The sequence below is a fragment of the Ictalurus furcatus genome, chromosome 3 (assembly GCF_023375685.1).
Source record: "Ictalurus furcatus strain D&B chromosome 3, Billie_1.0, whole genome shotgun sequence".
Taxonomy (NCBI): domain Eukaryota; kingdom Metazoa; phylum Chordata; class Actinopteri; order Siluriformes; family Ictaluridae; genus Ictalurus; species Ictalurus furcatus.
Genome location: NC_071257.1, coordinates 27,824,094 through 27,944,173, shown reverse-complemented (window position 1 = coordinate 27,944,173; position 120,080 = coordinate 27,824,094). Strand labels below are relative to the sequence as shown.

General features: G+C 38.6%; 8 protein-coding genes across 13 annotated transcripts; 5 read left to right on the top strand and 3 right to left on the bottom strand.

Annotated features, from left to right (window-relative positions):
• The first annotated feature begins 3,798 nt into the window (after window positions 1-3,798).
• slc43a3a (solute carrier family 43 member 3a) lies at window positions 3,799-14,121 on the top strand. Its single transcript, XM_053621891.1, has 14 exons — window positions 3,799-3,880; window positions 5,141-5,275; window positions 5,439-5,763; window positions 6,218-6,359; window positions 7,725-7,771; window positions 7,861-7,937; window positions 9,668-9,760; window positions 9,909-10,048; window positions 10,153-10,301; window positions 10,478-10,621; window positions 12,868-12,975; window positions 13,071-13,257; window positions 13,352-13,472; window positions 13,649-14,121. The coding sequence occupies exons 3-14, from the start codon at window positions 5,571-5,573 to the stop codon at window positions 13,793-13,795; spliced, it is 1,548 nt and encodes a 515-aa protein (XP_053477866.1). The 5' UTR covers window positions 3,799-3,880; window positions 5,141-5,275; window positions 5,439-5,570; the 3' UTR covers window positions 13,796-14,121.
• Window positions 14,122-14,265: 144 nt separating this feature from the next.
• On the bottom strand, window positions 14,266-33,347 carry cabp2a (calcium binding protein 2a). Its single transcript, XM_053621910.1, has 7 exons — window positions 31,147-33,347; window positions 30,324-30,509; window positions 17,348-17,378; window positions 16,943-17,077; window positions 15,980-16,089; window positions 15,726-15,873; window positions 14,266-15,066 (listed from the first exon to the last, which is right to left on the bottom strand). The coding sequence occupies exons 1-7, from the start codon at window positions 31,201-31,203 to the stop codon at window positions 15,041-15,043; spliced, it is 693 nt and encodes a 230-aa protein (XP_053477885.1). The 5' UTR covers window positions 31,204-33,347; the 3' UTR covers window positions 14,266-15,040.
• LOC128605990 (kelch-like protein 10) lies at window positions 19,209-20,389 on the bottom strand. Its single transcript, XM_053621920.1, has 2 exons — window positions 20,161-20,389; window positions 19,209-19,644 (listed from the first exon to the last, which is right to left on the bottom strand). Exons 1-2 carry the CDS (start codon window positions 20,316-20,318, stop codon window positions 19,371-19,373), a joined length of 432 nt encoding a protein of 143 aa, XP_053477895.1. The 5' UTR covers window positions 20,319-20,389; the 3' UTR covers window positions 19,209-19,370.
• Window positions 33,348-38,786: 5,439 nt separating the features above from the next.
• vwa11 (von Willebrand factor A domain containing 11) lies at window positions 38,787-53,188 on the top strand. The gene is made up of 17 exons (XM_053621873.1): window positions 38,787-38,845; window positions 40,223-40,413; window positions 40,525-40,803; window positions 40,940-41,033; window positions 42,364-42,492; window positions 42,828-43,014; window positions 43,118-43,287; window positions 45,811-45,923; window positions 46,034-46,150; window positions 46,327-46,506; window positions 48,676-48,808; window positions 49,112-49,264; window positions 50,045-50,137; window positions 50,752-51,020; window positions 51,146-51,279; window positions 51,521-51,680; window positions 52,412-53,188. Exons 2-17 carry the CDS (start codon window positions 40,234-40,236, stop codon window positions 52,799-52,801), a joined length of 2,781 nt encoding a protein of 926 aa, XP_053477848.1. The 5' UTR covers window positions 38,787-38,845; window positions 40,223-40,233; the 3' UTR covers window positions 52,802-53,188.
• Window positions 53,189-60,123: 6,935 nt separating this feature from the next.
• LOC128605955 (zinc finger protein ZFAT) lies at window positions 60,124-67,617 on the bottom strand. Its single transcript, XM_053621866.1, has 4 exons — window positions 67,251-67,617; window positions 65,436-65,590; window positions 63,743-63,854; window positions 60,124-63,611 (listed from the first exon to the last, which is right to left on the bottom strand). Exons 1-4 carry the CDS (start codon window positions 67,501-67,503, stop codon window positions 61,204-61,206), a joined length of 2,928 nt encoding a protein of 975 aa, XP_053477841.1. The 5' UTR covers window positions 67,504-67,617; the 3' UTR covers window positions 60,124-61,203.
• Window positions 67,618-69,413: 1,796 nt separating this feature from the next.
• si:ch73-109d9.2 (uncharacterized protein LOC565042 homolog) lies at window positions 69,414-77,068 on the top strand. Its single transcript, XM_053621885.1, has 4 exons — window positions 69,414-70,876; window positions 72,003-72,139; window positions 72,343-72,448; window positions 73,074-77,068. Exons 1-4 carry the CDS (start codon window positions 70,618-70,620, stop codon window positions 74,207-74,209), a joined length of 1,638 nt encoding a protein of 545 aa, XP_053477860.1. The 5' UTR covers window positions 69,414-70,617; the 3' UTR covers window positions 74,210-77,068.
• A 2,047-nt stretch (window positions 77,069-79,115) lies between these two features.
• si:ch73-109d9.3 (zinc finger protein 764) lies at window positions 79,116-88,319 on the top strand. Its single transcript, XM_053621892.1, has 3 exons — window positions 79,116-79,867; window positions 81,694-81,818; window positions 85,418-88,319. The coding sequence occupies exons 1-3, from the start codon at window positions 79,567-79,569 to the stop codon at window positions 86,519-86,521; spliced, it is 1,530 nt and encodes a 509-aa protein (XP_053477867.1). The 5' UTR covers window positions 79,116-79,566; the 3' UTR covers window positions 86,522-88,319.
• Window positions 88,320-90,179: 1,860 nt separating this feature from the next.
• On the top strand, window positions 90,180-103,367 carry si:ch73-109d9.1 (zinc finger and SCAN domain-containing protein 12). 6 transcript variants are annotated; one of them, XR_008385621.1, is made up of 7 exons: window positions 90,180-91,069; window positions 94,705-95,052; window positions 95,586-96,121; window positions 100,184-100,261; window positions 100,348-100,437; window positions 101,341-102,766; window positions 103,001-103,030. XR_008385621.1 is itself a non-coding variant. In XM_053621890.1 (7 exons), the coding sequence occupies exons 2-7, from the start codon at window positions 94,719-94,721 to the stop codon at window positions 103,085-103,087; spliced, it is 1,230 nt and encodes a 409-aa protein (XP_053477865.1). In that variant the 5' UTR covers window positions 90,180-91,069; window positions 94,705-94,718; the 3' UTR covers window positions 103,088-103,367. The 6 variants fall into 6 exon arrangements, 4 of the variants coding, with proteins under 4 accessions (XP_053477865.1, XP_053477864.1, XP_053477861.1 ...); XM_053621890.1 differs by having other exon boundaries at window positions 101,341-101,445; window positions 103,001-103,367; XM_053621889.1 differs by lacking the exon at window positions 103,001-103,030 and having other exon boundaries at window positions 101,341-102,992.
• The last annotated feature ends 16,713 nt before the right edge of the window (window positions 103,368-120,080 follow it).

The following is a 120,080-nucleotide window of genomic DNA, read 5'->3' as shown; positions in this document are numbered from 1 at the left end:
TAAATAGAAACATAACAACAACCAACATACAGTGATGCCTGAAAGTTTGTGAACCCATACTTTTGCCACTCACAGATATGTAATATTGGATAATTTTCCTCAATAAATAAATGACCAAGTACAATATATTTGTCTCATTTTAAAAAAGAAAAAGAAAATGTGTTCTCTTTATCTACTTTTAGGACCTGTGTGAAAATCAGATAATATTTTAGGTCATATTAATGCAGAAATATTGAAAATGCACAAACTTTCAAGCACCACTGTATAATATAAACAACCTGAATGAAGTGTTGAATAAATACAGTTTCAGATTATTTTAAGTGTCTATGGATTACAGGATGTTCAGGTAGAAAATCCTAGTGTTTAGGTCCATATAGTAACAAAAAGCTATTAAAAGGCCTGCAGCCATGTTTTTGGTTATATTGAGGGTCTTTCAGGGAAATATCTGATAATCATTTCTTGGAAGACAATGCAGAAATAAAGTTTAAAAAAAATTGAGATTAAAATAAATCCTAAAAGATACACATTACCACTGGAAGGATTTATGAACAAGTGTTATGATCTATTTTCCTGATGTGCTCTCTATTCTGGCAGCAGTATTCTTAACTCTTTGTAACTTTTTTTTTTACAGCTCTTATATGCAAGATAGGAGGCTGTTACAGCAATCTGTTTTCTAATCTGTTCATGTACTTTTCTCTTTGACCTTAAAAGTTATAGTGGTGGTAGCATGGTGTTTTGTAGACAAGTGATTTTTTGTCAAAGTGTAGGTCACTATGAATAATGTTTTCTAGGTTATTGACATAGTTTTTTGGCCTTCACAGGCAGGGAGCCAAGATAGCTCAGTATATCTTTCCTCCCAATAATAAGAGCCTCTGCCTTATCTTTGTCTAACTAGGACTACATAAAATTATCGCACATCCACAAATCTAAGCAAGGAGCTGACAGACCACTCAGCATCCGGCATTAAGTACATTTAAAATGTACGAGTGTGACATGTATAGAGATATAAAGAAATATTTAATTAGTTAATGATACCAGCTGGTGGACGCACATATTGGTTGAAAACTAAAGGAGCAAGAAAATAAGCTTGTGGTGGTGCTTGAAAACAAAAGTACCCACAACATAGTATTTGAGATTTAAATTAATCTTAAGATTTAAATGAAACCAATCTAAAACTTTGCCAGAGGATCCAACCCTGATGGTTGGGTAGAATAAGAAAGGACAGGCAGAGGTATCCGAAGCTTTGAGATTGGATAATTCTTCCCTATGAGGTGGTTTATGATGTGACAAGGTGAGGTCTAAGCATCAATTTTTGAGGTATTCCAATTACCTGAAATTTCCTGGACTCCTCAGTCCTTCTTGGCAACCAACAAAACCATTAGTTATGACAGGCAATGAGAAAGCAATGATAGTTCACACTATTACAAACTTCAGACAGTTTTAGCCCAAATATTCAGGATACTTGCATTATGTGTAAACAGGACTGAAGTACATTATTCCATAGCATGTGGTAATGCCCAGTGATCCTGGGTTTCTGGAAATGGGTGATTCATGTAGTCTCACAGATTATTAAAAGAATATCCCTCTTAGTCATAAATGATGTATTCTCCATATTCGTATTATATAGCCCATATCTTATCAGATTGAGACTAATAAAAAAGAATCCTTCCTGATTTTCATTTCTTTCTTCGAAGCCAAGTGGGAAATAGCTCACTCCTGGAAAAAGGAGGAAACTCTTGGTGTATCATAGTGGTTAATGTAAATGACATCATTCCTTACATTCGAAAATAACAAGGCATTAAATGGATTTAAAGAAATATGGACTACCGTCTTAATCCTTTCAGGGGGAAAAATGGACAATGTTGACTTGGATAATAAATTAATGATTTCATCCTGCTATTGTGCACATATTTAGCCTGCTGTACTGAGAAGCCTATGTGGAACACTGTCAAAATATAGATCCGACTACACTGTATCTGAATTGTATAAGATGAACATCATGTACCCTTCCCTTTTTTATGAGTTATTTTTTGTCTTTCACTCAGACTTCCCTCTATGGATAAGGGAAAATATGGGAAAATTCATCTTCTTTTTGTTAAAGGATAATCTGTGTTTATATTCGTGGTTTTGAATTGTCATTATAAGCTCCGAATAGCCCATAAAGAGAGAGAGAGAGAGAGAGAGAGAGAGAGAGAGAGAGAGAGAGAGAAGCTTTAGATAGAGGAAAACTCTTTTTGATTGCAGCATATCTATTGCAGTCATTGTGGTGTGATTGCCCTTGAGTACAGAATGTTTGGTGTCTGGCAGCTAACAAATGAACTTGATTTAAAACATTGTGCTGTAAAGAGTATTCCCCCCTAATATATAATTAGTAAAGTACCAGACATCCCAACTCTCCCGGAAGTTCCGGGAATCTCCCTCATTTTAATAGCGGCTCCCTGACGCCCGTAAATTATATGCAATATCCCGGAAATCGATTTTTTTTTATAGTGAGCGAGAGACAGCTCAATGGTCATTTCTAGTGGTAGACGGGCTCTGGAGAGAGAGAGAGAGAGAGAGAGAGAGAGAGAGAGAGAGAGAGAGAGAGAGAGACAGCGCGCGTCCTGATTGGTCTCTCTTTGTGCTAACTAACCTATCAGTTTATTCGGTAGGCGGGCTTTACAATCTACCTCTCTCTCTTTCTCTCTCTATCGCCCTCTCCCTCTCTTCAGTGCGTCCATCAATTCGGTTCAATTTCTGCTGCTTCATGGCAGAGTGTCCAAATAAAAATAAAAAACAAGTAGGCCCACAAAACGCACGTCACCCCAGACTACATTAAAGTGTACCCATGCATAATAAGGGTAAAAGACAACGACAGTGTAGCTTTCTGTTCTGTATGCAACAGTGATTTCTCAGTTGCCCATGGTGGGGTAAATGAGTGTAAAAGACATGTTGAGGTATTTAATAGCTGTCATTCGTCCATCAGTAGCCTATAGCTCACGTTATTTTAACTAGCTGCTATAAGGAGCTACTGTATTGATGTCTAGGTGATGAGACCAGACTCCCTGTAGACATGTGTAGTTATTGAATATAAAAATGACTCCATGAGTGGAATAATACAGTAATATAATATAGTATAATATAATACAAAACAGTGTAAGTACATATTTTAATGTCACATTTTCTGCATACACCAGAAAAGCTATTTGCATTAGACTGTGTAAAAAGTTGCAGAATGTTGTAAAATAAATAGTTGTGTACTGTCATAATAAAATGTCACGTCCTTGTTTACACATTTTGGGATGTCTGTGTAGAAGAGAAACCAGTTTGTAATTCTGCTTGTGGCAGGGCTAGTATTGATTTCTTTAGCATTACAGTTACCAAAGCTTGACTGAATTTGCCTGTAACAAGTCATATAATGATTGACATGTGTTTGTGCAGAGATGACAGGGTTTCCAGATATAAAGTTTAGCCAATGACCTGGAAACATTATTGGGGTTGCGATTTAACAAGCCCCAAATGGTTATGTCGGTGCTTGTTCATACAGATGAATCAGCTCTAAAGCATGCAATGTAACGCTGACTAACGCCATAATGAAACATGACATTTTACTGAGTCGATTCTTTTGACCTACACACCTTTGTGCGATTATCGGTTTGTTTGATTTCTTAATACTCAACCAGAGTAGCAAGCAGAAATATTGCAACATGGAAATTAGACATACAATCTTATTGTACTCGTGTGTGCTGAAATCTGAACTCGACTGCTTGAGAATCGATTCCCATGAATCACGAGAATGAATCTTCCAAATTTAACGACTCATTTGGCAGTCGCTAAGCCTTTGACTACAGTGGAGCACAGGCATGCATGAATAAAGCTGTCACTGCAGCGGATAACGACGGTAAGCTTTTCTGTTACATTTAATATATACAGTGGTTCGTGTGGTAAATGCATTTTAAACATGTTGATGTCAAACAGCAACAAACGCTGCAGCAGTTTAATACCTCTTCTTTTTTTTCTTTTTCTTTTAAATTTTGTGTTTATTGTGTCATTCTGATAAAATTTGACTCAAAGAGTTATGCACAAGAATTCCACAGTACCTGTACTGCTTTGTACCTGTGCAAATGGCAATAAATCTAAATCTAAATCTAATCTAATCTAATGTAATCTAATCTTACTTTGCCACATTTAGGCTGTTAGTCTGCTATGGAGAATTTGATGGTTAGTTAATCTCACTGTGAATTGTCTAATTAATAGCTCAAATATTGCAAGTCATGTGTGAGTGACTGGGCAGTATCATAGGTATTGGGTGCATTTTATTATTAATCACCTTGCTCGAAGAAAATCAGTCGATCAGGAAGATTACAGTTGACAGACGCAGTGATCTAGATTGGACATGCGTGTACCAGCCATGGAGGCAGACAGACAGTTCTTAGAGACTTCTTTTTGCATCAAACAGTCAGCACTTGGGCCAAATTTGCTGGGACGGCCAGTCCTGGAGAACTTGTTTGAAAGCTGCGCCATTTGTAGATGATTTTCCTTACAGTGGAATGATGTATTTCAAATAATTTGAAGAGCTTTTTAAATCGTTTGCAAGATTCAGAGGCATCCACAACCTTTTTTCAAAAGGCCTTACAGATCTCTTTAGATCTTGGCATCATGACACCACACACACCTCAATAACAAAGGAAACAGGTTCCACCTGCACTCCCTAAACAGGATCTAATCCCTGGCAGCCTATCTTGAACACTCGATTCGAATTTTATGGATTTGAAGGTGTGATAAATGTAGGGGCGTGGCTGATCTGTTTTTTGTTCATTTAAATTGTGGAAAATTACTACAAAATGTCAATTTTATGTCATTTGATAGAGTGTATCAACTTATTAATAGGCTCTGTTTCAAAAAGGATCACATGTATGCTTGTCCAAATATGTAAAAAATAAATAAAAAAATAAATAAAAAGAAAAGAAAAGAAAATGTTTCCATGGGGTGTACTTATTTTTTCACATGACTGTGTGTATATATATATATATATATATATATATATATATATATATATATATATATATATGTATGTATGTATGTATGTGGTCTATTATAGTCCACATAGACTATCGTGTCATTGTTCATTGTGGTCTCATTTTGGGGAACTATGTTACAGATGGAAAGAGGAACATGACTTTAGTGAAAATTTGCAACTGGTGCTGTAGAAGGAAGGTCGTTTGACTGACCTAAAATTGCATCAAAGATCAGGCAAGCTGCTCAGAAGTGTTGTCAGACTCTCACATGACCACTGGTACTGTTCAATTTGCTCTTATTTCCTCACTTTTTCTTGTGCAGCTTTTCAAATATACCTCTTTCAGTAGCGATGAAGAGGCCAAACCTGTACAGACGTCTGGTTCAAAACATGATCTGTTTTATCTAGTTTCTGCATGCTGTGTCTCTCCCTGTTCACTCAGCTCTCTCTGTATCTATCACACTGGAGCATCTGGTAGAACACCAGCAACTGCGACTGTGGTATGAAAACAGCTGAGTCAAGCTCATAGCAGGCTGTATTTTAGAAGACAGCAGCAGTGTTGCAGCAGAGCACAATGCTGGGATGCGATGGAGAATCAGGAGCAAGGGTTCGACATAAACTGACCCTGGTTACAGGTCTGCTGGAGTGCCTATGTTTTGCTGGGGTTGTGTTTGGATGGGCTTCTCTTGTCTTCGTTCTGAAGACAGATGGATACTTTAGTGATCTGTGTGTCAATGTGACTGAAGCAAATGGCACATCAGCTAAAGGTAAGAATGAAAAATATGTGTCTGATATTATCAATCTTAGCTTACAATGCTGCACAGCAAATTCACCAGTGTTGATTTAACACCCACAGTGTTGAATTTACACGCTACAGTGTTTATATAAGTCCATTTGACTCAAATGAACACTCTGGGTGTTAATTCAACACTAGGGATTTTACTGTGTGGGTATCAGGTCTTATTCTTGTTGTTTGTTATCTGTTAAAGCTGTCTGATGCTAAAAACTGACCTTAAGAGTACAAATATGTTTACAGAGAAATTTGGTGATGCACTGTAGCATTATTTATCACTATATAATTATTAAATCATGTGGCCCAGCCCTATGTTTCCAATATAATACATCTGACAATGCATTTTTAATATTTAATTGTTTCTCTCTCTCTCTCTCGTTCTCTCACTCACTAACACTCCACGCACACACACACACACACACACACAGTTACTCTCCTAGACTGCAGTGCTCAGGATGAGCAGTTCTCTCTTATCTTCACTGTTGCTTCCTTCATGAACAACTTTCTCACTTTCCCCAACGGCTTCCTTTTTGACCTGTATGGAACGATGGCTACAAGATTTCTGGCAATGTGAGTGCATTAAAATGACACATTCAGAAGTGACACCCATCAGTATCAGGAAAACGTATTGAGAAATAGTGGTGTAGATGATTCAATATGTAAAATAACACATTAAATGTGGAGTGCAACCTTAAGGTTCATAGCTCAAATCATAATGATGCCACAATCATCCATGGCCCAGGAGTCCAAGAGAGCTTAACTCATACTTTGCTGAAGAAGATTGTCCTGTTTGCATTTTAAATTAGTCCAGTGCTCGCCAATCACACACTATATAGAATAGGCCAGTTAGTGCACTCCTCTAAGCACTTTCAGTTACGGTGTCGGGTGATAAACAAAGAGCTGGCGACTGCCTTAAGGTATCTAGGAGGAAGCAGGGTAGCTTTGGGTCTACTGAAAGTGGTAGATGTTTTTTGACGGTGAGAGACGTTGATAATGTAGAAAATGGTAACTGGCAAAAGCTAAATTGGGGGTAAAATTGGGCAAAAAACAGCACTGTACTGTACAAATATATAAAATGTTATTTGGGCTGAAGTGTTTTTATACAAAGTTATGAGGTACATTACTTAAACCTACAAAGATCACATGTGCCACTCACACTGTGCTTCAGACAGTAAAAGTAATTAAGTAATTAATTATAAAGTCAATAACTAATCAACAAATGAGACACATAACATAATGTTAAACCACGATTTAATTAAAGCTTCTATAAGTCATTTTAAATAACACTTCAGCAAAATTGGCGTCATATTTTATTACATTCATCTTAAGTAATTGCTTCATCCTGGTATGGATCTGGAGCCTATCCCAGTAACACTCACAAGGTGAAAATACATCATGGACCATTGGAAATGGTCCTCCCTGGCTCTAAAGGATAGGATAAGCTAAATAAACTGGAAGGAAATTATTAGCTTGATAGAGTTTTAGATAAGCCTGGAATTAAGGCAGATTTATTGAACTTTGGTCAAAGTTTCTGGTTACACTGTTGTCAAATATGCCTCATTCATTCATTCATTCATCTTCAGTAAGTGCTTATCCTGGTCAGGGTTACAGTGGATTTGAAGCCTATCCTAGGAACACTGGGGGTGAGACGGGAATACACCTCGATTGGGACTCCAGTTAATCACAGCATGTACAATATACCTTATAGTAAGAAATTAAAAATTGATACAAAGATCTCTGATGAAAGGGCTATGAAAACTGAGGCAATTTAATTCTCCTCTGATAATAATTGAGAGATTATTTAGCTCGGTTGATTTTGGTTTAATTTGTTATACACTCAAAGTGTAACACATCATAATTAACTAGCTAAAACTCAACACTTGGATGTCTGCCAGTATTTAACTGCGAGTAATACTTGCTTGAATTCCCTCACAGATTCCTCTATACTACAGGGACGTTGCTTGTGGCGTTTTCAAGTAAAGGTAAAAAGCAAAAATGGGACACTAAAATCATTATTCTCAATTAATTGGCTAGGCTGAAAAAAATAATTACACTTTTTTTCTCCCTCCAGCTCTTTCCCTCTTGCTCTTCCCTGCCCTTTCTTTCATTGCTGTGGGGGGCGTTTTGTTACTTCTCACAAACATGCAGGTATTAAATGTAATAGATACTGTACATGTAGTACATTTGTATTAAAGGAGTAGTTTGGTCAAAAATGAAATCCATGATCATCAAGTATCTGATCATTATTTGAAGTTTATTTCTTTATTTTTGCACTACGGCTAGCTGCCTAATATAGCTAACAAGTAAGGGAAGTATATTGCTTCCAGATTTGCTTTGTGCATTATATATATATATATATATATATATATATATATATATATATATATATATATATATGATTTTATTTACTGGCTAATACTACTCTAGTCCACATAGAATATTGTGTCATTTTGTCTCATTTTGGGGAACAGATGGAAAGAGGAACATGACTTTAGTGAAAATTTACAACTGATGCTGTAGAAGAAAGGCCGCTTGACTGACCTAAAATTGCATCAAACATCAGATTAAACCTGCAGAAAAAAAATGCATTGTCCACTGAGATAGTTTGTACAAAATGGCAGAATACATCAATGAACATTTATTGTTGGACAGCTTGTATTTGTATATATACAAATACATCTGGATCTGTTATATCATCCAAATTATTGCTAGCTTGCAACTTTAGGCCAGACTCCCTTGTTCAGCTTGATACCAAACTGTGCTGAGGAAGAAAACGTTATTCCTACTTCAAGATAGCCGCTACTACTGTCTTTAGCTATGTGATGTTCTTTGATTCTTTTTTTCATGGATATGTCAAACAGTGTCAGAAACCACATACAGTATGTCTGTTTGAGATTACCATGACAACACGGTGTAGTTTGAGGCAAACGTGCCATGTGATTTAGCCATGGAGGTCGCACAATGCTAAACTGTTAGTTAAAAGATTATCTTACTTATTAGCAGCATTAGATTAACAGCTTGAGAGCAAAACTAAAGAAGCAAAATTTGTATACCAAACCTGACTTGGTTGATAGACTACATTTTAGGATGGGGGACATTGTGGACAAGTTTTAGCTAAACTCTTTCTTTAAATGTCACTAATACAAATACGTATGAAAACATGGGGTGTGCTGTCGTAGGAAAATAATCCACATAGCGGCGGGCCATTACAACCCTGAAGTAGATTATTTTCCAGTAACAGCACATCCTGTAGTATTTTATTCCTCTTATGCTACAGCAATTCAGTTACATTTATTCATTATTTATTAAAGAACAGCACATCATAACTTTTTTGAGTTTGCTAGTTATTTTAATTTTGTGGAACATCCATAAAGCAGCTATAAACAGTTGTTCCCTCACCAGCCTCTATTTATTTTCTTTCACTTGAATTTAAGACAAAAAACAAACATACAAAAAAAACACACAGCTTTCTATGTTACAGAGAAACTGGAAAGCACAAAAATTCCTCTATTCTGAAGACATTCATTCCTGTGGTGGAAACCGTTAACCTCTCCTTACAGAACGCTTCACCATATCAATGATTAGATGTTTCTCTTTTTTAAATAGCAGCACATTTGAAAATCTGTTTTATTATTAGGGTTAGATCATGCACAGTGTCTGACATACAAATCCGTTAGTAAATTAGCTGCTGCTATAGTAAATATAGCTTATCGGTATGAGTGCATTATTATAAACCTGCGATTTTTATTGTAGTTGGCACTACTGTCAGAATAATGACTGAGTGACAAGGCTTTTGTTCATCCTCATACTTTATACTGTGTGTCCTTATTTTTTTTTTAAAAAAGGAGTGCTTTATTTCTTTACATTTACCTCTCCAGGTGGGAAACCTTTGTGACACTCATCGCTCGACTATCATTACTCTTTATAACGGCGCTTTTGACTCCTCATCTGCAATTTTCCTCATCATCAAAGTAAGTAACAGACCTAATCACAAAAACACAATCATCAGCTTCTCTTGCTTGTCATTTGTCTGTTTGCATTGATTTTTTTATTTGATCATTTAATGATGTTTTACATCCAAGTGAATTTCATAAACATCCACAATTTCCTTTCACTAAGGTCCTGTATGAGAAAGGGATTTCTCTTCAGACCTCTTTCCTCTTCCTGTCTGCCTGTGATATCATTCATCTACTGCGAACTCTCTTCCTTTTACCCAAATCACACATACCTTCTCCAATCCCAGAGAGCTACACTTATGGGTACACATCTATAACTCAGTTTTAAATAACATCTAAATGACATTTAGATCCTTTATGCCTAGCACCTGTTTTTATTTTGAATTTTTTTTCTGCTCATGGTACAGCGTAAGCTGTCGTAAGTCAAGGAGCTACAATGTTGAAGAGTATGAGAGCAAGCAGGAGTTGCAGGACTTACCGGACAGAGCAGGACAAAACAACAGCAGAGACACTGAACAATTAAAGACAGATGACTCACCTCAAAACTTAAGCAAAGGTACTGCTCATTATTCCACTCGTTGAGGGCTCACATTCTTGTTATTGCTTGAAAATGGAAGGCCCTTATCACAAGACATCTTTTCTGAGACCACCTACTTACCTGCTCTTTTCTTATGCTCTCTCTCCTGCTCCTTATCACCATAAATCTTGCTCGCCTACTCGCTCTTTCTCCAGACAGAAGCTTTAAGAGCTGTGTTCTATCCTGGTTCTTTCTGTGGCATCTGATGTGGCTTTCACTCATGCAGCTGCGTCATTATCTTTTCATTGGAACGCTGAACCCAATGCTGAACCGACTGGCAAACCAAGACCCAGCCACTGGTAAATAGCCCTAAAGCTATAAAACACTGTATTTAAACTGTTATACCACAGCGCTGTTGAATTCTCCACACTGACTGGTCAGAAGGTGTTCATTTTCTATAATACAGGCGCCTCCTAAACTATTGGAACGGCAAGGCCAATTAATTTTTTTTTGTTGTAGACTGAAGACATTTGGGTTTGAGATTAAAAGATGAATTTGAGAAGAGAGTTTAGAATTTCAGCTGATATTTCCTGGTATTTATATGTAGAGTACATGTTAAATGACATAGAACATAGCCAATTTTGTATCAGACCACCTAATCTGTAGGCAAGAAAAATACTGGAAAATGTGACCTACAGGTGTTTCATGTGACCCAGGTGTCTCCAGTTAGATGAATTGTTTAAACAATAAATAGCTCTGAACATCTACTCTTGGTTTTAGCCTTTAGTTTCATTTGTGACGACTACATTTGTTGTTAGAAAGCATAAGCCAAGAAGATCAGAGAGCTGTCTATGGGAGAAAAGCAAGCCATTTTGAAGGTGAGAAAAGGGAAAATCAATCATAGTCATTGTGGAAACATTGTGCGTAAGCACTACAACAGTTTGGAATGTCCTGAAAAAGAAAGAAACCACTGGAGTACTGAGCAACAGATACCAAATGGCTTATCTGTTCCTATTGTTTTGCTCACCTAAAAATTGGGTGGTCTGATACAGAAGGTTCTATGTTTTATGTTGTTTAACATATCTAGATGTAAATACCAGGAAATAAAAGCTGAAATCCTAAACTCTCGTCTCATATCCATCTTTTGATCTCAAATCCAAATGTCTTTGGTGTAGACCACAAAGAAATGAATTGGCCTCGCCGTTGCAGTAGTTTCCGGGGGGACTGTAGAAAGTATAAAAAGTAACAAAGAAAAAAGTATAACCGTTGTTGATATGGTGAAATATTCTGTAAGGATATGTTGATGTTTTCCTTTCTGGGAAAGTCTAAGGATGGAGGGCTTTTCAGGATCTCAGTAACAAACAGCATTCTTTTTGTCTTCTTAGTTTCAAGAGAAAGTGATAGAATGGCTGTTTATAGCTGCTGTAACATTAGGTGACTTATATTGTGGACTTTCCACAAAATTAAATGTAGCTCTAAATGAAAAATACAGTGTGGTGCTCTGTAATACATTAAAAAAAAATGTCAGTCACAAAAATAGTTTCCATACTGTAAATGGTAAATGGCGCACTTATATAGAGCTTTTATCCAAAGCGCTTTACACTGTGTCTCATTCACCCATTCACACACCAATGGTAGCAGAGCTGCCATGCAAGGTGCTAACTTGCCATCGGGAGCAACTTGGGGTTCAGTATCTTGCCCAAGGACACTTCGGCATATGGAGTCATGCAGGGAATCGAACCACCAACCCTACGATTAGTGGACAACCCGCTCTACCTACTGAGCCACAGCCACCCCATACCGTATATGCTCAGATTGGGCTTTGTGTACTAAACTAGGTATATTGTAATGTGAATATTTTTTTTATAGATCTTGCTCATTCTTATCTTATACCAGACCTGACACATATGCAGCATGCCTACGTTGCTTAACTGACCATTTATGTTCCATAAGCACTACCATTGCAACCCAGTGCTTTGCTTTAATAAGTAAAACTAATGTTCATACGGACAACAGTGTCTTTGGAACATGAGGGACAGTCAATGATGAGACAGCTGTAAATACAACACAGTGCACTTAAAATGTATTATTCTGTTTATTCTAATTTCCCTTGTTGCTGTAATAAATACTATAAAATCATACCACACAGAACGTTGTACTAGATTATGAACATAAATTAGTTATGATCTAGTCTCATGGGAAAGAAATCAATAAAAAAAAAAGAGCTCAATGCCAAACTAATGCCAGACTGGTACACCTGCTGCATTTTATACTTCTGGTCGTCTGCCATAGCTAGCAATTTATTTTGCAGCTAAATTGTTATCAAAGTTTATAAATTTAGAGCAATTCATTTAAACAAATTTACAGTGGTATGATGATATCCAATGGTAGCCATGCTATTTTCTTTTTGCTACACCTATAAGTGTAGTATTTATTTCAACATACTATTTTGTATGATATTTTGGGACATTTCAAGATTGTTGTTGTTTATTTTTTTTGTAATACTGGGTCTAGCAGGTTTATTTTTGATTATGAATACAGGTGACTGCTACTTTCTGGTATTCCCAGTACATTTTCCCTTAAACATCTGTTTGTCCTCTCGAAGTTAGCCAGTACATCAATGCATTTGCCTTCACTCAGCTGACTGGCATCCTCTGTGCTCCTTGGAATGGCTTGTTAATGGACAGACACAAAGGGAAGGCATTGAAGCCAGGTCAGAAGCAGAATTTGTTCAAATGCATTATTATACCCAGATACAGGAGAAGTCCCTATAATATCTCTCTTCTTCTTTTCACCCATGCTTTGAAGGAGAGACAGAGAAAGAAGCCGACTTGCGCTCGACCGTCTTGTCCCTCTTCCTTACTTCTCTGCAGTGCCTTATCTTCTCTGTGTGTACAACCATTCCTGTTCTTCCTCTGCAGTACGTCACATTCGTCCTGCAGGTCCTCAATCGATCCTTCCTGTACGGCGGGAATGCTGCTTTCATCAGCATCGCGTGAGTATGAAAATTAGTATTGGAAGTGATTAATGATGAAAATGTAGGTGAATTTTTTAAAAATTGTGAATAAGTTTTGAATTGGTTTGAACAGGTTTCCTGCCCAACACTTTGGAAAGATGTACGGTCTCATGATGTCCCTCTCAGCTGTGGTGTCATTGCTGCAGTATCCTTGTTTTGCCTTGGTCAAAGCTTTCGGAGGGGATCCCTTCTATGTAAGTCTTATTGGCTCATATTGTGACTTCACCAGCCACCAAAATGTGATAAACATGCCAGAATATGGTTATAGATATTGTCATAGTCATGATCATTTACTTGAACAACCACATTCAGTCTATACTTTACACTGTACTGTTGTTCTGACTATACTTACTCTACTCTGTTATTCTAGGTGAACCTTATTCTGACCATTCTGACGTTATTGGCTTTCATCCATCCTCTGAACGTCTTCCTCCATTGTAGAAGCATGGCCACGCAGAGAGAAAAGATACAGAGCACGCTACCTGCTGATTCTTCAAGAACAGGATCTACACTATAGTGCCTATAATTAGTTAGTTACAGTTATAGTAGTATGTTACATTTCATGGCTACTTGTACAAAATTATGGTTTGAAGGATTACATTTCTATATCTTTGTTAAATTATGCAGTTTACTTTAAGCTGAATTGTGGAAAAAATATAATGCCAAATCAAAAATAAATCAAATAAATAAATCAAAATAATGCCATTTTTAAAATTATTTTGAAATGGATACTATCTGCATTAAAATTTGGGGAATATGTTTTATTTTGGTTGTCGATATAGAACAAAGATGACATGCCATTGACATGAGATGTCATGAAGAAATGATGAATGAACATAGACACACAAAAAAGGAAATATTTATAAATAAATAAATAAAAAAAAACACTGTAGTTCTTTCCTGTATTATTAAGCATCTCTAATAGCGATGCTCATGTAAAGCATCAGAAATTTATGCAATTTTGTGCTGCACCCAGTCAGATATATTCACAGTCATATGCACATAGAAAATAATGATATTTTCATCTTATTATGTATATCTACAGTTACAAATCTGATAACTTATATTATGAATGACAATCAAATAAAATAAACAACAACAACAACAAATAGAATAGAAGAGAACAGAGTTAGAGAGGACACCGATCTGATACCAATGTTGGTACCAGACAAAAAAACTAAACAAAAAACAAAAACCAGCAAAAAACTGTGGATCGGATATTAGAGAATATATATCGGATATCAGATCCTGTAACAAATGATGATTGGATTTGAAAAAATGAACACTTTTGTAACTGGAAATGTTTACATATGAAAGTTAAATGATCCACATATGCGGTATATTTTGTGTCATTTAAAGCCCAAATATACTGTATAATGTATATAAATATGTAGGGCTAGTTAAATTAAACAAAAAAACAACAACTCCATAATAATATTTACAGTCACTATATTAATAAATATATTATAATATAATATAAAGGTGAAATGTGTGATGTGAGCCAGTTTCCTACGTTCTTTTTCACTGCCAGAGAATTGTGTGTTTATAACCATTTAATATTATACATGATCACGGCTGATTCTTAACTTTGAGATTTTATATGGAATCTTTCAGTTTCATTATATTAAACATCAAACAAAAACAGAAGATCAGAGCATTATGAGATATACTACATTAGGTTATTTTCTTTTAGACGGGCAATATTTCTCTCTTCATAGCAGGATTTAACAGATTTATTGGTCTTTGTTGTTTACTTGTGGGTTTAGCGAGACATCATCCGCACAAACTCTGCAGAGAAAAATAACAATAAAGTATTCACCACATAAAAAGGTTTAAAGAACGTTTTTAAGAAATCGAAATCTTAACTTTGTAAAGTTCTAGCTGACTCTCATAATTTGTTGTAACTTCATTATTTACACACTACTGAATGTATGTGGTACGTTTTACAGTAAATTATTCATTTAAAATACAAGCAGATAAAAGAACCTGCGGTGACCTTATTGAGGGTCAGAAGTATGGCTGGACATCTTGAGATGACAGAATTTTCAAAGATGGCCTTATAATTCCAAGGTCTCAAGATTTTCACTGGTTATAAATGACCTCTAAGGGTTCATTCAATGCTGGGGATTTTGCAGTGCAGCTTTACCATCTATCATTCTACTCCAGCCTCTGCTATCATTTTCCTAGCCATGTAACCTCTCAAAAACATGGCATTGTAATTGAATTCTGTTAAATGAATCATTTAAAGATTAAAATAATTTAATTATTATTATTTTTATTATTTTTTTGCAGATGTAAACTATACATTTTTGGCAAGGTCATGAATCAGAACCAGGAAATAAATGCTCCCTAATATCTCATTAGCAGGAGAATAATATAGTGAGTAAGGTTATATTTCTGTCATACATGCTTTTCACAAGCTATTCGATATCTGCTCTGTCTCTCACCCTCAAAATCGACCAAGCCATCTCCATTCAGGTCCACGTCTCTGAGGATCTCATCAATCTCTCTTTGGTTCAGCTGTTGACCCATCAGCTTCTTCATGGCCTCCCTCAACTCTGCCAGACTAATCTGACCATCACCATTAGAGTCAAACTGAGGCAGAGAGAATGAACAAATTCATTAAAAGGTACGGATTTGACTGTGCATTTTATATGCATCAGCCTCGTTTAATTGATTTGTAGAACACCAATTCACAAACCTCTCTAAAAGCATCTCTCAGTTCCTTCACTCCAATCATATCTGCTGTCTCAGCCAACATTTTAGGCCCCATTAGTTCCACAAAGTCATCAAAGTCCACTCGGCCTCCACCTAAACAACAACAGCACAGCAGCACAGGTTTTTTCTGAATTTGAATATTCATGAATCAGTTCATGTGCATGCTGTGTGTGTTGACTTTCTGTGTGCTTTAGTACATAAAAGCATGAAAGAAGTCTCCTGTTTATGTTCACTGACATTTATTATGCACGACACTCTTCCTGCCACTTTTGCTTTTTATTTCAGGATGGCCAGCATTTAAGTCACTGGTTTATATTAGTGTTGGTTTTTATGTTTGTGTGTTTTGGGTTTTTGTTGTTGTTGTAGTAACATCTCATTCACATGGACTAGTACAGCAGATGACCTAAATAATCTAAGGCTTATAATAAACATACAAAAAATGTTTTGTTTTTTCTTTTTTAAGAAAGAAAAGTATAATTGTTTACATGGTGAATCTTTCTATGACGAGATGATTATGTAACATTTATGGAAAGAGTCTCCAGTACACAATCAGTACATTTTGCACAAGGTGTTCAGGACAGAGAACATTGTGCTGCATTTTATTGTTACTTATTAACTTTAAGAGAAAAAAAAAGAGACTCTGGTGAGGCAGTGACTGCATATAGATGCTATAATGCAAGTGATAAAAGCAACTAACTTGTTTCATGGACATTCCACAACATTAAATGTAACTCATGGCATTCATTAATAAAATAAAAATTGCAATTGCTGGTAAATTGCTGTGGTAAAAGAGGGAGCACTTATGTGCTGTTTTAACAAAAATAATCTAAACTTGAGTGCCATCACACCACCACGAGGCTGATTATTTTCCTATGACCATGTTTTGTTCCGTATGTAAACTTGAGTATCTGTCTCTGTGTTACATCATGCATCCAGTTGTACATACATATTTGCTGACTGAGCTCAATCAGCTCCATCTCTGTAGGCATGTATCCCATTGTCCTCATGCACTCGCCCAAATCTTTACAGGTGATGAAGCCGTCCTTATCCCTGTCAAACTCCTTGAAGGCTTCCTTCAGCTCTAAGAGAGAAAGAGTTGTTAGCTTTGTTTAATAGGTTTGAGAATGTTTAGAAGAATTGGTTAAGCGGTGTGCAGCTGGAGGATACTGAAGGTTACAGTTTAGCACAGAGTGAGTGAAAGCAGAGAGAGGATGGAGAAATGGCTAGAAAAAAGGGCAGAAAAGGGAGCTTTGGTCAGATTGGTTAATGGATGGATGACGCTGATTATTAAGCCTTTATTTGTTATAATCATTGTTACAGGAGAAAGGTGAAATGTAACAGATTATTGTACCTTCAATTTCTTCTGGCCTTAGATCTCTGTCCTGTAGTGATTACCAATTACAACAAACACACAGAGACAAACAGTAATTTAGGACAGACAGAACCACACCCCAAACTTACAGAAGTATACCCATTCATGTTTACGGTGTGAAAATTTAAACTTAAGTCTACTTATGTTGGGACACACAGTGGAATATTACACATTACCTGAGTGACAGAGATGGAAGGGTGCTAGGTTTGGGAATAGAATAGCTGTTTTATCTCTTCTTACATACATTGAAACAAGATCTTAAAAAATGGATTTAAATTTTTACAAACATCATTTAATTTGATATGTGTTTGTAAGTATTAATGTAGTGATATGTGTGTGTGTACTATGTGTACACAGAGAGTGCATACAGTGTGTTCACAAATGTGTGACTTAACAAATAACAAGTAACTGTCCTGTCACAGCAAACCAGTACTACCTTTCCCATCCTCCACTGTGGCCTATAAACATGGCCACCATGGACTGCAATTCCCAGAACACTCATTCATTCTAATCACACACACCTGCATCAAATTCACAGCACTCACAAAAACAGTGTAAAGAGACTGTTTGAACACAATGACTTTGCAAAGTATTAGTGTTATCACCATAACAAGTGTTTGTTCCCTGTTCCTCGTTTTGATTCATGTTCTTTGATCTTATTTCTGGTGTCTCGTTCTCGATTCTTGCCTTGCCTCGTTTATGCCTGTTTGTTGATTGCCTGACCCATTACCTGTTTTTGACCATGCTATTGTCTTATGATTTGGATTTGTCTGCCTCTCTCTCTTTATTAAAAGCTCTTATCTGCACTTGCATCCGTCCTAACCAGAGAGAGATACTTTGTATATTTCGTATATATCACTAATTGGATAATTGGATGTGACAGGTCTAGGTCAAAGGTCATCATCAAATATAATTATGTTGACAGGTCAAAGGTCATCACCAACCGTCATTTTCTTAACAGTTGTCGTTAATGGTCCTCATCACCAAACCTAATTATGTTGAGAGTTGTATATCAAAGATAATGTTACATACATTCTGCACTTATGGTCTGCACTTAGATCAAGCAATCATATTATGTTGAAAGAATCACTCCAAAGATAATATTACATATGGTCTACACTTATGTCATTAAAGGTTATTAGCAACCGTCATTATCTTAACAGATATAGGTCATCACCAACCCTCATTTTCTTAACAGTTGTTAAAAATGGATAATGGTTTATATAATAAAGGTTTGTTTTAATCTGTTGTGTTCCCACACACAGACATACATACACACACACCCACAGAGAAGATACCCCATGACCAATCAGAACAAAAGAAATTAAAATGCTACATCCAGTAGGTGGCGGTATATACACCATAATTTTATAGAAGGAGAAGACCACACCCACCCTCTTGATTTAAAATACTTTGTACTTACAACACAACATGTATGAGCTTTCAACATGGCTTGCCCTAATGAACTGAAAAAAGTTCACTCTTTTTTGGGGGAAGATTAGAAAAAATTTTAGAACATGTAAAGATTTTTTTGGATGCAGAAAAAGGAGACGTTGTGCTTTTCAAGTTCTCGGTCCCGGGTCACAACCACTGGAGGAAAAAAAACATGCCATTGTTCACTTTGCTATGGGTACGGGGCTAAAATCAAGATGTGGACTGCAATAAAAAGATAAACTTTGTAATAAAGTGTTGTGGGTTTTTTTTTTTTTCTGAGTCATGGTTCAAACGATCATTGATTTTGAAATGATTTTTAACAGCCTCAGATGTTTAATCACTCCCTCACCTCTCCAGAACGGTTCCACGAATAAACTCGTTTGAAATAAACAGCCAGAGACAGAGGTTCTGCCAATGGGATGTAGTTTAATAGCGTTTTTAAGAGCTCCACGTCTAGACAAGGTCATCGTACAGGACGGTGTACGTCGGGAAGCCCGGATATCACACAGCAGCTCAACGATATTCATGTCCAGGACGTGATGTGCAACGTGTAGGTGTAGGCCTGATCCTACAGCTCCCTGTACAAGTGAACGTCGGCGTCCTGCCAAATCCTGAAGCGATTTTCCGGGCTGAGATGTGCGTTCAGGAAGTTGTAGCAGTCACGGACAAGGTCTCGCATGAGCAGGTAATTGGCCATGACCAACACAGCCCGCACGTTATCAGTGGTGACTCGGATCTCCTGGGTGTAGATGTAATGGATTATAATCGCCATGATGTCTGGAGATACATTCGTCATGGTGTACACCTTCTGATCCGAGCTGCTCCCTGTCGTGAACAGGGTTCTGGAATATCAGGAAGAGGAAACATATTAGGAACAACAGTTTGCTCTATAGTCTGGAAATCACGAATTGGAATCATGATGATGTGAAAGCTGTAGTTTTAGAGAGTTTAAATAGAGGGCGTGTCTCTGGCCTGTCAATCAGAATAGGCGATCAAGTGTGTTCGCTCAGGTACAGTACAAACACGAGATGATGTACGATGGTGTCGATGAGGGTATTAGCGACCAACTAAAGAGGATCTGTGTATTTACAAACACTGTACGTCAGTGAATTATTGTAATCTCAGTGCATCACGAGTTGCTATGGTGATGATGTGACAGTTTTACTGAGTTTCCTGTCTAGTTATGAACTGGTTTTATTTTACTCTACTTATTAGCTGCTGTATTATATCGTTTTCTTTATTACTCAGTTTTCTCTTTTTAGTCACATCATTTCATCCTTCACTCATCTCTTGTATATTTTTTTCCCATTAGCTGACACTTTTACGAATAAATGTGATTGGGTTTTTCTTGCTTTTACTTGAAATACTGGCTGTTCGCACAGAGGATGGTCTTGTGGACGTTGAATTCCACCTCGTCCACTCTGAGGACCACGTCGCATAGCTCCTCTTCCAACCGTATGTCGTTCAGCACACTGCACATTGTCATGGCTGCACTCCTCTCTCTCTCAAAACTCATATCAGATCTGTAATTTTCTTCGTAAAAGGCCGTGATGATGATGAGCGTTCACACAGGGCTGTTTTATAAAGACCCGAACTTCTAGAATTCCAGCATCACGGAATTCCAGCATTCTTAGAATCAGCTCATAGTGAAGGATCTCAGAATCAACAGCAGCTTCTCTTATTTATTTATTAGTTTACTTATTTATTTACTTATTTTTGAGGGTCATTGTTTTATTATTATTATTATTATTATTATTATTATTATTATTATTGCTGTCCTTTTTATTTATAGGAGAGAAGCCTGTGAAATAAACCCTGCTTTACGTCACTAAGCTGTGGCCTCAAACTACATGACTACATGATTTCATGATTAGTGTTTAATTTAAGTTGCCCAACATCAAACACAGTATATTATAATGACATTGATATTATAATAAACCTGGAAGCACCACGTTCACCTGGCTGAATATATTACAGAACTTTACAGATTTTTTAAAAATATTTTTACTTGTAAAAAAAAAAAAAAAGATAGAAAGAAAGAAAGAAAGAAAAATAATTCTCATTGATTTACCGCCACCTACTGGATGTAGCGTTTTAATTTCTTTTGTTCTGATTGGTCAGTGGTTATCTTCTCTGTGTGTGTGTGTGTGTGTGTGTGTGTGTGTGTGTGTGTGTGTGTGGGAACGCAACAGATTACAACAAACCTTTATTATATAAAACATTATCCATTTTTAACTTTCATCTGTTACGATAATGACGGTTGCTAATAACCTTTAATGACATAAGTGTAGACCATATGTAATATTATCTTTGGAGTGATTCTCTCAACATAATCAGGATTGATTGATCTAAGTGCAGACCATAAGTGCAGAATGTATGTAACATTATCTTTTATATACAACTCTCAACATAATTATGTTTGATGATGATGACTGTTAACGACAACTGTTAAGAAAATGATGGTTGGTGATGACCTTTGACCCGTCAACATAATTATATTTGATGATGACTTTTGACCTAGACCTGTCACATCCAATTAGTGATTTTTGGTAGCATACAAAACCTGCAAACTATTTCTCTCTCTAACCTTCATTATGTGGAAAACCTGACAGTAACATTCAAATAAAACACTTAAATTGCATTGAATTGAAATGAATTATAGTTTACTAGTTCAACTTAGCCTTCCATATATAAAAAATACTTCCTGCTATTCAGAATACAGAATACATTGTTGTTAAATGGCTCTTTCAAAAGATTTTTTCCAAGCTCACAAGATTGGAAAAGGTAAAAAAAAAAATTAAAAAAAAGATTTCTTGGATATTATGCTCATGCAAACCTGGATATCAAGAACAAACCCCCTGCATTCCATCAGTGAAGCATGGTGTAGGGTGTACAATGCTGTGGGCCTATTTTGGGAATAGTATAGGCACAGTATGAAAAGGTCCACAATATAATAAGTGTATTAACCAGTTTGAAATGGTGTTAGCTCCCACTGGGGGGGAAAAAATCTATGCAATTATTAGTTAATTTGTTTAATCACTGTTTAATATTTTTGTCTGTTTTCAACATTTGTGTCTAATTAATTATGTTAATCAACAGATGCAATAAGGGTTTGGTGCTGTTTTTCAAAAGTCATAACTAGTGCTAAATTGAGAAATACTTTAAAATATACCAAACTAATCAAAATGACTGGAGCAAAATTACTGGCTAGTTTTGCATGCAAGCTTTGGTATTTCATGAAATCACAAACTGAGCTCATATGTTGCATTTCCCAAACAGTAACTACCATCCATAAAGAATTTAAATTGAAAGGTTTAAATAATAGTTACCAGGAGTTTAAAATTTTAAAAATCATGTTTCTGAGATGACAAATGGTCTAATATATGTGGCACTATATAATGTGTTTTGTTTGTTAAATAAGACTCTGTCTAATATTTAATAGATACATTATTTATTTAGGTTATTCATCTTTTGTTAATATTCTACTCTTATCTTTTTAATTGTTCCAAATCCAATTCACTGTCTTACTTGTCCATGAAAACCAACCGCAATTCTTTATTTATTATTTTGTCTTATCTGATAAAAATAGATTTAAGCTGTAATAGGATGGACTGAGCCTCTGTTTTGGCAGTGACTGAGTGTGACCTCCTGGCTGAATCTCTGCATATTTAGGATTATTACTGTTGTGAATTGGCAAGGCTGCAGCTGGCAGATTACAACCAGGCAACTAATGGAGCTTGAACATGTTCAAATACCCGCCAGCATGCTTACATAATGCACAGATACATGAGTATTTGAAAGTACGCACACATTTGAATGCAATTATAATGCAATTTAACACAGAGAGAGAGAGAGAGAGAGAGAGAGAGGTAGATTGTAAAGCCCACCTACTGAGTAAACTGATAGGTTAGTTAGCACAATCAGGATGCGCACTGTCTCTCTCTCTCTCTCTCTCTCTGAGAGAGAGAGTTGAGAGAGCAGTATAATATCTGCTATAAATTTAAAGGAATGAGTGGGTGTAGTTCACTAGCCATACTAAAAAGGATAGTGGAATTCTCATGCAGTCGTGTATATTGATCAAGTATTACATATTAAAGCTCAGATCCTTTGTTTCTGCTAAATGTTTAATTTAGTAAGTGCACAGGCGGTCAGGGAACAGTTGGCATTACGTAAGTTACTGTCATTAGTAATCACATTCAAATGTTTAATAACACACAATACACTTAAAGGACTATCAGATAGCATAGGCTGGGACCTGTTATTTATTTTATTATGTATGCAGTGCAAATGTCACTGTGTGTGAATTCTGTCAAGCTGCCAAAACCAAATTCTGGCCAAAATTGTGTTCTCTCTTTATGACATACTCATCACATACTTTAACACATAGGTAGAATGATATGATCATGTACAACTGAAGTAAGCAAAGATGGAAATAGACATCTATATTGCAAATATATCAAGAGTATAATTGTCATGATCAGGAGGTGGAAAGGATCCTAATAATAATCCTGATAATCAAGTTAACCACATGTTTATTGCATTTAAATTTTCCAGTTTAACAATATGTGCTAAAACCACATGACTGGCTGCCAGTCCAAGAAACTTGATGCAGCACAACAAATTTAATTGTATGATGAACTAAAGGTAGCATAATATATATGTGTGTGTGTGTGTGTGTGTGTATGTGTATATATATATATGTATGTATGTATATATATATATATATATATATATATATATATATATATATATATATATATATATATATATATATATATATATATATATAGTCAGCTTTGAGTGTGGAGATTAGAATGATAAGAAGCTAAGAAACATTAAGCTTTGTTTTGTGTGCAGATTTTGTCCATATTGTTTTTGTCACCTTTATCAGGCAACTGATATTTATGAAAGAAACATGGAGAACAATCCAACACAATCCAACAACATTTTTTAAATGAAACTATTTTTATATCAGAAATTCTAACATAATAAAATTGAGCTGTCTGAAGCAAAACTCAAACGTTTTACATGCATTTTCATTTTAGCACTTGATTATGTGTATAAAGCCTATGGAAACTAGTCACATTTTAGGCAGTGTGAGGTCAGTGCTGAAGCTCGGACATGAAGGAAAACTTGTGCTTTGAATTAACATGATCGTAATTGCAGGATTAAAACAATTGTCTTTAGAGTCCTTCAGCGCTGTGGAAAATTAACACACATTTAAAAACAAACTCAGATGAAAAGGTGCTTGTCAGTAGACAATATCCAATCTCAGGGTTCATCAGGAGAGAGGTGATGATGTTGGGCTGAAGGGGGAGGGAAACTCTGGATTGTGGTGGTTATGAAGGAATGACTGGAGATTGAGAAGGTGAAACAAATGGACGAACCGATATATGGTCAGGGATGTCAACATATATTAGCGTTTGGGGGATAAATAACTGTGTGAATGTGTTGTTCAAATGTGTTGATATGCAAACACATCATGCCAGTCATGCCAGATACTTCATAGCAGTGGCTCTCAGCCCCATGACTTCCTGAGTCCTTTTCCATTTTGGCTGTCACACTGTTGGAAGGTGGAGGCCATGAAGCATATATGCAATTATGTACAGTGTGGATACACAATGTACTTACTGTTGTAAAAAAAAGTAGTTTGATACTCCAGATGTTAGAAACACTAACACATTGGATTTTATGTAAAGGCATAGCAATTAGCTGAAAGAGGGACTGCTATAGTGTATAGTGCATGTATGAAAGTATGTGAGTATGCCTGTGTGTGTGTGTGTGTGTGTGTGTGTGTCTGTGTGTGTGTGTGTGTACGTACAAGCTGGGCCTGAGCAAAGCCCTGTCGGAGAAAGATGCAGGCAGGACCTAAGATGTTGTGCAGCATGGTACAGTTCTGGACCAGAGCACATAGGGGCTCGTCAAACTCTCTCTCACTCCCTGACTCCTCATCCTCATCGTTTTCACCCCTTGTACCCTGCAGCACTCCAAGCATCGCCACTGTGCCAGAGTCTAGGGGCACAACACCCTTTAGCAGGAACCAAACAGTCAGAACAGAGCCAAGTGCCATTTATCCAGCAATCAAACACCAAGCTCACAGCTTTATTATCCCCGCAGTAGTAATTATGGGTTTAATGAGATTAGCCAGCTGTGCTGCTTAAAGGTATAGCACACAGTTTGAAATACAGCTTTCGATTTCAAACAACTGACTATACAATGCATTCTAAAAGGCATTCAAATAGGTTGATGGTGTTACGATTTGCATTAAGATTCTACCACTAGATCACATGTTTTTCTTTTTCTCTTTTCCAATATGGTCATATGTATATATATATAATAAATAATTTATATATATAATATATATAAATATAAATATAATAATAATAATTTATATATATATATATATATAAAAGAAAACTGGACATGTCTTACCTTTATCATATTATCTCTTTTGGATGGCTTGGCTCCCATTCCCAGTTTTTGCTCTACATCCCCCTGCCTTCAATTGTTTTCTCACTCTCTCCCTTTGCTCCCTCCTTCGTTCCCCTTAACTCACTCTTACTTCCTGTGATCGGATATTAGACAAACTTTAGATCTCCTTTGCAGTTCTATACATCAGATGATGAAAGCAGCTATCCGGTTATCTAACCTGTTCTAATCTCTTTACCTTCGTCTTGTATTTGTTGCCCATTTTCTCTCTGTCACGTTTCATCCTTTCAGCATAGAGTTTTCTGCCTCACTTTGTCAATGGAGGTTATTTTTCTTTCCAAAAATATACCTTCTACTATATTGAACTACAAGCTACTGATTCCGCATCAGCATGATGGTGATGAATGGAGAGAGAAAGAGAGAGATAGAGAGGGAAATGGGAGGGGCGACATGGAGGAAGGTGGGGATTAGGATATATGGGGACACTGGAGGGTTTGTTAAATCTGGAAAATTTGAGATTACACAGCGAGTGAAATCACATTGGTGCTGATGACAGGAGCTGAGTGCTGACAAATTAAACAAATACACACACACACAGAGGGAGAGAGAGAGAGAGAGAGAGAGAGAGAAGTTGGACTGGCACCAGCAGGACTGCTGAGGACCAAACAACAGAGATAGAGACAAATTCCACAGACAGAAAATGAAGATAAGGTGCAGAGATGAAAGAAAGAGCAACAGATGAAGTGAAAGATGAGGCTAGCTAGGTGCTGGTTTTGGGACACAAGAAGAAGGGTAAAAAGAATGAGAACTGACTACAAAAAGATTTGAATAGACAAGAAAGAGTCTTGCTAGTACTTTGTCTAATAAATTGAATGCTTTGTGTTTAATCCAAAAGTGTTCTGGCACCAATTTACGCCACAAGACTTAAACATTGCTCCAAAAGCTAACATTTGTCCTTACATTTAGCCTGATCACTGTTTAAAAAGGGCTGAAAGCAGTATATATCTAAACGATGCCGGCATTCCCTTACCTCTGCCCATATGAAGCAGGAAGATGAGTTCCCTTGTCCAGATAAAATATTAGTACATTAAAGAGCCACAGCCTGCAAAAATACAATTTGAACCCCTCGGGTTTTGCAGACAGCATTCAGCATTGTTGCATTTTACCCTTACAAGAACTACATAGAAGGATTACTTGCAAAAAATATTTCTTTATTTTTTTTTAAACTAGACTATACGTTTCAAAATGATAAATCGCTGTTCATCCACATAGCAATGAAAAACATTTCTGTACTATAGGAAATCACACTATTACCAAATGTGTTGTACTTAAATTGTACTTAATTGTACTAATATTGTTGCTTTTAAAACGTTTGTTTACACATCTGCAAGCGTTTACCGGCAACAGGTCACCAGAAATTGTAAGGTAATTTATAGACCCTACATACACACAATATTAAATGCTAACTGAACACAGATGCTCACACACTTAATCCTGTAATCTGGATGGGGAGTGAAGTTTCCAACTGATTTGTTTCAGTGTAGTGCATATTTTTACTTTGGCATGTATATAATTCGAACCACTAGAGGGCTCCTGTCGTTGTATACACTGAAATAAATGATACACATACTGTAGTGCACTTATTTCACCACCATCTGGCAGATTAAGACCAGGCCACCAACAACCCATCCACATTTACACCTAATAGGGTGGTGCTAAAAACTAAAGCACAGCTGTAGATGTAACAATTTTCAAATCAGACAGAAACACTACAACATAAATAAATGTTTTTCATGTATGCAGTTTATATGAAAAACCACACAATCATTTATTTAATGAAATATTTCTTGACAGCACCTGCCAGACAATGCTTAGCTAAAGAGCTTCTAAGTGGGACTACTGAACATTTCAGATTGGACTACTAAACATTCTGGACATTCCAAACAGGACAACTGAAAATTCTGGACATTCCAAAGAAGACTACTGAACAATCCAAACAAGACTACTGAACACTCCAAACAGGACTACTGAACACTCCAAACAGGACCACTGAACACTCCAAACAGGACCACTGAACACTCCAAACAGGACCACTGAACATTCCAAACAGGACTACTGAACACTCCAAACAGGACTACCCAACATTTCAAAGAGGAATACTAAACATTTCAAACAGGATTACTGGACATTCCAAACAGGACTACTGAACACTCCAAACAGGACTACTGAACACTCCAAACAGGACTACTGAACACTCCAAAGATGAATACTAAACATTTCAAACAGGATTACTGGACATTCCAAACAGGACTACTGAACATTCCAAACAGGACCACTGAACACTCCAAACAGGACTACTCAACATTCCAAACAGGACTACTGAACACTCCAAACAGGACTACTGAACACTCCAAACAGGACTACCCAACACTTCAAAGAGGAATACTAAACATTTCAAACAGGATTACTGGACATTCCAAACAGGACTACTGAACATTCCAAACAGGACTACTGAACACTCCAAACAGGACTACTGAACACTCCAAACAGGACCAGTGGACATTCCAAACAGGACCACTGAATACTCCAAACAGGACTACTGAACATTCCAAACAGGACTACTGAACACTCCAAACAGGACCAGTGGATATTCCAAACAGGACTACTAATCATTCCAAACAGGATGACTGGACATTCTGAACATTTGAAAGAGGACTACTGAACACTCCAAAGAGGACTACTAATCATTTTAAATAGGACTACTGAACATTCCAAACATAATACTGGATATGATCAATGGACTATTTGTAAATCACCTACAATACACACACACACACACACACACACACACACACTGTATCAGATTGTGTGTAAATTAGTAATTTTCATTTTTAATGATCAATAATTAATTAAGTGATCATGTTTTTGAAGGTAGTGTCTGCTTAAAACATCAAGTAGTCTTGTTTTGTTAACAATTTTGGAAGATCTGAAAAAGGTTTTAAAAAGATTTTTTTTTTAATAGTTTTTTTTAGTAATGTTAGTACATTTGACAGTTGAAATGTGTGAAAGCAAATGAGAGAATCTGTAAATGGTATAAATAATGATTTATCTGCCAAACTGATTAGGATTACAAGCAGAACTCTGCTCCGTGAATCAGGGCTATGCCAGACAATTCTGGCTCCCATTCTACAAACAACAAGATTTAGTGCATCTCATTTTGTTACTAATGCCTTGTGTAAATCTCTCTCTCTCTCTCTCTCTCTCTATCTCTCTGTCTCGCTCTCTCGCTCTGTGTGTGTGTGTGTGTGTGTGTTATGTTTTATTATCTGGGATTTGGGTCATAGTCCACACACAGGTGGTTTGCCAGTGGATTACGGCAAAGCCCAAATGGCTGAAGGGTGAGTGGGTGAGAAAAAGAGTGAAAAACAGAGGAGCAATACTCAGTGGGTGAAATGGATGAGTTGATTGGTAGGGTGTCAATTAAAAATTAACCAGTGCTGTAAAGTCACAACCTCTTTTGAGTCATAGTAAAATGGTTACACCATTGGTTTATCACTGTTGACTGGAATGCATTGCTTTTTTTTTTATTTACATTGCTTATACTACATTATGCCATTATGTAACATTACAGCCAGGGAGTGACATTACAGATCCAACATAACAGCCAGCCTTCTAATCTTTCTTATCAGTTTTTTTTTGTGTGTAAAATCCAACAAGGTTGGTGACTAATGCTGTAATCCTGCCCCATCGGTAAAGTTGACTTGCCTTTAAGGGCAACAGATCATTCGTGCATTTAAATCTGTCACACACATCTTCTTTCATCATCTCAGTGGAAATGTAGAGGATGCCTGAACACACATAAGAATGCTTGCCAGAAATTTAGGCTTAGAAGTAAGCAGCCTGTAAATTATTTTAGAATACATATTGATGTAAATTACTCAGATCAAAGTTTTGCCTTTAACTTTAACTAATTAGTTTTTTTAATGAATTCATTTATGCATTCAGTTTACATGATGCAATTCAGCAATTCAGAGCTAAAGATAGAAACACTGGGTACAAAGCTGGAGTATACCCTGGTATGCAGTCTGCAGGACATACCTCTTTATATTGTGCAGGGTTATAATACGAGGTGGGAATACACCCTGGATGGGACGTCAGCCCATAGCAGAGCACTATGTACACACTCATATTTAGTGGCAATTTAGAGTCATCAATCCACCTACCAGCATGTTTTGGGAGGTAACAGCAAACTGGAGAAAACCATACATTTTAGGAGACTATGGGAAACTCTTCAGTGACAGTAACCAAACTCAGGATTGGCAGCAAAAGTGTCTTTTATGCTAATATGAATTGACTCAAGAAAATTACACAAATGAGTTGTTTTATTCTTAGAAGCTCTAGCTCAGCTATTTCAGTGGGAGTCATTACTCTCTACCTACTCTCGACAGGTACTGTGAAGCCATTCACAGCTAAAAGGTGATGAGTATATCAAGTATTCCAGGCTGGCAGCACATATGGAGCAAACATAAGAAAGCTGCACACTGGGTATGAAGCCAGAAACAACAAATGCTCTGTCCATATGCTCACCCCGGCATTAGGACTTCTCTCCCTTATTTTCCATGACACAGATTCACACAAGAATGGAAGCTGCAAACTCATTGTTCATGTTTACAAGCACACAGACCTTACCAGTGGACCAGCAAATGCACAATCCCTCTTTATTTCAGCCTTTTTCTCTGCACTGAGTCGATAAATAACCTTCATGTCACCACTGTGACCTGAGAGCAAATGCCCTTTAAGATCTTTGAGATCTGAGAGATCTGAGACACACAGATGACAACCAAAGCAAAAGTTGACATGTATTGTATGCTTTATGCGCTCAGTTTTTGCAGCCTTTGCACTCTCAGATGACAATAAGAAACAATCTATGATTAAACTTAGTGAAAATGACCAAAAACATCTAGATGTCTACCACTCACTGCACATAATCACCAAGAATCACAATGACATGTCAGAGGATGGCTACCAAAGTATCTCCTGTACAAAAATTGTCTTAGAGCCAATGCCATGACCCTGCTGCTTTTTTTTATACCTGACCAAAAACAGACGCCACCATAGGTCTGAGTTTCCTCCGCTCAGTCTCGTCATTACGTAGGTCTTCTTCTGCCTCTGTAGGTGACCTCAAGCTGAGGGTCTTCATTTTGGATGGGTGTTGGAAGCTCCCACCTGGGGCGGTGCTCCATCTCCTCAGTTTCTCAACCTTGTTTTTAATTGATCCCTGCATGGAGACAAACCAGGGAATTAAAATCATCTGGCAAAAATGGTCCTAATACTCAAAATCATTAAGTAAAGTAAGAAATTAATGGATCCAGAATGAAAAAGCTTAATCTCACTCGGCTATACTCAAATAAGTGGGGGAGTCCATGTCAAATTATATGATTTAAAAATGGAATGAAATATTAGTTGGAATGCAACTGTCAACAACATGAATTTCCCGATTTGTAATGAAGTTTAAATAAAGTAAAAATGCCCAGGAACTTGCAAAGTGTGCGATATTTTTTATTTAAGAACATTGACTAATAAATGAACCACCTGTGATTACTACTCACATAATACACGGCAATTTAAAGCCACAAACATAAACAATTTTAGAGTTTCAGAAATCTCAAAAAAAAAAAAAATCTTTCTTAAAAAGCTTCAAATAATATCTGGTCATTACAATTATTCATGTGAGACTATTTTTAATCAAATAGTGTGAGGGCAACAAACTTCCAAACTGTGTTGCACATTATAATCAAGTGCTGAAGTAACTTTACTAATAATTTATAATCACAGTGTGAAAATGTAACCGTATGTTCTAAAGAAAATGTACAAGTACAAGTAATATAAATATAAAGAAAAGACAAAATGCTCACCTTTTTTACAATCTTATCCTGTGGGACGTTGAGAGTATCCATGCTTCCTGCTTCCATTGTGATTATTACTTACATTACCATCAATATCCAACCCTCAGTCCAGCTGTCTTTCTGGCCCTGTTTCTCGTTGTCCCTTTCCCCTCCACATTCTGCTTCAGAAAGCAGCTTTGGAAAGCATCTCTGTCTCATAATCACTTGCCCCTCCTCTTTCTCATTCACATTTCCAGCATACACAGTTTGTGCTTGGTGGAGGAATTGCTAAATTAACAAATGAGTTCCCTGGAGTAATAATCTAACCTTTCCACAGTTATCAAAATACCAAAATATAAACATGGCACCTTCCCATCAAACACCAATTTTGTTGGTTCTAGCGCTCTAACTTACATGCCATGCCATGGATATCCACAGCATCCATAGTGATCAAATGGGCATCTAGATCTAATTCCACAGCATTTCCTGTCCTATATGGAATGCATACAAATTATTTAATTCATCTTGTCTATTGTCCTCCTCACCTCCACCTCCATTAATTCTTAAAGTTCAATATTAAGGCCAACCTACATTTTCACTAAATAGGGCTACACTTGCCTTTGTCTTCTGTATGAAATTTTCAGTTAAAAACATTAATAAAAAATCATAGCATCTCAGTCATATAATGTTTGTACGACCCTGAGACCAAGTTGTTAGATTATAAACCTTTCTCCCATTTATATATTTAGAATAGAAGTTTAAAAAAATGTAGGCAGGCACTACACTTAGGAAAACATAGATGGTTTTAGTGATGTTTCATGCATACAGATAACCACCTGTATGTAACCTCCCACTGTAAAAACACTCCTGTGAACCACCCATGCCTGTGTGCCTAAGGTCTACAGTCTACAAGAGATAACTTTCCTTGTAAGCTTTTGCAACAGCTTTCTTCTGTTGATGCAGCACTGACCTTCAAGTGAAGTCTCGAAGTTGGGTAGTGTAGCTAAAGTGTTGGCAGTTCAGAACATTTCTCTTAAGGTCCAGCTTGTAATAATGTCTCATAAGATAAATCTGACTGTCATTTGAATTCAAGCAACACCTATAATTCTCTGTAGGGAACGTGCACCTGTGTAAAGCTATATGTCGGAAGGACAAGTGTGAAAATGTCCCTCGTTTTGAGACAGTTAGCATATTGATCATGTTCTAGTTCTTTTCTGCAGGTAAGATCTCACAAATGTTATATCTAGAGGTCAAATCTTTATCAGTGGATAGTTAACCACTTTCAGTTTATTCAAAATCTCAGTAAATTAACTGTCATTTGAATACATCCCTCCTTCCTTGTAGTTTTAATAGCTTCACTGTTTAAAAAAAAATCTGAATATGTATGAGTGTGCTTTGTGTCAATTGACCCAGTTAAGTGCGCTCCGTTTTGAGTGCACCTGGTTTGAGTGTTTTCTGTTATAGTAGGTGCTTTACTGCTGTCCTATTTCTTCTTTAAAAAAAAAAAAAAAGTGTTCATCTTTAAAAAAAAAAAAAAAATTCTGTTTGAGAGTAGTCCAAAAGCAAAGTTCACAAACACATACAACTCTCCTTATCTTTTTCAATCTAATTCCATGCTAATTATCACTACTGCTCAACCACTGCAGCATAAAAATATCAAACCCCTTTTTGCTGAAAAAAAAAAAAAAGGATCATAGAAATATGTGTTTGAGGATTGTGAGCAAATGTAAGGCTTAATGTGTTCATCTCTGGATGTCTGTATTTTGTTCCAGTGATGCATGTATGCAGCTTTAATACCACTAAGAGAATCTGTCATATATGAAGAGTGGAGTGATGTCCCTTTCCCCATCACTCAAGTTAATATCAGTATGTTTTTGATGGTTGTTTTTATTTATTTATAAAGCATTGAAAAGTAGCACTGTTGAACTAGGTCTGATTTTAGTACTGTTATCAGAATGGGTAGATATCTATTACATATCTATTATTTTAAAATGCTTTAAAATTAGCATGACATTAATGGTATTTGTGAGCAATAGCCTCTCCATGTTACTCAGAATACTACTACTACTACTACACTGTAAGCACGAGCTACACATTACAGATCAACAGATTTTTCTGGTTACAAAATAAAGCTTCATAGAATACACTTGTGAAGGAAATTATTATCAGATTATCAGATAGCTATTTCCCCTCCAGTTATTTATAATATTATTATAATTTTGGTGTTGGGGAAAATCAAAAAGGATATTCCTACCAACATCTAACCTGCTAATACTCTCATGCTTCCCCTCTTCGTAAACAATGTGGTGAGGTCCTTCTTCCATTGCTCATTTATCACATTCTGTTATGTGCTGACATACTTGGACAAGGCAATTTCTGAATTTCTGAATCTGTTTATGCAAATATAACATGTGTCAGAAGAAATACATATATTAGGAGTACAGATGTTTAACTATATATTCTTATTCTGATCTTATTTTTAGTTTTAGCTCAAATAAATCCTAAGTTTGATTTATAAGAGTTCATATGACTGACTGTCGCATCTGTTTTGAAAGAAGAAAATTGTCAAAAGGGTTAAATTATATAATAATGCAATGCTTACACTGTAACTTCTTTGACCTAAGTTGTTTTTGATTAAAGGACAATGCTACTATTCTTCCAGAGTAATCTAGTGAAAGCTCCTGAGCTAAACACTGGAATCTCTCATCAAGTTTGACTTGATTCTCTTAAAGAAGCTCTTAAAGCTGAAAAGGCTCACATAGCTTTTTGATATTTGGTAGCTGTGAGGTTGAGTGAACTGTTTGGGATTGAGAGAAATGGAGAACTCTTCCTTCTTCTGTTGCTCAAGACTAGAGTTGTGACTTTCCCCACCAGCCCATTAAAAAAGCACAGACTGCCTAATCCTAAGACAGATGTGCTGGCAGATGTGCAGGCAGAAGAAAGCATAAATACGGTTAAGAAAGGCAAAGACAGTTGATGCAGGCAAACCCACCACTACCACTGCTGTTTTCTCTGAGGAATACTGAGCCACCACCCAAAACAAATAGAAAATGTGGCTTGGTGAGCAACAGAGGGCAAACACTGTAGTGACTAAAGCAAAAAGTTTAGCAAGGTATGATATAAGCTCAGTGGTTATGATATTGGACTTTGAAGACTGTGACTTCAAATCCCAGCACTTCCCAGTTCATGAGCAAAATCTTAACCCACAACTGCTCAGTTGTATAAATGAGATAAGTGGATAGAGCGTCTGCCAAATTCCTGTAATATAGATTGCCTAAAAAACTCAGGTCAGCTGATAATGAAGCAGTGGAAAAAATAGCGCATGTCCTCAGCCCACCTGTTTTAGTTATCCTTTATGATTGCTTAATGCTCTCCTAATTTCCAGAAAGCATGTCGCAGTAGAAGATGTGGGATTAACTTATAGGAATGATGACTATGAATGCAACCACATTCTGTGCCACAACCTGCAATCACACTGCAGTGTCCATGTACATAAGTCACAGGCAGGATGTACAGTTGCAATCAAAATTATTCAACCCCTATTGCAAATCAGGTTTACTGTCAAAATGTACAGACTTTCAGCTGTTTGCAATGAACAAATCAAGCAAAAGCAATTTAAATTGTTCAACACAACGAATGCTTCAAGTGGTTTCCCCAAATTCAACTGAATATGCAACTTGTAATGCCCCTTCATGGCAAGCATCTTTAGTACTTAAAGCATCTTTAGTACTTAGTAGAGCACCCATTTGCTATTATGACCTGCTGCAAATGAGATGCATAGCCAGACACCAGTTTCTGGCAGCGTTCCTGAGTAATCTTAGCCCATTCCTCATGAGAAATGGCCTCCAGTTCGGTAATATTCTTGGGTTTACGTGCTGCAACCGCCGCCTTCAAATCCCACCAGAGATTTTCTATGGGGTTCAAGTCAGGTGACTGTGATGGCCTTGTAGAATCTTCCAGGACTTCTTCTGCAACCAAGCCTTGGTGGATTTTGAGGTATGCTTGGGATTATTGTCCTGTTGGAAGGTCCAATGATGCCCAAGCTTCAGCTTCCTCAGAGATGGCATGACATTTTCTCCTAGGATTTCCTGATACTTCATTTTGCCTTTCACACGCTGCAGGTTTCCAGTGCCAGAGGATGCAAAGCAGCCCCAGAGCATCACAGAGTCACCACCATGCTTGACTGTGGACAGAGTGTTCTTTCTTCATTCTTCTTCCTCCAGACATACCGCTGATCCATCGTGCCGAAAAGTTCCAGTTTATTTCAACGCTCCACAGAACAGAATCCCAGTGGTTTATTTTTGATTTTGAGTCGACTTTTCTTGTGCTTTTGGGTCAGTAGTGGTGTATGTCTTGGAGTTCTGGCACTGAAAATTTCTGCTTTTAGTACATGCCTTACTGTGCTCAGTGTAACCTCAGTGCCTGTTGCCACCAAGTCTTGTTGCTGGTCTTTTGCAATCACTCGAGGGTTTTCACAAACTGCCTTCTCAGAAATCTAGTTGCAGCCATTGATAGCTTCCATTTTCTGCCCCTTCCAGTTATTTTCCGGTGTGCCTGAGACAACATCTGTTTTGCATATTTGTGCTGTTGTGAGGGATTCAATTCAGGGGGTTGAATAATTTTGAAACTGTAGAAGTTATTATAAGTTAAATTTTCAGTTGAATTTGGGGAAACCACCTGAAGCATTCATTGGTTTGAACTATTTCAATTGCTTTTGTTTGATTTGCTCATTGCAAACAGCTGAAAGTCTGAACATTTTGACAATAAACCTGATTTTCAATGTGGGTTGAATAATTTTGATTGCAACTGTAAGTGCATAAACTCAGCATGTTGTTTAATAGGAAAAATCCAAAAACACTAATCAATATTCCAGATAATAGGCAGAAAGTATCAAACAAGGATAATCCATGGTCAAAACCAAAACACGAGAAATAGTCAAAATCTAGAATGAATATGAAAAACTAATAGGTAAAATTAATCAAGGGCTGAAGTCAGAACAGGTGTACACATTAAGTAACAGACCAATGACAAGGCAGGGGCAGAGACAGGACCAAAACAAAGGCACAATGCAATATAAACCAAATGCACATGGTATAAACTCACAACAAAACATGAGAACAGGGCCCGTCACACTCGGAACACATGACTGGTTTACAATACTGTAGATGAGATACTGTTTCTCACTTGTAGGAAGACAATGTAGCACAACAATCTAGTTATACTATAATCTACTAAGTGGCTAACTTCAATGAATTTATTGTGTTTTAACCCCAAAACTTAGGGAAAACAACTGTGACGTTTTTATTTTACTGTGCAGATATTTTATTGAACAAAATTCTCATACATGATCTCATTACTAATTGTCTGCTATGCAGTCATATCTGTACACACTTAAAATCCTGATATGTTTCTCTACACATTAGGCACGGATGCTAAGTTATCTGAATAACTGGTTAAGTCTACAGTATGCCTTTGTGTCTTTTTGCATGTAATACCCAGGTATGCAACCTTATCTCCAGCTGCACAGCAGGAAAGAAATTATGAAACTTGTGTGTGATTAGTAGATATGGCCACACTTGTGCCTTTTTCAGGATATTACATAAAGCTTTTTTTGTGGTAAATTTTTCAGTTATCTATCTACAGAGGCAATAAATGTGAACAGTGTCACTATTCTACAGTTTGTCCCAAAAGTCTCTAGACCAACACAATGTCAGTGAACATCCACTGATGAAGGTACAACCAATGTGATTTTGGCAAACATAGTCCCCTATGTATGGAGACTTTTTGAGCACACTTTGAACACAACTTTATATTGGAAGATATTATGAAGGATTGCACATAATGCAAAATATATTATTTTAGGATCTAACTGAGCCATTATGAGTTGCCATAAATGGAAAAGTCACTAACATTAGATATGTACTATGAAATGTTGAAAATAGATTATATACTGACTGAGCTACAACCCCAATTCAGAAAAAGTTGGGACAGTATGGAAAATGCTAATAAAAACAAAGAGGAGTGATTTGTAAATGTACTTTATTTGTATTTAAACAGAAACTGTATAAAGACAAGGTATTTGATGTTTTACCTAATTAAATGCTAGCTTTTTGAAGATAAATATTTATTTTGAAATTGATGCATACAACACGTTCCAAATAAGTTGGGACAGGGGCAATTTAGGACTAATAGCCATGTGACAAGGTGAAATAAGAAGGTGATGTGAAACACATGAGGCAATCGTCTAATCATAGTATATAAGGAGCCTCCAAAAAAGGCCTAGTCCTTCAAGAGGGCCATCCAAGCTGTTATGAGCGTCAGGTCCAAAAGCCAGCGTCTGTCATGGTATGGGGGTGTGTCAGATCCCATGGCATGGATAATTTGCACATCTGTGAAAGCATCATTAATGCAGAAAGATATGTACACATTGTGGAGCAACATATGCTGCCATCCAGAGCAGGACAACGCCAAACCACATTCTGCCCGGATTACAAGTGCATGGTTGCATAAGCAGAGAATGTGGGTGCTAGCATAAGATAAGATAAGATAAGATAATCCCCAGACGGAGAAATTTGGGTGGCCTGCCTCCAGTCGTGACTTGTCTCTGATTGAGAATGTGTATAATGCATAATGGATGAATAGGGGAAAATTCTGCTTGCTAAACTTAACCAACTGGTGTCTTCAGCACCCAAACACTTAATAAGTGTTATTAAAAGAAAAGGTGATGTTACACAGTGGTAAACAGTCGACTGTCCCAACTTTTTTGGAGTGTGTTGTAGTCATCAGATTTGAAATGTGTGTATATTTTTAAAAATAAATTAAATTCACAAAGTAAGGCATAAATAATGTGTTAATAAAGTGTTTTCAATAGGGTACAGGATGAATTGAATTTTCAAATGAAGCTTTTTTTTTTGGCATTTTCCATACTGTCATAACTTTTTCAGAATTGGGGTTGTATATCCACATATACAGTACATCATAGACCTGGTAAAGACTAACATATGATCCTAAATGTAATCAAATAAGAGCTCTTCAAAATAAGATGATCTTTGAACGGAGCTTCACCTTTGAATAGCAGTCATAAAGCCATTTCTGCAAGTGCATAAATCTGTGAGCTATATTGGAAGACATCATTATATATTACCATGGATATAGGGATTACAGACACATTAAATAGAGAACTTTTATTCTTATCATGGTACCAAATCTCTTTCAAAACAAGGATATTATGTGGTTTATGTGGTGAGGATTGGAAAAAAAAAAAAAAAGATCTACTCCCTGTGACATTCTGTAAATTCACTATGCAATAAACATTATTGAATACTGACTCTATCATAATTCTATAACTGCCAAAACTCTATAATCGCCAGTTTACAAGTCTACTTTTTGTCAAGTCCAACAATCCTAATGTTAATTAATTCACTGTGTCATTGTGATAGTTGACATTGTGGTGTAATTCTGTAAGCAGAATGATGAAAAACAGATGACAGAAATGTCGCAATGTCCCTGTGTTTCCCATTATTTTGTATGTCTTGTATCTGATTACTGTGATTGCAACATCAAATAGACACTGATGTAACCCTCCTAACAGTTTATTACCTTGCAGAACAGTGCCACACCCTGCACTACAACATCTATATATGGTCAGTAGACTGTATTATAGCATATGATATCTCAGAAAGTCATACATTCCTGGATAAAGTTCAGAGCCAATGTGGGATCTGTGAAGGTATGAAAAATTACATACTAGGATTTAGTAGTATTGCTTTAAAAAACAAACAAACAACAACAAAAAAAAATGTTGATAGTGTATCATCTCCATCATGATTTCTGGATTACTTTAAAATCTCTAGGATATCTTTGACTGCAGATGGACAGACTGTGTAAAAATGTATGCTATTAATTGTAAATATAACTACAAATATCTTTAGCGAATTGAAGAGGTTGCATTTAAAAATCAGGCACCAATGAAAGGAAAGAAATATATACACTATATTTACATTATTAGTAAATTAGTAAATTAGTAGTGATGTAATAGTAAAAATTCTTATTTCCATGTTTTAGTAATCAATGAATGAGAGGTGGAAAGTTTTTTCTCTGATATACAAATGCATGCAAAATATGGCATAGAGTATTAAGAACAGTTTTCAAATTAAAACTGTGTTGGTAAATATGTTGGTAAAATCAGAAAAATCTGAAGTGATTGGTGCTGGATTGGTGGAATAAATAGTGAAAATCCCATGTTACTAAGTGTATGGCATGATGAATTGTATAATTTGTCTTTGTTTTCCAATTAGAATATTGGAAAATTATACCAGAGCTAAGCATTTACAGTGTCCTCCAGTAATATTGGCACCCTTGGTAAATATGAGCAAAGAAGGCTGTGAAAAATTGTGTTTATTGTTTAACCTTTTGATATTTTGTAAAAAAAAATAAAATAAAAAAAATTTAATTTTTTTTAAAAAATTCACAAACATACTCTGCTCTCATGGATATCAAACAATTGCAAACAAATCACAGGTTTATTAAAAAAAAAATCTTTGTTAAATATGTGTGCAACAATTATTGGCACCCTTTTAGTCAATACTTTGTGCTACCTCCCTTTGCCAAGATAACAGCTCTGAGTCTTCTATAATGCCTGATGAGGTCGGAGAATACATGGCAATGGATCTCAGACCATTCCTCCATACAGAATCTCTCCAGATCCTTCTAATTTCAAAGTCCACGCTGGTGGACTGTCCTCTTCAGTTCAACCCACAGGTTTTCTATGGGGTTCAAGTTAGGGGACTGGGATGGCCATGGCAGAACCTTGATTTTGTGGTCAGTAAACCATTTTTGTGTTGATTTTGATGTATGTTTTGGATCATTGTTGTGCTGGAAAATCCAACCACAGCCCATTTTAAGCTTTCTGGCAGAGGCAGTCAGATTTTCATTTAATATCTGTTGAGTAGTAGCAGAGTATTTTTTGTGAATTTTTTGAGAGGCAATTTTTCACAGCATTCTTTGCTCACTTTTACCAAGGGTGCCAATATTAGTAGAGGGCACTGTATTTGCTAATGAAATTCAAAAGCACCAACATACAGTAAAGTGATATGCTTTCTTATAGGTCAGCTGAAGATGAGGTCATCAGTGTGCATTATTGCTCTGGTGGTTCTGGTTCTGCCTGGCGTGCACACATTTATGCCAATAGGTAGTGGCAACACGCATGTGACCATCACCGGCAATGCTGTGATGAAAAAGATCTCTGAAGTATGTGAGGCGGTGGCTGAGTCAGAAGGAAGACCATTCAAACCAGCAGTGAGTATGCTTTTGATTAAACTTTATTCTCTCGTTATTAATTTATGGGTTAAGTTATGAGTTAAGCTCTGAACTTTTTTGTCTCCTTTCCTCTTGTGCTCTGTGATGTAGGGTTCCTCTGCAGAGGAACTGTTACGTGCGTGTTTGGGTACAGACACTGGTCAGGTGTCAGGTGCCAAGTTCCATGAAGCCCTGAATCAGATTTACATGCAGAATGGACTAGTGGATCGTGACTTTGTGTCCAGTAACCCGCATCACTTCAATAGTGAGGCTTTTAAGGAGGGACATTCTCTGATCATCCAGGGTATCGCCTCAGTCAAAGCCAGCATTCGTAAAGATAACTTACAGGCTGCTCGGGAAACACTAGGAAGAGTCTTACACACTCTACAGGTGAGAGAATCCCACTGTTAAAGAATTGATAAACTAAATCAAGTGGAAATATATAACTTCAATTTGCTTTCCTTGGGAAAAAAATGCTGTAATATTACAACCTAATTGTAGACTAATGTACAGATATGTCTTTCAGGATTTTTACAGCCACACTAATTGGGTGGATCTGGGTAACAAGAAAATATATGTCAACCTCATTAGAGCAGATCTCACCATCGACAATGTTGCAGGTAAATGTTGTGTGATAACACTGTCAAATTCCCCTTTGCAATGGCTTGTAGCAAATAAGTTATATTAAATGAGTTAAGTGAGAAATAATTGGTAGTAATATTATTTGAATTAGGGGTTAGCACATTTGCCTCACACCTCCAGGGTTGGGGGTTCGAATCCTACAGGCTACAGGCTCCCCAACAACATCCACAAAGTGGAATATGGATGGATGGAGGAACAAAATAAATACATAAGTGGATATTATACTATACTACAAGTTTCAAGAATCAAATGAAAAAAACAACAACCCTTTTTTAAATTTTGCATTGTTTTATTTTAAATTTTACTAGTACATAATCTATATTTTGTTCAGTGCAAGTGTTCCAGTCCTTAACACGTCTCTGGATTCCTCTAGAATTATTTTTATTAATGTCACAATTTTTAGGTTTTCCTTTCTCTCATCCTTATAATTCTGTGTTACTCAGCTGTCATATTGCTTCTATGCATAGACAACTCCACTTCTAATCAAATACAGAATTTATTTTTAAGTACTTTTATTGCCTAAAAGGTTTTTAATGGCTTTGCTCACAAATTTCAGACCTGCTCCCTGCTCCCAGGTCAAAGGCTGGTCTTTTAGTCATTTCCAGAATTAAAACTAAAATAGGTGAAAGTGTTTTAAGTCATCCTTCTTTGTGGAACACACTGTCTGTCAACCTAAGACCTGCTGCTACTGTGTCCTTTAAAAAGAATGCTTAAGACATTCCTTTTTACTCAGCTCTCTGTAGCTCAGCTAACTCAGCCTTGTAATATGTTGTTTTATCTAATCTGTTCTTTCATATATTTTTCTTCTATTTTATTTGATCTTATTTGTATTTGTGTGTTTTCATGTTTTGTCTTTAATTTATTTATTCATTTTCATATGATTAATTTACGTGATTCATTTACATGTGATTCATTTACATGTGATTCATTTACGTATGATTCATGTACATGTTATTCATTTTCATGTGATTCATATTCAAGTAATTCATTTTCATGTGATTCATTTACATGTGATTCATTTACATGTGATTCATTTACATGTGATTCATTTACTAATTTGCTTCACTGTAAATCCAGTTTTAGACTGTCATATTACAAAGGTCTTTCCAGATTATTACTTGCTACACTGTATGAGATAACCCCAGTAAAATTGCCTGAATTCTATATTCTATTTGTTTGTTTTAACATTGCTTTTAAATTTTGACCTTGCTTTTTTTTAAATATCTATTTTGTTTTGCTTATTGACTTCTTTTTTATGATCACTGACCCACATTACACTCACCCTGAATATATGTGTGTGTACTGTAGATGTGGACACCCCAACCTGCAGTGACTGTGCCAGCGGTACTTGTTCAAACCCTGTGCTGCCCTCTATTATAAAACAGAGGAAACTCACATCAGGATACATGGGCCTGTTTTCTTCCAACAAACCTAAAGGTGTATATTAACATATGCAGTATTCTACACTTAACAGAGCAGACTGTAATATTAGAGACCTCCGCTGCCTGTAAAGTGAATTGCAATAGCGATTGCAATTACAACACCCACTTGTCTCCCTTTGCTCCCAAATGAATCTCTTGAATCCACCTCTTTTCAAACATTATACAATATTATGGTTTAATTTTTAAAGAGAAATAAATCTGAGCTAATTTCTGGGAGAGAAGAAAGCCACACATGATACACATGATTAGTAGAATAACAAACCAACCCCTCTCTGTTTACACCTGTGAGAGTATTGTTTCTCGTAAAACCCTTTTTTGTATTTATTTTAGGTAAATGCAGTCATGGTGGAAATGATGATCTGAGCAGTACCCAGAATCCTCGTGGTGGGATCAGTAAAGATGAGCGCCGTGCCCATAACGCAGCCCTACACGACACCGCAGTTGCACTGGCAACAGATGCTACTCTTGAGCTCCTGGAGGATATTCGTGGAGCCATTGGCAATAAAGATTATTTGCGGTAGGAGACAGGATTGAGTGCTGGAGGATGTCAATAACATGTAGAACTTGTTGTTTTTAACATATTCTCCCTCTCTTTTTATCTCCCCACATTTCTGTCTCAGGATGATGGGCATTGCTCGTACTGCTGTCTTATGCTTTGTAATTGACACAACAGGCAGCATGGCTGATGATATTGCCGAGGCCAAGAGAGTTGCATACCAAATCATTGACAGTAAGAAAGGGACACAGGATGAACCTTCAGAATATATATTGGTCCCATTTAATGATCCCAGTAAGTGAATGTCCAATTCCACTTTTCCACATTTGCATATTCTTTCTGTCTCAAACGCATCACTACGACTATCATTTTCATAGCACAGGGCTTCTCAACTCCAGTACTAGAGTTCCAACTTATTCATTCATTCATTCATTCCTCTTTAGTAACATGGACATAGTGGATCCAGAGCCTATCCTGGGAGGACTGGGTGGGAGGCAGGAATACACCAGTCCATTGCGCCATACATTTACAGTGCATCCGGAAAGTATTCACAGCGCTTCACTTTTCCCACATTTTGTTATGTTACAGCTTTATTCCAAAATGGATTAAATTCATTATTTTCCTCAAAATTCTACAAACAATACCCCATAATCACAACATGAAAGAAGTTTGTTTGAAATCTTGGCAAATTTATTAAAAATAAAAAACAAAAAAGCACATTTACATAAGTATTCAGCCTTTGCCATGACACTCAAAATTGAGCTCAGGTGCATCCTGTTTCCACTGATCATCCTTGAGATGTTTCTACAACTTGATTGGAATCCACCTGTGGTAAATTCAGTTGATTGAACATGATTTGGAAAGGCATACACCCGTCTATATAAGGTCCCACAATTAACAATGCATGTCAGAGCACAAACCAAGCCATGAAGTCCAAGGAATTGTCTGTAGACCTCCGAGACAAGATTGTATCGAGGCACAAATCTGGGGAAGGGTACAGAAACATTTCTGCAGCATTGAAGGTCCCAATGAGCACAGTGGCCTCCATCAGCCGTAAATGGAAGAAGTCTGGAACCACCAGGACTCTTCCTAGAGCTGACCGCCCGGCCAAACTGAGCGATCGGGGGAGAAGGGCCTTAGTCAGGGAGGTGACCAAAAACCCGATGGTCACTCTGACAGAGCTCCAGTGTGTCTCTGTGGAGAGAGGAGAACCTTCCAGAAGAGCAACCATCTCTGCAGCACTCCACCAATCAGGCCTGCATGGTAGAGTGGCCAGACTGAAGCCACTCCTCAGTAAAAGGCACATGACAGCCCACCTGGAGTTTGCCAAAAGGCACCTGAAGGACTCGCAGACCATGATGAACCAAAGATTGAACTCTTTGGTCTGAATGGCAAGCGTCATGTCTGAAGGAAACCAAGCACCACTCATCACCTGGCCAATACCATCCCTACAGTGAAGCATGGTGGTGGCAGCATCATACTGTGGGGATGTTTTTCAGCAACAGGAACTGGAAGACTAGTCGGGATCGAGGAAAATATGAATGCAGCAATGTACAGAGACATCCTTGATGAAAACCTGCTCCAGAGCGCTCTGGACCTCAGACTGGGGCGAAGGTTCATCTTCCAACAGGACAACGACCCTAAGCACACAGCCAAGATAACAAAGGAGTGGCTACAGGACAACTCTGTGAATGTCCTCGAGTGGCCCAGCCAGAACCCAGACTTGAACCCGATTGAACATCTCTGGAGAGATCTGAAAATGGCTGTGCAACGACGCACCCCATCCAACCTGATAGAGCTTAAGAGGTCCTGCAAAGAAGAATGGGAGAAACTGCCCAAAAATAGGTGTGCCAAGCTTGTAGCATCATACTCAAAAATACTTGAGGCTGTAATTGGTGCCAAAGGTGCTTCAACAAAGTATTGAGCAAAGGCTGTGAATACTTATGTACATGTGCTTTTTTGTTTTTTATTTTTAATAAATTTGCAAAGATTTCAAACAAACTTCTTTCACGTTGTGATTATGGGGTATTCTTTGTAGAATTTTGAGGAAAATATTGAATTTAATCCATTTTGGAATAAGGCTGTAACATAACAAAATGTGGGAAAAGTGAAGCACTGTGAATACTTTCCAGATGCACTGTATACTGTATTTACACAAGGGGAGATTTAGTCTGTTTACTTACCGTCATGTTTTTGGGAAATGGAAGGAAACCCATGCAGACACAGGAAGAACATCTAAAACTGTACACAGTACCAGATAGCCTATCAAGCTCAGGAATGGACTGGGGACTGCACCAACCCTGAACTGACTAATGAGCTTCAGAATTATATTAGCTCATTTTTTAAAATCCAAAACACCTTACAACTAAGAAACTAAGAACATCACACAAGTATGACACCTTATTTACATTTACAGCATTTGGCAGACACCCTTATCCAGAGCAACTTACATTTATCTCATTTATACAACTGAGCAGTTGAAGCTCAAGGGCCTAGCGGTGGAAGCCTGGCAATGCTGGGATTTGAACTCCTGACCCTCTGATCAGTAAGCCAACAGCTACCACTGCCCAGCAATAACAGCCCTAAGTAGTGGAGGAAGCTGAACTCACAACCTTCCAAACAGTAGCCCAGAGCCTTAACTGTTAAGGTACCTCTTTAGTTAGCTCACAAGCTTGGTCAGGTGTTTTAAGAGTAGTTACCACTCAAACCTGTGCATAGCAGTGATTACAAAAATTGATTCACAGACCTACAGTTGTTGTTTGGGGTTTTTTTTTATTTTAACTGTGCATGCTTTGTTTCTTTTTGTGTTCTTTATAGGCTTTGGACCACTTATAAGGACAACAAACTCAGACAAGATGAAGACTGAGATTTCAAAACTCGATGCAAAGGATGGTGGCGATGAACCAGAAATGTGTTTGTCAGGACTGCAGGTATAACAACCTGATGCAGTTACTGAGATACTTAGAATCCAACATAGACTAAACCACAATTGAATTTATATAGCTTTGAAATGATGCATTTGTGGTTTTGTCTCTCTCAGCTGGCTCTGACTGGAGCTCCTTCATCCTCTCAAATTTATGTTTTTACTGACGCCTCTGCAAAAGACGTGCACTTAGAAAGAACCGTCATCGCCCTCATCCGCAGCACCAAGTCCACAGTAAACACTTCAGTCTTTAGAGTTCACATGATGATTACAGAAAATATTATTATTATTATTATTATTATTTGTAGAAAACATATACAATGTTTAAATATTACAAAATGTGAACTAGTTTTGTTTTTTTTTGTTTTTTTATAACTTGTGCCATTCTACTCATTCCCTCTTACACTCAGGTCTCTTTCTTCATAACAAATACTAAGAGATCAACAAGATCTTTGAGCACGCAGGAACGCTCAGGTTTCCTGGTGTATTATAACATGGCTTTGGCCTCTGGAGGTCAAGCTATAGAAGTCTCTAAAGCCAGCCTGCCCAGTGCTACTGACATCATCTTAGACACCTCCACATCTGCTTTGGTAAGAATCTAATTTATGTTGAACCAGGAATGCATAAACATATTTGGCCCCATTATTGCTTTACAGTGTTGTACCTTCACACAATATGGACATTGGTTGAAGATTTTCATAATGTTCTAGCTTATCATCTCTGAGAGGTCACTGTTTCCTGAGGTTCTTTCCTTAGTTACTTTCTTTGTAACCCCACCTTCATTCTGTGCATTACATGCAGGGGTAGGTGTGCAACAAATCTAGTGCCATGTTTTTACAATTTGTTTGGTAATATCTGAGGCAGTCATGATACCTCACATCAAAGCAAAATTCAGTAGTTCAACCATTGGTAAAAGACTCTTTTGAGCTCTGGTAGAAAACTTCTCCTCTTATATCCAATTATTACCACTTGATGATTGGCCATCCTCACATGGTCTTCACCATATAGCATCATTTTATATATCTTGTATTGTTATCAGAAAACCATACAGTGGATATAAAAAGTCTACACACCCCTGTTAAAATGGCAGGATTTTGTGATGTAAAAAAATTCAACCAAGATAAATCATGTCAGAACTTTTTCTACCTACGTTGTGAATTTTTAACCTATTAATTAAAGTGAAAAACGATAAGAATCAGTTTATGGGAAAAAATAAAAAATGTACAATAACCTGGTTGCATAAGAGTGCACACTCCTAAACTAATGCTTAGTTGAAGCACCTTTAGATTTTATCACAGCATTCAATCTTTTTGGGTAAGAGTCTATCAGTTTGGCACATCTTGACTTAGCAATATTTTGCCATTCTTCCTTGCAAAAGCATTCAAACTCTGTGAAACTGGCTAGGCATGTCTTGTGCACAGCTCTCTTCAGGTCACCCCACAGATTTTTGATTGGATTTAGATCTGGACTCTGGCTGGGCCATTACAAAACCTTAAGTTTTTTTTGTGAAGCCATTCCTTTGTTGATCTGGAGGTTTGCTTTGGGTCGCTGTCATGCTGAAAGGTGACATTCCTCTTCATCTTGAGTGTTTTAGCAGAAGACTTAAGGTTTTGCACCAAAATTGACTGGTGTTTGGAGATATTCATTATTCCCTCCACTTCCAGCTGAAGAAGAACAGCCCCAAAGTACGATGCTGCCACCACCATGCTTAACCATGGGGATGGTGTTCTTTTGGTGATGTGCTGTGTGTTTTTTTGTTTTTTTTGCCAAACATATCTTTAGATATTGTGACCAAATATTAAACTTTGGTCTCATCAGACCATAACACATTATTCCACATGGTTTGGGATTGGATTATTTTTTTATTTACTATTTGGTTAAAAAAAAGGCTTCCATCTTGCCATAAAGAGATATGAAGAATTCAGGATGTTTTTGTTACATGTAGGTAGCAACCAGTACTTGCCTGAAATTGCTGCAATTATTGTAATGTTGCTGAAGGACTCTTGGCAGCCTCCCTGACTGGTTTTCTCCTGATCTTCTCATCAATTTTAGAGGGACGTCCTGTTCTTAGTAGTGTCATTGTCGTGCCATATTTTCTCCACTTGTTGATTATTGTCTTCACAGTGTTCCATGGTATATCAAATGCCTTGGAATTTTTTGTAACACTCTCCTGATTGATATTTTTCAACAATGAGATCCTGTACCTGCTTTGTCAGCTCTTTGTAGCCCATGGCTTTTCCAGTTGGATGTTACCAATGTACGGAAAATCCTATAGGAACAGCTGTACTTTATTTGGATGTAATCAGTCACTTGAATTGATGGCAGGTGTATACTAATTAGTATTTAACATGTGTTTGAATGTGATTGGTTAATTGTGAACGCTGCCACATTCCCAGTTATAAAAGGGTGTGCACACTTATGCAAGCTGGATATTGGAAGCTTTTTTGTTTTTAGTTTTACTCCTAAAACATTTCTGTCACTTGATTTTTATATGTTGCGATTTCACAATAAAGGTAGAAAAGGTTCTGACATGATTTCACTTCTACATCACAAAAACATGCAATTTTAACAGGGGTGTAGACTTTTTATATTCACTGTATACATGTATTGTTAGCTTGGTTAGCCTGAAATACATTTCCTTTCCTTCTGTTTATCAGCTGTCTGTTTAGCCAGCAGAAGTGTATTACCAGCTCAGGACCAGGCCGAGCAAGAATAATGAGGAAATTGTCTATCCATGGTGTGTTATTTGTTTATCCCAGGTAACGATCCTGCAACGAGCCAGGAACCCAGGTCGTGTGGAGAATTTCCCCTTCCTATTAGATGCATCTTTGTCCAATGTTATTGCTTATTTGACAGGAAATAACCTCAGGTTCACTCTCTATAGCCCATCAGGTGAGTCCAACATAGCATTGGAATTGTACTGCACAATTTTTGTATGTTATATTAACTGAAGTGTAAATCAAATATACTATAACAACACCAATGATATACCACATCAATGCTTGGTAAATAATAAATCTCACCAGTAAATCTCATCATTTCATCAACTTTTGTACTAACAGAATAATAATATATTGTATTAATTATTAGTGGTTTTGTAATTGGGAAATCCTGAGAGGCTGAGAGGTTTGCTTCAGTTTAAAATATTTCACCAAGAACAGCTCTGACCTGACATTAACTAAAGGTGTTTATCAGGTGTGTCTCAGCCTTACACTGCAAATAAAGGGCCTCTCGCTACGATTCAGACCGTGGGGAACCTTCAGCGGCTTCACTTGAACAATTTAACTGAAACGGGCCTGTGGCGCATCAGCATGGAATCCACAGAGGCCTACACCATCAAAGTGACAGGTGAGCTAGTCTGATAACTTTTGCACACTTTTCTGGTGACAACATTCAGGATCTTGAAGGCTGCAATCTGATTGGATTGCTGCAATTCTGTGTGCTGGTTTCCAGCAGGAAGACACATTTTTCAACATGGGACAGTGAGTTTTTCTTGTATAATATAACAGAATCCCATCTTTCAAAATTATTGAAGAGTTTTCTATGAAGCACTTACTGGCAGGTAAACAAGATAATCTTGCATGTTGGCCTTAGGAAAAATTCAGCCATATCGGTCATTTCCAATGTGAGTCAAATTGCCTCTTTTGTCAAATTAGCTTTTTTTTGGCCATGTTTATTGTCAAAAGAATTTCTAGCAAATGGTAGAGGTGTGACTTGTGAGACTTCTAGTGAGCTTTATCCTACAGTTGCTACAGGAAATTGAGTACAAAATGAAGTAGTAACCTAGCTTTCTAGTTCGCTATAAATGAGTAAATAGTCTGAGAATGTCTTCATCAGGTTGAAACAGAGATAGAACTGGGCAATATGACAATATAATAGTGTCACAATGAGTCACATTTTTAAAAAATAACATTTTAATGCTTTTTAAATAACACCACCAACAAATTATAACTGTAATTGGAAGCTAACCTACATACATATCATGTCGTGCAGAAATGTCTGTAAGTATCAGGATATGATATTTGTGTCATATCGCCATTTATCCGTTTAACATGTAACAAAGAGTAGAAATAAGAATAACTTGATAACAACACTGGTTGAAGGGAAAGGGTTTTTTTTCCATTTCAGGTCAAAGTGCAATAACTTTAATTTACAACTTCGTGGAGGAATTCAGTGGACCCCACTCAGGATTTGCTATTATTGATGGTCGCCCACAGAAAGGTTGGAGTAGTCACTACATTTCATTCAGTTTATTTGTTTTAATCCAACTTAGCCAAGCATAAAATTAAATGCTGAACGGTCCACCAACTGACCAGAAGCAAATGCATGATAATTGTATGACGTAATGGCACACACAGATGTTCATTAGTATTTAGCACAGGCAGTCATTCTACAGGCATGGTTTTGGGAGGAAAACAGAGTACCTGGAAGAAACCCATGCAGACAAGGCGAGAAATCCACACATAGGATAACCTCAGCTCATGATCGAACCAGCGGCTAGCCACTGCACCACCATGCCACTGAAACCTAAAAACTTCAGATTGTCTCATTTATAGCCAGAAACTAATCAGTCATGGTAATGCATTGAAAAGTAACTGCTGAATACATGAATTCGGTCCTGTTAGTTGCTTATCCTGACCTTTGTAGGCAAGCAGTTTTAAATAACTGGACCTTTCCTAATTAGTTAAATACCCCTGGTTTATACATATTCATTATTATGCTTGGTGGACAAACATACATCCATTTTATGAATGTATAGAATAAAATTAAATAAAAACCTAAACATAGTATCTATCTCTCTAATCCCTATGCCTGTCCTTTATTTGGTACTTTAGGCTTACCTGCTAAGCTGTTACTGACAGTAACTGGACAGAAGGGTGCTGAAGCTCTGAAGCTACAGGAAGTTGCTCTAGTGGACGTTTCAAACACCAATGTGGCGAATGGAACCATGGAACAAATGGATGGTGGAAACTTTCTGGTTACTGTAAATCAAGTTCCAGAAGGAGAATTTGTGGTTATGATGAACGGAGAAGATACAACCACCTCAAGCTACTTCCAAAGGCAGACTACAACACAGATGTCCCAGACTAAAGTCACTGTCAAGGTACAACTCTCCTCTTATTTTACATGGCATTAAGAAATCTCAATACTTCAAATACACACAGAATAGGCTATTCCCTCAATTCTCTTTTGTCTCATTGAATATATTTCATTTCCCCTTCCCTCTAGGCTGTAGTAAGCAGAGCAATGGTGCCAGGAAAAGACTTTAAAGTACTTTTTACAGTAACTACTAATGGAGCCGGTGGAGTCTTCAACATTAATGCTAAGAATGACAAAGATTTTCCTCTGACATATGACCCCAGGTAAATATAGTACCTCATTTTGTGATGAATCAAATCAGTCAGTGCATCAATCCAAATTTAAGTGTAACCCTTGACTTCACTGCTGAAATTATTTTGAAATGCTGGATATTTTAGGCTGCATATAGACATATAGCATATAGCTATAAGACATATAGTTCTAATCTTAACACATGTAGAAGCAAGACTAATATTGGTATGAGATCTGCACAAAAACATGTATAATATTTCTGTGTTATTTCAGCCTTACCGTGAACACAGGAGGTCATACTTCAGGCACAGTGACTGTCAAACCTCCTGCAAACACCGCATCAGGAACTGATGTTACGCTGACCATTCTGGCTGAAGGGCCTGTAGCTGCTGATTCTAACTATGCCGTGCTCCGCCTTTCAGTCCTCGCCGAGGTAACTTGCCTGTATTTGTTACCATAGTAACTAAGACCTTTGAGGGGCTTGAAGCAGATCTTAGGAACCTTATATAGATTTGGTAATATATTATTAAAGAATATAAAGACCTTATAAATAATAGGTCATTATTATTAATGATTGAGAACGATCTTCCAACATGGTACAGAAAAAGGCATCCCTTTATGACAGAATAAAGAAGACAAAGAAATTTCATTTATAGCAACAAGACATTTAACATGTTAGCTTTCACAGACATTCTTTCATTACAATGACGTTACAATTAAGAAAAGGAGCAAATGGTCCATGTGAGCTTATTAATAGTGGACAAAATCTGAATGATATGGCTTCAATAACTTCAGTATCTTCTAATACCTTGCAAGTCCACCCTTTGTCTTTATAACTTTATAACTCCCCCAATCTCAAACTCCCACCCCACTGCACATTCATCCTATGAATGTTTTCATGAATGAGGGTTTTGATTTGAAGGCATGTATTTATGAGGCATTTAATCATTATAAAAAAAAGCACAGAACTAAATCATTTGTTTAATTGTAACACATTTCATTGTTGTCTTGATGTGGGATACATCTGTATAGAAGTGTCTTCAAAAAAATTCAAACTTTCGCACTGTATCATCCTCTCCTAGTGAACACATGTACAGCATACACAGTTCAGCATTCACTATTCTTTAACTGGTTATTCATCTTTTTTTTCTTTATTCTGAACAGTTAACTGACTTTACTCCTCCGAAGTGTGAGATTATTGGCACAACTGCTATCTGTCCATCTAACTGCTCCCAGTCAAGCTGGAACCTGTCTGTCAACATCACAGACGGCAATGGTACTGGTATTGAACACATCTCCATCCAGAAAGGCAGTGGCAAATTCTTCTCTGAGACTGTGGAGGATGGGGGTATAACCGTAGTGATGGGTTACTACACTGCCTCCTGCTGCTCACCTGATGTAATTGTGACCGCTGTTGATAAGGTGGGAAATGTAGGGAAATGCACACACTCTGTCCAGAGGAGCGGAGGGGTTTCCCACAGTCTGTCTCTGCTTCTGTGGGCCTGTCTGGTGGTTTCAGCCCTGAACATAATGCGTGATGTGCTTCCACTGTAATGAAAAAAATGCATAAATAATAAAGTCCTTGAGCAACCACATAAAAAACTTCCCCGATACAATAAAAATGACTTACACCACAGTGTTTAAGGTCAAAGGTGAGTGAAATACTATCACATTATTGTCAAATATTATTTTAAATCAGTTTAATTTAATAAATTAGTAGAAATGCTATACATTTCTATTTAAACCAATTTAAATCTTTTTTCTGGCAAAGATACTCGATACGCCAAAACCTAATTTTCTTCAGTCAGTAAATGGCCATCCATATCTTATTCAACTATTAATTAAATATGAACTGAGAATCTGTTTAGCAAGTTTTAATCTATACTCTGCTTTTGCTTATGAGTGCATGCGTATAAATATTCATAAATACACTATATGGCCAAAAGTGTGTTGCTTGTTTCTTCTTTTTGTTTGTTGAACATCCCATTACAGAGTCATTCCCCATTTTTTTGCTGTTATAATAAGCTCCACTCTTCTGGGAAAGCTTTACACTAGATTTTGGAGCATGGTTGGGGGATTTGCTCATTCAGCCACACACTCTCAGAAAAAAAAAAGTACCAAACTGTACCTTTTAAGGTACAAGTGGTGGTCGCTGGGGTGTTACTCTTAAGGGGACCTTTTTGTGCCTCTAGTTAGAGGAACAAAATTGTACCTTCTAACTTTGTACTATTTAAGAGGCAATTTTGTACCCCAAGGACCAATTGTGCACACTGCAATGAAGGCACAAAATTGTACCTTAATAAACGGTACAATTTTGAATCTTTAGGGTATCACCCCAGTGAGAGAGCCATTTTGAACCTTTGGGTGGCAAAAAAAAAATATCTTAAAAGACAGTGAAGACATTGACATTGCTTACAGAAATGCAATTTTATTTATAAAGCTTATTTTACAAAGAGAATTACTTGAAGTTCATGACATCACATCTTGCAACAGCAGGTGCAGAAGTATAAAGCAGACATTTAAAATTGACAAACAGTAAAAACTTAAAAGTTAAAAGAACTACAAGAAATTGTTTGTCGATACTGTAAAGTAATTACAAATTCAATCAGACAAATATATATAAAAATACTGTTTAACATTGATATACACCTTATTAAACTGTCTACATCAATACTCACTAGTGCACATTTTGGGGTTTTACAGTATTGGGCAGTTTTGTCTTCAGCAAGAATACACAGTGCTAATAAATAATTTGTCATCAACACTGTATGTATTTAGGTCTATGGCCAGCAGGGGGCACATGATCCCTAATAATGGTGCTTGTTAAATCCTAAACAGACCCTCTTTTTGTTCAGAGACTATGCACTCATCAAGCATACAGTAATGAGGTACACAGGTGATATTATCAATTTTTATGGAATTTTCAGCCTTCCAAAGACTTTCAGTATAAGAATGAGAGCTTGTAATAAGGTCAGGTAATAATCTGATTTGGCTTTCCTGATAGCAGATGTATGCTACTCTGCCAAAGTCTATAGACCACCCTGAAAATTATTATTAAAGTCATTTACCTGAGAAGTAAACATTTAGCTAATTAGTTCAAACATTTTATAACTCAAATATACAAAGAAAAGTAGCTTATTATTTCTTTCTAGAACCACATGCAGTAGTTTATATCTGCAATAGCTGGAAACAGTCATGCAGAAAATAAGGGACATGAATACTTTCAACTGTGTGTTACAGATGTTCCACAGTGATCACAGCAATAAGTAACCTGGATTGTTACTGAGTAGCCTATTCTACACTTCATAACCCTAACCCTAACACATCATAACAATTTTATGACTGCTTTTGTGACAGTGTATATGCTGGTTTAGCAATGTGAAGGCTTACTGACAGCATTAAAAAACTAGGACTGAAGATGGGACTGATGTGATTCCACTACAAACTGCTCAAGACTCCATGACTGGAAACAAATCACAGCCAGTTGAATATTATAAATGAATGAATAATATCAATGAATGAATGACTATTATTATATCATACAATAATAATAATATATCTAAATAATTGGATATGCCAATCCATCACAGGGCACACTCACATACCCATTCATACACTACGGACACTTTGGACATGACAATCAGCCTACCATGCAGGTCTTTGGACTGGGGGAGGAAACCAGAGTACCCGGAGGAAACCCCCACAGCACAGGGAGAACATGCAAACTCTGCGCACACAGGGCCACGGCGGGAATCAAACCCCGGACGTGTGAGGCGAACGTGCTAACCACTAAGCCATGGTGAGCATAATTATTATTATTATTATTATTATTATTATTATTATAATACTGCATTTGCTGTTCCCTTATTTACAGAGTGTGCATGCAGCAGGTAAACCCAGTGATGCTCATCTACACTTGTGACATAGACACTCGAGCAAGTGTTATGCTGTTAATTTTATTTGTTTATATTGTTAATATCAAACCTGTTTAAATGATTTCAGTGTGTGTGTCAGTACTGTTTGTACATTTTCAGCACATTTTAACAATACCATGAAAATACTGATAACTGTGATAGTTTGGGCCATGATAATCGTAAAATGAAATTTTCATACCGTTACATCTCTAATCTGGTATGAGGCATAGTTGAGGTCCGGGTGTTGGATAATTATAGACTTGAAAAAGGATTATACAGGACAGTACATTGAGTACAGTACATTGAGTACATTGAAATGGATTAAATTCATTATTTTCCTCAAAATTCTACAAAGAATACCCCATAATCACAACGTGAAAGAAGTTTGTTTGAAATCTTTGCAAATTTATTAAAAATAAAAAACAAAACAGCACATGTACATAAGTATTCACAGCCTTTGCTCAATACTTTGTTGAAGCACCTTTGGCACCAATTACAGCCTCAAGTATTTTTGAGTATGATGCTACAAGCTTGGCACACCTATTTTTGGGCAGTTTCTCCCATTCTTCTTTGCAGGACCTCTCAAGCTCTATCAGGTTGGATGGGGAGCGTCGGTGCACAGCCATTTTCAGATCTCTCCAGAGATGTTCAATCGGGTTCAAGTCTGGGTTCTGGCTGGGCCACTCGAGGACATTCACAGAGTTGTCCTGTAGCCACTCCTTTGTTATCTTGGCTGTGTGCTTAGGGTCGTTGTCCTGTTGGAAGATGAACCTTCGCCCCAGTCTGAGGTCCAGAGCGCTCTGGAGCAGGTTTTCATCAAGGATGTCTCTGTACATTGTTGCATTCATCTTTTCCTCGATCCTGACTAGTCTCCCAGTTCCTGCTGCTGAAAAACATCCCCACAGTATGATGCTGCCACCACCATGCTTCACTGTAGGGATGGTATTGGCCAGGTGATGACTGGTGCCTGGTTTCCTCCAGACATGACGCTTGCCATTCAGGCCAAAGAGTTCAATCTTTGTTCAATCTTTGGTCTGAGAGTCCTTCAGGTGCCTTTTGGCAAACTCCAGGTGGGCTGTCATGTGCCTTTTACTGAGGAGTGGCTTCCATCTGGCCCCTCTACCATTCAGGCCTGATTGATGGAGTTCTGCAGAGATGGTTGCTCTTCTGGAAGGTTCTCCTCTCTCCACAGAGACATGCTGGAGCTCTGTCAGAGTGACCATCAGGTTTTTGGTCACCTCCCCGACTAAGGACCTTCTCCCCCGATCACTCAGTTTGGCTGGGTGGTCAGCTCTAGGAAGAGTCCTGCTGGTTCCAGACTTCTTCCATTTACGGCTGATGGAGGCCACTGTGCTCATTGGGACCTTCAATGCTGCAGAAATGTTTCTGTACCCTTCCCCAGATCTGTGCCTCGATACAATCCTGTCTCGGAGGTCTACAGACAATTCCTTGGACTTCATGGCTTGGTTTGTGCTCTGACATGCATTGTTAACTGTGGGACCTTATATAGACAGGTGTGTGCCTTTCTAAATCATGTCCAATCAACTGAATTTACCACAGGTGGACTCCAATCAAGTTGTAGAAACATCTCAAGGATGATCAGTGGAAACAGGATGCACCTGAGCTCAATTTTGAGTGTCATGGCAAAGGCTGTGAATACTTATGTATATGTGCTTTTTTTGTTTTTTATCTTTAATAAATTTGCCAAGATTTCAAACAAACTTCTTTCATGTTGTGATTATGGGGTATTTTTTGTAGAATTTTGAGGAAAATAATGAATTTAATCCATTTTGGAATAAAGCTGTAACATAACAAAATGTGGGAAAAGTGAAGCGCTGTGAATACTTTCCGGATGCACTGTACTGTACACATGTTTATTGTGTATATTGTAGTTGGTATACTTGTAATTTACACGGCAGAGCTGCAGAGAATACACCCAAGATTTTCAACACCTGTACACTTGTGGTTATGGTGAAGTGACAATAAAGTGATTTGATTTGATTTGAATTGCGCCCTGGTCCAAGATCATGCAAACGGTCTGGTGGCTTCTTGTTAATAGCAACAGACTTATCACATTATTTGACAATGTGTCTGTAGCCTTTCAGGATTTCCCTGCAAGAAGGACCTGATGACTCCATATCCAGGAGGTTGTACTCCATGTCTCATTCTAGGGTTACATTAAAAACATGCACACACCTGTGAGATGTTCAAATGCTTACTTTTGGCCGTATAGTGTATATACACCGTATGTGCCAACACACACAAATGTGTGATTCATTAGCTCACACTACAATCTGATAAACCTTACAAGATTACTTGAACAAGGTTAAACAAGTAAGGTTAAACAAAGGTCAAAGTTTTAACCTGATTATTCCAAACCAGGGATAAGCATTTCCATAAAAGACTCCTCATTATACAAATCAAATACCTCATTGCATTCATCACTGTGATACTTGAGATCTGCAAACGGGAATTCATCTCCACACACAACACATTTCTGAGGTGGTCCAATCAACTCGTCTCTGTTAGGAAGGCTTGTCTGGGAGAAAATATCAAATAATAATATGTCATACATGTTTTCTATGAAAGTTAAAACATACCCTGTTTGACAGTATGGAACTTATTGATTCAACGTCTAAGTTTCATTGAAGTGGACGAATAAAAATTGTCACATGACCAATTTGATTTTGAGGATCTTTCAAATACTTTACATGATATTCCTGTTGATGGGCTGATACTATAGTAAAAAAAAAGAGAAAGTAATAATTAGGCATTGCAATGTTACAGGTATTAGAGGTTGACTGATTGATCAGTTTTGTCGATAACTGTTTGCTGGATCTATCGGTTATTGGCAATAATCCCTACCGATAGTTTTTCCCAGTTACATCCGTTGTGGGAGCAGCTGAGAAGGGCCAGCTGTCATTATACTGATGCCTCGTGGATATCCAGCAGTGCCATCAGCTCAGACCTGGCAGAAACCAGTGGGACCGTAGTACACCCATCTACTGTCTGAAGAAGTCTGGTCAGAAGTGGCTTTCATGGAAGACGTGTGGCCAAAAAGCCATATCTCCGACGTGGAAACAGGGCCAAACGACTCAACTATGCATGAAAACACAGGAACTTGGGTGCAGAAAAATGGTAGCAGGTGCTCTGGACTGATGAGTCAAAATTTGACATATTTGGCTGTAGTAGAAGGCAGTTTGTTAAAGGGCTGGAGAGTGGTACAGGCAACAGTGATGCATGGTGGAGGTTCCTTGCGAGTTTGGGGCTGCATTTCTGCAAAAGGAGTGGGGATTTGGTCAGAATTAATGGTCTCGTCAATGCTGAGAAGTACAGGCAGATACTTATCCATCACGCAATATCATCGAACATACAACGAAAGTCATTAAGAACTTCATTATCTTCAGCATAAAGAAGAACAAGGAGTCCTGGAAGTTATGGTAAGGCCCCCCACAGAGCCCTGATCTCATCATCATCATGTCTGTCTGGGATTACATGAAGAGAGAAAAGCAACTGAGGCTGTGTAAATCCACAGAAGGACTGTGTTTTGTTATCCAAGATGTTTGGGCCAACCTACCTGCCGAGTTCCTTCAAAACTGTGTGCAAGTGTGCCTAGAAGAACTGATGCTGTTTTGAAGGCAAAGGGTGGTCACACCAAATATTGATTTGATGTAGATTTTTCTACATGATTTGATGTAAATAAGGTATGAGAAGTGGTCTGAATATAGTCACAGCTAAAGGGTGCTATAAAAGCCTGGATTTTCTTAAAACTTTTCAACATGTAACAACATACTCACCCTCAATTTTTTTCCTCTCCTCTTCTGTGACTTCTATACCAAATTGCATTAGCTACTTTATTAAGTGAGCTGTAGACATCTTCCCCAACTCCATCCTGAAGGCTCTTCCCAAAGCGGTCAGTATAACGGACGCCAGCCAGCCAGTCTGACACAAGTACTTTACACAGGCTTAAAGCAGGGGAACACACGAGTTAGCACAAAACAACAGAACATGGAATAAGAATATATAACAGTCTCATGCATTTACCTCAGAAATGTGTGCTCCATAATAGTGTTCTGTCAGAACACTTATTAAAGTGACAACAACCATAACGTTTGCATCAGCAATTCACCTTTTTCCACACTTCCGGGTTTCGTGTTTCCCGTGCTCAACACGGTGTAAATTTACTTGTGGTGACAACAACAGCCGAGCAAAATATTACATTACAACAAAAACGTTATTCAAATATCATTAATTTTATACATTAATATTTCTAAATAATGTCTGTCTTATTTTGCAGACAGGAGACATAAAGTGGTTAGAGTTTACATTGCTTACACACTTTGAGAAGATATATTTTCAACATTAAAAGCAATTTAATATAGTGTCTTGATGTTATCATGAGCTGACATACACGCATTAAATTATTAAGTGTAAAACACAGACATAAGTTAATCTAGTTCTATGGGCCTAAATGTAAAAAAAATTTACAAAGGTACAAAGATGGACGTTTCACATTGGAACCTAAAATGTTGTACCTTTATAACTCGTTATGGGTACATAATTATACCCCAAGGACCTATCGAGGACCATTAAAGGTACATTTATATGTCTTGTTCCCCTAGGAACAAAATTGCACCTGCACATTTCCTTTTTTCTGACAGTGCAAGAGCATTAGTGAGGTCAGGCACTGATTTTGGGTGTGGAGGCCTGGGGTGCAGTCAGCATTCCAGTTCATCACAAAAGTGTTCAGTGACGTTGAAGTCAGGGCTTTGAGCATGCCACTAGCATTCTTCCACATCAACCTTGGCAAGCCATGTTTTCAAGGATCTTGCTTTGTGCACAGGGGCATCGTCATGCTGGAACAGCTTTGGACTCCTTAGTTTCAATGAAGAGAAATTGTAATGCTACAGCATACAAAGACATCATATACAATTGTGTGCTTCCAGCATTGTGGTAACAGTTTGGGGAAGAACCACATACATGTGTGATGGTCAGCTGTCCACAAACTATATAGAAATACACAATAAGAAATTGTTTTCCATTTTGATGTAAATGGCACATTTTGTTCGAATTATTAATTGGTACAATGTTGCGAACATTACTTGTGGCTCTCCTGGATACCAGTACACAGTTACTACTTCCTCTAATTTTCCCATAATCACCTCCTACTTGCTTCTGGCCAGTAGGTGGATATTGGGTTCTCAGACAGTTCGATGTTGCATACCACCTCATTTACAAGCCACTTTGAATAATAGCATCTGCCAAATGGACTAATGTAAACATGGATGTGTCAGCAGCAAACACACATAAAGAAGCTATTCTGTTTACAAATATATTTATATAAGAGATCTCATTAACTGTATTTCTATTCCTATGTGTGGATATTTGAGAACATTCTCTGTAGCAATTTAGATAAAACTTCAATAGTCTTAATGTGTATCTGAGTTAATTCTGAAATGAAATGCTGTATGCTGAAAGCACAGAAGAGGACTTATTAGGTCACAGTATTTTTTTAAGCATAATTAAAAGCTTAAACCTTATGGGAAACCTCTTTTAAAAATAAAACACCTTAACACATCAAATATTTCACATTTTATTTAGTCATATTTTGTTCAAATCAAGTTCACGATCAGTGTATCAGCATTATTCACAGTAAATTGTTTAACCTGAGTTCCTTAAGGGTTTAACCCATCAGAATTATAAAAAAAAGGAATAATAAATAGCTAAGAAACAACTTTTACTTGCCTGGAATTAAAAATGACAGTGATACCTGATACAGTTACACAAAGATCATCACAGAGTTACACAGACTTACTAAAATAATAAAAAAAAATATATATATAAAAAAATAAACAAGTAAAACTACAATAAAAATTTAAGCACACCAAAAAAGATTATTATACAGCAGTTGATGCTAAAAACGACTATAACAACTATTTTTTTAAACTAATAAAACAAGGTAAGTTTTGTTTTCACAAAACTATTTGGTGATAATTCATAAAAGTCATGAGAAGAAACTATTATAAACATATCATGAACTTTCTATTTTGGTTTCACTACTGCATGTTGCGTATTGATGTGTTTCTTGAGGTGCGCTGACTGAGTAAAACGCTTACCACACTCTTTGCATTCAAATGGCTTCTCCCCAGTGTGGATACGCTTATGTCTCTTAAAATTACCCAAATCCACAAAGCCTTTCTCACAATGCGGGCAAACATAGCGTTTCTCACCCCTGTGTCCCTGCATGTGCATGTTCAACGCAACTCTATGCTTGAACGTCTTTCCACATTGATTACAAAAAAACGGTTTCTCCCCTGTATGCATGCGCATGTGAGTAGCCCGGTCGGCCTTGGCCAAGAACTTTTTGCCACAAACCTTACAGGGGAAAGGCCTGTCTCCAGAGTGTATGAGTTTGTGTTTGGTCAGGGTAAACTGGTAAACAAAACTCCTGCCGCACTCCTCACACTTGTAACCTTTCTCCTCTGCATGGACTTTTACATGGCGGTTGAGGCCTCGTACACTAGGGAAGGCCTTACCACATTGGGAGCAGGTATATGGCCTCTCACCTCTATGAAGCCTCATGTGATTCTCCAGTGAAGATGCATTGCTAAGAATCCTGCCACATTCAGAGCACTCAGTCTTCTTTTCCAGCAATTTCCGTGCAGGTTTCTGTAAAATGGCTTGTGCAGGAGCACTTAATGCTGACTGGGCTAATACACTAGACATATCAGATGGGTCCCATACTTGGCAGGTTGTGTCACATCCCTCTTTCTGCTTATTAATGTCATTGTCCATCTGTAAATCCTTGACCATGTTCATTCTGAAGGTCTGTTGTTCTTTTGTAGAATCTGGTACTATAAAGTTTGGCCCAGGCTTGGAAAGAACTGTATAATGCTGTATTGGTCCAGGAATAACTGCAGACCTGCTACCTTCATTATTCTCTGCGAGGTCTTCGTTCTGCATTTCCACCGAGATGGATTCATTTTCACAGTTTGTTGATTCATGACTAGCAAGAGGGGGATATCTCTGCATATGTTCCTCAAAGTTATTAACTGTAGACATAGGGATCTCCACAGGCATGTTAGGTCCTCTCTTGGATACACTTCCATGATTGGAGGCTGCCGCTTGCTGTTCCTTCAAGGTAAGAAGAGGTGCAAGCTGCAAAGGTTGCCCAGATGATTGGGAATGGATCATAGATGTGGTTTCCTGCTGGTTTAATACAACAGGTGAGTGGAAAGGCATGGGAGGCAAGGGCTGAAGCAAATCTGATGTGTTATCAGGTGATGGGAAAAACTGGTCTGAAGATGAACAAAGTGGATCAGACAGAATGTCATAGTGGGATGAGGCATGCTCTAGTGGAGATGGAATATTGTTCTGGGAAATGGAACTTGGAGGAACAGAAGGCTTCATTGACTGAAGTGGGATGAAGGATGGAGCAAATGATGCATGAGTCAAAGGATAAAATGGCTGGGTTGATGGGGTCAGATCATGATGACTCACAGAAGGAAGGTGGCCTTGCAGATTTAAACTTTGCGAGTTTGGTGGCAGCATGTCATTTGATTGAACAAGTACTTGAGATGGTGCATGGGTTGCTGGAATTGAAAGGTGGATGGGTGGATGAACAGGGCCTTGGGTGGGCGGAACTGCGACCTGGTTTGGTGGAGGTGGCAGCTGACATACTGAAGTCGGAATCTGTCCTTGTGCAACAGTATGCTGGTCTGGAGGAAAAGGAGTCTGGATCCGAGGACCCGAGGACACCCGAGGAAAATGGCCTAGCTGTGACATGTTATGGGCAGGAGTTAACACAGTTTGAGGGTGACAGACTGAAGGCTTTGAGGCCTGAGTGGAAGACTCAGTTAATGATGTCACTGATTTGCTGACTGAGAATCTTTTGTCTGTGATTGTAACCAGGGTTTGTAATAACTGACCAGAGGAGCAAGATTCCGTAATTGGGTTCTGGTTTTGAGGGAGAGGGGGCGTAACCATTTTAGGGCCAAACTGTGCCATTGGAGCTGAATGCTGGATATTTTGAACAACTTGCTGGGATGGAGGTACACTAAGTTGGATGGTTGCCTGAAGGGACTCGTCCATTTGAACAGATGGCGCTTCTTGCTGGGCTCTAGATGTTGACATCTGACCTAATCTGCTAGACAGGACTGTCGGGGCAGATACACTAACTGGAGGAAGTGTCTGGGTTGAATTAGCGTGTACTCCTGACAAAACTGACTTTTTAGCTGCTGCAGATATTTTTTGTGTTTCTGTATCATTCTGCAAAGATGAACATTCACTAACTCTAGACATACTTTCAGTCTGGGTGACACTGTTACTTGATGAGACCATTCTATAATTACAGGAAACAGTGTTCTCGGGTGATGACGCATTAGTGGATGGTATTTCTTTTTGGGTTCCATAGCTTCTGCTCATTGTTTGGATTGATGACGGGATCAAAACTGTGGACATGTAGAAAGATAAATGCAAAGCAGGGTCAGGTGGAAGAAATAGGAAAGACAGAAGCAGCAGTGGTAATGGCACAGAAAAGGTTTTTGTGAAACACTGTGTAGTTTAATAGTAACTACCCCACCTTTTTCCATGGTGTTTTTAAAGGGCTCTTTACGAACCAATATTGGCTCAGCACCCTCTTGCTTCAATAAAAAGTATCCTGGTGCATATTCATCACAGTCAGTCTCCTGGGGCTAAGAAATAAAATCAAATCACAAAAGTAAACCTCTAAAGTAATAACAGTGCCAGTTTTTAGGTACATCAAACCCTGTATCCACACATGTTGTCATTTCATCAGGTAAACATACAAGACAAATGCACATTGTAGTTATATAATTACTGACTATAGGTCTGCTGTATTTTCAGACAATTATACTATTTTTAAAAGAGGGGGGAAATGGAGAAAAATGTCTCTAAAAATGTAGAAAAAGGTCCACCAAGCAAAAAAAGGTAATCATTGTTCATGTCATGTCACGGCAAACTAGCAACTCCATTTCCCAGAACACACCACAAACAACAAACATGGCCGACGACTACAACTCCCAGTGGAACACGCAGACGTTTCACCTTCTCCTGAGGACTAATCATACACACCTGTTCCCAATCACACTGACAATCACACCACAATATATAAGAGACTGCTCATTCGCAATGTCTTTGTGAAGTATTACTCTCAGTTGCTGTTGTCTCTGTCCTTAGCATTACGTAGTGTTGAGATTCTGGTTTTGGCTTTGTTTACTCCATTGACCTTGATTCTCTGCCTTGCTGGTTTTGAGCTGTTTGCCTGATCGTGTGACCCTTGCCTGTTTTGTGTTTCATTTTCTGCCTAAACCTTTGGATTTGTTTGCTGATTAAACTGCCATACTTGCAATTGCTTCTATCTAAACCCTCATTACATGACTTTTCATGTGATTGGAAAGAGCTAGGGTACTTTTCACACATATTGTGCACTGGAAAATGTTGTGCTGTCACATCTACCTCTACACAAATATATGGTAACCACAAGATCAGTAAATCTAATAAAAGGGGCCAGTAAGAACACTCCTACAAAAACCACATGCTCTACCATGTCAAATTCACTGCTGTACACTGTAAGACATTTGAAGTTGGTTAAATATGGAAGCAAAAGTTTAGCACCTTAAAAATGTGAGTAAACTCAACTTGAAGATCTTTGTTTCAACTCAAAAGTAGTCACAAATTGTCAAGACAATGACTTTAAGTTTCATTTGAAAAAACTTTTAAACTCGAGTTCAATATCCAAAACTTCTCATGACAATTGGAGTTAAAAAGAAGAAATAAGTTCACATAACTTAATGGGGCTATCGTGTTTGACAGTGTACTGAGAATGCGCTTTACCTAAATAATCTCTGGACAGTGGTGGGACTTATGGTGGTCCCTTTTCTTTGAGTAAGGGAGTACAGTACTTGACAGTCACTGTATAGCAATCCGTAGCTGCATACTGAAAAGTGCACCTGTTCTGTAGGTCACAGGTTCTCAACCTTGGTCCCTTTCCTGTAGTATTTTCACTTTCACACTTGATTCAACTAATCAGCTAAATAAAAGTGGGTAGACATAGAGGTGGAAAAAATGAGCGGGGAACTTTTTCTAGTAGGTGAAACTGATAATGTCACTGACCACTGAGTGCATTTAATGACACAGTTACAAATCAGACATTACAACCATAAATAGATCTTGACATGGAAAAGAATGCAGTGTAAATGTACATTTATCAAATAAAATCACAAATTATTGGTATTGTTTATCTTATTTCTGACCTCTTTTTTAATGAGAAGCAAAGCAAGCTGCCTGTTTCCATCTTCTGAACTGCTGGAACAGAGATCTTCAAGACGTTCACTCGAGATGTGTCTGAGGTTTAGACGGTCACCAATTGGTGCTGGGCTGCAGCACCTTTCAACCATGGTGGGCTTTTCTGGGAAAGAAATGAACACTTGGATAACGCTTTCAGCTGAATAAAGGTGGTGCTGGATGGAGGGCGTGATGGGTTTTTACATGAAGATGTGATGAGTTTTTACGTAATTACACTTAATAATAAAAACCTGTTCTTCGAGGGTTTGTGAATAGTTACAAGTTGCTTTTTTTTTAATGCTTTTGATCCTCCCTGAAAAGCAAACCCTCTGTTGTGGTGTTCTGCGTAAAATCTTTAAGAGATCGTGAATCAAGAAAGCAAAAATTGGCCATGCTCTTTGGGGTGGGAGGGATGATATAATTCATCTTCCTTGTTGGCGACACTAGCCAAAATTGAGCATTTGTGAGCTGATGTATGCAGATGAAGGAAGACTGTGCTTTCCTCTGAACATGTTTGCCCCTAATTTCTCTGGTTCAAGGTTGTCATGCAATAGGGGAGAGTTTGCTAGTGGGTGGGAATTGGATAGAAAATCCTTGGACATCCCTGAATGTACAAAAATTCATGGATCAAGACCCAGGTGGTGGTATGAATTTCCCCTGGCTTTTCAAACAAAGATTTAAGACCTTCCTTTCCCTTCACTAAACACGTAATCGAGCACTGATTTAAAAAGCATCTCACTAGCAGGGTTTTATTCTGATTTATTGATGCTCACCTACAAGACCTTGTCTGGAACAGCACCCTCCTACCTCAACTCTCTCCTGACGGCATACGTTCCCTCACACAATCTGCGATCAATGAGCGACCGACGTTTAGTAGTTCCCACTCAGCGTGGCGCAATGTCCCTTTCCAGAACCTTCACACGAACTGTTCCTCAGTGGTGGAATGAACTTCCAACCTTGATCCGGACCGCAGAATCTCTCACCATCTTCAAAAAACAGCTAAAGACCCACCTTGTCCGTGAACACCTAACCAACTCATTAAAAAATAAAAAAATGTAAAAAATTTTGCATTCACCTCTACTCTGTGCACTTTGCTTCTTCTGGAACTCAATCAATGGATCTTGTACGGTAGCCCTACTTGTACTGTTCTCTGCTTGATATATCGCCTTGCTTGTATTTTTCTCATTTGTAAGTCGCTTTGGATACAAGTGTCTGCTAAATAAATAAATGTAAATGTATTCTGAGAGCAGGACCTATAGAACAGGACTAGCCTGGGGATGTGTTGCGATCGAGATAAAGCACTCTATGAAGTTCCTCTAAATAAAGGAGTCTTCTAAATGCTCAAAATGTCTATGTGAAAATATTGCATTAGGCACATGCCGCTTTGTCCATTGCACATGCTTTTGTTTTGTTTTGTTTTCCACTTTGTATTACACTGTATGTCTTCTGTGGATGCTGTATGAAAATGTAGTGTCTCTTGTGGTGGATTGTTGTATGTGAATAAAGTCTGCATTGTTCTGTGAAGTCTTGAGGAGCAACATGGAAGTAAGAAAGTGATTTCAGTGACTTAACTTGTAACTTGTCAAAATGTAACTTGGTGGAAATTAAGTCATTAGTTGTGACTCCTGTGGTGCGCATTTTGTCTAAAAAATGACAGCTGTACAGAGTCAGGAAATGCCCTGTAATGTACTGGCTATTTATGTGCCTTATGAGTCGTTTATATTGTTACAGGAAGTGTTTAAAGCGTGCCATAGTTCGTAAGAGTGTTTATGCTGTAAACTCACCACATTGTACACCAACATCGCGTTTGGCACGGTCTGCTCTTGGACATCCATCTCCTGCTTCTTTTGTCTTGTAGTGAGGAGGGAAAACCCCGCTCTTTAAATCGATGTTCTCCTGCCTCAGGTGCATTAACTCTGCCCTCAGTTGGTGCAAAGTCTGCTCGAAAAGTTTCCTCGCCTCACCAACTGCTGCTCTCAGCACGTTCTGCATAACAGACGTGAACTGGGTTTCAAACCCAGCACCATACTCGTCCATTATGGCAGCCGGTGCATTTAAAACTGACTCACTAACGAACAGGTTTCTCTTTTACAGACAGGACGAACAGTTTACAACTGACACATCAGAGGGTGACAGCAAAGGGGAGGGGGGGTGCGTTCAAGTTACGCAGACGTCAAGCAGTTTCTCTGATCTATAGCAAATGCATGCAGACGTGCTTCCGGAAGTAATGAGGTGGAGATCTGCGAGGCTGCGCACATCTGTGCGAACCACCAGCAGCACTACCGCGCGATGAAATATCACTTCCGCACAGAGACAAGTGTCCAAATAAAACTGGTCTGAAGCGCAAACTTGTCCAGAATGACCTCAGAACCCGTTTGGGAACAAACTCCTTCACGTTTTTATGTTATGTTGTGTTGTGTTTAGTTGCCTGTTGGAGGAAATATGGGGGTATTTTCTTTAATGACAGTGTAACAAGCGACTTTATCGTTTAATCTGTAACAGTGCGGCTGTGTTGCAGTTCCGCAGACACTGGCTACATTGTTCTCCTTGTGGTCTTAAAGAGGAACTTGGGCCTTTAATACTGAAAGGAACATCTTTTTTTTCTTTCTTTAAATATACAACAAAACGGGGAAGAGAACTGGTAAATGCTGATAGCAGAATGTAAACGGGAAATGGTGGAACTTGAAAGTAATTTATGTCAAAGACATAAAGTGTGAACGACCTGTAGAGAGTGAAAACCCCCACATCCCCCACCCCCCACCCCCATCCCCCACATCCCCCACACCCCACGCCCAACCCAACAACCAATGCAAACCAAATAGTGAGACACTGGCAGTCGGTCTGCTTTCTATATTTTATTATTAATAAAAGGATACAGATCTACTCCAAAACAGACAGTTACAAAGATTATTATAAAATAATCCTTTTATAATTATAAGATAATCCTTTATGGATCCGGTAAAACATTACAGTTACAGTGGTGAAAACATTTCTGATAATAATAATAATAACAACAACAACAACAAGCCACGAGTCGATGGCAAGCTATTAAATCATTTTAGCCTATGGATACACCTGCTGTTTGGAAACTGAAGACAGGTGGTTTATTTCCATCTCTAACCCTGACAGTCTGACCTGTCCTGTCAAAGTCCTCCAGCTTGAAGTGCTCACTGCACAGCACGGGGGACTCACCTGCAGAAACCCCTTCCCTTCTTACAGTTCCTTCCCTCTGCCTCCTCAACTGTCTCTCTTTAAGAAACCTTCCGTATGAGAAAAATTTAACTAGCCAACTAACTACAGTTAGTTACAGTTCCCAATATGTCCGTCGCTCAGCCAAAACGAGGAATTTGTCATAAAAGTTTGGAGAAAACCAGCAGTATAGATGAAAATCTTGATTATGGGCAATTTAGTTTATAAGATAAAGTATACTATAAGCTGAGATTTATTACTGTTGCCCGGACCAGTATGGCGGCGACTCTGACACAAGATCCAGCTGCCAATGAAGCATTTAGTTATGTTTAGTTATTAACCAAAAAGATAAAGTGTCTTGGAAACCAGAATATGGTCACCTTAGCTTTTGTGATGTAATGTTACCCACATCATGGACAGTGATCTTTTATTAATTAATTCATTCATTTTATTAAAACAAATCCAAACATTGAATATGTTTTTAAGCTCCAAAATAAGCTCTAAATAATAGTATTTTTGATAATATTGCTTTTCTGTTGACTTTATTTAGGCCTACAGATGTGACCTTGAAGTAATCCAAAAATAATCAGATTACATTACTTTCATATTGTGATACTTGGATTACCTTACTGATTAAGATTTTTAGGAAGTAATTTGTAACTGTAACCGAACAGGCTACATTTTTAAAGTAACCCTCCCAAAACTGTCTGTATGGAGATGTTAATTTAACATTAATGGAAGGAGTTTCAGTGGGCAGGGTGGCATAAGTGGTTAGCGTGTTTGCCTCGCACCTCCAGGGTTGTGGGTTCGAACTCCACCTCCACCCTGTGTGCATGGAGTTCGCATGTTCTCCCTGTGCGTCAGGGGTGCTTCCTGGTACTCCAGCTTCCTCCCCCAATCCAAATACATGTACTGTAAGCTGATTGACATTTCCAAATTGTCGATAATGTGTGAATGTGTGTGCGACTGTGCTCTGCGATGGGTTGCCTCCCCCCTCCTTGTGCTCCAAGATCCCTGGGATAGGCTCCAGGCTTCCTGCGACCCTGTATAGGATAATCGGTATGGAAAATTGATGGATGGAACGAGTCTTCTGTGCCAGGAGAGTTTTCAGGACTTTACGCTTTATGGGTTCTCAGTCACCTGACATGCTGAAGTTTTCTTTTTTTGGTCTTCCAGAGATGCTAGTAAGAGAGCAACTGTTTATAGCTGCTATAATATAAGCTATAACCAACTATCTTGTCTCTTGGATGTTCCATGACATTACATTGTACCTATAACGGTGTTGTTCATTAATAAATTCCAATTTCACACCACCTCTTCAATTCTTCAAGCTTAGGTCATAGTACACAAACACAAAGCTCTACTAAGAGTGTTACTATTTACCATGCCTATTTTTGCGGTTTAATATGGATTAGTTCACTTGAACTAGGGCCCTAGGTAGTACAGATGCTTGTGTTGCATGTAAACACGCCCTGAACATTTCGGTGTTACACTATTTTAGTCCCCCTTCACACAGCCTAGCCTCGCAAACACTGCATTAGGACTAATTTTTATTTCTTCTCGCTGCATATACCTTTATGCTTATTTGTGCACTATAATATAGAGAAAGCGCGGTAGAAATGATTAATTATTTATGAATTTACCTTTTAAGACAGTCAGCACTTACATTACAAGGCTTGTTATTTTGGCTAGCTGTCTGGTTTCTCCATGTTAACGTTAGCTAAACTAGCTACATATGCTACTAGCAGCTACCAGCTGCTTAATAACGTGTAATAAGATTACAGAAAATAAAATTACAGAAAAACAAAACTCGAAGCGTCAAAAAAAATTCAGAACCAGGAGTTTTAACTTAACATTCAAATCGATGCTTTGAAACGCTTGACGGATAAACAATAAACAAACAGTAGCACGGCGTTGTCTTATTTATTTGCTTCAGCTCCAGCTACTCATTAAAGCTCGAAGATGTCTGAAGTTATCCTCACGTTTCAGACCCAGCTCTCTGGAGTTATGGAGACAGTGTTTAAGGCTGCTATATTTGAGATCACCAGGCTGGTGGAGGACAGTTTCCTGGAGGAAGTGTCCCGGAGCCGTGAGCAGGTGGAGTCTCTGAAGAAGAAGCTGCAGTGGTCTGAGAGCAAAGGCAGGAGAAGATGTGCTGAGTGTGGGAACAACAAACCGTCCGGTGAAGAAAGGCGAGAGAAATCATCTCCAGCACAAACAGGTAGGTTTAGAGTGGGAATATCTTCGGGTATCAGGTGTGAGATCATGCATTCACCCTGATTTGTCTCAGGGCACACACACTCATTCACACACTAATTCAAGTGTTTTTGTTTTTATTGTCATTCCTCTATATAACCTGTGAACAAAATCTTGTTTCCTCAGCGTCACGTAACAATACACCCGCGCAGTACACAAGACTACGTGAGGTGCAGATACATGACCGTGTGAGACGAGTTCAAAGGATACAATAAATACACAGGGCAGTACGTGTCAACAGTGTTGAGCGGAAAATTGTCTGGAAACTATTAAACTGTAATCGCAGCTGTAGTATTGGTAAATGGTCTGCACTTACATAGCGCTTTTTTAACTTAGCGGTTCCAAAACGCTTTACACTGGTTCTCATTCACCCATTTACACACACACACTCACACACCAATGGTAGCAGAGCTGCCATGCAAGGCGCTAACTTGCCATCGGGAGCAACTTGGGGTTCGGTGTCTTGCCCAAGGACGCTTCGGCATGTGGAGTCACGTGGGCCGGGAATCGAACCGCCAACCCTACGATTAGTGGACAACCCGCTCTACCACCTGAGCCACAGTTTCAAACTTGCCAGATGGCAGAAGACAGAAGGATGAATGGTCCATGAGAGGGCGGAAGGGTTGGTAGGGTCATTCACAATGCTGGTGGCTTTGCACATGCGGCGCTTGTTGAATGAGAACTCGATTGGACCTAGGGACAATTTAGAGTAGCCAATGCAGCTACCAGTATGCTTTTGGGATGTGGGAGGGACTGGAGAACCCAAAGGGACACAGAGAGAACATGTGAAACTCCACACAGAGAGTAATCAGAGCTCAGGAACAAGCCAGGGACCCTGGAGCTGTGACACAGAAAAGCTACTCATTGCAATTCTTAAAAACAAAAGATCAAGAGCTTCCTCCAGCAATGTTCAATGTCATTAATGAAAAATCAACAATAGGGAGTGCTTCCCTATTAAAAAGAAAGAGAAGTGTTTTTTTTTGTTTTTTAGAAGCTACTTGTCTAAAGAACCCTAACCCCTCTTTTTGTCTTTATGACCTGATTTACTATGATTGTTGTGAACTCTTTGCGTTTCAAACATCAACTCATAGGTGTGGAAAACGCTCGGATTCTTAAACAGGAGAGAAGTGCGGAGGAGAGCTGGAGAAGCTGTGGAGTTGACAAAGCAGTCGAACTTTCTGGAATGGTGGAATCTGAGCCCGTATCTAGTCCGGTTAACACTGCGCAGGTGAGCAGTATGCATGATTGTTCATTTGGGCCAAACATTATCTAAGAGTCAGCTTTCGTGACCTGAAATCACTGTTTTTAAAATATGTGTTTGTAGTCATGGTTCTGGGAGATTTAAAAAAAAAAAAAACAAACAAAAAAAAACACGCACACAAAAAAAACATTTTTATGTTATGGTGCTCTTTGTGCTTGTGCTCTGTACAGCATGCTGTTCAAGAGGAAGGAAAGATGGACTGCATGCTTAAATCTGAATCTGGTCAGACTTCCACTGCTACTGAGCTACAAGATGAGTGGAAACTGAGTACTGAAGGTATGGATTAAGATATGCTTAGGCTTTTCCAAGAAAAAAATATTACATGCTGAAATTCTTAGCACTTACTGAGTACAAACCTTTTCCTATTGATTTCACTGTAGTTACTGAACAATTCATAATAAGTACTGAATAATTCATAGTAGGTACTGAATCAATTTGTAGTTACTGAATAATATGCTCTAAAACTACTAATCGAATAATAAGATGGAAGAATTAGGGGTTAACTTAAGCAAAAGTTTTGTTGTGACAATAAATAACTCGTGCTGTAATAGCAGTGGGAGTGTTAAGTTTCTGAGAAATTCAGTTCTGATCCGTGCTCAGGACTTTTGTGTGTATTATTATAAACACTACCATCTTAACCGAGGTTATGTTGTCTGAGTATACCTCAAGCAGTGCTGTTTGCTGGTTAAACGCTTACAATATTAAATATTTCTTGGTGATTATGCATTCAAATCATTCGCAACATAAAAGAACGTATTTAATAGGTGATGGCGATCACACACGTGCAATGATTATTTGCTGCCTAATCGGGGCACTATAATTATAGCACTTCAGGGGGCTTCATCAATTGTAAAACCTCAATAATTTCACCATATTCATTTTAGTTATGTATGCTTTTCAGTAACAGAAGGCTCTGACAGGCCTGCTCCTAGTAAGACCTACAGTGAGCAGGAGCTGCAGCAGATTCAGAACGACTGGAGCTCCGGGTTGGATCAAGCCCCAGAACCTGAACCTGAGCAAGACATGGACCATATCCAGCGTCTGCTCTATAGAACTCGCTACAACATGGAGGACTTGGGAAGCTATAGCAACCAGGAGCTGGATATGGGAGGGATGAATGGACTAACAGACCCTCCTCAGAGAACTGGAGAGGTTTTGGGATTCGGGGTGCTAGCAGGTTCTTTGCAGACTGACATGGGTACATCTGAGGAATGCAGAAGACAGCTCAAAAATAAACGAGCAAACAAAGGCTCACCGTCGTTACACAACACTTCAGATAGCGGTGGCATGGACTGTTTGCTTATTAATGAGGATGGCTACTTGCAGGATGTAAGCGGTCTCTCTCAGGCTCCAGGTTCACATGCCGGAGACTCACAAGGACACCCGATATACAATAGAGATACAGTTAATGATAGTACTGATTGCTTTTACAGTGGAAACGCATTCAGCCAGCCACTAGAGCTGAATAATGGATCTGCAGGAATGTTGGGAGACAGAGAAGACAGGGATCATGCTTGCAATCAGTGTATGATCAGTTTCCCCGACCAGGTTTCCCTTAAAGCGCACTTGAATGGTCACCGTCATCGCAACGTCACCACTTCCTACGTCTGCAACCAGTGTGGGAAGAAGTTCCCTCAAGCCTGCAACCTGAAGGTCCACCAACGCGTGCACCAGAGGGAGGGTCTGCACCTGTGCAGCCACTGCGGGAAAGGCTACACGTCCTTCAGCGACCTGCGGCGGCACCGATGCAGCCAGGCTGGAGACAAGCCCTACAGCTGCTCACTGTGCGGGAACAAGTTCAGCCGCCTGTGGAACCTCAAGCTGCACCGGCGCATCCACACGCAGGAGAAACCGCACCGGTGCAGCATGTGTGACAAGAGCTTCACCCGGGCGGACATCCTGAAGGTCCACCAGCGCACCCATACTGGAGAGAGACCATATTCCTGCAGGATCTGTGGACTCACCTTTAAACGCCTCGACCATCTCAGATCACACCAGCGCAAACACGGAGCCAATCTGAATAACCATCAGAACTAGCCAGCTGTAGAATAATGACCTCTATACAGCATGACTTTTATTTTTTAATCGGTGACTAATATACAGAATTGTAGTACATTTAGTCCAAACGCTGGAGCTCAGTGACATTTTTAATGGAGGAAGGAGCAGGTTAGTGTATTAAACGAGCAGGTTAGTGTATTAAAGGAGCAGGTTAATGTATGAATTGAGCAGGTTAGTCTATTAAAGGAGCAGGTTAGTGTATGAATTGAGCAGGTTAGTGTATTAAAGGAGCAGGTTAGTGTATGAATTGAGCAGGTTAGTGTATTAAAGGAGCAGGTTAGTGTATTAAACGAGCAGGTTAGTGTATGAATTGAGCAGGTTAGTGTATTAAGCGAGCAGGTTAGTGTATTAAGCGAGCAGGTTGGTGTATTAAGCGAGCAGGTTAGTGTATGAATTGAGCAGGTTAGTGTATTAAGCGAGCAGGTTAGTGTATTAAGCGAGCAGGTTAGTGTATGAAATGAGCAGACTGTTATAAAACAGATATGATGCACTATGGACTACACACAGCGGTCCTATGGTTTCTTTAGATCTTTAGTCTTATTTATTACAGTTGATATTACAATTTTCATAGTTTTATTTGCTCCAAAAATATTTACTGCAGGTTTCACAGTGTTTTTAAAATGTATTGTGGTGTTTTATTTTGCTAGACCTAAAGTTAGATATGACAAAAATAGTTTCCACTAGGCTTGTACGGGGCATAGAACAAGACAGCAAAATTAGTTTTAGAAACTGCCAGGGGTGGACAAATCACTCATTTATTTGCTCACTCTCTGGTCAAGTTGCCTGCAACCTAATGAACCTGCCCAAAGTGGTAGCGACCTTCATGTAACAATGTAGTTAGGTATCTAAAGTCCCTGTGATGTGCCTCGAAACACGCAGCGTTATTCGATGTGTTGACGTAATTTCAACTGAAACAGGAAGTCAGGGCGGGGCATATCATGTGGCTCCTCCCGTCTTTTAAAATCTCTAATAGCTTTTAGGTGAGGTGATTTTTATTGTGTTGGGGGTGGGACACTTCAGATTCTAGACAGCATTTGATTGGTGCTAGAGAGAGACTGTACATTTTGAATGCATGTAACTTCTAAACGCGAATTCAGTCATTGTTTTGGAGCAAACTAGCTTATAGATAACCTTAAGGCCAACATATTCATACTAAAAGCCACAAAACTTCAATTTTGATTTCATGTGGACTTTAAATGCATTTAATACAGACAAAGGAAAACGAATGATTAGGCTATGTGATCATTATCCTCTTCTAACAAAGTTTCTGAGGTAACACTTCATCTTTGCAACATGTTGTTGGCCAGCTATGAACTTAATCCAGTTAGTAAAAATCGTCCTACCATCACCCAGGTTGTGCCTCTGGCAATGTGAGTAGTGAAGTAGGAAGCAGTAGGATTGGGAAGTCATAGCTTGTGCTATAGTAACAGCATCAAGGTACAGAACATCACTGTGAAGCACATTAAGTTTAAACATGCACATCGAACAAAAACTTAAACGAAAAGCCCAGACGTAAATTCCTTTGTCCCAGGCAGACGTTCAAGCGATTTGTCCACCCCTGCTGTTTTTTTTTTTTTCTTTAACTGTATAGTAAGATGTGATATAAAATACAATGTTCTCATATCTTGTCTAGAACTGTTTAATTTTTTTGGTGTTCATTCAAATGTTGTAGATAGTGAAGTGTTTCGTATATATATCTTACTATAAAAACATACAAACACACTTCAAGAAAAATACCTAAGGAGTTTTTCTTCGATTCTTATAAGAAATTCCAAAAGGCTGCTGTTGTATCTGTGATTTTTTCCAAGTAGATCTAAACACACTATTTGCCTTTTGGATATTGGACATCTACTGTAAGTCAGTGCTTGTGTAAGCTATGCATATTTGTTCAGCAATGATGTGCTGCCAAAGTGTATTGAATGACACATAAATGGATCGAGAACTAATATGTAATTCAAATGTAGTATTTGAAACTATTAGCGAGAATCCTAGAAATGAGGCTGAAAGGCAATTCAATTTTCTAACCAAGTTTTGTGAGAAATGCGTAAATATTTATACGCAACTCATTCAGGAACCCGAGGACATGACTTCCTTTTTTCTTTTTTTTTTTCTTTTTTTAAAATTAGAGTTGTATACAGTCCTTTGCCCTGTAGAAACCTATGGGAGATCCTTTCTTACGTTATTCAACTTTAGAAGCACAAAACACCACTAAATAATTGTCATTTTCCTTCAGTGGCCTCTTGAATATTTAGGTAGTATGCAAGGTAGTTTGTGTCATGGTTTAAAGGAAGTGAGTGTTAGAAATTCCTGTAAGTACTGTTTAATACTGCAGTGCCTCTGTAATTACTTTGTTTTGCAAAATGAGACCTAGTCTCTTATTTAATACTATTTTAACAATGAATGTTTTACTGAGTCATGTTTACATATTTAGCTACTTTTATCAGATGTCTATTATTATTTCTATCAAATATATGCAGACTTTTGGTTTGTTAGGATGGTGTTTTTTTTTTTTTTTTTGTACTGGTCTCCACCAGACTTCACATTTTTTTACAAAATTAAAAAGACATGCCTTTAAGCTATGTGAAGCTGATCGACAGAGGAGTCACTGCGGGGGAAACGTGTGCATAAGCACTCTGAACTAAAACTTTTCAAGAGATTGGAAGGAAGCCCACAGACACTAGAGCTGCGCAGGGCTCTGATGTTAATGTTTGATATGCGTGTCTAAAAAAGTGAATATATGAATGAATATTTAAACATAATATACATCTTTAATAATAATTTATCTGAAAATGACAAGTTGATCCATGTTAATTAAAATACAAACCATTGTATACGGTGTTATGTTATAACTTGTCAGTTTATTAGGTACACCTACCTTGTGAATATGTACAGTATATGAGACTGTAGCCTACCTGTTACTATACATAATATCTCACCCCTTTCTACTACAGCTATAGTTCAGTACAAATGCACTTAACAGATCATTTTGGATTTAACAAATCATTTGCTCTGAACAGATACAAGAAGGATTTTTTTTAAAGAAAGCTTGCCAGAAATGTTCACAGAGTATCTGGTTGATGTTAGTGTGCATTTATATGTACAGCATTTAGCGGATGACCTTATCCAGAGTAACTTTCAAATGTGCTTTATAGTCCGTCCGTCCATCTATCTTCTATACCGCTTATCCTTCCTTCAGGGTCAGGGGGAAACCTGGAGCCTATCCCAGAGAGCATCGGGCACAAGGCGGGGTACACTCTGGACAGGGTATGTGCTTTATAGAATTCATCAAAAACACATCCTCATGCTAGCTCACAAAGTCATTGACTAAGAATACCATCAGCCTGAAAATCCTGTTGGGGAGGTTAATAAAGTATGAAAACAAGACAAGAATTTTTTTTAAATGCAGATGAACAACGGCCAGGACAGAGGTGCCAGGACAGAGAAGAGTCTTGATGCAGGTCTTCCTTCTACCTTGAGAGGGATCATGGTACACAGCCGGGTGTTATGAGTGCCTTAAGGTAGATAGGCTTCAGTGGCTTAAATTTGATGTGTGCAGCTACAGGAAGCCAGTGGAGAGAGTGAAGCAATGGGGAGGTTAAAAACAAGTCATGCAGCTACATTCTGTATCAGTTGCAGGAGCTGGATGACGTGTGCATCAACCAAAAAAGTCACATCAGCTGATGATTTGTGAGCAGTCAAACATGGCGCTTGCAGGAAAAGAAAACAATGTTCATTACAGTGAGATGCATTTACGGCAATCATTCACTCATTCATCCTTAGTGACCGCCTGGTCAGGGTCACAGTGGTTTTAATTAGGCTACTGGTTTGTTTATATTTTGGCAAATAGAAACAGCTAAATTTGTTAGAAAATATTGTGGGCAGATACAAACAAAACTTATAACTGCAGGAGCAGGATTGATAAAAGAGTTCCATGCATATCTCTAGTTGAGACTAATTGCAAACTTAAGTTATGTAGCTGAGGATGAGCCAAAATTCATGGCATTTAGGCCACGCCTACTCCGCATTTAAATCTCAATACAGATATATGAAGCACTAAAAAAGATATAGATAGTGTGTATTACTCTCTAACTTGTCGATCAATGCTAAGGGACCACCATAAGGTCACTCACACCAATCTAACATCCAGAACCATTTCAGTTCAGTCACTGCTTAACATTGATAAAATTGTGCATACCTTTACATTTACATTTATTTGGAACATGCTTGGGGGACACGATGGCTTGGGGATTTAGCACGTTTGCTTAACACCTCCAGGGTTGGGGGCTTGAATCCCGCTGCCGCCCTGTGTACACAGAGTCTGCGCTTTCTCCCTGTGCTGTGGGGGTTTCCTCCAGGTACTCTGGTTTCCAAAGACATGCAGTGTAGGCTGATCAGCATTTCTAAATGATCTGTAGTGTGTGAATGTGTGTGCGATTGTACCCTGAGATGAGTTGGCACCCCATCCAGGGTGTCCCCTACCTTGTGCCCTGAGCTCCCTGGGATAGGCTCCAGGCTCCCTGTGACCCTGTGTAGGATAAGATAGATATATGGATGGATGGAAGGATGGATGAATGGATGAAAGAAAGAAGCTTTTATCCTAAGCAATTTAAAACTGAGCTGCTCAGATGAAGGCTCAAGGGTCAAACAGTGACAGCTTGATGATGCTGATATTTGAGCTCACATCCTTTAGACTGGTATCCTAAAGACTTGACTACACAGCAACAAATGGCCTAGAGTCATTCATTTTTATATAATAATAATAATAATAATAATAATAATAATAATAATAATAATAATAATAAGCGCATCTAAAATCCCAAAGTGGCCGCTTAGTGTATAGAAAGTTCATGGTATTTCCCGCAACGCGTTTCACATTAGTCCATGCGGGCCACTGTACAATGCGTGACGTCACGGAGAATAACAAGGTTTCCTCTTCACACCGTTGCATCCAACCATGTCTATTAGCTAATTAGTCCGCGTAAATTCAACCGCGTTTAGGGGTTATATGAGCTTTATTTCTTAAAAAATAAAATACAATTAAAAAAAACACCAGGCAGAATCGATGCTGTAGTTCAGGAAGCTTGAGCAGCTTAGCCGAGTTAGCATGAGTACTGAGTTAGCTGTGAAAGCTAGCTATGCTAGAAGCTGATGAAACACGTAAGGTGTCAAAGCAAAAGATCTCAGCCGAGGATGTGATGAGAGATTCAGCGCCACACCAGATCAGTAAGAGCTGTCACTGAGCAGTACCAGGAGAGAGAGAGTGAGAGAGAGTGAGAGTGTGTGTGTGTGTGTTACATCCCGGGTGGGATTCAGCGTCTCCGGGTTTGTGGAGGTGTATGGGACGCAGCAGGATGTCGGATTCTCTCCTCCTGACGTTTCAGACTCAGCTCTCCGGGGTGATGGAGACCATCCTGAGATCAGCTCTGTGTGAAATCACCAGGCTGGTGGAGGGAAGCTTCTTAGAGGAGATCGGTCGCGGGAAACAAGACGCGGAAGTTTTGAGACGAAGATTGCAAATCTTGGAAAGTAAACTCGGCGAGAGAGAGAGAGTGAAGAGAGTAAGATGTACAGATTGCGGCAGAACCGGACTCTCCAAGAAGGACACGACTGCGAGAGACCCCAGGAGGCAAAGTGAAGGTCAGTGACCCCACCTGAGCTCCATGTTTCCTACAGTGTTGTATTCTCGAATCTGATTGGTCAGAAGGTGTTGATGAATTTCCTCTAACAGCAGCTCTTAACAGTAGTTCTGTTTGCAGTAGTTACTGTGATTACTGCAGTCGTTATTGTTTGTGTAGTAAACACTAATTCACAGGAACATGCATGCTGAGCTACGTATTCTAATAATGAACTGTTGTTTCGCCAAAGAAAAACATATAAACATCTACATGGTGAAGTCTTCTGTAAGGAGATGTTTATTTAACATTTATGGAAGGAGTCTCCAGTGTCAGCCAAGGTACGTTCACACATACAGAGATTTTACGTTTACATTTGTGGCGTTTGGCAGATGCTCTTATGCAGAGCAACTTACACTTATCTCATTACGTTTATCTGAGCAGTTGAGGGTGAAAGGCCGTGCTCAACGGCCCATCAGTGGCAGATTTGAACTCACGACCTTCTGACCTGAGGTACCACTGCTCTTGCATGATTTTTAACGCTGCCAGTCACCAGTTGCTATAGTAGGCGTTCCTACTATTGGTTGCCATAGTAACATTTATCAGCGGGTGGCACAATTATCCCTTTTGTCAACAAATCGGTTAATCGACGTGTGACAACACCGGTAGTACCGGTATCATGGGGGGGGGGGGGGCGTTGGCGCTCTTCCGTCTTTTCCTCTCGTTATTAAATCGCTACTGAATGCCTGTGCGGCAGTGCGCATTTCACAAGTTTACAGATTTACAGCCTCATTAATGTTTGCAGCTTCCCTAATAACATTGGGTTTAAATCCAAAATATTGCCAAATAGGTCCTTTAACATTTAGTTTTGAAACCAAATCAGAGTTCGTTTATCACTATCTCAAGTGATAAATGAACTTTGACTCCTGCTGATCTGTGCTGCGTCTCGGACTCATTCGGCTCATGCTGAATTTTTATTTGTAGCGTCTGTTCTCTAACTGAACGAAATGATTTTTATTACTATAAAAAAATCAAAATGACATTGGGGGTGGTACCGCGGTGGGCAAGTGATGTAATCGGTTTGAGACCTAACACCGGGAACACAGAGTATCGCAGCAAGCCTACGTTGCGGCGAAAGCGCAAGCGCCGGACTGTCTGGGTCCACGAAGCAATTCGGACTCGCAGGCAACATAGCGGATCGTGGATCACGTGAGCTCTACCGTCTTCACTCCCATTAGTAGTCGCTGTACCAATTCACTCCAAACTTGCATAAAGTTAAACTTTTCTCAACTTTGTCACATCACTGGACATGCCCACATCTAGTCGCCATCGGTCGCTGTCGGACATGTCGCCGGAAGTCGCCAGCTCTCATTGAAAATGAATGGACTCCGGTCACTTTGTCGCTGCGAGTCACTGTACTGTATGTGTGAACGTAGCTTTAGTCAGTCATGACTTGTATGGTTTTTTTTTGTGCGTGCGTCTTATTACCTTCAAGAGAGACGAGAGAGAGAGAGCACTATTTTACTGCTTTAACAGTAAGCAATAATAGGAACTAACTTGTTGAAGAAAACTGAATGTAACTATAAACTGTTAAAAAGTACCTCATCTTCATTAAAAAAATTAATTTGTCATCTTAGGCAAATTTCTGTGGTATTAAAAAGGAAAAAAACATTTCGGGTAGCCTGTAATAGGAAAACAATCACGTCAGGCCGCGTTACAGCACCCAGCCGTGGATTATTTTCCTGTAACTGCGCACCTTGTTGTGTTTTACTCCTCACATATGACACAGTTAATACTTATTCTACATGTGGAATGTACAGCTGAGTGATGTACAGCTCTGTATTGTCGCAGGTGTGGACTTGATTTGTGTTACAAAGGAGGAGGGTGTGTCTGAAGCAGGCAGGAGGATGTGTGAGAAGGGAAGTATATCATCAGGTCAAGAGGCAACGTCAACCATCCCTGACCCTGAACTTAAGGTAGACCTGACTCCTACTATAGTGGAACTGTATGTAAACTATGTTTTATAGTAAAAACTACTATATAAATTACGTAATTGCACACACAGCCACTCCCATTATTGTAGGTTATATTAATAATCACTGACATAACAGGTCATAATGAGGGGTCTTATGTGATTCCTCTGTGATCATATGTGGCAATATAGAAATGTGAAGTAGTTAACTTGAACGTTATTCGATACTGGTGCTGATAACAGTATGACAAAACATGTTTCTAGGTGCACTGGGTCTCCTGTGCCACAAAAAATTATCATCATGTACATTACTTTTTACAACATATATGTACACACTTACCAGGTAAAATGCGGAAACATTATTTCTTCATTTTTTCAAGCTGCCAAAAAAAGAGAGATCTTTATGATGCAAGAGATTAAAACAATATACAGTATATTTATGCATATTAATCATTTTCTTTGCAAGAAATACTTGTCATCAATTCTTTCATATACAGCTATAAAGCAATACAGTTCATACAGTGGCAAGAAAAAGTATGTGAACCTCTTGGAATTTCATGGTTTTCTGAATAAATTTGGCATAAAATGTGATCTGATATTCATCTAAGTCAAGGGTATTGACAAATATAATGTGCCTTAAAATAATAACACAATAAATTCTGATCCCTCATGTCTTTATTGAAAACACTCATTCAACGTTCAAAATGGCAGTGGAAAAAGTAAGTGAACCCTTACAATTAATAACTGGATGACCCCACCTTGGCAGCAATAGTCTCAACCAGGCGCTTCCTGTAGCTGTGGATCAAACCTGCACATGGTTCAGGAGGAATTTTAGCCCATTCTTCCTGGCAGAACTGCTTTAGCTCGGTCATATTCTTTGGAGGTCTCATGTGTATGGCTTTTGTCAAGTCATTCCATAGCATCTCTATTGGGTTGAGGTCTGGGCTCTGACTTGGCCACTCCAAAAGGCCGATTTAGTTTTTCTGCAGCCATTCTGTTGTGGCTTTGCTCCGGTGTTTTGGGTCGTTGTCCTGTCGCATCACCCTACTTCTACACAGTTTCAGCTGACGTACAGACATTCTCACATTATCCTGAAGAATTGTCTAATATACTTGGGAATTCCCCTCAGTGATTGCAAGCTGGCCAGGCCCTGATGCATCAAAGCAGGCCCATATCATGATGTTTCCTCCACCATAGTTTACAGTTGGGATGATGTTTTCATGATGATATGCCATGCCCTTTCTACGCCAGATGTAGTGCTGTGTGGTTTTTCCAAATAGTTCAATCTTAGTTTCATCAGTTCACAAAACATTTTGCCAATACCGCTGTGGAGTGTCAATGTGCTCTTTTGCAAACTTCAGGCGTGCAGCAATGTTCTTTTTAGTAAGCAGTGGCTTTCTTCATGGTGTCCTGCCGTAGATACCCTGCTTGTTCAATGTTTTACGTATTGTAGACTCATGAACAGAGATGTTAGCCAGTTCCAATGATGCCTTCAAATCTTTGGCTGTCATTCGGGGTTATTTCTCTACCTCATTGATGAGTCTTCGATGTGCCATTTTGACTGGGCGCCCACTACTTGGTAGAGTAGCAACAGTCCCAAAGTGTTTCTATTTGTACAATGTTTGCCAAACTGTAGACTGGTGAATTTCTAAAGTCTTTGAAATCGCTTTGTAACCCTTGCCAGCTTTATGTAAATCAACAATTCTTGATCGTAGATCCTCTGAAAGCTCTTATTGGCGAGGCATGGCTCACATAAGCATGTGCTTCTTGTGCAGAGCAAACTCCAAAAGTTTGAGGGGTTTTTATCAGTCAAAATAGCTGTAGTCCACACCTCCAAACTCATTTTCTTAACGAGACTCCAATTAGCTTTTTTGAGGTCATTAACTCACATACTTTTTCCACAAGCACTATGAGGTTTTTTTGGTTGTTCTCAATAAAGACATGAGGGATCAGAATTTTTTTTGTGTTATTATTTTAGACACATTATATTTGTCAATACCCTTGACATAGATGAAGCTCAGATCACATTTTATGACCAATTTATTCAGAAAACCATGAAATTCCAAAAGGTTCACGTACTTATTCTTGCCACTGTAAGTCCTGATGAGAAACCAAATAATTTAATACTTGCCATAAACTACTGTAATGCTGTGTCATTTAACATGCACCTATTATGGTTTTTCAGATATTACCTTTCATGTAGTGTGTTATAGAGCTGTTTGTGAATGTAAAAAGTCTGCAAAGTTTAAAAAATCAAAGCGCGCGACAAACGGAGTTATTGACTCCCAAAAGAAGGAATCGATTCTGAACAGCTGAAATGAGTCGTTAGTAATTCCAGACTTACTTCCTGTACAAACCTACAAAGGTTTGTAACAGAAACCCCACCTCTGCGCTTCATCGGCTGCTCGTGAACAGACTGAGCTGAAACTCATTACGGTAGTGGGCGATTCCTTTTTGAAACACGCTGACAGCGGTAGACCAGTCACAACAGACTGGGACATCTGACCAATCAGAGCAGAGTATGCTCTCTGGAAGGAGGAGTTTAGAATGAATCATTTAGAATGGATCATTTAAGGAGTCGATTGTGACACTGGGGGGAAAGAAAGGTAACGCTGCAGTTTAAATTATGAGCACATTAAAGTGTTTTTTTGACCTTGGAGGCATGTAAATCTATTGTATGAGCCCTCTAAAACACAATTAGGCACGTTTCAAAACCATAATAGGTGCGATTTAACGTCATCTTCTCTTAAAATGTGAAGCTGTCGGCAGATACTGTGATTTAGGAAAGCATCGCAGAACCTGCAGCACTGGGTTAGATGGAAGCGATTAAAGAAGGTTTCCAAAACAAAACAATAATTAATTCGCACTTTTACTGCAATGTTTTTACTGCAAATGTTTCATTCACCCATTCACACACACACACCAATGGTAGCAGAGCTGCCATGCAAGGCGCTAACTTGCCATCGGGAGCAACATGAGGTTCAGTGTCTTGCCCAAGGACACTTCAGCATGTGGAGTCATGTGGGCCGGGAATCGAACCGCCAACCCTACGATTAGTGGACAACCCGCTCTACCACCTGAGCCACAGCCACCCGATGACGGATAATTTTGCACCATGGAACTCAAAACTTACTTAAAAAGTAAATACTCTCCTTATTCGGACTACAAAGACGTAGAAGTAGAACTATATATAAACCATATATTATTATGTGCTTCATCCCAATCAGTAGTATGTATTCATCCCAATCATTTTCTATAAAAGCAGCCTTTGGATGCAAAAACAGCGCTGACCTTTTAATGTATGTACAGTATGTAATGTAGGAGGATGTTATAATCATTGACACAAGACAGATCATGTACGTGATCACTCGCCACCATGCTTTGCACAACTTTGAATATGTACTGTAGTACAAGTTGTTTTGTTTTTTTTAAGTTTCCATAGCTTGATCGTTTGATGTTTGTGCTGCTGCTGCAGTGTTGTCATTTAACATTCTCTTGAACATGAAAGTTGTCAGCAGATATTGTAACATACTGATCATGATCATGGGTTATACCGTTATAACAGTGTGGATTTGAAAGAATGGAATCTCTCTTGTTTTTCAGACTCAAGTGGATGGAGCGAATGTTGGCGGGGCGGTGAAGGAAGAGGTAGCAGAGGCCTCAGGCGTGCAGGTCTTCTCAACGGCACACTCTCACACCACAGCAGATCACAGAGTATCACAGAGCCACAGTGCTGGTGAGACATCAGGCATCCACACATGTCAGCCTGAGCACTGGCTCCCTCAGAGAGACAAGATACCCAGCACCAGTGCTGGGAATCAGGAGTCAGTGAAACAGAAAGCACAATCAAAAAAGCCTGACTCTAAAACAGAGCACCTAGTGCATACATCTCACTCGCAGTCTGAGCTTACGGGGCCTGCGCCATCCTCAGTGTCCCCCACTGTGAACACGCAGGCAGGCACTCCAGAATCAGTGGCCATTAAACAGGAAGTTGTAGTGGTACTTCCCCCAGAATGGGAAGAGTTGGACAGGGCAAGGACAGGGACCACGTCCACGGCAAGCAGGGTAAGTCAGGTACGGGAAGACCTCGAGCACAGAGATCCTCTCCCTACAGGAACGTCTGAGGAAAGACGTGCGGTCTATCCAGTACCATGTGGTAAGGAAAGCCTGTCGTCTCAGGTCACACAGCAACTCGGCATGCTGGGTAAAAAACAGCCCAAACCTGCTGAACACGCTAGTGTGCTGCCGTCAAGTTCTACCACTGTGAACGTGTCCAGAGGACATTCGCTCCACAAGAGTCCTCCTCTGCCTAAACCCTCTCAGGCACTTCCACAACTCCAGCGCGCCTACGCAGATGAGAGAGCTGTCGGTACCTTGCAGTCTGGAAGAAATATCCCACAGGCGATCGGCGTTAGGACTCATGGCCACGTTGGGCACCATATGGTGAGGACACCGCACATCTGCTCGCAGTGTGGAAAGGGCTTCTCGCACCTCTGCCACCTGAGAGCTCACCAACAGATCCACACCGGAGAGAGGCAGTTCTGCTGCGGACTGTGCGGCCGCAGTTTCACCAAACTCAGCAACCTGAAAGCACATCGCAGGGTCCACACGGGAGAAAGACCCTACATCTGCATGGACTGTGGAAAACGGTTCACGCAGAAATGCAATTTAAAAAGACACCAGAGGATTCATTCTGCTCACCTGTGACAACTGGTTTAGTGAAGATCATCTGCCTGACTGTGCTTGCTAAAGCGTAAAGAGGTTTTGTGGTTATAGTGTGTAACTATTCTATTGTGCAGCTGTCTCTTGTTTTGTATATGGGTGTGTGGATAATTGGGCTGGGCGATATGGCCAAAAATATCATCACGATATTTTTCTTCATATCATTCGATACCGATATTTATCACGATATACATTCACATTTGTACATTGCCCATTTTTTCTGGAATTTCCAAGTTGCCAGCCATAGTACTTTGAAAAGAAAGAAATAGAAATCCTAAACAGTCAGAACAGTATCTTCAAAACTGCATTGTGGGCCAAGAGACAGTCAAAGCAAAAGGTTAAAATATTTTATAGAGTTCATCAATTCGAGTGCAGTTGGATATGAATATTAAAAGATATGATCATCGTTTTTAAAGCTTCATAAGAGCAGTCTGGTATTTGAATATGTTTTCAGATATATGTATATTTATATATCTAAGAAGGAGGCCTTGTGACCTTGTGAGGAACGATACTGTATTGAGGTCCAGGGGAGAGAAAATGTAGAAAAGCTTGAGTGGACCATTGTTATATTTTCCTTAAAGTGAGAAAGACATGACTGTCTATTACTATAGTCATTTTACTTGTCTTTACTTGTCATCCATGACATCTCTGAATAATGTTCAAGTTAGAAGGGAGAAAGGTTATGGTATAAAGGCACTCTGGAACCACATTAACTTGTGCAGCATATCATGTCCAGTCACGTGTTGGGAAAATAGGCAACATGGGCTTATATGCAATCTGAGGGGGCCTCCGACCAATCGTCTGCTCGCAGAAGAACCGCTCAATGCGTTTCCCTTAATAAGATGTAATAAACGAGAAGGCGGTGCAACCGCAGAAGCAGTCCATCTGGCGCATGATGACGCAGAAGAAAGGTTCCGCTGATGTTAGTCTAAAGGTAGGATATAGTCTAAATATCCATACTTCCTCAAAAGCTTATCATCGATATAGTGGATTTTTTTTATCATGATAAATATCAAGATCGTTTTAGCGCCCAGCCCTAGTGAATAACTTCTCCATGTCTTTTCCATATATGTAAGCAATATCGTGCTCAAGACCATGCATAGTGTAGTCTTTTTCCGTAAGTCATACAATGTCATGAAGTGGCACCACTATGAATTATGAATAAAGGACCTTTTTTCATAGTTTATTTATCTTTGTGAGTTTTGAGATTCAGTATTAGATACCAGGAACTACAGCAAGCAGGGTTAACGAGTGGACTCTAAAGAGTATTCTTTAAATGCTCAAAACTTGTTTTGAATTTATTCAAATGAAGAATTTTCTTATGATTTACATTCTGTGCTTTCCCAGGAGAATATTTTACTCATTGCTGGATTGCAAAACAGTCCCTCATCCAAAAATATCCGACCAACGGCAATCTTGTAGTCAGAAACCTGCAAGGTCGACCAACTTTGTATTGTGTGCTAGTGAGTTCAAATCCTGTAAGACTGACATAGGGTCATGGTTTTAGCTTCAGCTGCTGTGCTTTAAGCTTGGACTGCACTGTGAGGCCCAGGTAGCAGTAGTGCAGACATTCTGGAGCTGAAAGCCTCTAAGTACTGCCCCTGAAGCCTAGTTCATACTACACAAGTCGTTCTGCAAATCGATCTGTCTGGCGTCGTCAACTGCCGATTGCTCGCCAAGTTGCCTCCGATCAAAGGGTTTTTGTTGCCGAGCAATCGGCGCTCGCCAATCGGCAGTCGATCGTTATGTGTGAACTACTCATTGACGCATCAAAGAGGCTCGTTGAGGCATCAGCGATGCCAGACAGATATTTGGCATGCTAAACATCTGGAGCTGGCGGGCGACTCCACACCCTGTAATGTGAAAAGTGTCGTCACTGGCAGTGATTGCGGCAGCGAGCTACAGCCAATGAGAGAGCAAGGCATGGGGTGAGGTCACCGTGAGGAAGGGAAACCCACGAAACCTTTTTAGTCACCTCCAACTCTCTCTGTAGCACACCCAATCCCTGCTGCCCGTGTGCGCTAATCCAGTGGTGTTCAAAGTGGGGGCCGGCAGGGGGCGCCCGGGGGGCCTCAGCAATTTGGTGTGCCCAGCCCTCCCTCTAGTATGTTTTCTCTTTCTCATTCTCGGACAACCACACACACACACACAATCAATTCCTAATGTAATGTAAAGATGTAAGATGTAATTATTAATTTAAAAAAGGGGGATATATTCAGAAGTCTGTATTTTTAATGTGTTTTAAAGACATCTTGCAAAAGGGGGGGCCTCAGTCAAATGTTAATGCCATTTGGGGGTCCTTGCCCTAGAAAAGTTTGGGAACCCCTGGGCTAATCCATTCTTTCACCCACTTTCTTTGACTTTTCCGTTTTGGGGTTTCTTCAGCACAAATCATCGTGCAAACAGCTCGCACCGCTCGTTTCTGTCCTACACCGATCTTCAAATATACAACTCCTGTTTCGTGCGTGGTTTTTTCATGTCATATATCCATGTGGCTTCTTGCGTGTGTTTTTCGTGACAAAACGTAGTTTGGACACCAGATAGAGTCGTTCGGTGACAGTCATTTGGTGTAGTGTGTGACCCCCCTGTCGCCGAGCAATCACGTAGGATGAACACCACAACGACTTCATGACTCCCGATTTACAAGAGAGCAAGTCGTGCAGTGTGAACAGCACGGGGATCTGCCAACGTTGAAAGTCGTGTAGTGTGAACTAGGCTTGAACAGGACATGCTCCTCATAGAGTGGCATGTAATGGAAATTGCCAGGCGGCCAGCCCACCTGTAGACTGAGGTGATCATGTTTACCACCCAGGGGGCTAGTCTCTGTTCACATATTTTCTTGTGTCTTCACCCCATGGCAGATAGACAATTGGTCTGATGATCACGTCACCACCGTCCTTTCCAAATCCTACCATAGGTTTGTACTGGGCATAGCATGGAATGCTCTGCAGGTTCTGCAGATCTCCTATTTTACCACATCACAAATGTGTTCTGTTGGATTCAGATCCCATGACTGGGATGGCCAATGAAGAAAACTGAAATCACTGTCATGTTCATGAAACCAGTTTGAGTCAACTTTTGCTTTGTGACATCATGGTGCATTTACATGCTGGGAGTATCCATTAGGAGATGGGTAAATTGTGCCCATGAAGGGATGCACATGGTCAGCAACCATGCTCAAATAGTCAGTGGTGTTCAAGCAATGATTGATTGGTATTAACGGGCCCAATGTGTACTAAGAAAACATTCCCCACACCTTTACACCACCTCCACCAGCTTGGACTGTTGACACCACTTGCGTTGGGTCCATGGATTCATGCTGTTGGTGCCAAATTCTGACCCTACCATCTGTATGCCTCAGCAGAAATTGAGATTCATCCGATCAAGGTACATTTTTCAGCTCTTTTGAGTTTTGGTGAGTCTGGGTCCACTGCACAACGTTTCTGTCCACAGAACTGACATTCACTAGAAGTTTTTTTCTTTCTTACACCATTCTGAGTAAACTCTAGAGCAGGGGTGTCCAATGTTATCCAGAAATGGGTGGTATGGATGCAGGTTTTCATTCCAACTAAGCAGGAGCCATACCTGAGTCTATTGAAAGCCAAGCTCAACTAATTAAACAGGTTGAATCAGGTGTGGCTCCTACTTATTGTGAATGAATCCTCACCCACACTCACCCTTTTGCAGATAAAGCCGGGTGATTTTTAATAGTCCTTTGTGACCGTTGCTCGTCAATCTGTATGAACATGATCCCCGCTGTAAGCCATGTCACACTGTAGAATCTCAGTCGTCTTTAATGCCAGACTGTACGACAGTCAAGACGCGAAAAACGGATGCATGCAAGAAAACTCGTACGGAGTAAGAGAAGCCACACTACTGTACATTACTGTGCCTCAAATCTTCTGACACTCAGAATTTAATCGGAGGAAAAATTTGATCGCAACGGCCATTAATCGGGGAACACGTCAACCTAGCAATCAAAGTCTACAGATTTTGGCCTAGGATTATAGGAATCTTTTAGGATTCTCAAAATTTGTCTCAGACGACCAAACCATGGCCAGAATCGCACAGTGTGAACCCGGTTCAAGATTGGACACCCCTTCTCTAGAGACTGTAGCGTTTGAAAATCCCAGCAGTTTCTAAAATACTCATATCAGCCCGTCTGGCACCAACAACCATGTCAAAATCACTGACATCACATTTTTTCCCCATTCTGATGGTCGATGTGAAGACCACCCAAAGCCGCTGCCATGTATCTGCATGCTCCTAAGCCTTGCGCTGCTGCCACCCAACAATTACATGAATGTGTATGTGTACAGGTGTTCCTTCTAAAGTGTTCGGTGAGGTGTGTTTTTTTTATTTTTTATTTTTATATAATGATTTATTTTTTGAGAAAAAATTTGTACACCCCTGATGTGTATGTTTATTGATTCTCCACACCAGCAGATGTCAGTACAAGGACAATATTCAACACCTTCAATAAAAGACCTGCAGTTCACCGTCTGAGTGCTGGATCATCTCTCTATGCATGTTGTAAGTTAAATGAACGGTTGAGTAATTCGTTTGCGGTTTCTGTTTTTCTTTCGTGAGCTTAACGCACGCTGAGTTGATTAGCATGAAGGTAAACGACTCGTAGCGCGGATATACGGACAGCGAATGCTCGAAGCTAAGCTGCTAACTTGTTGGCTAACGTTAGCATTCTTGAACGCGCTGTGTTTGTAGAGAGAACACTAGCAGGGCTCGGTGTAATAACGCTGTTATGATAATACATGAACACTATGGTGGACTCATGACTGCGTTCAACACCACAGACGTCTGAAATAAGTAGTTGTTCAAAATGGAGAGCTGTTTCGTTTTAAGTGCCGCACCGAGACGATATGTTTTTATTTATTAATATCTCACTAACATACAAGTTCAGGTAGTTATATAGCTCAATGTTTTTACAAGGTGGCGTCCAGAGAAGAAATAATTCAAGCGTGTACAAGGTTAAATCATTGGAAGGAAAACCTCTTATGACTGTAGAGTCGAATGAAACTGAAACGTTGCAAAAATATTTTTCACACAGCCATTTATTTAACAGCGATGAGACCAACACACTGACACTTTACTCCCGAGATCCTTTGCGCTGTTGATGGGGGAAATGGCGGCTGAGTTTACCCCTCAGTATAGGTCATGTTCAAGTACGAAGTACATTAACATTGCAGTTTGTAAGAGTTAGTGCTGACAAAAATAAATAAACAAACAAACAAACAAACTCTGATACAAGTTTCATGTTTTTATGTCGACCTCTGGTAACATAAAGGCAATAGCTTGTGCATTTGAGGTCATTTGCATTTGTAAATAAGCCTACTTTACAAAATCAGTCCAAGTGAATAGAAACTACTTCTTAACCCTGTTCATGATTTAACCTTGGAGACTTGTTCATTTCCGAGATTTTCTGACCGGAAAGAACATCTACTGCATCCCATTTCGCCTCCTTATGCTATGTACTAAAACGACAGTATGTACTCTTTTTGTGAAGGAGCAAGTACATACTTTGAGTGTGTAGTAAAAGAGTATGGAAGTACTGGGACACTTGCAAGTACACGTCATGTAAGGGAAGAGAACGTTGTTGCCGAGTTACGCCCACTAAGTACGTTTAGATGGACAACAATACTCCGATATTAACCCGATTAAGACAATACTCCAATTGAGAAACTACAGTGTAAACAGCGATTATTGATGACCTTAATCCGACTAAAGTCATACTCGAAGTAAACACAAATTGAATTAAGACATGTGGAGTATTCCTGTTTTAGTCGCATTATGGAAGTGTATTACAGACATGTACACACCTTAATCATGCTAGTAACGTCGTGTGAGAGTTTTCACCGCATTTATGTGACAGGACACGATCACACACGGCAGTGCACAACCGTTTGATGGCAAACAAGAGAGCACGACTGCATCCGAAACCGCGTACTTGCCTACTATATAGTAGGTAAGTACGCGGTTTCGGACACAGCATGTAGCTTCAATCATTCGTCTATTTGCACGTACAGCATGACAAATAATTAACTGCACTCGAAGCTTTTGTAAAATTAAAAATGAAACACCCAAAACTGTATACGATACCATAACGAAGACGAACTGTATATCAATACGTGAAATTCTGGAGGGAACGTCGGACGGCGTAGCGCGGTGACGTAATGACGTGTAACGTTAATCAATCTATGTTCTATAACATGTAAAACGGGAACAGGAAAGGAATATTCTAAAAGCAACTCATGTAAACACCTTAATCACAATATTGTCTTATTCAGAATAAGGTCAATAATTACATTACTGCTGTCCATGTAAACATAGTCATTGTCACCGTAAACAAACTCCTTGTTGCATTTCAGCTTTTCTTCATTTATTATCCCTTAGATCATTTCATTTACCATTCCCTTGATGTATTTTTCCACATTTCATTTACACCTCTCTAAAATAAAGCATCAGGGACATTACGCTCGTTTCACATGTTTTCAGGTTGAATTTGGCGAAGCAAACCGTCACAAAACTCCTCCACCGCCGCGCAAGGAGTTGTGGGCCGTATTAGCTGGAAAAGTGTCCATGCATCCACACTCCGAAAATCTCCCAGAAATAGTAGATCATACGCAAAACTTTTGGTACTCATTTCAACATATTATGATTTGGGACACACTAACTCTAATCTCGGGTGCTATTAAGGGAGGATAGTAGGTGAATTGGAACGCAGCAGTCATCTTCAGTTTCGAAGCATTATTAGTGCACTTGGTATGACGGTTCATTTCATGGGAAAGTAGCTAAAGCATTCTCAAAAAGTAGCCAGGTGATATCATAGACTAATTTGCATATTCATTGAATCATTATTGTCATTTTTTTACCAATATGTGTTTATATGAAACATTTCTTAAGACAAAATAATTCAAACCAAGAAATGCAAATGAAGCTGTGATAATGAGTAATTGGGACATAGACACAAGGAAACCATTATGGATGGTATAACTCGCTTTTACTACATGTAAATATAACCAATAAGAGAGTTTAAAGGAAGAAAAAAGCAGTGTTGGTGGGACAAACAACGTGGTCAATGATTGGTTGTTGGGAACAGTCGGGATCAATGATTGGTCCTTGGAAATAATGGTGATTGGTTGTTGGAAACATTCGTGATGATTAGTAATTGGTCATTGGGAGCAATGATGATAGATGATTGGTCTTTGGGAACAGCTCTGATCAGTAATTGGTCACTGTGAACATTTCCTAAATAGTAATTCACTTTGGATAAAAGCGTCTGCTAAATGAATAAATGTATAAATGTGAACAATGCTGATCAGTGATTGGTCATTGTGAACATTGGTGATGGGTGATTGGCCATTGGGAACAGCTGTGATCAGTAATTGGTCAATGGGAACAATAGTGATTGGTTATTGGGAACAGTCATGATGAGTAATTATATCTTGGCAACAATGGGGAACACTGATTGGTCATTGGGAATACTTAGGATCAGTAATTGGTCAATGGGAACAATGGTGATAAGTGCTCGGTCACTGGGAACATAGGCTTGTGCAAGCACAACTCAGTGAGGCTGAGCACGTTAGTGGTCAGTCAGTTGAACCTGCTCTCTCAGCTGTGACTGTTGCTTTCAGCCTCTACAGATGGACGCTTCATTGAGTTTTCACTGTGCAGTGTGTAGTCTTTATAGGGAGTAAGCTGCTTTATAGTGGTCACACTGTGTGGGTACAGCGCTATGCACAGACTCACTTCACACGTTCGTGTACTCCTGGGGGCAATGTATAGAAGTGAATCAAACTACACACACTTATTTAATCACGCATTACAGATAATTAGATAATTGACTGGAAGGTAGTTTGTCAGGAAAGATACTGATGAACTTTGATTTAAACCTCAGACTCTGTTAGTGATAGCTGTTGGTCAGACTCAACTAGGTGTCATACATTATTGTTAAGAAATATATTGTTAGGGTTTTGTTTTTTTTTAAAAAAATATAAAAGATACATTATAAACAAACAAGCTGTTTCTGGTTTGTTTTTGTTTTTTTTTTGGGAAAATGAAATAGTTTGTTAATAAACTGTTCATGCTGACAATATTGAAGCTAATGTGCTTACTGTTTAAATAGTAACTAATCACTCCTATGTTTTTCTCAGGTCTTGTGAGTTGAATGCAAAATCTCCAGCCGGTTTCTGCTGAAGGTGTAGCACAGCAACAAGACGGAAAGATGTCTGACGCCCTCGTCGTCACCTTCCAATCCCAGCTCTCTATCGTCATGGAGACAATTCTCAAGTCAGCCATGATTGAGATCACCAGGCTGGTGGAAGACAGCTTCATAGAGGAAGTGGCACGTGGCAAGCAGGAGGTGGAACTGCTTCTGCGCAGGCTGCAGTTTTCTGAGAGCAAACTGAAGGAGAAGGAGACGAGGGTACGATGTACAGACTGTGGAAGAGCCACAGCCAGTGGAGAGAGGACTACGGAGAAACCAGCAGAGACACTCACAGGTTAGGAGTATTCTAATGCCCCTTTTTATTAAAACAGGGTCATATTCAGAGTTCAAGAATTAGGTTATCATCACATTTATAAGTTTAGAAGATATGTCAGTAGAATGTTGGGAAAGTTTTCCGTATCCAAATAAAATTTTCTGGCCGGCCCGTTCTCATTATCGAAATTGCAATATTTTCAATTCTGTCTTGGGAAAGAGACGGCTAACATGCTTTCTCTGAGACACAAAAGCATGGATAATTTATATGATTATTAAGTTCATAATGTCTTATTTAATTGTTTTTGTTTAGTATCACCCTGAAAAAGCATTCCATTTACTTGAAACATGCATTTCAGGCTGAAATATTGTGCACACAACAACTGCTTTAATATCACACAAGGAAAAAAAAAGTGCAAAGTGTGAAGTCTGTAGATAATTCTGAGGTCTTAATGATGATATCATCACTGATGATCTATTTACAATCAATAGCTTCATGAAACATTCTCATTTGCTCTGTGACAGAGATCGATATTTTTTTTTCCCCTCTTCTAGGTGAAGATGCTCTATGCTTCAGGCTTAGCTTGAGGGAGCAGTCTGAAAAAAGGCCTCAGTTCAGTGAAGTCTGGAGGTCTACAGAGAGTCTGGACTCCTACAGAACTAGAGAAACGCACAGTGATAAAGAGAAGAACATAAACGTGCTTGAAAAAAGAGGGAAGCAGGAATCCACATCTACTCCAGAAGTGCAACATCCTCAGTGCATCAATGCACCGGTCACAAGGACCCTCGAGGCCTGTAGCAACCCCAAACCCAGAGAAAGTCACTGCAAGACACCTGTCATGGACTTCACTCCAAGTAAAGACATTGACTTGGCCCAGTCTCGAACCGTTCCAAGTGCTACAGAGGAAGACGGGGCACGCGAGTTGGCACCGTCTCCATCGTATCCCACTGTGAAATCTGAGCGCCATCCCGATCCGGTCGCTATTAAAGAAGAAGAAGAGATGTTCCCAGTGTGGGATTGCGGAGATGACTGCGCTCCTGCAGAAACAGACCAGAATCTCGCCGGATCCTGGAGTCGAGATGAAACACAGGTAGATAACTTTCCAAATCTAACTGCTCTCAACATGCCAGATCCATCATCACATTTAATGTCCTATTCAGTGAATTGTAACACAGAGTTATCACAAGGCATCAAGGCTGAGCCTAGTGAGTCAGTCACCACAGAGCTGGTTCACCTTGCTTTGGCTCCCATGCCTGAGGGATCCAGTTCATTTGACCATAATGAAAATGGACACTTGTTTGGTCCAGAAAGTCTTTTGAGTCATCCAGAGCTTTGTCTAGGTGAGAAACTTTTCCTCCCTTTCCCCCAAAGCGAACACCTTCCAATTCCCACTGAAAAGCCACACTATGGAAAAGCGTTTGCTCAAGTGGCTCAGCTGAAGGTTCACATGCTAACACACCAAGCGAGCAAACCCCTGAAGTGTCCCCAATGTGCCAAAACATTCGCTCGTGATTTTGAGCTGAAGGACCACCAGAAGCAGCACTCCAAAGAAAGGCCTCACGTCTGCCCAGACTGCGGCAAAGGCTTCACGCGCTTCAGCAACTTCAAGCAGCATCAGAACATCCACACGCGCGAGAAGCTCTTCAACTGCACCCACTGCGGCATGAGGTTCAAAAGATCCACTCACTTGAGAATCCACCTCAGGAGACACAGCCGAGTGGGGAAGAGTTGTCCTTGCCGTCAGTGCGGGAAGACGTTTGTGTGCCTCAAGCAGCTGAAGGGCCATCTGCTGAAAGTGCACGGGACGGAAATGAACTGAATCGCACCTTCCAGTCCACAGATCTCCACATGCATGACCTGAACAGTCCCTTCAGTCTGTCTGTCTGAGCTTGCCCTTGCTTCAGTTTTATGTCTCAAAATGAGCAATTACAGAAAACACAGAGTAGGTACAGAATTCTGATGTAATAATAAACCATAAACCTTTTTTTTTTTATTAACACTTCTTTTCTGAATAAATAAAAATAGTTTCACTAAACACGCTAATGATAAACACGTGAAAAGCCTGATGTTATTTGTATTCTGAAGAATTTCACTTTGAGTTTCACGCCTGGTTTGTCTTACTTCTTGTGAGCGGGGACTTTTTCTCCAGAAAGTACACTCTTACAATTAGAAGAGCCAGAAGTGGTTCTTTAGCTATTTTTGCATCCAGGAAAAAATCCCTCAGCACAATTTTTTTTAAATGTATACAATAGTTTATTAATTCATCTTCAGTAAGCTTCGGATCCAAACCCTGTCCTGAAAACATGAGGCAGGAATACACCCTGGATGGGACACCAGTCCATCACAGCGTGCACACACACACACACACACACACACTCATTCTCACAAACGGTGGCAATTTAGAGTTGTCACTCCACCCACTGGCATGTTTTTGGCAGGTGAGAAGAAACCGAAGGAAACCCGGACGCACACGTGGAGAACGTGTGAGACTTCACACAGACAGTAACTTGAGCTCCATCAGCCGAGGAGCCTGGCTGTGTGAGATGGCAACCCAGTGTGTGCAATGATATTTGACTCTATTGGAAGTATAAAGCTTTTTGTTTATTCACTAAAATATTCAAAATATTTTTATTTATAGACCTTCTTTTTCGTGGGGTTATTAAGGTGTGGATTAAACCCACTGAATTCATGTGACCAGACTAATATCTTTAAATCGATAATAATATAGAGCTTTTTCTAATGGTAAGTTGTGATTTTCTCAGCTGTAACCCAAGCGTAAAAAGTCGTGGCTCCACTGACTATGGACTTTCCCCAGACCCCACCTTGATACCCATGGCTTTAAAGTAACGGACCAGAAAAGAACCTTTTTATTTAATTAAAGACCGTTTTGGTCCACGAGTCTTTAGATCAGTGGTCACCAACCCTGTTGTTGATCTACCTTTCTACAGGGTTCATCTCCAAACAAAATCTAACACACCTATTTTAGCTGATCAAGAACTTCTTACAGCAGTGATTAGATTGTCAGGTGGGCACGATTACGGTTGGAGCTAAATGAATGTCTTCATGAAGGTAGATTTCCAGGAACAATGTTGCTGAACACTGCTTTAGACATTTGTTGCTACAGTAAACTAAATAATCATTTTTCCGCCACAGATTTCATTTTTCATAATGCTAGCATTTCAGATGGGATTTCTTCCCCCATCCATTTTCCATGGCACCAACCGAAATGGTTCTTCTATGGCATTGCTCTAAAGAGCCTTTCCCAACATCTTTATTTCTAATACTGTATCAGGTGTGAAATTATTCTACACATCGATCTCTATTCTGTTGAAAGATGCTTTTTAACCAAAGCAACTTTCTGAGGCAGAAATGCTGTGATATAGGTTTCCACCAAGCGAACAGAAACAAATGTGCAGGAGACGTACCGCAGAAGAACCGAGAGCATCACAGCTAATTACACCCACAGACACAGGACTCCTGCGTAGACATAAATCAGAGGCAGATTAGAGCTCAGGGTGTTCACAAGTGCTCTCAGAAGATAATAATATAATTATTATTAATATCAATTGTCTGGAAGGTTGCATGGGAATCTGCAGAGTGAAGATCATGATGAACTGTGTTGTGTTCCAGACACTTTACTGCAGAAACCCTTTGAACTGTTCATGTAATGTGCTTGTTTGTTTTTTTGAGGTGGGTTTTCATATCAATCTGAAGATTGAGCATAAAGCTAAATCCAGAGCTGCACAATTAATGACCACTATTTTTGGCTTTTTCAATAAAATATAATCAACTGCTGAGCTTTGCTTAAAAAAACACACAAAAAAAAAACGATCTCATTGATTAACATTAGTTAAGTCATAATATCAGGTTGTTTATTTATTTATTGTATAAAGATAATGTGTTTTCACTTCCTGTTTGCTTGCATGCTGTGCTGGCATATTTATGTATTCATTCATTTTGAGGCTGACTGTGTTTCTGCTTGGCGTTTATTTTTAAAAGAACAGTCTTCTTTTGAATTTAGGGATGTGACGGAAGATAAGATTGTACAGTGTACAGTATGACCATTTTTGTCGTTGTTGTTGATTTAAATGAGAAACGAATCAATTGTAATAAAGCTATTTTGCTCCTAAATTGGCTGAATAACTGTGATAAATAAGCAGGATTTCAACCTGGAGTACAAGAACTGATTACGTTTGTAATGTAGTCGTTATCTTGCGGCCCCTAGCGAACTCCATTAAGCACCGATGGTGTGTTTTGTGGAGCTATACCACAAGTAAACCGATGAAAAGGAACTTGGACGAACAGCAAACTGCTGATGTCTGTCTGCAGCCGTTAGGTTGGTAATGCTGCGGAATTAAAAGGCATCTCGGCTCATTTTAGTTTAAGACTAAGTGTAATTGAAACGAGGCTAACATTCTTCTACCAAAAAAACAAATCTGCTGTAGAATCTATACAAACGGGGTTAAGTCAAGATTACGTATCCTAAAATATTTGAATACAGGCAAATGAATATACTTGTACTTTTACTGGATATTTGACCATGCTTTTTATTTCTTTCTTTTTACAGTGATACTCTTTCCACATCTATTTGTGAAAAGATGTTTTTGTTTTATGCATATTTAATGTCGTGCGATGTTTTTAAGCTCACCGGAGATACTCCTTTCGACAAACAAAGAAAGCAGAGTGAAAGATCGTTGTAATAGTCTGTGCTTTGCACCTCAGCAACAGCAGGAGACACTAATGCTCTTCAGACTTTCTAAACTCCATTCATTCGATTCCTGCGGTCTGTCGTTTATCTGTGAGCTTTGCCTCCTCTCCTGTGTTCACCGTCTCACCAAGTGGCTGACCTTCATGTGAATAGAAATGAAATAAAAATAAAAGTTTTTTCATCCTATTGTTTGCCTCAGCTTCCTGCCTGGTCCATCGTGTTCAAGGCATGAAAGCACGTTTTCTGAACGATAATTACAATTTTTCAGATTCAGTCACAACTCATGAGCAGGCTTTGAAGCATCATTTAAGTAGCACAACTTTTTGAAGTTGATGAAAAGTGCCTGGATGTGCTTCCAGAATGTTCCAGAATCGAATACTGACTCAGTTTTGTGCATGTATGTATGTGTGTGTGTGTGTGTGTGTGTGTGTGTGTGTGTTGTAGATGACCCAAATGCATCCTGAAACTTCTCCGACAGACTTGGTCAAAATGTGCACCATAAACAGACAGAGAACATTCAGTGTAAGTTCTCGTTTCCATTACATTGCAATTATTTTTGGTGTTTATATAAATAATAATCAAATTATTTTTCTCTCTCCTGTAAGCAGGTGGTGGCCAGAGAGATCCTGACCCAGTTCCAGGTTTGGCAGCGGGCCTGCTACAGTAGAAACATTGAATGGGGCCCAATTACAGCAAAGGTTTTACCTGTTATGTTTTCTATTGAATATAATACAGTGTCGTGCATAAGTTTTCACCCCCCTGAACATTTTCTGTATTTTGTCACGTTATAGCCTCAAACCGAAATGGACTTTGTTGAGATTATATGTAACAAATTAAGTGGTTGATTAATTGTATAAGTATTCCCCCTTATTGCTGCGAACCCCCTAAACCAGTTGCCATTAGAAGTCAAATGATTCGCTGAATGGAGTCTACCTATGCTTTATGTAAGTCGTCAGCTGTCCGGTTTCAGTGAGCCTGTGCCCACAGTAGAGTCAGATTCCCCCCCCAATTGTTTACATCATGTATGATGTAAACAAGCTCTTGAGACCTGTACAGTCATGGGAAAAAGAAAACACACCCTCCTTCAATTCGATACTTTTATTTATCAGGGCCTGGATAACAAATAAACAACCTCCTGTCACCAAAAAAACAGCCCAGACTGCTAAAAGTTCAGTTTTCTTAGAAGTAGCCACACTTCTTGATAATTAACTGATCTTGTGCATTTCATTAGTAACACCTGGCTGCTAATTACTCTCGTAATGATTGTGGAAATAGGAAGGGTGTTTTTATTTCTTCCCACCTTGTTTCTGAATGTTGGTTTACTTTGTGGGGGAAAACAAATGACTGCATATTGAAATCTGTCGTGTGTTTTATTTTCTTGTCGCCTGAGGTTATTTGTTTGTTAATAGAAGTTGGTGAGGACCATGCAATTGTTATTTAGGCCCTGATAAATAAAAATATAGAATTGAAGGAGGATGTTCTTTCTTTTTTCCCTTGACTGCATCTGTATTATTTTGTGCATTGTGATGCTGCCAGACGATGGCTGATTGGAAAACTGGATGAATGAGCATGCATAAAGTTGTGTGTCTGTATGCTTTCAGATCATTTCTGCTTTACCGTATTTGTCTGGGAGGGAGACGGAGGTGATTGTGCGCTGTACTAAAATGCTACATAATCGCAGGGATTACCTCCGTAGGAGAGCAAAGGTAATGCACAAATATATTTGCAATCAAAATTATTCAACCCCCATTGCAAATCAGGTTTATTATCAAAATAAACTGGAGGAATCATTATAAAGTGCATTTGCAGTTGAATTTGGGGAAACCACTTGACGCATTCGTTGTGTTGAACTATTTCAATTGCTTGTGTTTGATTTGTTCATTGCAAACAGCTGAAAGTCTGTACATTTTGGCAATAAACCTGATTTGCAATGTGGGTTGAATCATTTTGATTGCAACTGTAAACATAAGTACATTTCTCTTAATGCACAGTGGTTTTACTTTATAGAAGACACAATTCTAGTTGCACTGAGTAAAAGTACATGTTGCTTATTGTATATGCATAATTTCATACACTGATCAGCTATAACATTAAAACCACTGACTGGTGACGTGAAGAACATTGATTATCTCGTTACAATGACACCTGTTAAGGGGTGGGATATATTACTGGGTCAGAGCATCTCCAAAACAGCAGGTCATGTGGCGTGTTCCCAGTATGCAGTGGTTAGTACCTACCAAAAGTGGTCCAAATAAGGATAACCGGTGAACCGGCGACCGGGTCATGGCTCACTGAAGCGCATGGGGAGAGATTAGCCCATCTGGTCCAATCCCACAGAAGAGCTACTGTAGCACAAATTACTGAAAACGTTAACGTTGGCTATGACAGAAAAGTGTCAGAACACACAGTGTGGGATGTTCTGGACAAACAAGTCAGATCCATGGAGACCCCACCTCACAACTTGCAGGACTTAAAGGAGCTGCTGCTGACGTCTTGGTGCCAGAAACCACAGCACACCTTCAGAGGTCTTATGGAGCTGTTTTTGGCAGCACAAGTGGGACGTACAATATTAGGCAGGTGGTTTTAATGTTATGGCTGATCAGTGTATATTCATGATATTTGTATTTCAGCTCAAAAGATGAATATGAGGCAAGAAAATGTACTGTGCTTCAGCCTCTGTTCTTCTGATATAAATACTCATGTAATGAATATCGACCAAAGATCATTTGGTCATTGCATATTATATAAATACATCGTATAAATTCCACCTGGAGTTCCCCCATATAAGCACTTCAGACAGAGAGGAGTCTTCATTTAAGCTCAGTAGAAGCAGAAACAGTGGAAACAGCTTGTGGCATCTGTCTAGCTGGAATAAAAACGCACAACCCCTCTGGCCCTTTGTGGATAAGATTGAAGACTTAATCCATGTGACCTTTGATGATATAATTATCAGTTTCCTCGCGGGGAAGGAAAGGATGACGGGGATCTTTCTTTCCATCTTCATTATTCAACACACCAGCTCATCAGGTGTTTTCACAGTTCCAAATGTTCTCAACAAACCTGTGTGTGCAGTAGATTTAAAACGATTCAGTGCCAGATGTACTAAATACCGGCATCTGCTTTCCTAGTCTTGTCATGGTAGTATTTGTAGTATTGTCATGCTGCAGGCTGTGACTGAGAATGATCTAAGCCATCACTACAACAGTAAAATATGATTACAAGGGGGTAAAAACAAACGACACTGCTTATTTTTATCCACAGGACGCAACTCTGGAGAGAAACAGTTTACCTATGGGACAGAGATATCTTCTTCAGCTTCACAGTGGAGACGTTATACAACATGTCTAACTGTAAAGAAGATGCTCTTTTTACTCGTGTTCAACTATTTATAATCTGTTACTCTATGTTGTATTTATTGTCATTTATTTACTTTGCTTTTTGTTTTGTTTTTTGTACATTGAAGTGAAATGTCTTCCCATTTTTAATTTATATTTGTCTTCTATAACAAATTTAGAAAAAAAAGAAACGTTCTATGACTTTTTGGATTCTTTTATTATTTATGTGTAATTTAGTACATTTCACTACTATACATACAACTTTATGAGCAAAAGAATAAAACTCAGACACACATGAACATGTAGTGATTTCATACTTCACTTTTTCCTTCATTTCTAATGTTGATTTAATGTTGGAAAACCGTCCAAGAGCAACGATGAGTTCAAACGTCAGTTGAGTAGAATCTGAATTGCAGTTTTAGTTTGGAATGTGCTCTGAAATAGCTATAAATGATCGGTTTACAGATGACGGAAGGAAATTACACTGTATTGACAAATAAAGAGGGCGTGACTACAACAGGGAAGGTCAACCGCTTCAATCATAAGTGGGCATACTGATGAGAAAAGCTCAGCTGAAAGCAAGAGTTTCTATATATGTGTGGCAGTCTTTGAAAACCATTCAGATGTCGCTGTGCCTGAAAAAGTGAAAAATCGGGCCAAAGCTTTCTGGCAGTACTCTCTCACCTCAAATTAATAACCAAGAATATAAAGTGGAAATGATTGAATTGACTTTTTAAATCTCGCCTAGGTGAGATTTAAGGTTTTTATATTAAGGTTTTTTATAGCAACACATATTACATCAACACATCACAATTGTTTACCTGGGAGTCATTAATACATGATAATACATGATATACATGCATACATATCGATAGAGAGATAGATATTAAATACAAAATAAATATATAAATTCAAAAAAATCAAGTAATTTTAGTTACTTTAACAATTGCACCAACTATTCTTAGAAAAAATTTCCATTAAGAAGACTCCAAATTGTGTCTGTCTCTACACACAATATTCAAACAATAATGTTTAAAATTGTGTTGCTATTAAATCATAAGAAAGGATATGATCCTATTGGTTATTCTCTATAAGCTATCCAAAGCAGATGTAACACAATGTCCAGTGGTATTCAGGGGAAGGTTTGGAAGTTTAGGTCAGGAAAGGATCCTCCTGGGAAGAGCTAAAGTCAGCAGATTGAGTTCCTGAGCTCCTTCCTGTGAGTGAGTGGATGTGTGAAGTGTTATTAGAATAATGGTCACCAGGGGGAGCCCTCACCGCTGCTCAAGATCAAAAACTATGAAGTACTGCTGGGATTATTCTTTACACTGAGTCAGGTCACTTGACTCGGGTCACTAATAAGAGTCTTTTGGCTCTCAAATGGCATGGAAAATGTTTGCAACATTTTAACCAGTGATTGTTCTTATGGCTGAAAATATTTCATTAAAGCTTAGGCTAACTTTGAATAAACAGAATAACATTGATTTGTAATGCATTTGATAAAATATTTGAATAATAGGCCTTAATACACCTGACTACATGCAATACACCATGCCTCATACAAGCACCATGTTACAGAACAGCTCAAATGTTGGGTGCATCTCAATCAGCTCCATAGTTCTGCAGTCAGGGCACTGTACAGGGAGTCGGCCATTTTAAGGGCTGTCTCAATCGCAAAATCCTTCCAGTGCACTGGAACGTGTGCTCCCGAAAAAATCCCACAATGCACCGCAAAAACCATGCTCACATGCTTTACTGGAAATGACGTTATATTTTCTGAAGCCTCTCAGCTTGAGAAAAAAAAAATGGCACATGAACTATCAGCCAGCATCGTCTTCAGATATGAGCAGCGTTTTGTTGTTGTAGCTCTCATGATAATTTACGTTAGCTATTTTTAACTTCATTTGACGTAAGTTTGAGTATAGCGACTTTCAAGTGTTTAATGATTTTAAAAATTCCACTAGCTTGCCTACGATCCTGCTTGAAATATCACGATGACAAATTTATATGATATATAATGTCGGAAACATATTGGTCCTGAATGTTGTTGATTAATGCCAGTGGTGATGTTTAACAATGCGAGCACCTAGTCATGTCGCAGGAAATTGACTCATCACTGTCCCAATGTGTAGTGAGACATCATACCAGTGCCCGAACTAGTGTACACGATATACTGATTCACGACCTAGGGAGCTAGAGAGCGATTTGAGACGCACCCATATTCCTGAAAGCATTTTGATCCAGCTAACCTCCATCGTCTATATAAACAAAAAAGTGGAAAACTGACCAACAATCTATGTTCACCCGCAAGAGCCGACTGAAGAGCTGAAAAAAAGACGCATCACTCGGCAGGTCTCTGAATGTTCTGGAACTTTCTGAAGGAACGGTGCTTGATAAGCTGGGAGACCTCGGTAATATTCTTTTACTACATCATATACAAGAAATAAAATGATAACCAGCTCTGCTTTTATAGCAAAGTTACAAAGTTCGTTATTTTCCTATAACAGCACATCCTACACAAGTGTTTTTATTCCTCTTACACCACAACAATTTGCCAGTGATTACATTTTTATCTATAACACCAGCATTTCCATTAAGCTGGAGATGCTGATAAAACTGCAGACTTCAGCAAATGCTTCAGTAAATAATGTAGGTCATTACAGTGCAACATGCGACATCAGCAGATTCCACCGTGGATAAAGCACCGGGAAAATGTTAGGATAACACAACCCCAGGGAAGCACATTAGTAGTCATTTTCATAAATTTACAGTTCTTTAAATTGTGTTTGTACACGGGTTGTCTAAACTGCTTCATTATAAATACTTTGTTTTGACCATTTAAAGCACTGAGATTTGGACTCAAATTGAATACATTTAGAGGCTATGTGTGTAATTCCTGCTTTTAAGCTGATATCTAGTACAACATAAAGAAACGCTTTACTTAACTGATGTTTTCATAATGATGAATTAATACATGAAATAATACTTACCACATCAGTGTGTACATTAATAGCCTATGAGTCTATATATAAGCATTAATATTATATATATATATATACACATATACATATAAAAGCATCAATATTGTGTTAACTTGCAGTACTATCGAGGGCACAGGCACAACCAAACTGGACAGTTGAAGATTAGAGAAAAAAAAAAAATCACCTGGTCTTTTTCCAGTCTCCGTCTGTCAGTTTGAGTGAGTCTGTGCCCAGGATAGCATCAGATTCTTGTTCATGGCTGACAGGAGTGGAATCAGATGTGGTCTTCTGTTGTTCTAGCTCATCCACCTCAAGCTTTGATGTGTTGTGCATTCTGAGATGCTTTTCTGCTCACCATGCTTGTAAAGAGTGCTTATTTGAGTGACTATAGACTTCCTGTCAGCTCAGAGCAGTCTGGCCATTCTCCTCTGATCTCTCACATCAACAAGGTGTTTCCACCCACAGAACTGTCACTCGGTGTTTTTTTGGGGTTTTTTTCACTCAATTTTCTTGCACCATTCTGTGTAAACTCTAGACACTGTTGTGTGTGAAAATCTCAGGAGATCATCAGTTTATGAAATACTCAAACCAGACCATCTGGCACCAACAAACATTCCACGGTTAAAGTCATAGAGCGCCCATGTTTTCTTCATTCTGATGTTTGATGTGAACATTAACTGAAACTCTTGAGCTGTATCTTCATGAGTTTATGCATTGTGCTGCTGCCACGTGATTGGATGATTAGATAACTGCACGTTTTCTGTCATGTGATCAATAAAGTGGACGGTGTGTGTTTATGAGTATGAGGTGTGTATATACATTATATATATATATATATATATATATATATATATATATATATATATATATATATATATATATATGCATTGGAAGTGTATATCTACCAGAGTGTACATCTACCGGAGACAGATGTTGCACCTCAGTATCCTATGGGAAGATGGCTTTCTTCCTTCGATCACCCCTGACAGCCATCTGGCTCTTTTGCATTCTCCATAGGCAAGAGAACATTTGTTGTATTATCACTGCAAAAAAAAAAGGAAAGCAGGCAATTAATCACCCTGCTGACATGCCATAACTTGCTGCATCATCATTCTGCTCATGATATCAGAGACAGAGCTGAGCTGTGTGGATGCTTCGATCCATATGCAGTTTGGTGCACGGCTTGCAAGCAATTTCCTTACACCGTTCACATGAAGTGCCAGGACATTGACTGGAACGATACAATGCAAGAAACATGTGACCTGCTTTATGGTGATGTAGTCACGTGTTGAGGTGAGAGTCCCAGTTCAATGTGCAATGTAGAGGAAGGAAATGAATCAGCTCTCCTGATCTTGCCTGTCATTTTGAATATCCACTAATGTTATAATCCTGAAAAAAAAAAAAAGATTACAAAAAAGACAAAACATTGGCGCAGACTAGATTTTCATGATTATAACAAGTCCAGTCAGCTTCACTTACTATAATAGACTTGCAAATGACAGCGAAGGTATTCTTAAACATTTTGCCACCACGGAGCCCTTTATAACATAAAACATGCCACGGACCTTATCGTCACAGCATAGAGTCATTTTATGAAGCTAATATAACTATTTGAATATATAGCACATTGAACATTTTGTTGTTGAGGTGTTAGAGCTATACACTTTAATAGGAACACCTGTGAATCTGCTCATTTATGCAGTTATCCAATCAGCCAATCATGTGGCAGCAGCACAATGCATAAAATCATGCAATTACAGGTCAAGAGCTTCAGTTAATGCCCACATCAAACATCAGAATGGGGAAAAGGTGTGATCTCTGTGACTTTAACCGTGGCATGGTTGCCATTGCCAGATGGGTTTCAGAAACTGCTGATCTCCTGGGATTTTCACACACAACAGTCTCTTCTTTATACATAATGGTGAGGAAAAAAACATCCTGTGAGCGGAGGATCTGCAGGCTGAAACACCTCGTTGATGAGAGAGATCAGAGAAGAATGACCAGAGTGATTTGAGCTGACAGGAAGTCTATAGTCACTCAAATAAGCACTCTTTACAACCGTGGTGAACAATAAAGTCACAGAGATCGCACGCAAACAGATGATAGAACATTAACTTAACTTAATGTTTATTATTATTATTATTATTATTATGAGTGTGTGTGTGTGTGTCTTATTATTTCAGACATCATAGACTTATCATGTATATTAAACGTTTTATACACATTTTAGAAATGTTTGAAGGATTTTTACACGACACCCTTTCTCTCATCAGATGGCACCTGGCTTGGGAAACACTGCTCTAGTCCACGTTCAACGATGAATTGTGAAAAACAACTACTTAAAGAAATTGTGCTTAAAGAAAGCGATGGTCTCTTTACTGTATTGCTTGACACGAGGATTGAAGCAAAAAAAAAACAACAACAAAAAACCACTCACCATAGCTTCACAGCAGGAGACTGACAGTTAGAGGAGACCTTTCAATTTCTCAGTGAATAAAGAAATCACAAACAATGTTCTTCGTAAAATCAAGCCTCTGTCAAACTGTAGAGGAACAAAAAAAAAAAAGAAGAAGAAGTTCAGACTGTTTGGAATGTATAATTTGTGTCCTTGGTTTTACACCTTAAATTGAAAGCAGTCATTTTAAGCAGATGTCTCGGTCATACAAGATGTACTGCCAGGGGAAAATGGGCACTACAGAAGGTGCTCGATGTGATGCCAAGTCAGGTTCAATACACTAAATCAACCAGCCGTTATACAAATACTGCCAGGTTTGGTGTGATGCGTATTGTGTTTTATTCTTCATACCTCATCAGTGTGATCTACATACTTCAGTCCATCACCAATTAAAAAGCATACAAACCCTTTTTTTTATGGCAATTTACATGTTAATCTGTCCGTGTGTTCCTTGTTATAACATATTACTAAACACACATTAACATGCACAAATGAAATATTTGCCTCAGTTCTAGCCACGACAGAATATGACAGAATGTACTTTGTATTTTGATCTTGAGACAGATTGCAGTGTACTGCAATGACAGTAGGGGGTTCACTGAAAGAAAAAAAAAAAAACATTTTAGTCCTTCTGTTAATGAGTATGTGTTTAGACATAGACACTCAGTCTGAAAATGTTCACATCAGGTCATGCTGCATTGACATTCCACTTAATTAGTCTATGTCTGTGATCTGAGATCTTAATACTAAATAAAAATCTTCAATCTTACTATGTAAAAAACCTATTTTATCAAAAGCCATTTTATTTTATTTTAATTGAAAATATCTTGAATATAATTTATCTATTGTATCAATTTGATCTAACATTGTCTATTATTGTCACATTCTTACGTAATGGAGTTGAGGACGGATGCAAATGCAGATAAGAGTTTTTATTAAAGGAGATATAGGCAGACAAATCCAAATCGGTAATCCAAAGCGTGGTCCAAAAACATGTAAAAGGTCAGGCGATCGACAAAAAGGCATAAATAGGGCGAGGCTAGAGTCAGAGTCGAGAAAACGAGAAACGAGGTCGGTGAACATGAAATGAAACGAGAACAAAGAACAACCGCTTGGTAATGAGTTAAGCTCAATACTACACAAAGTGCACAGAGATACGAGGGGTTTAAATGACAAACGTAATCATGGATTAAACACAGACAGCTGAAAACAATGATGACACATTCGGAAAACAATCAGTGACTAAACGGGGAGGAGGCAGAATATAACCATAACAAAAGCACGTGTCCAATATAAACAAAGTCACTGTCATTGAAGATTGAAAAGCGTGCGTTCACTAAGCGCTCGCACATCTGGCTCATGCACGAGCATGCGCTTCAGTTTTCCGAGCACACTGCAATACTGCAGCGCTGACTCAAGGGGAAATCGTGACAATTATGACATTACAATAAACCAAATATAACATTTATTATAGGTGTATATATATATATATATATATATATATATATATATATATATATATATATATTTTTTTTTTTTTTTAAACATATTTCTAGACATTTTTACTCATTTCAAGCTTTACATTTTCTTATTTCACTGATAGGTAACAAAAAAAGAGCTTCAAATGATTAAAATTGTCTAGAAATAAGTTCAATAATCTTCTATTTGGTTTCTTCTAATCTTATAATAGGAAATACTAGATCAATTTGACTATATTCAAGATATTTTTACTTGCTAAGACATCATTTTTTGCAGTCAACTGAAATGTAATCTTCTACTACAGGTATTCTTCTGAAAAAAATATATATATTAGGTATTCGAAAGTGTCTAGTTCTGAGCTATGTAGAAATCCTCAAGCACTATACAGTATTTAGACTTAAAGACACTGTGCCTTTTACCAGCGTTTTGTAATGCACTTGCGTGGTCATAAAACACGTCTTTATCCATAACCTACAGCTTGTTTTCACAAAGACCACCCACTAATCATAAATATTCATAAGCGGACCTCGAGACATCTATTCATATTTATTAGCGCACTAAGTTCATAGGATATGTACCGTGTGATGCATAAACAAGAACTTAATTGTAGGACTTGCGAATTTCAGTCAGAACTATGAATTCATCCTCAGCGATTGCTTTATTATTTATTTATTGTGGTGGATCCAGAGGCTGTCCCAGGAACACTGGATGCAAGGTTGGAGGATACACTCTGGATGGGATGCCAGTCCATCACAGGGCACTATGCACACATATATTCACAAGCATTCACACCTAAGGGCAATTTAGCATAGACAATTTACCTCCTATCATGTTTTTGAGAGGTAGGAAGAAACCAGAGAACCCAGAAGAGACCCATGTGGACACGGGGAAGACACACAGTAACCCGAGATCAGGATCAAACTTGGAACCCTGCAGCTGTGAGGCAACCAGGGAGATATGTCCTAATCATTGTTTAATATATAATGTAATAATAGCACAAATTACATGCAATGGTACTGACTCGTGTCTTTACTTAATACTATCTTGAGAAAAATGAACTTAAAAGAGTTATAAGATGAGTTAGAAGATTTGCCAAAAAAAACAAGAACAACAACACAAATTTAGCCAAAGGTTATGGAGAGTATTGTCATTAAAGAACAAATAATGCGATTTATTTTTGCACAGTTATCCTAATGTTAGCACACTACAAAGTGTTGAGTATGTTCCAGATTACATAGTCATACCATCCATTTTCCATTCCACTTATCCTGCACTGGGTCATGTCCAGGGGAACCTGGACCCTATCCCAGGGAACTCGAGGCAAAAGGCAAGGGACACCATGGACGGGGTGCCGACTCATAACAGGGCACAATTGCGCATACATTCACACGCTACGGACAATTTGGAAATACCAATCAGCCTACAGAGTAAGACTTTGGACTGGGGGAGGAAAACATCATACCCAGAGGAAACCCCTGAAGCACAGGGAGTACTAGCAAACTCACACACGCACACATGGTGGAGGTGGGATTTGAATCCTGGAGGTGTGAGGCTAACATGCTAACCACTAAGCCACTGTGCCTCCCAAATGATATAGTAGCATGCTAAATAAATGGCTTAGTAGAGTAGTTTTAAAATGATAATATCCAGTTTGGAATGTAGCCCATATCTTGCTTCCTACTGCATGTTAATTTTAGCCAGGGGTTAATCATCGTGAGTTATTCAGATGCTACTCTAGCATGATGTAGATGAAATCTCTGATTTAAAATTTTAATTTAAGTTTTTGTTTCTCCCATAAAAAAAAATTATGATCTCTTATCTATAAGCCTGCTGGAACTTATCCAGTATTATCTGATAAATTGAGCATTTTTCACAGAGCTGTGAAAACATATTTGCTCCATCCTGAATTCTTCTGTTTTTGTGTATCTCTCATACTAAATGGTTTTAGATCTTCAAATGAAATACAACATAAAACAAAGGCAACCCGAATAAACACACAATATAGTTTTTATTTATTTATTCATTCATTTTATTGAAGCAAAACAACTTATTCAACACCCATCACCAATGTGAAAAACTAATTGCCCCCTTAAACTTAAAATCTGGTTGTGCCACCTTTAGCAGCAATAACTGCAACCAAACACTTCTTTCACTTACTTCTAGGACTAGGATTTACTCCTATGCTTTGGATCGTTGTCTTGCTGCATAATTGAGTTGTGCTTGAGTTTCAACTTACGGACTGAAGACCAGACATTCTCCTTCAGGATTTTCTGCTAGAGAGCAGAATTCATGTTTCCCTCAATTATTGCAAGTTGCCCAGGTCATGAAGCAGCAGAGCATCCCCACATCATCACACTTCCACCACCATGCTTGACCGTAGGTGTGATGTTCTTTTTGTGGAATGCTGTGTTTGGTTTACACCAGATGTAACGGGACCCCTGTCTTCCAAACAGTTCCACTTTTGACTCATCAGTCCACAGAACATTCTCCCAAAAGGTTTGAAGATCATCAAGGTGTGTTTTGGCAAAATTCAGATGAGCCTTAATGTTCTTCTGGGTTAGCAGTGGTTTTCACCTCGCCTCTCTTCCATGGATGTTATTTTTGCCCAGAGTCTTTCTGATAGTGGAGTCATGAACAGTGACCTTTATTGATGCAAGAGAGGCCTGTAGTTCTTTTGATGTTGTCTTAGGCTCTTTTGTGACTTCTCTTGGGAGTATTTTGAAAGGTCGGCCACTTCTGGGAAGGTTCACTACTGTGCAGAGTTTTTCCATTTGGAGATAATGTCTCTCACTGTGGTTCTTTGGCGTCCCAGAGCCTTTGAAATAGCTGTGTAACCCTTCCCAGACTGCTGTAGTTCAATCACCTTCTTCCTCATCATTTCTGGAATTGGCATGGTGTGTTCCTGTAAAACCTTGGGTAAAACCTTTTAACCAACTTCATGCTGTTGATAAAGTTCTATTTAAGTGTTGATGTGATTGAACAGGGTTTGCAGTAATCAGGTCTGGTTGTGTCTAGTCCAGCTGAACTCCATTATAAATGAAGTTTCATAGATTTGGGAAATTAGTAACTATGGGGACAAATACATTTTCACACAGACCCAGCTGATATTCATTAACTTTTTAGCTTCAATAAATTACATTATCCTTTATAAACTGTATTTTATGTTTACTCAGGTTGCCTTTGTTTTATCTTAGTTTTTTTTTTATCTTAGATTTCATATGAGATATACACAAAAACAGAAGAAATCAGGATGGGGCAAATACTGTTTCACAGCACTGTATTAAGGCAAAACTAATACAGTTTAGACCAAAATGACTAAAGTTGACTTAGCCCCCTCAACTGTAGTCATCATGACTAACTGTCTGACTGAACTGATATTGTGTTCCCATAGCTGTCTATGCACTTTAAATCTTGTCCTTGAAGATATGCATTATAAACCATTTTTCATGGTGTTTTATTATATTCTCAGGATATGGTTAAACTACAGGTTTCACAAAATATAATATAAACTAACTATCCTGGTGCTGAGTTATTAGCTGTGTCATAAATCACCTACAAATATTTCAACCGCAGGTAAAACTCTTCACTGGAAAAAATTTTTCAGCCTAAAACTGGTGGTTTCACCGAAACACGCACTCCGTGTCTGGAAACAAAAATAAGATCATTTAATGTGACATCAAGTCATGCTTAATTAACATTCCTTCTTGTGACTATATCGAGCCCTGAGCTTTATAAGCATTTGAAAATTTCTTCATGACCTTAACGTACAAAAATTCACCCTCGTACTGCTTTTCCTTTCAAAAGAAAATTACAGCATCTAATGTATTAGAAAGGGTCTAGTTCTGAATTTCATGATCAGAAGTCATATTAATCTTCAAGCTGTATAATTTGACTTGATAATGGAGACCTGTGTATAGACCTTGTGCATCCAGTATTATCTGTTAAAGTAATGGAGGTGCACTTTTGCAGATATTAATGCAAAACCAAAAGCGGCAGTACAATTTAATGGCTAAAAATGCCTAAAAGCAGAAGCAGAACAAAAGCCATTTTCTCTGAATGCTAATCCTAACAGAAGTTCGAGACAGAAGATGAGAACAGTGTTACTCTCTGCCATGGAGATATGGAGATAACCTAAAGCTTATACAAGCTGACATATGATAAAAAGGTCTTGGAATTCATTTCTGTCAAATATTTGACTTGTGAGACGGGGATGGGAAGGTTACAGTCTGACTGATGAATAGAATATTAGAAACGAGTTGGATTTCGCTTTGTTTGAGGGATAACACTTTAAAATAGGTGCCCTTTTGAAATGGGATTTTTGTAAAGGCGACGCTTGTACAGAACTATGAACACTCAAAGAATCTTTGAGTGCTTGATGGGTTCTTTACGGAAAAGGATTTTTTATGTGGATCGTTGAAATGATTGGTGAACGGTTGTATGTTCATGAAGTAGTCTACATAAACTAAAATGTGATCAAATCTAAATGAATTGTATATCAAACATGAAAATGAATAAACATCCATTTGGAACATACTATAAATAGAAAACCTCCAGAAAACATATAAAAACATGATTCTTTATTGCACCATAAATAGGCTGTATAGTATTTGAACAATGAGGGAGTGTGTAACCATGAATAGCAGCATGGCTGTGATTTGGTTGCATGCACTTTACAAAGTAAAGAATAAAATAAAGGAAAAGAACTATAAAAATAATCCCAGTACATGTGTCTTGTAAATAAAACAACTTAACGTCCAACAGTCAGTGAAATAATACAGGTGTGTGAAAATATGTGCTGATACAACAGCATGGCTAGAAGACTTTTAAACCAGATTGTGTGGTCGGAAGTAACTGTTGTAAAAGTAAGGAACAAAACACAAAAGGAAAGGAAAATAATCAACAAGAGGGTGATGGGACTACCATATAAAAGTAGATCATTTTCAAGCTTTCAGCAATATTATCTCACTAACCAACTCCAATATATAATCCAACGGATGGAAACCCAGTCAGACAAATGAGATATGGCTAGATGCTGAACAGGCACTATGCAAAGAAATCAGAATCTTGGATTCTGATTTATCAGCCATTCATCAGCACAGCTATCAAACGTCATCCCTGCTTCAAAAGTTCAACAATTGCAGTTACTTTAACAGCTATAAATTCACCACTCCAACTAACTGAATACACTCCCATGTGGCACAACCCTTGTTTCGTAAACACTGTGAAGGTAACATGTACATCCACATGTGTTAACGCACCTTAAACAGATTTGTCAAAACAACACCTTTAAATCATTTTCATATCTAGCCGAGACGCATGGACTAGAAAATCATTTCTACAACTCAGATGCTCTAAAAATCAACCAAAAAGACATGTTAGACCTCCCCTCATTAGTACCAGAACTTCTGAATATGTCGCCACCAGCTATCCTATCTAAGTCCTATCCAAACTATATAAAATAATATCCAAACCCAACTCTACATTTACCATAATACAGTGTCCTCCACTAATATTGGCACCCTTGGTAAATATGAGTAAATAAGGCTGTGAAAATTTGTCTTTATTGTTTAACCCTTTAATCTTGGGTTAAAAATTTTTACAAAAATACTCTGCTCTCATAGATATAAAACAACTGCAAACAAAACACAGGTTTATCAAAAAAATAATTAAATATTGGTGTGCAACAATTTATTGGCACCCTTTTAGTCAATACTTTGTGCTACCTCCCTTTGCCAACATAACAGCTCTGAGTCTTCTTCTATCATGCCCGATGAGGAGGTTGGAGAATACATGGCAAGGAATCTGAGATCATTCCTCCATACAGAATCTCTACAGATCCCTCAAATTTGGAGGCCCACACTGGTGGACTGTCCTCCTCAGTTCACCCCACAGGTTTTCTGTGGGTTTCAAGTCAGGGGACTGGGATGGCCATGCAGGACCTTGATTTTGTGGTCATTTTAAGCAGAGGCAGAGGCAGTCAGGTTTTCATTTAATATCTGTTGATAGTTGATAGAGTCCATGATGCCATGTATCCTAACACAATTTCCAGGTCCTCTGTCAGAAAAACAGCCACAAAACATTAAAGAGCCACCACCATATTTAACCGTGGGCATGAGGTACTTTTCCAAATGGCTCCCTCTCTGTGTGCACCAAAACCACCTCTGGTGTTTACTGTCAAAAAGCTCTATTTTGGTTTCATCTGACCATAGAACCCGATCCCATTTGAAGTTCCAGTAGTATCTGGCAAGTTGAAGTTGTTTTTTGTTTTTGTTTTGTGGTGATGTAGGTGACTTCGGATTGTAGTTGTGGAGATTTTCTGACCCCAAGACGCAATTAACTTCTGAAGTTCTCCAGCTGTGATCCTTGGAGATTTTTTGGCCACTCGAACCATCCTCTTCACAGTGCGTTGAAACGATATAGACACACCTCCAATTCCAGGTTGATTCATAACATTTCCAGTTGACTGGAACTCCTTAATTATTGCCCTGAAGGTGTAAATGGCCATTTTCAATGCTTGTGCAATTTTCTTATAGCCACTTCCCATTTTGTGACGCTCAACTACCTTTTGCAGCACATCACAGCTATATATACCCCCCGCCCCCCACCACTACCACCACCACCATCCTGATAAGTATCAAATCCATGTCATGTCTACTGTCTTGTCTTGTCTTTTCTTGTGGACTGTCCTGTCTGTTACGTCCTACACCCACCACTCACCCATAATAACCCTCAATTATGAACTATAACGCATCCACAAATATGAATGTCAAATGAATACAGTCTTAATGGTCCCCCAAATATGGGGGTGGTGGCAGGCAAACAAAGTGGATAATTTTCCTATAACAGCTTGTAGTGGTTTTTTTCTCTTATACCACAGCAATTATGCCAACAATTACATTTTTTCATTTATTAAAAGACAACACATCATGCTTTTTTTTTTATCCGTTTACAGTTACACTTAATGTTGTGGAACATCCAAAATACACTTATAGCATCTATAAACAGGTGTTCCCGCACGAGATGCTTTATTTTTATTTCGCATGTCAGAAAACTTTACACTTTACCTCTTACTGCTGAAACCTTCCAAAAATGCTAAATAAAAGTCTCCTCACAGAAAACATCACATTAAAAAAAAAATGATGTGGATCGTCCACCATACAATTCTCTGTGTACATTGATATCATAGAAATGATCATGTATATAGTGATCAAGGCTGCTTTAATATAACTATCACAGCTGGCACTTCAATCAGAGCCATGCTGTTATAGAACATTATTTAAGAGCTTTAAAAAAGGTTCCACACCAAAAAAAGTTTCTGATATTGTTACAAGAACTATTTTTTTTTTTAGCTGTAAGTGTGAAAATGGTTTTTTTATTATTATTATTATTTCATGGATGAACACAGTACAACTCTAGTCAGAACAACAACAAAAAAATTATAACGATTCAAACTATTGAAGTTTTGGAGACACAGACCGCTTCAAGATCGAGAGAACAACAACAGGCAAAAATTTATAAGAAAACAGCTTTTGCTCATTTTGCCAAGATTCAAAGCGATAAATAGTGATACAAGAAAACTAAACCCAGAGCTATAAATATTGTCATGCTTTGCCATACGCTGTTTAAACACAGTCTGATTCCGTTACAGCACCATATGACCACAGGGATTTAATATCAACACTGATCTCATTTTATAATAACACTGAGCTTAATGAGAGGTCTAGCTGTAGGCGTTGATTCAATTAAAATTTCTTGATGGGATTTTGCTTAATGTGATTATGGGAACTACAGTGTCAGCCATGCAGCAAAGTTTTTTTTTGTGGTTTTTAATTTTATATATATATATATATATATATATATATATATATATATATATATATATATATATATAAGTGTTAAAAGCTGATTTTGTTTTCATTATGTGAGCCCATGTTTGGCTGGTAAACTCACTCTACCTCACTAATGCCATGTAATTATTTTGGTATGAGCCAAACTATGCAGGGTTCCATCAGCTTTGCAAAAAAGGACCCAGACTCTTAGATCTCCTACACACTTCACAAGCAGCAAGGTAATTATTTCCATGCAAATGCAGAGTGCCAAGAAGTGAGCATCGTTCTGCAACCTACATCTTTGGCCAGTTACATGCTCCTTTTGGTGTGCAGGAGAGAGACTTCAGGTCTATATGTGTAGAGCTGCTTGGAATAAAATTTCAGCCTTATGTTCTTATGTTTAAATCATAGTGTACAAAATTTCAATCAATCAATCAATCAATCAATCAATCAAATCAATGTACAAAAAGTCTTTAACCATAATACTCATAAATCTGAGATTATTTAGGATTGTTTCAGAGATGTCTCAAAGGTGAAATGTATAGCACATTTTTACCACCAGTTTTTAATCTAAGAATTTTATTTTTAAAATCTTAAGGAGATTTATAAGACTATGTTAAGAGTAATTCTGGGCCTGATTCTGAAAGGCAACAGGAAGCGGGATCTTAATACCTTAATAGATTTCCCTAATATTACAACTGGTAGGCTTATGCTTTTCTCAAATTAGTACATAAATCACGTAAGCATTATATGCACCTGTATTTAAGGACAGAAGGGACCGAGAGAGAAAAGACATAGAAATTTGAAGTACAATGCAGACAAAAGTACAATGCAGAAGTACGATGCAGACAAAACATGATATACCTGCTATGTGAACTGTTTGTCTGCAGGCTTGTTTGACTAAAAGATCACACACAGTAAATTTACATTCATTCCTTTTTCTGTGTTAACACAATGTCTATACCTGAGCTTCCTGTTCACTATGAACCTGTGAATGATCTAAAAAGATCCATGAGAAACACTCAAACATCAGTCCTTTAAAATCACATAGTGTGTGCATATTAATAATGGCCTAGGTGAGTCCTTTTGTTCTCAGGACCTGTTTTACAGAAACTACCATAATGGAGAAGAGTGAATTCAAGTTGACTTTTTAATGAAAAGCAAATCTTCAACTCTTCCCAATTTGTGAAGCTCAACTACCTTTTGCTGCACATCACAGCTTTATTCCTTGGTCTTATCCATTGTCTTGAATAACTAAGGGAATTTGGCCTATGTGTTACCTCATATTTATACCCCTGTGAAACAGGAAGTCATGGTCGAATAATTTCCTGTTCCTAGTCACCCAGGTGTACTAAAAAAAGAGTAAAATATCAATGGGAATATACTTCAAATATATTTTTCTCATATAAATTCATAGGGCTGCCAATAACTGTTGCACACCTATATTTAACAAGGATTTTTTGATAAACCTGTGTTGTGTTTGCAGTTGTTTGATATCCATGAGAGCAGAGTATTTTTTTGAATTGTTTCCAACAAAAGATCAAAAGGTTAAACAATAAAGACAATTTTTCACAGCCTTCTTTGATCATATTTACCAAGGGCGCCAATATTAATGGAGGGCACTCTATCAACATTGCAGGTAATGACCATTAATCAAAGTTAAACTACATGGTTTCCCAAAAGTCTAATAACATAATAGTGTGCATAGGAAAAGCTCTTTATTTATCAGTTAAACTGAAGTGGCCCTGGCAGCAAGGTAAATGCGAAGCAAGGATGGTGGTTGTTTGTTCAGTCGTCAAAATAATGGTCACACAACTCCAAGGATATGAGCTACTCAAAGAGAGACTACTTTAGCTTTCTCCATTGCATTCAACATATACTTAAATTAATAAAAATGATTTTGAAAAGATTACCTGCATAAAGCCACTTGCATTTGTAGACACTATATTTGCAGTGTAACTGGTATTTCTTTTTCATAAATTGTGTTCCAATTCAGTTTAAAAGAGACTGCAATGACCGCACATCAACGACATCCTGGAATAACGGCTCAACTTCAAAAATGGGCTGGCAAGCGTAACAGTGCTAGATTTTTACAATGCACAGGCAGTATCACCATGCCATAAATAGAACCTTGTGAAATCTCACATCTAAAAAACAGCATGCATGTGTCAGTAGCCATGGTGCCCACATGAAGCTGGCAGAGTGTTCACAAACGAGTCATGGTACATTGTTTTAGCTTCGTAAGAGAGCTCTCAGCCAGCA

Excerpts from the sequence above, each read along its gene's own strand:
- si:ch73-109d9.2 (XM_053621885.1), top strand. The coding sequence starts at position 70,618 with ATGTCTGAAGTTATCCTCACGTTTCAGACCCAGCTCTCTGGAGTTATG. Across the intron at positions 72,140-72,342 it reads GTCCGGTTAACACTGCGCAG|CATGCTGTTCAAGAGGAAGG; the intron begins GTGAGCAGTATG and ends TGCTCTGTACAG. Across the intron at positions 72,449-73,073 it reads GTGGAAACTGAGTACTGAAG|TAACAGAAGGCTCTGACAGG; the intron begins GTATGGATTAAG and ends TATGCTTTTCAG.
- vwa11 (XM_053621873.1), top strand. The coding sequence starts at position 40,234 with ATGAGGTCATCAGTGTGCATTATTGCTCTGGTGGTTCTGGTTCTGCCT. Across the intron at positions 40,414-40,524 it reads GAAGACCATTCAAACCAGCA|GGTTCCTCTGCAGAGGAACT; the intron begins GTGAGTATGCTT and ends TCTGTGATGTAG. Across the intron at positions 46,151-46,326 it reads TCCGCAGCACCAAGTCCACA|GTCTCTTTCTTCATAACAAA; the intron begins GTAAACACTTCA and ends TCTTACACTCAG.
- LOC128605955 (XM_053621866.1), bottom strand. The coding sequence starts at position 67,503 with ATGGACGAGTATGGTGCTGGGTTTGAAACCCAGTTCACGTCTGTTATG. Across the intron at positions 65,591-67,250 it reads CGATGTTGGTGTACAATGTG|AAAAGCCCACCATGGTTGAA; the intron begins GTGAGTTTACAG and ends TTTCTTTCCCAG. Across the intron at positions 63,855-65,435 it reads TGCTTCTCATTAAAAAAGAG|CCCCAGGAGACTGACTGTGA; the intron begins GTCAGAAATAAG and ends TTTATTTCTTAG.
- slc43a3a (XM_053621891.1), top strand. The coding sequence starts at position 5,571 with ATGCTGGGATGCGATGGAGAATCAGGAGCAAGGGTTCGACATAAACTG. Across the intron at positions 9,761-9,908 it reads CAATTTTCCTCATCATCAAA|GTCCTGTATGAGAAAGGGAT; the intron begins GTAAGTAACAGA and ends CCTTTCACTAAG. Across the intron at positions 13,473-13,648 it reads TCGGAGGGGATCCCTTCTAT|GTGAACCTTATTCTGACCAT; the intron begins GTAAGTCTTATT and ends CTGTTATTCTAG.
- si:ch73-109d9.3 (XM_053621892.1), top strand. The coding sequence starts at position 79,567 with ATGGGACGCAGCAGGATGTCGGATTCTCTCCTCCTGACGTTTCAGACT. Across the intron at positions 79,868-81,693 it reads CCCCAGGAGGCAAAGTGAAG|GTGTGGACTTGATTTGTGTT; the intron begins GTCAGTGACCCC and ends GTATTGTCGCAG. Across the intron at positions 81,819-85,417 it reads TCCCTGACCCTGAACTTAAG|ACTCAAGTGGATGGAGCGAA; the intron begins GTAGACCTGACT and ends CTTGTTTTTCAG.
- LOC128605990 (XM_053621920.1), bottom strand. The coding sequence starts at position 20,318 with ATGAGTTTTGAGAGAGAGAGGAGTGCAGCCATGACAATGTGCAGTGTG. Across the intron at positions 19,645-20,160 it reads GCGAACAGCCAGTATTTCAA|AACCCTGTTCACGACAGGGA; the intron begins GTAAAAGCAAGA and ends CTGATATTCCAG.
- cabp2a (XM_053621910.1), bottom strand. The coding sequence starts at position 31,203 with ATGGAAGCAGGAAGCATGGATACTCTCAACGTCCCACAGGATAAGATT. Across the intron at positions 30,510-31,146 it reads AGGATAAGATTGTAAAAAAG|GGATCAATTAAAAACAAGGT; the intron begins GTGAGCATTTTG and ends GTCTCCATGCAG. Across the intron at positions 15,874-15,979 it reads TGAGAGATGCTTTTAGAGAG|TTTGACTCTAATGGTGATGG; the intron begins GTTTGTGAATTG and ends TCTCTGCCTCAG.
- si:ch73-109d9.1 (XM_053621886.1), top strand. The coding sequence starts at position 94,719 with ATGCAAAATCTCCAGCCGGTTTCTGCTGAAGGTGTAGCACAGCAACAA. Across the intron at positions 95,053-95,585 it reads ACCAGCAGAGACACTCACAG|GTGAAGATGCTCTATGCTTC; the intron begins GTTAGGAGTATT and ends CCCCTCTTCTAG.